The sequence below is a fragment of the Manis javanica genome, chromosome 1, assembly GCF_040802235.1.
Source record: "Manis javanica isolate MJ-LG chromosome 1, MJ_LKY, whole genome shotgun sequence".
NCBI lineage: Eukaryota > Metazoa > Chordata > Mammalia > Pholidota > Manidae > Manis > Manis javanica.
Genome location: NC_133156.1, coordinates 216,254,519 through 216,398,697, shown reverse-complemented (window position 1 = coordinate 216,398,697; position 144,179 = coordinate 216,254,519). Strand labels below are relative to the sequence as shown.

Here is a 144,179-nt window from a genome sequence, read left to right as displayed (position 1 = left end):
CCTGCTGACCTCCTCAGACACATCTCCTGCCATGTTCCCTCTTGCTGTTTGCAGTCCAGTCACCAAACACCCCATCATACTAAACTGCTCCCAGTTCCATTACTGTAACTCACTCTTCCTTTCAGATTTTCCCACCACCTGTTCTTGCTGGGAATACTCCCCACCTTCTTCCCATCAGTACTCTGGCCTGAGTGTTCTCAGGTGCCGACTGAATTGTCACTTTTCCAGCAACACCTTCCTTGACCCAGTTAGCTAGGTTAGGCCCTCTTTACATGCTTTCTCTTAGTACTCCACTACTTCCTCTCTCATCACACTCATCACACTTTATGGAAATTGCTTGTTTAATGTCAACCTTTCCCATGATGCTAAGGACTCAACCTTGGGGAATTAAAAAAAAGAAAGAGAAATACTGATGCCAGCACCCTACCAAGTGAGTCAGAATCCCTGGGAATGGAAGGAGGTGTGGTCAGTTTATTTTTGTAGCTTTTTATTTTGCTGTCAGATATACAGAAAAGTTGTAAAAAGAACATAAATAACTCTCCTATATCTTTTACCCAGATTCACCAATTGTTCACATTTTACTTTATTTTCTTTACCTTCCTCTCTCTGATTCTCTACCTCTCCATGTATAAGTTTTTCTAAATCTTTCTGGATTTAGTTGTAGATATTGTGTGCTTTTACCCCTATTTACGTCAGTGTGTGTTTCCTAAGAACAAGGACATTCTCATATTAATGCAGTATGTGGTAAAAAATCAGGAAATTTAACATCGATTCAAACCTATTATCTAATTCAGAGTTCATATTCAAGTGTGATCAGGTGTCCCAACAATGTTCTCATTGAAGGGATAATTTTCCCAAGAAGCAGACTGGGCTGGAGATGAATGTGCAGGAATTTCTTTAGGGAGTGTTCTCAGGCTCAACACTTTGGAAGAGAAGAAAGAGAAGTAAGCTCTATTAGAAGAAGAAATGGGACTGTGATGTAGTCTCAAAAAAAGTCTAGGCCAACCCTTTGGGGCCCCTGAAGCTGTAATGGCCTCTTAAAGTTGTCCTGAGATAAGATGTGAGACCTGGCCCTTTATACTTTGTACATTGTATGCTTTCTACATTGACCACTTATTGGATCTGGGCTGCCCTGGGGAAGGAAGCACGACTCTGTGCGAGGCAGACCTCTACAGCTTAGGGCAACTTCTGAGGACTGTCAGCCAGTAGCACCCTCATTCGCTGGAGGAATGAGCCCGTCGGTCATACAAGGGTCATGGCGGCGCATCACAGCTTCCACTGTGATCTCCGTTTGAACTGCTCTGATCCAGCTCTCCCTCTCAATTCTGGGAAAAGTTCTACCAAGATCCTGTTGGACCTCTTTTCCTAGGGGAAGTGGATAAGAAGGTTAGTAGGATAAATTACAGCCCTAGCTGTAAGCAGTTGGAGCCCAAACAGCTGGGGACACAACAGATACTCACCCTCTACTACCCGTCCTGGATTGCTCATTCTCTGCCACCATCTTTGCTGAGCAGATGGCTTCCCTTTGGCATAACCCAGTTCTCATTGCTGAGGCCTCTGAGCTCCTGATCTTCTTGCCCTTCTTAAGCTTTACTACTGTATTTGTCCATTTATCATCAAGATGAGCAAGGAAATACCCCGGTGGATGACCAGGTTGCCATCGCAGCCTTCTCTGTCCCACTACATAGCAGCGGCCCTCCGCCTTCTGATCATCAGTGTCCTCACGGCCAGCTTCCGGGTGACGGGTTCAGAATCCCACACGGGCATCTGTTTTCTTGGACCACTCCTGCCATTGTTGCACGTTGGGTTTCCTGAATAGCAGACTCTGAGATGGAGATCAGCACAGAGGAATTGAATTAAGGAGTATTCCTGGGACCAGTGCCTGCAACAGGGAAGGAAAGGAAGCAATATTGGGTAGAAGAAGGAAATGGATTATGATGCAATCTCAACAGATTCCCACCTTTCTACAATCTTGTAAACTTCTGCTGTTTAAACATTGTCATTAAATCTAACCACATCAGGAACACGAGACCGTATCATGTGCATTTCCAGCATTAACTTCTTTGCTCACCGAAAAACGAAACACTAGATGAACATCGCAGAGGTGAACATCCCTCCCAAGGTTTCCCGAACGCCTCCGTTCTTTTCCTCTACAGGAATACCTTTTATTTTTCTGAATCCAGTGGTTGCACTTGGACAGTTTTGCCAAAAAATACTGTTTTTATTTATGAAATCATTTATTGCTGGGATATTCTTTGGTAGGATTTTCAATGGGATTTTTCTTTAAAATGTTTCACAAAAAAGCAGTACTTTATGAATGTAACTACTGAAATAGAATCTAACAAATCCTATAAGCTGAGACATGTTACAAACATTTGTACTTGTATCCAAATGCATGGCCGATAGTGAATAATCCATTTTAATATTAGTTCATATCTTCAGCAATGTTTTCTATGTGACTTCCCCCAAAATTTGCCAATAAATAATGCCTTTTAATTTATTGGCCTTTTGTTTTATAATTATTTCAACCATTTTTTTTAGTATGGCAGGAAGAACCAGAGACCCTGAAGGGTTTGTGGCTTTTGTTCTCTCATTGTGACGTGAAAAACCTCAAAAGAAGCTTCTGAGCAATTGTCTGTAGGTTTCATGAGATTTGTCAAGAACTGATTTGTTCCACATAACTTTAAATATCTCTGAAAAACTGCTGAAGTGTGTCTTTCTGTTCAGGATGCTTAGCTTTTAAATGTCTTGCTAATGACTAGACTTCATATTATTACTAGTTAATATCTCAAGACATAATACGGTAGCAACTAGGGAGAATTTATCATTAGTGGCAGTGGATGTAAATCCATATTTCAAATGGTCTTCTTGATGATTTTAGGTTTGGAGGGGCTACTTCTTGCTGATCTAACTATATTATCATTATTTTTTTACCATAAGGTAACTGATGCAGAGTTTTATTCGAAATAGAAAGGTTTGCCCTGCCATTTTCTTTAGGTTTGTCTTTCTGTGGTATTTCTTTTACCTGCTATTTTTTTTTTTTTGCAGAAATATTTTTAAACCATCTTTTCCCAATATGAGTGCTAACTTAGTTAAAATGAGATAATACCTAAAAATCCTCTTACTGGGTACACATTAATGGAAATGCCTGAAGACTTGCTAGAAGCGATCAGTTGACGGAGCCAGCATTCTCATACGCCAGGCGCTTTTTTCTCCATAGAATATCTTAAATTTATGGAGGCTTGGGAATTGTAATTATAGCAATTAGCTTACCCTGACTGAGATAACATCAGTAACAAGTTTGAAAACTATGTGCTCCTAGTAAGCCCTGTCTCCCTTTCTGCATCGTCAATGCAGAATTTTACCTTTGCTCCAATTACTTTCACCTTTTGTCATTTGTCCCTTTACTTTTAGCCTGTCAAGATCTTTTGAGATCCCAGTTCCTACAGCCAATGTGGTGGCTATCTTTTTCAAGTCTGCATACCCTCTGCATCTTTATTCAAGACATTAATATAAATTTTAAGGAGGCTATCTCTTTAAGACAAAAGCTAAACAGAACAATAAAACAACTTCCTTTTGTTCCTTTTCCTTGTTGGGATGACAATGGCAGGATGATTTGGTCTGTGTTCCACATAGAGTTTCCTGCCAGGGGACTACTGCCCTTCAGAATCAGGCAACGTGAATCAGATGGCATTTAGAGCTCTTTGTTCTCAATCTCCTGCTGCAGATCAGAGCTAGAGATCTTCAGAATCCCTCCCCATGTTCCTGATTCCCGTACACTCCCAGTTTCTTATGAGGCCCTTCTATGAGAGACATTTGAATAAAAAGTCTTTTTCACATTGACCTTTTACTTATTTCCTTTTTTTCCCAACTAGACAGCAAGACTTCGTCTTTTTCATTGAAATCCCAGATTATCCAAACAGTCTGAAGCCAGTGAGAGAGAAGGAAGAAAGGAAGATTCTAGAATGACACCAGATTCCTGGGGTTGGTGGCTACAATGAAGGAAGCTAGTGCTTCATGTATACTTTCCATGGGGAAAATGAAAAGAAAAAGAGATCAAATCCAATCTTGAACATGGTGAGTTTGAGGTGCCCGGGATCATCCACATGAAAATGTTGGGAATCCATGGGGTGGACTAGTCTGGAACTGAGAAGCCACTGGGATTAGTACTCTACGATGCTTCTATAGTAATTCTGAGGACGCATTGAATAAGTGCTCTCACAACTTTGGTCTCAGGACATTCCTGGACCTTGGAGTAGACATGGTGGGCCAGTAAAAGCCATGAGGCAAAAGTCCCTCTTTTCCATATATATCTGAATTTATGGCCATTACAACAAATTAAGAATCATTTTGCAAGCTGCTCTTGGAAATCATCACCCCAAATCTGGACAAGTCATGTCCACTTTGCTTGGGATTTTTAAGCCAGCCCTACGCACCCTACTGAGTGGGTAGGGCTGTTTACCGGCACTGCAGCATAGCCCTTGCAGGGTGGGATGAGTGATGATGAACCGTCTTCATAGCAATCATCCTAAACCTTGTACCTGTCCTGCTCTTCTTGTGACTCTGCCTCTACGCAGCTTCAAGCTTCTCATTTTGTAATTACTGTTCCAAATCCTGTGTGTGGTCCTTAGATATGGTATTTGACCTTTGTCTCCCTGGTGTTTAAACCTCAGTTAAGTTACTGTTGCAGATCACCTTAGAAAAGAATGCTTCCATATCAGTCAGGGTACAGTCAGGAGGCAGGAACCTTCTCAAATATATAAACAGAGGGATTTTACATACCTATTGCCAAAATAATATGTTATATCAACTATGCTTTAATTTTTTTTTTTGAGAGGGCATCTCTCATATTTATTGATCAAATGGCTGTTAACAACAATAAAACTCTGTATAGGGGACTCAGTGCTGAATGCGCAATCATTAATCCATCTCAAGCCTAATTCTCGTGAGTCTCCAATCTTCTGAAGCACAACAAACAAGTTCTTACATGGTGAACAAATTCTTACATAGTGAATAAGTTCTTACATGGTGAACAAATTCTTACATAGTGAATAAGTTCTTACATGGTGAACAGTACAAGGGCAGTCATCACAGAAACTTTCAGCTTTAATCATGCATCATGAACTATAAACAATCAGGTCAAATATGAATATTCGTTTGATTTTTATAGTTGATTTATATGTGAGTCCCACATTTCTCCCCCATTATTATTATTATTATTATTATTATTGTTTTTAAATAAAATGCTGAAGTGGTAGGTAGATGCAAGATAAAGGTAGAAAACATAGTTTAGTGCTGTAAGAGAGCAAATGTGGATGATCAGGTGTGTGCCTGTAGACTAAGTGTTAATCCAAGCTAGACAAGGGCAATAAAACATCCACGGATACAGGAGATTTCTCTCAAAACGGGGGTGAGGTTCTAAGCCTCATCTCTGTTGATCCCCAATTTCTCACCTGCTGGCCCCCCTGCGACTGTGCCTGTCTTAGGTTGTTCCTCCCTTGAGGAATCTTACCCGTCTCTGGCTAACCAGTCATCTTCTGGGGCCATACAGGGAAATGTAAAGTTGGTAAGTGAGAGAGAAGCAATATTGTTTGAAAAGGTTAGCTTTTTACTTCTTTGCAGATTTATGCCCTGTGGCTTCTATGCCCAGCATTTGTCTTCAGGTATCTTTACCACTTGGAAGAATTATGATACTCGGTAAATTTGATATGAGGCACGAGTTCTATTTAAGGGTTGTAATTAGGAAGGAAGAAGAAAAGCTATAGAAGTAGCAGACAGAAGAAAACATGGGAAGATTGATTATTTCTTTGACATATCTTCTTGTAGAGTAACTTGCATGTATAGGTTTTAAACTACTAATTAAATTGCGCACACTCATTAACATAATAGGAACACAGTTACATAACCAAAGCAGACCTATAATTACCAGCGATCTCCAGTGAAACCAAGAAAACCAGTTAGGCATCCTAGGCATTTGTGAAAATTTATCTATGATATGATGGATATTGTCCAACTGGACTTGAACAGTCTGAGAGAGATCAGACAAGTTAAAACAACCCATTCCTGGGAACTCTTCACTTCCCATATGTTCTTTTAACAGTAGATAGTCTGTAGTTGTAAGATTTTGGAGCGGTACAACTTGCACTTCTCCTAATTCTTGGTTGAGTTCCAACAGTATAGATCCAGTCAAATTTGTTGTTTTACTGTATGCACAGGCCAGCTTAGATATCTCCTTCTTCATTCCCATGGCAAGTCCAGGAACCGGTGGGATGAATGCAGCTACAACTGTAGCAGCGCCTGGATCTTTGTTGAGGTTTTTTGATGATCATCTTCTGGTATGACTTTTCCAGAGAGTGCTGATGTTGGAAGTACTTCTTCATATCATATCTTAGTTCATTTTCTGGGTAGCCCAATTAGGCTTTGATCCTCTGTATAAACACAAACAAACCCTTTGCCCACACTTTGATATGCCCTTTATACCATTGTGTAGAACTCATTGGAGGTCACCACACAGGAACTGCTTTTTTTTTTTTTAAGAGAAAGGAATATTATCAGAAAAATGTACCTCCATAGCTGATCAACTGACACCCTTCAAGTGATCAAAATTAAGGATATTTAGAGCATGCATTAATCGTTGATTTACAGTTAGTTTTATCCTATCAGGGAGTAATCCCCCTTTTCTTTCTTTCTTTTTTTGTTATCATTAATCTACACTTAAATGAAGAATATTATGTTTACTAGGCTCTCCCCTATACCAGGTTGCCGTATTAACCCCTTTACAGTAACTATCCATCAGCATAGCAAAATGTTGTAGAATCACTACTTGTCTTCTCTGTGTTGTACAGCCCTCCCCTTTCTCCCACCCCCCCATTGTGCATGCTAATCTTAATACCACCTTCTTCTTCCTCCCCCTTATCGCTCCCTACCCACCCATCCTCCCCAGTCCCTTTCCCTTTGGTACCTGTTAGTCCATTCTTGGGTTCTGTGATTCCGCTGCTGTTTTGTTCCTTCAGTTTATCCTTTGTTCTTATACTCCACAGATGAGTGAAATCATTTGGTATTTCTCTTTCTCCGCTTGGCTTATTTCACTGAGCATAATACCCTCCAGCTCCATCCATGTTGCTGCAAATGGTAGGATTTGCCCTCTTCTTATGGCTGAGTAATAGTCCATTGTGTATATGTACCACATCTTTATCCATTCATCTACCGATGGACATTTAGGTTGCTTCCAATTCTTGGCTATTGTAAATAGTGCTGTGATAAACATAGGGGTGCATCTGTCTTTTTCAAACTTGATTGCTGTGTTCTTAGGGTAAATTCCTAGGAGTGGAATTCCTGGGTCAAATGGTAAGTCTGTTTTGAGCATTTTGAGGAACCTCCATACTGCTTTCCACAGTGGTTGAACTAATTTACATTCCCACCAGCAGTGTAGGAGGGTTCCCCTTTCTCCACAACCTCGCCAACATTTGTTGTTGTTTGTCTTTTGGATGGCAGCCATCCTTACTGGTGTGAGGTGATACCTCAATGTAGTTTTAATTTGCATTTCTCTGATAATTAGCTATGTGAAGCATCTTTTCATGTGTCTGTTGGCCATCCGTATTTCTTTTTTGGAGAACTGTCTGTTCAGTTCCTCTGCCCATTTTTTAATTGGATTATTTGTTTTTTGTTTGTTGAGGCGTGTGAGATCTTTATATATTTTGGACGTCAAGCCTTTATCGGATCTGTCATTTATAAATATATTCTCCCATTCTGTAGGGTACCTTTTTGTTCTATTGATGGCGTCTTTTGCTGTACAGAAGCTTTTCAGCTTAATATAGTCCCACTTGTTCATTTTTGCTGTTGTTTTCTTTGCCCGAGGAGATATGTTCAAGAAGAGGTCACTGAAGTTTATGTCTAAGAGGTTTTTGCCTATGTTTTTTTCTAAGAGTTTAATGGTTTCATGACTTACATTCAGGTCTTTGATCCATTTTGAGTTTACTTTTGTATATGGGGTCAGGCAATGGTCCAGTTTCATTCTCCTACATGTAGCTGTCCAGTTTTGCCAGCACCATCTATTGAAGAGACTGTCATTTTGCCATTGTATGTCCATGGCTCCTTTATCAAATATTAATTGACCATATATGTTTGGGTTAATGTCTGGAGTCTCTAGTCTGTTCCACTGGTCTATGGCTCTGTTCTTGTGCCAGTACCAAATTGTCTTGATTACTATGGCTTTGTAGTAGAGCTTGAAGTTGGGGAGTGAGATCCCCCCTACTTTATTCTTCTTTTTCAGGATTGCTTTGGCTATTCGGGGTCTTTGGTGTTTCCATATGAATTTTTGAATTATTTGTTCCAGTTCATTGAAGAATGTTGCTGATAATTTGATAGGGATTGCATCAAATCTGTATATTGCTTTGGGCAGGATGGCCATTTGGACGATATTAATTCTTCCTAGCCATGAGCATGGGATGAGTTCCATTTGTTAGTGTCCCCTTTAATTTCTCTTAAGAGTGACTTGTAGTTTTCAGAGTATAGGTCTTTCACTTTGGTTAGGTTTATTCCTAGGTATTTTATTCTTTTTGATGCTATTGTGAATGGAATTGTTGTCCTGATTTCTCTTTCTATTGATTCATTGTTAGTGTATAGGAAAGCTACAGATTTCTGTGTGTTAATTTTGTATCCTGCAACTTTGCTGTATTACGATATCAGTTCTAGTAGTTTTGGGGTGGAGTCTTTAGGGTTTTTTATGTATAATATCATGTCATCTGCAAATAGTGACAGTTTAACTTCTTCTTTACCAATCTGGATTCCTTGTATTTCTTTGTTTTGTCTGATTGCCGTGGCTAGGACCTCCAGTACTATGTTAAATAACAGTGGGGAGAGTGGGCATCCCTGTCTAGTTCCTGATCTCAGAGGAAAAGCTTTCAGCTTCTCACTGTTCAGTATAATGTTGGCTGTGGGTTTATCATATATGGCCTTTATTATGTTGAGGTAGTTGCCCTCTATTCCCATTTTGCTGAGAGTTTTTATCATGAATGGATGTTGAATTTTGTCAAATGCTTTTTCAGCATCTATGGAGATGATCATGTGGTTTTTGTCTCTCTTTTTGTTGATGTGGTGGGCAATGTTGATGGATTTTTGAATGTTGTACCATCCTTGGATCCATGGGATGAATCCCACTTGGTCATGGTGTACGATCCTTTTGATGTATATTTGAATTCGGTTTGCTAATACTTTGTTGAGTATTTTTGCATCTATGTTCATCAGGGATATTGGTCTGTAATTTTCTTTTTTGGTGGGGTCTTTGCCTGGTTTTGGTATTAGGGTGATGTTGGCTTCATAGAATGAGTTTGGGAGTATCCCCTCCTCTTCTATTTTTTGGAAAACTTTAAGGAGAATGGGTATTATGCCTTCCCTGTATGTCTGATAAAATTCCGAGGTAAATCCATCCGGCCCAGGGGTTTTGTTCTTTGGTAGTTTTTTGATTACCGCTTCAATTTCGTTTCTGGTAATTGGTCTGTTTAGATTTTCTGTTTCTTTCTGGGTCAGTCTTGGAAGGTTGTATTTTTCTAGGAAGTTGTCCATTTCTCCTAGGTTTCCCAGCTTGTTAGCATATAGGTTTTCATAGTACTCTCTAATAATTCTTTGTATTTCTGTGGGGTCCGTTGTGATTTTTTCCTTTCTCGTTTCTGATTCTGTTGATGTGTGTTGATTCTCTTTCTCCCTTAATAAGTCTGGCCAAAGGCTTATCTATTTTGTTTATTTTGTCAAAGAACAGCTATTGGTTTTATTGATATTTGCTATTGTTTTATTCTTCTCAATTTTATTTATTTCTTCTCTGATCTTTATTATGTCCCTCCTTCTGCTGACCTTAGGCCTCATTTGTTCTTCTTTTTCCAATTTCGATAATTGTGACATTAGACCATTCATTTGAGATTGTTCTTCCTTCTTTAAATATGCCTGGATTGCTATATACTTTCCTCTTAAGACTGCTTTTGCTGTATCCCACAGTAGTTGGGGCTTTGTGTTGTTGTTGTCATTTGTTTCCATATATTGCTGGATCTCCATTTTGATTTGGTCATTGATCCATTGATTATTTAGAAGCGTGTTGTTAAGCCTCCATGTGTTTGTGAGCCTTTTTGCTTTCTTTGTACAGTTTATTTCTAGTTTTATGCCTTTGTGGTCTGAAAAGTTGGTTGGTAGGATTTCAATCTTTTGGAATTTACTGAGGCTCTTTTTGTGGCCTAGTATATGGTCTATTCTGGAGAATGTTCCATGTGCACTTGAGAAGAATGTGTATCCTGTTGCTTTTGGATGTAGAGTTCTGTAGATGTCTATTAGGTCCATCTGTTCTAGTGTGTTGTTCAGTGCCTCTGTGTCCTTACTTATTTTCTGTCTGGTGGATCTGTCTTTTGGAGTGAGTGGTGTGTTGAAGTCTCCTAGAATGAATGCATTGCAGTCTATTTCCTCCTTTAGTTCTGTTAGTATTTGTTTCAGATATATTGGTGCTCCTGTATTGGGTGCATATATATTTATAATGGTTATGTCCTCTTGTTGGACTGAGCCCTTTATCATTATGTAATGTCCTTCTTTATCTTTTGTTACTTTCTTTATTTTGACGTCTGTTTTGTCTGATACTAGTATTGCAACACCTGCTTTTTTTCTCTCTGTTGTTTGCATGAAATATCTTTTTCCATCCCTTGACTTTAAGTCTGTGGGTGTCTTTGGGTTTGAGGTGAGTCTCTTGTAAGCAGCATATGGATGGGTCTTGCTTTTTTATCCATTCTATTACTTTGTGTCTTTTGATTGGTGCATTCAGTCCATTTACATTTAGGGTGATTATTGAAAGGTATGTACTTATTGCCATTGCAGGCTTTAAGTTTGTGGTTACCAAAGGTTCAAGGTTAGCTTCTTTACTATCTTAATGTCTAACTTAACTCGCTTGTTGAGCTATTATAAACACAGTCTGATGATTCTTTATTTCTCTTCCTTCTTATTCCTCCTCCTCCCTTCTTTATATGTTGGGTGTTTTGTTCTGTGCTCTTTTTAGGAGTGCTCCCATCTAGAGCAGGTCCTATAAGATGCCCTGTAGAGGTGGTTTGTTGGAGGCAAATTCCCTCAACTTTTGCTTATCTGGGAATTGTTTAATCCCTCCTTCATATTTGAATGATAATCGTGCTGGATACAGTAGTCTTGGTTCGAGGCCCTTCTGTTTCATTGCATTAAGTATATCATGCCATTTTCTTCTGGCCTGTAGGGTTTCTGTTGAGAAGTCTGATGATAGCCTGATGGGTTTTCCTTTGTAGGTGACCTTTTTTTTCTCTCTGGCTGCCTTTAATACTTTGTCCTTGTCTTTGATCTTTGCCATTTTAATTATTATGTGTCTTGGTGTTACCCTCCTTGGATCCCTTGTCATGGGAGTTCTCTGTACCTCTGTGGTCTGAGAGGCCATGTCCTCTGCTAGTTTGGGAAAATTTTCAGCAATTATTTCTTCAAAGACCCTTTCTATCCCTTTTTCTCTCTCTTCTTCTTCTGGTACCCCTATAATGCAGATATTGTTCCATTTCGATTGGTCACTCAGCTCTCTTAGAATTCTTTCATTCCTGGAGATCCTTTTATCTTTCTCTGCATCAGCTTCTCTGTGTTCCTGTTCTCTGTTTTCTAGTCCATTAATGGTCTCTTGCATCTCGTCCATTCTGTTTTGAAGTCCTTCCAGAGCTTGTTTTATTTCTGTATTCTCCCTCCTTAGTTCTTGCATATTTCTCTGCACGTCTGTCAGCATGGTTATGACTTTTGTTTTGAATTCTTTTTCAGGAAGACTGGTTAAATCTATCTCCCCCGGTTCCTTCTCAGGGGAAGATGTAGCAGATGCCGAAGCTGTCTGGGTTAGCCTTGTCTGGATCAAATTTTTTTGCCTTTTCATGTTGATAGGTGCTATTGACTGTCAGCTGGGAGAGCCAAACTTTCCACTTGCTACTGGCCTTTCTTTCCTGGGACAGCTGCGACCCCTTGTGGCTTGTGTTAGGCAATTGCGTGTAGGCTGGGTCTTTGTGTCTTGCCTGGCCGGTATTGAGGAAGCTCCCTTGCTGAGGGCGTTGCCAGCCACAGCTGCTTCTCTGCTATGGCCGCGCCCCGGAGGGGTAATGGACGGGGGGCTGTTTGGCTGTTTACCTCCATGAGGGGTCTCAGAGCTGTTGCCCAGGGGGTTAGTGCACCCAGTTTTCCCTGGAATTTCCAGCTTCTGGACTGTGACCTGGGTTGTTTCTGTCCAGCTGTTGCATCCCTGTCCCTTTAAGACTTTCAAAAAGCACTCCCTTTTCTTTTTCACAGGGACATCAGCTTCAGGACCCACTCAGAGGTCTTGCTGCCCTGTTTCCCTACTTTTCAGCCCTCCAAGCATGCACTGTGTCTGCGCTCTGGTGCGGATGGCTGGGGCTGGGTGTTCAGCAGTCCTGGGCTCCCTCTCCCTCCCCGCTCCAACTCCTCTCCTCCAGCCGGGAGCTGGGGTGAGGGGCGCTTGGGTCCCGCTGGGCCGGGGCTTGTATCTTACCCCTTTCACCAAGCGCTGGGCTCTCGCATGTGTGGATATAGTCTGGCTGTTGTCCTGTGTCTTCTGGTCTCTCTTTTAGGATTAGTTGTATTTGTTGTATTTTCAAAAATATATATGTTTTTGGGAGGAGATTCCCACTGTCCTACTCATGCTGCCATCTTGGCTTCGCCTCCAACTATGCTTTAATTTTAAAAATTCTCTTTTACACAATGTTTCCCAGAAAATAAAAAAAGAAGAAGAAGAATTGCCAGTAGAGCTGAAATTCAAATTCTGTGGAGTGGCACTGGCTGGCATCTCTGAAGGGGTACAAAGACTGGTCATATAAGTGGGAGAGGGTTGAAGAGAAGATTCAGCTGTCTCTTTGGCAAGGCAGTCAAGGTGGAGTGGAGAGGCTGTGCTGGGGTGAAGTCAGGAATAGGAAGCACCCAGAAGCAAGTCCCTTCTTCCTCTGGGCTTACAGCCCCCCCACCCATAGACCCTAAATTAGGGATCCAGCTGGAAAAGCAGAAACATCTTGCAGTTTCATCTCCAGCTGAACAAAGCAGGTTATAGAAGGTGTTTGGACTTGAAAGCTGATAACTTAAGACTGCACAGCCTCACTCTTATTCTGGAACCCAACCCCAACCCCGACCCTAATCACTCTACTCTACTCCTCCCCCGGCTAATCACTCCCCACCACTACCACCAGTGCAGAATGACATTTGTATCATTTCCCACTTCAGTTCTCAGAGGCTCTGCCCTTGTCCTGACCATAGTGCACAAACTGGAATTACCACTTTCCATGCTGGAGACTGTGATAGTGTGTGAGAAACAGGTTGGTCTTCAGGCAGGAGCCTGCCTTGTCCCTTCAGCTTGGTGAGGATGGACTAGCTTCTAATGGATGAGCAGAGATGAGACCACTTCTGCTGCTGTAGGATCTTTTTACTACTAACTTTTTCAGAGAAATTTGGAGGCAATTCCAAGGATCTCTTGGGCCTTCTTAAGCAGTCTGTTACTCTCAGGCTCTGGTCTGGTTATTGAACCTTACATGACAAATCACCCTGAAAGTTAGCAGCTTAAAATAACAAGAAGCATTTGTTGTTTCTCATGGTTTCAATGGGTCAGGAAGTAGGAAGCAGCTTAGCTGAGGTCTAGACTGAGGTCTCTCATAAGGCTGTCATCAGGTGGTAGCTGAGGCTGGGCTCATCTTGAAAGCTTCAGGCACCTAGGCTGGGAAGACTCGAGTAGCTGGGGGCAGGAAGAGCTGGAGTATCTCTCTCTGAGTGTCTCTGTGTGGTTCGTCCACATGGTGGTGGTAGAGTATCCAGGTTTGTTCCATGGCAGCCAATGGTTGCAGAGTAGTTGTCCCCAAAGAAGCCAGGAGAAGCTAGCTTGTCTTTCTCTAATTTCCCCTCAGAAGTCAGCCCTCAGGCCACCTCCCCAGCCCGGCTGGATCATCACGGCCCATTCAAAGCATTGACCATGGCCTCCAGAACTTCTGATGGCTCTGCATTTGGCATGACACTTGCTGACACATAATACTTATGACCTCTCCGCCCAGACTTCAGAGAGACCACCAATGCCCCAAGGCCTGCCTCAGCTGCTCCAATCCTAATAAAACTATCACACTAAGTTTTATTACAGACCTCCCATTTCCCAAGTCTGCAGCTAGTTTTGGAGGTGGAAAATATCCTGTATAATCCTCAGTCTTCATCCCCTGATTTTCCCACCATCTATGTTAGCCATAGTCATTTGTTCACCAAAGGTGGAGGAGGAGTATCTGACACGAGACAGTAACTTACAGTTCATATTCTGGCATCAGCGAGCACATCTCCCTGACACCCAACACCCACAGCCCGATGGCCAAACTCTTATCAACTCAATTCTGGAAAATGTCTCTGTTTCTACATCCACCTGTCTTTGCTTTGCTCCTTCCTCCTGCTTTATGATCCCATTTCTTAAATCTAATCCCTGATTGTGATGTTTGGACACAGCTCTTCTTGCTCTTTTTTCTCAGACCTGACACTTTATTATTGGATTGGTTTTAAAAATTGTCCTCCATCATAGAACCAGAAAATAGAATGGTGGTTACCAGGGCCTTAGGGGACGGCTTATGGAGAGTTGCTCTTTTAAAGGTACACAGTTTCAGTGTCGCCAGATCAAGAAGTTCTGGAGATCTGTTTCACAACAGTGTGAATATACTTAACACTACTGGATTGTCCACTTAAAAACTGTTAAGACAGTAAATTTTATGTTAGGTGTTTTTTGACTGCAATAAAAAAATGCAAAAACATTTTTTTAGCAAACCCCTGCCTCCAGAAAAAAGATTGCTCCATCCAGATCTTTTCTGAGAGACACAAACTGAATTTGCCACCCTTAGGCATAGATTAGGACTGACTTTAAAGGAAGTTTGCCCCGTCATCGTGTTCCAGTATAGAACCTTAATGTCGGCTGCAGCTGTAGCCAGAACGCACTCAGTACTTGCAAAACCTGTTCCCTGGATCACTCTCTTGAATGTATGTTTTCACCCCTGGCTCATTGTTTCTCAAACTTCAGTGTACAATAACAATCACAGAATTATTATAAATGCAAAAATGTCAAGGCTTACCCTAGACCTACAGAATTAGAAATCCCCTATGGCTGAAGCCCAGAAATCTGCATGTTCATTAAGCTCTGTGTCACTGTGATATAGGCTGTCACTGGACCATGATTTGAGAAATCCTTTAGATTTAGAGGCATGCTGATTTTAGGGGAAGAACCAAAGGTTTAATTTAATTTTTTCTTTTGTGGTTCAAGCTCAGAACTTTATACTTAGTGGGACTTAAAAAATATAGTTGAAAAGACATTTTGCTGGACTTATCCAAATAAAATACAATCTATAGCATGTGGTTTATTTCAGAATTAATTGTATATTAATAGTTGGTATTTGAGCAAGCATATAATAAGGAGCAATAATATGATGCTAGTTCCAAATATGTGACTTTACAAATCCAGACTCTCAGGTGCTCTGATCTCATGTTGCTGTAAGAAGTCATTTCCTTCTTGACCTGTTTATCCTTCAGTCTCAAAGTGGAAATGAAGCATTCCTGGTTTCAACCTGATTTACAACTTTTAATGTGTGTTCTTAATGAAGTATTAGAGAACATTTATAATGTATTTCATTGTGGAATCTGTCCACACCGGAATAACTGTGAATATATGTTTAAAGTTCCATACACCTTGGCATTTAACTTTTTTGCCTGAAAAAAAAAGGGAAGTTCATTTATCTAGTGAGCAAACCAATTTGGAATGGCCTCATTTAAATTTGTAATTTTATTAATAATGGAGTCATTTACACGTATGCCAACAAGGATGTGCAATGACAGTCTTTTTACTAAGAAATTAATTATATAATTTGTCTTTCATGTTCTGGAGGAGTTTTGGCCATTAGATGGGTAGTGAGATAGATGTCTGTGAAGGCCCCTTCCAACCCTGAGAGTCTGGAACTTACACAGCCAAAGCAATTTTTGATGCACTCAATATTACTTAGATGTAATGTGAAATTTGTAATGTAATTTGTTCCCTACAGAGAACATAGTTTTTAGCTCAAAATTTGCCTATACAAAGTGAATTTCATAAGTTTTATCTCCATGTATTTTTTGAATGACATCATGCTTTAGAAATATAAACATTCAAATGGAAAATCAAAAATTGGACCAGATAACACCCCAATATATTTTGGCTTTTAACTTTTCTAAGGGATTAGACTATCCTACATTTTCTTTCTCCCCTGTCAACAGTAATGCAGAGGTCATCAGATGCTTTGTATGAATACAACTAGGATTTGTAGCATTTCATGTCCTGAGAGCCTTGGAAGGGCAGGTGTGAAGTCGGTGAAGTATAGACCCGAAAGGACCTCAGAGATGGAACAGGAGGACGTTTAGTTTACTGAATTGCTCGAGTGCATAGTCGTAGAGAGATGACCTACTTCTCTCTCAAGACAGTCCACTTCCCACTTCCCCCTTGAATCCGAACTATCCTTTAGTAATCTGCCAGGTATTATTTGTACTTGTTTCTTCTTTCTGTGTTGGTTACCTCCTGTGAGAGACAGTCTAGGGCAACCCCCATGACCCCCTGCCTCTGGTATTCACGACTTTTGATCCCCTCCCTCTGTGTGTGTGGGCAGGACCTGTGACTTGCTTCTAACCAATGGAATACAGCAAAGGTCACAGGATATACATGGTTATGTGTACATGATGACCTTACAACTGTAAACCATCTTCATAGGAGACTCTCCTCTAGCATACCTGGCCAGATATGGCTTAACTGGGTCCACTGCTTCAGAGTCTTACAAGGCGGCAAGCAGGGTATCAGCTGGGGCTTTGGTCTCATCTGAGGCTTGACTGGGGAAAGAGCTGCTTGCAAGCTCATGAGGTCATTGGCAACATTATAATTCCTTGCACACTTTTGGGTTGAGGGCCTGAGTTCTTGCTGGTTGTTGGAAGGAGGCTCAGTTTAAACTTCTTTCATTAATAACATAATTATTTTTTCATCTAAATTCAGTTCAAATTTTTTCCACTAATTACATAATTATATGATTCAGGGACTATGGAGTATATTGACTCTATTGTGGATTCAAAGGAGTCTCCTGTGTTTTAAGCAAGGAAACTGTATTGACTTTAATAGTAGCAAGCACCCAACAACCTCTTGGCCTTTACTGGACCAGAGTGAATTCCAAAGCAATACATTTTTATCTTTGATGAGTAAATCAACTTCACGGCTGTGCTCTTGCTCCTACTTCTTTCCTTCTTTCTTTCCAAATATTGCACAAAAATAAGGTAATATTTTGGCACCAGTGATCTTGAAGCCCATGGTAATCTCCCTTTTCCTTCAGAAGTGTGCCATTAACTATACCTACAATGACCTCTTTTCTTTTCTGCATCTTTTTTTCCCAGTGATGGTTTTGCTTCTTTCTGCCTCCAATAGTTATTAGCTTCACAAACCACCTTATTCTGAGTCCAAAGGCTTTTGCCAGAGGAACATACAACTGGCAGAAATATCAAAAGAAAGTGTCTAGGTTTCGTTAATAGAAAAACTTTTACCACAACACTAAATAGAATTTCCTATCATTATTATGACATCAGATTTTAGTCTTGACAAAACTGATAAAGCTTAGGCATTTATTATCTGAGAGTCTCAAGCTCCCTTTTATTCCTTCACTACATGGAAACTAGTGCTGTTTTATTTTAGGTGCATGGCAAAGTGACAGAATACCAATAGAGGCCAAAGCCACGTCCAGTGAAGGCAATCTGGTTTATATCTTAAGGTCATGAATCCCAAGAGGCAGGGGATTTGAGGGTGGGGGCTGTCCTAGAGTCTGGCTGTCACAGTAAGTAACCAACCAACACAGAAAGAACTGAATAACTAGCATTCTAGTTCCTTCAAAATGAGTTGTTAATGTTTACATTTTATTTTTATAATATAGAACTCCTTCCTTACTTTCAACCATCTTCTTAATGTTCCTGCTAACATTTAGAGATCCGTTTTTTACCTGCATCCTTTCGATTAGTCATTCCAGCAGTTCTGACTTGTTTCATTGGTGTGAAACCACAATTCAGGTCAAAGGAACACAGTTCTCCACAATTTGGTAATCATGTACAGCTTCTGCACTTTGTTAACAAATATAGGCTATTATTAAAAATACCTGTAAGGCATACAGGTTCATCCACATGGTGCATTCAGCTCACTTGAGCAATAATATGCAGACTTATCTTTGCTTTTTCCTTGGCCACTTTTGAATTTCTTTTATATTGTATAAATTGAAATTCTTTGTAGGTGATGGCAATTAAAAACAGTATCTTTTCCTCCTCCTACAGAACCAAAATAGTGGAAGAAAGTCACACACTACCTTTCCTCATGAGACCTTTGTCTTTTCCCCCCATGCCTTTTGAGAAAGTCTATCATTAATTTTAGATTAAGAGCACAGAGCCTTTCCGTTCCCATAAATGTTTTAAAGTTTCATTTCTAAAGAAGGGCTATGTGGGGAGCTCTGTGATGTCCTTTATGAGAAGTAAAATATTTCCCCACAAAAAGAGAAGGAAAGTTTTCAGAGAACAATGAAAGTCTAGTAAATGTACTTGGAGTTTCTTTGAAGAGTTCCTTCTTCTCACAGGGGGAGCTCGGTTTGCTCCCAGAGATGTATGACCCTGTTGCCAACCATTTTCTTGCCAAGGTCAGCTCAAGTACCTTTCAGCCAGTTCGGTACACGGTAGCTGTTACCCCTGTAGCTGTTATACGCTGACCACCTTGTACTTCTTTTTTCCTTTCTACTATTACAACAAGGTCATTCACTCCTTTCTCTCTCTTTCTTTTTTTTATGCCAGTACCAAATTGTCTTGATTACTATGGCTTTGTAGTAGAGCTTGAAGTTGGGGAGTGAGATCCCCCCTACTTTATTCTTCTTTTTCAGGATTGCTTTGGCTATTCGGGGTCTTTGGTGTTTCCATATGAATTTTTGAATTATTTGTTCCAATTCATTGAAGAATGTTGCTGGTAATTTGAGAGGGATTGCATCAAATTTGTATATTGCTTTCGGCAGGATGGCCATTTTGACGATATTAATTCTTCCTAGCCATGAGCATGGGATGAGTTTCCATTTATTAGTGTCCCCTTTAATTTCTCTTAAGAGTGACTTGTAGTTTTCAGAGTATAAGTCTTTCACTTCCTTGGTTAGGTTTATTCCTAGGTATTTTATTCTTTTTGATGCAATGGTGAATGGAATTGTTTTCCTGATTTCTCTTTCTATTGATTCGTTGTTAGTGTATAGGAAAGCTACAGATTTCTGTGTGTTGATTTTGTATCCTGCAACTTTGCTGTATTCCGATATCAGTTCTAGTAGTTTTGGAGTGGAGTCTTTAGGGTTTTTTATGTACAGTATCATATCATCTGCAAATAGTGACAGTTTAACTTCTTCTTTACCAATCTGGATTCCTTGTATTTCTTTGTTTTGTCTGATTGCCGTGGCTAGGACCTCCAGTACTATGTTAAATAACAGTGGGGAGAGTGGGCATCCCTGTCTGGTTCCCGATCTCAGTGGAAATGCTTTCAGCTTCTTGCTGTTCAGTATAATGCTGGCTGTGGGTTTATCATATATGGCCTTTATTATGTTGAGGTACTTGCCCTCTATTCCCATTTTGCTGAGAGTTTTTATCATGAATGGATGTTGAATTTTGTCAAATGCTTTTTCAGCATCTATGGAGATGATCATGTGGTTTTTGTCTTTCTTTTTGTTGATGTGGTGGATGATGTTGATGGATTTTCGAATGTTGTACCATCCTTGCATCCCTGGGATGAACCCCACTTGGTCATGGTGTATGATCCTTTTGATATACTGTTGAATTCTGTTTGCTAATATTTTATTGAGTATTTTTGCATCTACATTCATCAGGGATACTGGTCTGTAATTTTCTTTTTTGGTGGGGTCTTTTCCTGGTTTTGGTATTAGGGTGATGTTGGCTTCATAGAATGAGTTTGGGAGTATTCCCTCTTCTTCTATTTTGTGGAACACTTTAAGGAGAATGGGTATTATGTCTTCTCTGTGTGTCTGATAAAATTCCGAGGTAAATCCGTCCGGCCCCGGGGTTTTGTTCTTGGGTAGTTTTTTGATTACTGTTTCAATTTCTTTGCTTGTAATTGGTTTGTTTAACTTTTGTGTTTCTTCCTTGGTCAGTCTTGGGAGGTTGTATTTTTCTAGGAAGTTGTCCATTTCTTCTAGGTTTTCCAGCTTGTTGGCATATAGGTTTTCATAGTAGTCTTTAATAATTCTTTGTATTTCTGTGGAGTCTGTCGTGATTTTTCCATTCTCATTTCTGATTATGTTGATTTGTGTTGACTCTCTTTTTCTCTTAATAAGTCTGGCTAGAGGCTTATCTATTTTGTTTATTTTCTCAAAGAACCAGCTCTTGGTTTCGTTGATTTTTGCTATTGTTTTATTCTTCTCAATTTTGTTTATTTCTTCTCTGATCTTTATTATGTCCCTCCTTCTGCTGACTTTAGGCCTCATTTGTTCTTCTTTTTCCAGTTTTAATAATTGAGATGTTAGACTATTCATTTGGGATTGTTCTTCCTTCTTCAAGTGTGCCTGGATTGCTATATACTTTCCTCTTAAGACTGCTTTCGCTGCATCCCACAGAAGTTGGGGCTTAGTGTTGTTGTTGTCATTTGTTTCTATATATTCCTTGATCTCTATTTTGATTTGTTCATTGATCCATTGATTATGTAGTAGCATGTTGTTAAGCCTCCATGTGTTTGTGAGCCTTTTTGTTTTCTTTGTAGAATTTATTTCTACTTTCATACCTTTGTGGTCTGAAAAATTGGTTGGTAGAATTTCAATATTGTGGAATTTACTGAGGCTCTTTTTGTGAGCTAGTATGTGGTCTATTCTGGAGAATGTTCCATGTGCACTTGAGAAGAATGTATATCCTGTTGCTTTTGGATGTAAAGTTCTATAGATGTCTATTAGGTCCATCTGTTCTAGTGTGTTGTTCAGTGCCTGTGTGTCTTTACTTATTTTCTGCCCGGTGGATCTATCCTTTGGGGTGAGTGGTGTGTTGAAGTCTCCTACAATGAATGCATTGCAGTCTATTTCCCTCTTTAGTTCTGTTAGTATTTGCTTCACATATGCTGGTGCTCCTGTATTGGGTGCATATATATTTAGAATGGTTATATCCTCTTGTTGGACTAAGCCCTTTATCATTATGTAGTGGCCTTCTTTATCTCTTGTTACTTTCTTTGTTTTGAAGTCTATTTTGTCTGATATTAGTACTGCAACCCCTGCTTTCTTCTCACTGTTGTTTGCCTGAAATATGTTTTTCCATCCCTTGACTTTTAGTCTATGCTTATCTTTGGGTTTAAGGTGAGTTTCTTGTAAGCAGCATATAGATGGGTCTTGCTTTTTTATCCATTCTATTACTCTATGTCTTTTGATTGGTGCATCAAGTCCATTTACATTTAGGGTGACTATTGAAAGATATGTACTTATTGCCATTGCAGGCTTTAGATTCGTGGTTACCAAAGGTTCAAGGTTAGCTTCTTTAGTATCTTACTGCCTAACTTAGCTCGCTTATTGAGCTGTTATATACACTGTCTGGAGATTCTTTTCTTCTCTCCCTTCTTATTCCTCCTCCTCCATTCTTCATATGTTGTGTGTTTTGTTCTGTGCTCTTTTTAGGGGTGCTCCCATCTAGAGCAGTTCCTGTAGGATGCCCTGTAGAGGTGGTTTGTGGGAAGCAAATTCCCTCAGCTTTTGCTTGTCTGGGAATTGTTTGATCCCACCATCATATTTAAATGATAGTCGTGCTGGATACAGTATCCTTGGTTCAAGGCCCTTCTGTTTCATTGCATTAAGTATATCATGCCATTCTCTTCTGGCCTGAAGGGTTTCTGTTGAGAAGTCTGATGTTAGCCTGATTGGTTTTCCTTTATAGGTGACCTTTTTCTCTCTAGCTGCCTTTAAAACTCTTTCCTTGTCCTTGATCCTTGCCATTTTAATTATTATGTGTCTTGGTGTTGTCCTCCTTGGATCCTTTCTGTTGGGGGTTCTGTATAATTCCATGGTCTGTTCGATTATTTCCTCCCCCAGTTTGGGGAAGTTTTCAGCAATTATTTCTTCAAAGACACTTTCTATCCCTTTTCCTCTTTCTTCCTCTTCTGGTATCCCTATAATACGAATGTTTTTCCTTTTGTATTGGTCACATATTTCTCTTAGTGTTGTTTCATTCCTGGAGATCCTTTTATCTCTCTCTATGTCAGCTTCTATACGTTCCTGTTCTCTGGCTTCTATTCCTTCAATGGCCTCTTGCATCTTATCCATTCTGCTTATAAATCCTTCCAGGGATTGTTTCACTTCTGTGATCTCTTTCCTGACATCTGTGATCTCCTTCCGGACTTCATCCCACTGCTCTTGCATTTTTCTCTGCATCTCATCCCATTGCTCTTGCATTTTTTTCTGCATCTCTGTCAGCATGTTCATGATTTTTATTTTGAATTCTTTTTCAGGAGGACTAGTTAGGTCTGTCTCCTTCTCAGGTGTTGTCTCTGTGATCTTTGTCTGCCTGTAGTTTTGCCTTTTCATGGTGATAGAGATAGTTTGCAGAGCTGGTACAAGTGACCGCTGGAAGAGCTTCCCTTCTTGTTGGTTTGTAGCCTTTTCCTGGGAGAATAGCGACCTCTAGTGGCTTGTGCTGGGCAGCTGTGCGCAGACAGGGCTTCTGCTTCCTGCCCAGTTGCTTTGGGGTTTATCTCTGCTGTTGCTGTGGGCTTGGCCTGGCTGGGGCTGTTCCTCCAAAATGGTGGAGCCCCGTTGGAGGGGGAGCAGCCAGGAGACTATTTATCTCCGTAAGGGGCCTCTGTGCTCCCTGCTGCCCAGGGGGTTAGAGTGCCCAGAGATCCCCAGATTCCCTGCTTCTGGTCTAAGTGACCTGTCCTGCCCCTTTAAGATTTCCAAAAAGCACTCTCCAAACCAAAACAACAACAGCAACAATGAGAGAGGGAACAGAAAGAAAGAGAAAAAAAAAGGAAAAAAAAGGAAAAAACAAGCGATTTTTTTTTTTTTTTTTGTCCTCAGGTGCCGGTCCCAGGCACCCGCTCACTGGTCCTGCTGCCCTGTCTCCCTAGCATCAGGGTCCCTGTCCTTTCAAGGCTTCCAAAAAGCACCCACCCACCGGTCCCGCAGGGAAGGAACGCTCAATATTCTTTGTCCTCAGGCACTGGTCCCACGCACCCACTCACCAGTCCCGCCACCCTGCCTCCCTAGCACCGGGGTCCCTGTCCCTTCAAGGCTTCCAAAAAGCACTCGGCAAAAAGAGAGAAAAAAAAGGGGAAAAACGCGCGATTTCTTCCGTCCTCAGGTGCTGGTCTCAGGCACCCACCCACCAGTCCCACAGGGAAAAATGCGGGATATTCTTTGTCCTCAGGTGCCGGTCCCAGGCACCCGCTCACCAGTCCCGCCGCCCTGCCTCCCTAGCACCGGGGTCCCTGTCCCTTTTAGGCTTCCAAAAAGCACTCGCAGAAAAGAGAAAAAAAAAAGGGGAAAAACGCGCGATTTCCTCTGTCCTCAAGTGCCGGTCTCAGGCACCCGCCCACCGGTCCCGCAGGGAAAAACGGGGGATATTCTTTGTCCTCAGGCGCCGGTCCCAGCCACCCGCTCACCAGTCCCGCCACCGTGCCTCCCTAGCACTGGGGTCCCCGTCCCTTCAAGGCTTCCAAAAAGCGCTCGCCAAAAAGAGAAAAAAAAAAAAGGGGGAAAAACGCGCGACCTCCTCCGTCCTCAGGCACCGGTCTCAGGCACCCGCCCCCAGGTCTCGCAGGGAGAAACGCGGGATATTCTTTGTCCTCCGGCGCCGTTCCCAGGCACCTCCTCACCGGTCCCGCCACCCTGCCTCCCCAGCAACGGGGGCCCGTCCCTCTAAGGCTTCCAAAAAGCACTCGCCAAAAAAAAAAAAAAAAAAACCGCTCCGGTTTCTCTCCACCCGCCGGGAGCTGGGGGGAGGGGCGCTCGGGTCCCGCCGGGCTGGGGCTTGTATCTTACCCCCTTCACAAGGCGCTGGGTTCTTGCAGGTGTGGATGTGGTCTGGATGTTGTCCTGTGTCCTGTGGTCTCTATTTTAGGAAGATTTTTCTTTGTTATATTTTCATAGCTCTATGTGTTTTTGGGAGGAGATTTCCACTGCTCTACTCACGCCGCCATCTTGGCTCCGCCCTCTCTCTTTCTTTTTTTTAAAGAAATCTTTTCCTCCCCTTCTTGCCTAGGATGTAGGTACTCCTGGTTTTTCCCCACCAGCTCTGAGTTCATTGTTCAACCTATTGTTTCCAATATACTAGGCTTAGCATTTAGATTAAGCCTGGACAAGAAATGGCTGAGTCAGAAACAATAATCAAACCACACTTCAAAAATAAGGAGCGAACATTTTGTTTCAAATCAAAAATAAGGAGTGGAACATTTTGTTTTCATCAAGATGTTAATTTATTTTCTTTGGTTTTGTCTTCTCATTTCAGGCAGCTAATAATTTGCAGATATACCTACTAGGAAAGTTTGCTTTGAATGTATCCATTTTTATGTGACTGCTCCAAATGAGAGAATCTTTTGTCTCTCCCTTAAATACCATCAACTTGTTCTTTCCACGACTTTGGCCTTGCTTCCACAGCTTCTCCAAACTAATTGGGTGATGAGTGTGTCTTCTTAACATTATATGTAAAAACTCTTCTAGCCTTCTAAATAGAAATCACCAGCATGAAAAGTGTTTACATTTTTCTTATCATTGCGTTTAAAAAATCAATTGCCTCAGATCCTTTTTCTTTTTATTATTTTTTATTGAGGTATAACTGGCATATAACATTATATTAGTTTCAGGTGTACAGCATAATAACAATATTTGTATATAGTGTGAAATGGCACCATAGTAAGTCTAGTAACATCCACCACCACACATAGCTACAGAAATTCTTTTTTCTTATGATGTGGACTTGTACGATTTACTTTCTGAGCACATTTCAAATATGCAATGCAGTATTAACTGTAGTGCTATGTGTACTCTCAAATCCTTTTTAGAAGGTGGATATTAATAACAAACAGACAAAATAATTTTGTAGACCAGTGCTCATACTTCAGCGAGCATCAAAATTACCCGAAGTTAAAATAGGGGTTGCTGGGCCCCTTCCTGGGGGATTCAGATCAAAGTGCTACTGATGCTGCTGTTCTGTGGGTGGCGCTCTGAGGAGCCCCTCTGATCAAGATATTCTCCAGCTCTCCCTGTATTGCTTTTCAAAATATTACCGCAATCTATGGAGCAGCTTGTTGACAGTAAGTGCAGAATGATTGACAGGTGATAGATAATAGGTAACTAATAGAATCACATGAAGGACCTTAAGTAATAATGGTTTTAAAAATTCTGTCATTAGAATTAGTGGTTTTTAAAGCATGGCATTCATAGTATAAAATTTAAAGAGCACAAAATATTTATATCACAAAATAAACTTGTCCCATCATTCCAGATCTACACTTCCACTTGAAGAATCACCCGTGTGTAAGTATCTTGTAGAGTGTGGGCAGTTAACGTTTTGAAAGCAGTTGAGAATTGCCCTCGAAATAGTTTGTGCCAGCTTGCACTTCCGTCTACCATTACATGAATGCTTATTTCTCCACACATTAGGCAATATAAAAGTTTTGATCTGTCAATCTGATACATGAAAAGTGGTACTTAATTTTTTGTTTTAAGTTGTATTATATGTAGTTATGGGAGAAGTTGAACAACTTTAGTAGCAAAACTGGACAAACTTAGTTTATTGTAAACTCATGACTGGTTTACAAACTCAGCTTCATAATTTCTTTGAAGCAGAAGTAACTACTTTTTTTGTTCACCTGATAATATCTTCTTTTTGTTGAACTTGCCTCAAAAAATACTTCACCTTCATGGGAATGAAAAGAAATGATTTTAGAAACCCCTATTGTGTGCTTCTGCCCTCATTTCCCCTAGGAAATTCGATTTGTATGTCATTCATTTGGGTAATAAAGGATTAGATATAGGTTTGTTCATGGTATTTTATAAAGAAAATTATACATCTCTAAACCCAAGCTTTGCTTGTGGGAAATGACAATCTAGAGCAAAACCGAGGTTTTAAGACATTAAAGAAAATTCTGAGGGTGGGTGATACACAAACCAAAGCTGATTTTTCCTTAGCTTGTTTGTTGGTATTCACCTGGAAAAAACATACACACACACTTCGGACTACTTTTTGCAATCAAATACGTTTCCGGCCCTCTTCTTTCCTTGGTACTCTTACAACCAGCCTATTTATAGCCCAGGAAAGGAAAAAGCTCCACTGGAGGCAGGAAAACTAAGTTCAGAAAGAATAGGAGGAAGTGTGCCTGCCATTTAGCCAAACAACCTTTAATTCATAGAGCTCAACGCTTAGCAGCTTCTCTGTCGTTGTTAGGCGTCAACAGCTTGCAGATTCGAATTTCTTCTCTTTCCACTTTTGACTAGATTTGGGTGAAGGAGGTGATGACAGCATTTTAGCAGAGAGAACAGGCATCTTTAGGTGTTTGGACACATGGAAGAGAAACTTGTTAGGGGCTGGTGAAGAGGAAAGAAACAGTTCAACACAGGGATGAGCTTGAAATGAGTCCACGTCTTCATGTTAAGGTAGGTGTCATTTTTTAAGACTGTTCACTGTTCTGTCTACATGCAGATCTTGAACTGTGGGTATTAGAGACAGTGTATGTGATTTGAGGGTCAGTCCTCATGCAAAGCTTGCAAACTTTGCTTATCTCTGTGAAAAAATATAGAAATCAGCTTCAGTCATGACATTGTCCGTTTTAAACAGTAACATTTTTTAAAGTACTTGTTTCCTTAAGATAGCTTTACCTTCACTAAATTTTCTTTAGTTTCATTGTCACCAGGGGATTAGTAGTATATATAATTGCACTGAAGATCATTTTTGAAAACTGATTTATTGATATTTATCTGTTCTATCCTTTTTAAAGTGCTGATGAATAATCTATGTACCATTTCTTTGATCAATACTGCTTTAGAACACATTTAATAAATAGGACCTCAAGCAAAAATGGTCACATTTGGAAAGTCTTATTAACTAAAATTTAAACTTTGTATAAAACTAAGTGAAGGTAAAGTTTTGTTTTGTTTTAATGCAAAGCTGCTTCTTCTGGATATTCATTTTCAGACAAAGCAGAATGTTCCAGAAGCATTAAAAAAAGTACTGCACAGTTCCAGTGATAGAAACTGTTCCTAACAATTATTTACACTTAAGCTAATTATTTCAAAACACTCATTCAGCATATATTTTCTGATAAATGTCACTGGGTTTGGCAGTGAAAAGGTTGAAAGGGAATGGAGTAAACCCAAGAACAGATGACACTGCCCACAGAAACCTGGAGAGCTTCTAGGCACATTCCAAATTCTTCTAACATTCCTTGCCATCAGACAAGTACATTTGTTTAAATGATGCACCACATTTGCTTGCACATTTCTGTCCTGGAGGAACTTGATTGATGTTGGCAAATGACGAACAAAGGAATATGTTTCTGGTGGTTTATTAAAAGAAAGAGTAGAAGGAAGAGCTGTCGTTTGGCTTATCCCAGTTTGAGATTGGTATGTTTAGAATCTGCCGTAAGAAGATAGCAAAACTGGAAACCAGAAAAGCTGAGGCAGCCAGATTGTAACGGGTGCGGGAGGCCAAAGCATGGTTCTGTCTGCATGTGGATTTCATTGGCTGTTCTCTTTCCTGGGAGAATTTCAGGGTTATGTTTTCTGATTAGAAAATTGTAATTCATTTCTTGGCAACTGTAGCAAAGTATGATATTCTTGAATAGAGAAAGATTTCTTAGTAAAACTTAAAGAAAAAGAAAATGAATCTGGATACACATGATAGATTCAAAGAAACAAATTTAAAAAACTCTTAGAAGCTTATTTTCTGACTCCAGTGCTGTGAAGCCAATTCTGAATCCATTCCATTATTTCCACAAAGTGAAATCCAAGGTAACTCAATTAATTGTCACTCCATGTGCATCTGGTGGTAGAGATGTTGCTCCGGCAATCCTGATTCCTGTTAATGTTGGACTCTTTCAAAGCAACTGTCTCATTTGACACATTCATATGTTTACATTGTAGGAATAAAAAATGTCTTAAACCCTATTGAAGGTCTAAGTAATAGATAAAATTATGAGTTTATATATTTTATTCTAAGAATTCAATTTTTTCACTTTTAGAAGTCTTTTGGTTGGTCACTGGTTTCTGGATACCCACACACGCTTATAAATGTGTTAGTGAAATACCAGTCATTTAAAACAGAATTCTCGGGAATTGTCTAGTTGTTTCACAGGTTTCTTGGTATGTTTCAAGCTCCTGAGAACATTTTATGTTACTAGAGCTAGCTAATTTGGGGAAAAAAATGATTGATTGGTTTAGCTTTTCTAATAATCAAATCAAAATGTATTGCTTGGTTTGCATCACATCTCCTGCAATCACGGTGTGTTTACAGGTTATGTTACACAGCTCCCCTATCCCTCACATTTAAATATAAGTGAAATCAGTTTAATGAAGAGCTAGTGTGAAGTGGTGAGAAATATAGACATTACCCAACCTGCTGGATGTGTTGAAGTGGGCTGTGGAGAGAAGTGTGCCGAGGCAGGCAGCCATACCTGCCTGGTCTGAGGCTGAGGGGAAAGGGAGTTGCATATTGATTTTTGTGCATCTATAAGTGCCTTAAGTCTAGATTATTGGCTTCTGTAAGTTCTCTTCCTCCTAATCTTTCATCGCCTGGCACCCAGTATTACAGATGAACTACGGCACACCACCAAAGCAGATTTATTGTTTTCTTACTTCTCATACAATCTCTATCTTTGACATTTACTTGGAGAAAGGAAATTATATAAGACATAAGGCATTCTACATATGGAACCGAGTGAATGGTGTAGGTAATGAGTAACAGACAGGGTAGGCCTGATCCGTGCAGGCTTTGTGAGGCTGTGAGGTTGAGCGGGTCTTGAAGGGCAGAGGAGGTTTGATGGGTACAGTGAGAGGCTAGAGCTCCAAGACACGAACGGAGCTGTGTGCATGGGCAGAGATGGGCGTGTCCTTGGTGTGCCCAAAGAATGGGGTTGTCAGATGAAATATAGGATTCCCAGTTAAATGTGAATTTCTGATAAACAATGAATATTTTTTAAGATAAGTAGGTCCTACTGCACGGGTGTGTGTGAGGCCTATTGCATGGGACATACGTAATCAAGCATATTATTTGTTGTTTATCTGAAATTCACATTTAAATGGGCATCCTAAACCTGGCAGGCATACCAGGGAATTGTGTGCCCACCAGCTGGGAGGAGAAGGAGAGGAATTTGAGGATATGGAGCAAGAGAGAAGTGTCTTGAGGCAGTTGGGGTCAGATGTAATGCCAGACTAAGGAGTTTAGAATCTAATTTAAGGGCGCTGGGAGACATTGAGGAGTTTTGAAAGGGAAATGATACAATTAAATCTGCCCATTCAAGGTAGGACTTGATGGGGCAAAGAGAGCAGGTCGCTGAGGCCTGGGTTCTGGTGACAACAGAGAGAAAGAAACCAGGTGGAGACATTTTAGAAGACAAATTGACATGTTTTGTAAACTAACTGGATATGGTTATAGGAGAAGAGGAAGTGTTAGAGAGGATGTTATGTTTTATGGTCTGTTCAAGAAGCAGCCAATCAAAGAGATAACAACTGGTCAGGTAGTTAGAGAGGGAGATGAGGATTCTAGTTTCAGACATATTAAATTTGAGGAAGTGATGGAAGAGTCAGGAAGAAATAGTAGGAGAACAGCTGGAAATGGGAAACAGTTTAGCAGCAAGGTGAGGAGCAGAAATAACAACAGCCAGCATTGATTGAGCATTTCCTATATGCCACACCTTTTATAAGCCATTCTTTTATTTAATGCTCACAGCCACGTATGGGCAGGTTCCATTGCTAGCTGCATTTTATAGATGAGGAAACTGAAGCTCGAAGAGGTTAACTTGTTCATGATTACCTGGCGAATGAGAGAAAGACAGATAGAAAATGGAACCCAGGTGTGTGTGAGGTCACAGCTCATGTTCCTGCTGATTCTCAAAGAAAATGTTGAGTCTCCTCTGGATCCACATTCTCCATCTGCAAAGATATCAGGGCACCAATTGTTCATACTGTAACCAAGATTCCGGGTCTTTAATTGTTCCTAACTGAGGTACCCCTCAAAATACTGCATCTTTTGGTTAATCTCTCTGAGGAAAAGGGAATAATTTTATACAGAGATTTTCTAATTTATTTGTGTATTTACTTATTACCTAAATTATTTTTCCTTTCAGTGCCTTGTTTTCAATTGCTCTTCAGTTATCTGGTGAAATAAAGATGCTGAAGAGAAAACAGGCTAAGGGTCAGTTCTTCCCTCTGTCCCTGGCTGCCCTCTAGTGGCAGTACCAGATAATAATGCTCAGCCCAGGCCAGGGACAGTGCAGCTGGCAACTAGAAGCTAGTTGCTTAGGAAACCAACAAGAGTTCACAGAATCATCAGTGGGTCCTAAAAGGTTTGGAGGCTAGTTGTGCTAGGAGATTCTAGAAATGGACTTCATGGAATTACATACACCTTTACAGTTGGCTGACCAGAAGGGCATTTTGAATAGACCTGTTTGAGATGTATCTGAAAACTTGATAATCACTAGAAATATTTTGCTTATCATGTTAGAAAGTCACAGATATCAAGTTCAGTTATTAAACTTTTAATGCACATACATGCCTTTATTGTTAAGAAAATTTCCTAGACCTTTTATCCTAAATATTTACTTCAAAATGCACAACATATTTTATGTAAAAAGTGAATAGTCTATCTTTTAGGAGTGTATCCTAAGAAAATATTCATAGATAGAGACAAAAACGTATGTGAAAGATTGTTTTATCTATTTGTAACAGACACATTTCGGACAAATACACAAATAAGGGAACTGTTAAGTAACATTACACAGTGCAGAATTTTATACAGACATTAAAAGGTATGAAAAAAATTTTAAGGCATTGGAAATTCTTCATAGTGAATATTAAGTGAAAAGAGAAGGATAAAAATGATGAATGCTTTATATAAAAATTATCCCATTTTATTAAGGATCACATACGTATATATGAAAAAGAATTAAAAACTAAGAATTCATATACAAAATATTAATAATAGGAATCTCTGGTTGGTATGATAATGGTGATTTTTATTTTCTACTTCATCTCCAAGATAAGCATGTATTACTTTTATAATCAGGAACAAAACCAGTATGTTTTTAAAAAGTGGAGAGCTGAGTCCCAGCATTCTAATTCCTTGCTGTCACGGCTGACAGTAAAGTTTGTGTTAATTCAGCCCCATTTACAGCCTCTTTGCCCAGTAAAGAGCTGTTTCCTGTTTGTGACAGCATAATTCATTGTAATGGAAAAGATTATGATGTGCTAGCCTGGTCTATGACTTCACTGTATTCATCAGCAACAGGAAAACAAAGACACACAGTTTTTTTTCCATAATTGTTTTAGTAATAATTGACAATTGGAGGAAATAGATGGCAGAAAACAATTATGGGCAGACAAGATGGTCAGCAAATCAGACTGGGAAATGCAGTGGAGCCAGTTTTCTCAGTTTTATTCATGCAACAATTTCAGAACATTACAAAGATATTATTGTTTTGTTTTCTATCTACTCCTGGGATCACTATTGTTTTCACGAGCGGTTATACAATTCTTTACTGGCAGCAATGGCCCCCAGTGTGTATTTAATTCAGTAATCTGGTAATCCTACGTCGGGGATTTGGTGCTGGATTTTTTATGCATATTAATATTCAGGGTCACGGTGAACTTTTCTTCCTGTGCTTGTGTCCAGTAACAATGCTTTTAGAATAATAACTAGCTTTTTGTTGCCCATGCATAAGATCCTAAAATTTTTATTTTCCATTAAACACAAAAAAGAATCAAAGTTCTGTTTTCTTTTTCTTTTTTTTTTTTTTTTGTGTGAAATGATTCCTAGTCTTCATTTTAGCAGCAACAGTGGGGGAAACAAAAACTCAAAACAAATGAATTCACAATTCACTCTCGGGTTTCTGCTGACAAATGAGCACAATTAGTAACCACTGAGGTGAAAATGAAGGCTGTGTTATCAATTAGGAAAGAGTTAAGGAAGGAAGGTACCACACACCCTGCCCTTGGTGGCTTGTGTCCATAGACGTTAACTATCCTGTTGGGGACTATTAAAATTCTTTGGGTGGGGGAACCATCCATGCAGGGGTTGCTTTAACCTTTACTCAAGTCATATTCTCCTCTGACCAAAGTAATTTGAAGTAAAACTCTGCAGAGCTCTGACTTCCAATCCTACAGGCCACTTACTGGTCATACTGTTTACCATGGAGACCCCTAGACCAGTGCTGTCCAGTAGCAACATAACATGAGCCACAAATGTGAGCCGCGTAGGTCATTGTATATTTTCTAGGGACCACATTAAAGAAATGAAAAGAAACAGGTAAATTTAATTTTACAAATACTATTTATTTAGCCCAATATATCCAAAACATTATCATTTTTGACATGTAATCAATATGAGAGACTATTAATGAGATATTTTATATTCTTTTTTTTGGACTAAGTCTTTGAAATCCAGTGCATATTTCATGCTTACTACATCATCTCAATTCAGACAAGCCTCATTTCATGTACTCAGTAGCGTCAGATGCCTAGTGGCTGTTGTATGGGATCTTACCAGCCTATACAGCCTATACACAAGAGCCAGCCGCAATTACATAAATAGTATTTGCAATTGGGGCTGTGAGACTTCTCTGTTATCTGTTCAGGACTTGCAGTCCTGTCATTCTGATATATTAATTTGGCCTTTCTTGCAGATTTTAGCTAAAACTGAATAACTGAAAAGCACGCAAAATACTGGCATTTTTTGAGTTTTGGCTTATTAGAACAACCCAATTTTTGCTTAGGCGGTGTAACTATGGATTCCTCAGTTAAGGATAAGGGTCATAGAGGTTTTAAAAACTCTCAGTTTTTAACATCTGGATTATATGATTCTAAAGAGCTTTCTTTTATAATGATGTTTTCAAACAAATTTAGGCATAGGAATAAATTCCATCACACAGCCTGAAACTGAACAACCTCCAGAAAGCGTTATAAACATTGCTCTCTGAAAATTGCATGAAATTTAGTACAAAGTATGAACTCATCAGCAATTCTCTCTTTCTCTGTCTCACATGCGCGCGCACACACACACACACACACACACGCACACACACTTCTGTAATGTTGTGACCACTGGCTGATGTCTTTTTCGCATTCTGCATTGTCTTTTTTGAAGAGTAGGAAGTATGCTTCAAAAATCTTGTCTAACTGCGACGCCCTGGGGACTCTCATGCCGGTCAGCCGGGATGATAAAGATAGCTGTCTGTGCTAAATATGGAGATACAAAAATAGACCTGGTGGAAGTGGATAAAACCAAAAGACACAGAGGCTCTTATGGGCCCACCAATGGCAGAGACCTGGAATAAGGGCCCCTGAAGTCCTGGCAGAGTCACAGCCTACTGGAACAATCATATTTTGAGTTTATTTCTTATTCCATAAGGGTTCGGTTAGGGGAGATAGATTTAAAGCAGTCGGAAAATTCTAAAATCAGAATAAAAGTTAAAGACACTTAAAATACACATAATGGCCATCCACTGCATGATTTACAAATAGGTAGTGCTCCCAAAACTTCTTTTTAAGAGTTCTTGGCCCTTGGAATTCACTTTCCATTTTTTCCTATAGAAACAAAGCCATAAATAGTGACTTGGTATTTGTACCTAAAATGCCATATACTTACAATTAAATTGTACAGTATGTTTCTAATGTGTTCATAACATACTGCTTTAAATTATTGCTTATTAAATCATTACTTTTATAAATATGTATTATATTACTGCAGTGCATTCACAATGAAATGTAATTGTTAACCTATTATGTCTATATTAATATAACATACATTAATAATGTGTTAGTGATTTCATCACATTAATAATATATTAATAATTAACCAAAACAGAAAAAGCATGTGCTGAATCAACTTACAATCACCTTATATTTAAAGCAACAAAAAAATAGATGATAATCTAGGAAATTCCAGGTGCTGTACCAGGTGCCGGGACAAGCATGAGATAAATCATATTTATTTTGTCCCTTCGTGCTGATAGGAAAGCAAATTCACCAAACAAGAATGAGGAAATAGATGGAATTCTTTTCTAAGGATGCCTTATCTATGTGACTTTTAGGTGGAGAAAGCCTTTTCATTTTTATGTCTAATTTTACTTTTAAACTTTGCCTTTTCCTTAAAGATGGTACTGCTGGCACCGCTATCAACATGTAGCTGGAGTTAGGATCTTTTTTGGTTCCCAAATAGGGCGAGATTGTCCTCAGTCATATTTAACTGAGAGGGAGAAGAGAGGAAGATGGAGAGAAAGATTTTTTTCTTTTCTTCTCTTTTCCTTTTTTTCTTTTCTTCCTTCCTTCCTATCATCCCTAATATATTTAATCACATGATGTTTGGTAGTATTTCTTTCATTATTCAGCTATTATTGACTCTATAGTTAATTTTTCAGAAGTGTCTTCTTGCATCAGTGTAATTATAAATTCCTTGAGGTATGTGCCTGGTTTTGTGCTTTTAAAAAAAATCCCTCTGGAGTAAGTCAGTGTTCATAGAAGCATTATTCACAATAGCCAAAGAGTAGAAACAACCCAAGTGTTCATCAGTGGATGAGTGGATAAACAAAATGTGGTATGTACACCATGGAATAGTATTCAGTCTGAAAAGCAATGAAGTTCTGACAGGTGCTACACCTTGGATGTACCCTGAAGAAATTATGCTAAGGGAAATGATACAGGTGCAAAAGGAGGGATGTTATATAATTCCACTTATGTTAAATATCTGGAATAAGTAAATCATAGACACCAAGAGGAAATTACAGGTTACTGGTAGGATTGGCAGGACAGGGAGTTATTCCTTGATGGTTATGGACTTTCTGTTTGGGGTGAAAAAAATGTTTTGAAACTAATGGTGATGATTGCATAACACTGTGATGTAATTAATGCCACTGAACTATACATGTAAAAAATGATCAAAAAAGCGATTGTTTGGTTATATATTTTACCATGATTTTTAAGAGTTAATAATGTAATATACCAAAACCAATTGTTGGTATGTGAATTATGTCTCAATAACAGTTAAAAAAAATCCCTCTGGGAGAATATATTCATAAATGACAGATCCGATAAAGGATTGACATCCAAAATATATAAAGAGCTCATGCACCTCAACAAACAAAAAGCAAATAATCCAATTAAAAAATGGGCAGAGGAGCTGAACAGACAGTTCTCCAAAGAAGAAATTCAGACGGCCAACAGACATATGAAAAGATGCTCCACATTGCTAGTCATAGAGAAATGCAAATTAAAACCACAATGAGATATCATCTCACACCAGAAAGGATCGCCACCATCCAAAAGACAAACAGCAACAAATGTTGGCGAGGTTGTGGAGAAAGGGGAACCCTCCTACACTGCTGGTGGGAATGTAAATTAGTTCAACCATTGTGGAAAGCAGTATGGAGGTTCCTCAAAAAGCTCAAAATAGACATACTGTTTGACCCAGGAATTCCACTCCTAGGAATTTACCCTAAGAATGCAGCAGCCCAGTTTGAAAAGACATATGCACCCCTATGTTTATCACAGCACTTTTTATAATAGCCAAGAAATGGAAGCAACCTAAGTGTCCATCAGTAGATGAATGGATAAAGAAGATGGGGTACATATACACAATGGAATATTACTCAGCCATAAGAAGAAAACAAATCCTACCATTTGCAACAACATGGATGGAGCTAGAGGGTATTATGCTCAGTGAAATAAGCCAAGCAGAGAAAGACAAGTACCAAATGATTTCACTCATCTGTGGAACATAAGAACAAAGGAAAAACTGAGGGAACAAAACAGCAGCAGAATCACAGAATCCAAGAATGGACTAACAGTTACCAAAGGGAAAGGGCCTGGGGAAGATGGGTGGGGATGGAGGGATAAGGGGGGGAAAAAAGAAAGGGGGCAGTATGATTAGCATCTATAATATGGGGAGGGGGCACTGGGAGGGCTGTGCAACACAGAGAAGACAGTGATTCTATAGCATCTTACTATGCTGATGGACAGTAACTGTAATGGGGTTTGTTGGGGGAGCTTGGTGATGGGGGGAGTCTAGTAAACATAATGTTCCTCAGAAAAAAAATCCCTCTGGGAAACAGATATAGCCTTACATATAATATGTGCTTCAGTAATATTTGTATCATTTGTTGTAGTGAGATTCATTAGAACACACATTTATGTGTGATGGAGATGAGATGTTTCTCTAATTATGTATACCAGATATAGCATGATTACCCTCTATTTGGCACTATGGTAGGTATTTAGACACATTTCGAGTGTTGTCCAGGTATGATGAGATCCTAAATTCTCTCTTATAATTTTTACCTCTCCTGGAGTACATGATATAAGGTATTACACATACCAACTTCCTAATGTCATGTTTAGTGAAAGAATGAATAAAAGTATTAACAAAGTATGTAGCGTTTCCACTCATATATACATACATATATGATTTTCCCCATCAACTTTCTATCACTGGGGATTCATTCTTTAGGCCTAAGGCATTGTTCTCTCAAATATCTACATTTAAGGCATAATACATTATACTATGTATATAGGGTGGAATATTGCACAACCATCTGGGAAAACTAACTTTTTAGAGGAGTATTTCATGACCATGGAATATTTAAAAATATTTAGTGACATTGTAAATATTTATTATATGTGATAAATTAGGAAGGCAGACTAAAAATTTATACACCTATACATTTTAGAAAAGACAGGAAAGATATTTTATTGTTACCTATTTCTGTATATCCAATCACTCCAAACCTAAGTACGTTTAAAAAATAGGTTGAAGTCAAATACCAGTGGGAGCTGCGGTCTTTTGAGGACTTGACAGGGACTTGAAGGTCTACTTTTGAAGTGGTTTCCTCATGTGGCTGCAAGTGTTGGCTGGGGGCCCCATTTTCTCTCCTCCTGGGTTTTTCTGTGGGCTGCTTGAATGTACTCAGGACACTGCATCTGACTTCCCTCAGGGTGAGGGAGCCGAGAGACTGACGTGAAAGCCATAAGCTTTTTATAACCTTGCCTTGGAGGTTATACACCCTCATTGCTCTTGTATTCTCTCAGTCACACAGGGCCAGCCCTCATTCAGGGTGGGCAAGGCCTGTCCAGGGCTTGTGAGGCCACTGGGGACCATGAGCAGGTTACCACACATAAAAATTCACCAAATTTTAAGAATGGTATAGTTGGAGTTCATCTTTATATTCTGTGCTCTATACATTTCAAATTGTTTGTGGTGAACATATATGTTGCTTTCTTGAAATACAGTTGATAAACAATATTTTTGGCTGCAGGTATATAATGCAGTGAATCAACAATTATATACATTACCAAATGCTCACCACAGTAAGTGTAGTTACCATCTGTCAACCCACAAAGAAATTGCATATAGCATACTTTCATCCCCATGGCTAATTCATTTTATGATAGGAAGTTTATACTCTTTTCCTCTTCATCTTTTTCACCCATCCCTGCCTCCCTTCCCTGCAGCAACCACCAGTGCTTTCTGAATTTTTGAATCTATTTCTGTTTTGGTTTTTATTCATTTGTTCTGCTTTTTAGATCCCACATGTAAGTGAAATCATATGGTACTTGTCTTTCTCGGTCTGATTTATATCACTTAGGATAGCGAACATAACATGATTTTCGAAATCACACACATACAAACCAGACAGGTTATCTTTCAAAATCTCTGTTTCAAATAGAAGCAAGTCAGTGCCGGATACCTTGATAAAAAGTCGGGTCATTTCTGGTTTTCCTTGTTTCATATAATCCTGTAATTTAGGAAAGGGGAATTTGTAGGGGAAGAGGGACAGTTTGGAATATGGGGCACAAGCCTGGCAAGAGGCGGCCAAAGTGAAGAGCCTGGGGAGACACGGCCCCAGGGACAGACAGACATCAGACAGGGCTGAGGGTATCGTAAACAGGCGTGAGTGCAGAGACTTTGAGCTTTCAGCCCAAGGTGGATTTAATGTGCACCTGTAACTCCTCTGCTTCCTTCTGGGATCCCATTAACATGAGATCAAAGGGTTTGTCTTTTTTAAGTCGCAAATACACGATGACAATATTTCAGAAGCCGAAAAACAGATGGTTGACTACTAATTTGACAGTGGAGATCAGAAAATCCATCTAATTTGCACTGAAGAACCCTTAAAAGACCCAGGAATTAGTGGGACCAGACACCACTGACACTGTGGGTGAAGATGAGGCTGAGATGAGGAAGGCTGGTTGAAAGTCTTAAAAAGCAGATTCCAAGACCTCCTTCCCTACTGTACACACCTGAGAGATCACCTCTCTTCCACCATAGAAGGATTCTGGAGGGTTTTTTTTTTCTCTCAAGAGGATACAACATGCGTTGTTTAGACTGGGGACCTCGGGGCTTTGGATGAGACCCAGCAGAATGCAAGTGTATTATACATAAAACCAGAGAATCAATGGAAAGTTGCTACCCACCCCCTTCTCTTGCTCACTCAGCTCCCCTGCAGGCAAAGCAGAAAATGTGACTGCTAATGGGTTCTAGTTTTCTGTCTTAAGACTTGGCCACAGGAAAAGGATGTTCTGGCTTCATGTCTGAAAAACATGGGAAAGGGCTCATTAGGTCAGAAAATCAATCACCTGCTTAAATCAGATGGTCACCCCTGAAAGACTTGAATGTTGCCGAAGTAAGAGAGGTGCTATGACTGGTCGGTCAGGGTCACATGTCCATCCCTGGACCAGAGAACGTTGGCCCAAAGATCAAAGAAGTTCTACAGATAAGAGGGGCAAGTGAGGTTGTCACTGAAGGGAGTGACAGAGGAGAGCAGGCATGTTAGGCAGACAGTGTCATGGATGTCAACTGAAAGTCAGCCATCTCCGCAGGAGATGATGCCATGTAAGCAAAGGTACTAGGAAGGCTTAAAATCGCCTTCTGAATGTGAGAAATGAGTAAACTTTACATTTCTACAATACATTCTGGGTTTTTCAAGTATCTTTTCCCTATATTTCAATTGTTTTCCAGAAAATTCTATGAGATGGATATTGCCATTCTCACTGAATTAATTATAAATTAACTTGTAATGATAATGTGGTGGACTCACCATCTCCTGACTAGATCATGTGCATAACTGGTGTAAGAAATTCTGTCTTTTCATTCTTAGCCTGATGTGATTCCTATTCTAGCCTCCCAGCAATCAGGACAGGATCAAGAAGTCCTAGATACCTGGGCAAGGAAGGACATTTGGAGATGCTCTTTACAGGCAATGAGATGCATGGCTGCAAATCGTCTCCTTAGGGTCTCAGCCGCAATTCCCTGCACATCATGCCACCACGTGTGAAATCAGTAGAGGCTGGGAGAGTGCTGCCAAACGCACACGGCCCGGGGGAGCCACGTGGCCTCCTTTTGGACTAAGACTAAAGATTTAACTTCAGGGAAGAATTTTCCATCTGTTTTCCAGATAAGATTGATTAGAACCATCTATCCAGTTTGCAGATTCCATGAAAGAACGGATGGATCGTCCCATCTGGCCTGGGGAGGTTCAGTTCCCATTTCTCAGAATTCTAGCTCCGCAGGCAGGGAAGGCCTCTTTACCTCCAGACCTCCTATGGAGAAGAGTTGCTGGGCCCAGGCGGGAGCCCCACCCTCTCCACAGGGCCTCGCTTTCGTAGGAGGGGCTGCCTCATTTTCAGGAGGCCAGCTAGGTATTCATTAAACAACTTTGCCTATATTTCATTTACTGCTTTGCTGCGGTATGGCCCCAAGACCTTATTGCTCTTTGTCGCCTTTCCACTTCCCTCAGCCTCTCCCCTCCCCACGGAGTCTGTTCTCTGTGTTATTTTTGGTATAAAGAATTTTCCTTCCATAAATTTCAAGGCTGCAGAACAGCAGTTACGAGAAGTTGAGCTGGGGAGAGGTCTCTGTGTGCACACACACGCGCACCCTACACCTGTGGAGCTGCACTGATCTAAAACTTTCATTCGGTTATTTAATAATTGTCTTTGCATTTCAATGGTGAGTTCAGACAATCTACATTGATTATGACTAGGTATTAATAATGTTTTTTAATTTTTTTATTTACCAATCTTTTTCTCTCTTCTCTTGCCTTCTTTTGGATTTCTATTGTTTTCTTTATTACAGTTTCTCCTCTCAAGTGTTCTGGAGGTTATGTAATCTATATTTTGGCTCTTAATGGTTACCCTGAAAACACACATTTGTGTTAACAAAGCCTAATGTTAGTATCTTCATACTGAGATCTTCTAAGTAACATAAAGGCCTCAGAACCCTTTAATTCTGATTTCATTCTCTCATTTCAGGTTATTACTGTTGAAAATTTAGCTCCACTTTTTTAAAAACAATTTTGTTTGTATAATTGACATAAAATAAACAGTGCATATTAAAAGTATGCAATTTGAGGTCTTAACATGTATACGCCCATAAGCCATCACCACAATCAAGATAATATACAACCACTTAAGAAATAAAACTGATCCAGGTCACACACAAACGTAACTGGTCCTCTGCTACCAGGTCCGCCTGCTTGTTTCCTGTAAACTTGTGTTACTGAGGGAGTTCTATTGCTTCTGGACAAATCACCATTCATCAGAGCCCCCTAGGCACTGTGCTAGTGGTTTACGTTAATTATTTATCAGTGCTTTCTTCATTATCATTACTTTTTAATTATTGAAATAATACAAATGTCTTATTAATGAATGTACTCAATACCCAAGTGAATAATACAAAAAAAGGAAAAGACTTGCCCTCCTTTCTTCTTCAGTATAGGTATGTTTATTGCTTTTTGTCACAGCAGGTATTTTCTACGTATTTGGAAATGTACGTGATTGTAATAAAAATGGGAATAAACACATAGAGGTTTGTTTGGGTTTTGGGTTTTTTGTTTTTTGGTTTTTTTTTGGCTTAAAATAATAATAATTTCTGATAGGCGTTTTTGCAGCTTGCTTTTTTCACATGTTATATCAAAGCCCTTTTCTGTTTCATCCTTTTCATGCTGCAGGATGTATACATCATTGAATTAGGGCATTGTGATTATTTTGATCAATCTCTCCTTATTTTTTAGGTTGTTTCCCTTTTATTGTTGTCATTACTAGTGTCATATTGAAATTGTCTTACACATATCTTTGAGCACTTTTTGAGTATTTTTATAGGATAAAACCCTGAAATGCAGAGCCTCATTTCCAACCCAAAGAGCACCCTTTGAGTTGGGTGTTGTCATTTCCCTTTTACAGTTGAGGGATCTTATGCTTAAAGGGTTAAGTGACTTCCTCAGCTAGTGAGTGACTGATTAGGGAATGAGAAGCCTGGCTTCCCAACATCCTCACCATTCCCCACACTGCCTTTCTTTCTAGTTTGGAAAATGGTTTAAAAACAAAACAGAGGTTATTAATGTTGGCATTGTCAGGAGGATTACTGGGGATTTCCAGCTAATAGTCATCCTATGAGATTGGAATGCAGGGGATGTATTTCGGGCAGTTTATATCTTCACCTGGCCCTTCAGCTGAGGACGCTAATGTGAGAGCTGAGCACCTATTTTTAGCAGGTTCCTTTAGCCCCCTGGGGATCTTGTGAACTAGCCTATCACTGGTAGCTAAGAATTGCCTGCCTACTTTTTTGCTCCAAAGGAAAGGACGCAGATCATCTGGGCAGTAAGTTGGGTCCAAAATCGGACTCATGTTTATTTTACCTAATAAATGTGTTCTTGAATAATATGAGTTGGATTTTGGTTGGTTGAATGCTGTTTTTAATGCATGCATTTCTTGTAATCGTGCAGTAAGTGGCTTTCTAAAACAAAGAATGCTTTGGTAATATGAACAAATTTCCATTAGTTTATGTTGACTATAACTTTTTTTCTTAAGGTAGGGAACCCTGTGTTAGGTCGTTTGTGTGTTTTAGAGTGTGTTGACTAGTGTAGCCATATCAGGTAACAGTAATATGGACTATATATGCTGTTAAAATGTAGACAAATACAGTCCAAACTTTCCCTCCAAAGTGCCAAACCGGATGATAGGGTGAAACCATGTAATTTCGAAGAGGTGGTTTTAGATACACACGCCAAGCCAGGAGGAGGCTGGCTGTAGACCGTGGGTGCTTATATCCTTATGTTTGGATTGGGGCCCCATTCCTGTCTCACTGAGACAGCATGTGGAAGAGCTGGCTCGTCAGTTACCCAGACCACAGTGCAGAAAATAGGATAGAAACAAGTGAGGGTGTGACTGACCTTTGCATTGATTTTAGTTTAGTTTGGGAAAATAACTGAGAATGCATAGTAAAATGAATAATTTTGCAATCCCATAATCCCAGTTTTGGAGATCTCTATGTTTGATAGGGTGAATAAACTATAATATACTGTAGAGAATTATGCAGCTATTAAAAAGAATAAATCAGATCTGTGTTATTGACCTTGGAGCCAATATGCATGACCGTGGCACATTGTTATGAAAAAAATCAAATAACAGATCAAAGGATTTTTTTTTAATGGAAAAATAGAACCCCATGCATATATGTATGTATGAGATATATTTCTCATGGGTGTGTGTCGTCTTGGCCAGATGGGAATGAGTAGTAAAAAGAGGTTATTAAATTTTTGTTTATGTTGATTTCTGTTTTGTTTGCTTGCTCGCAATGAGCATTCGTGCTTTTTAAAGGTAAATTTCTTATAAAGTGAAGAAAACAGGAGTCCTGCTTTTCTCATTTGCAAAAGCAAACAAGGCTATTATTACATGTGATAATATGTAGATGTTCCGACCATGGGAATATACATTTTAAAAGGATTTATAGGCATTCAAATACCTATCAAAGCCTTATCATTCAGGTTGGCATTTTCCCGCTGTTTCAGCCCACGCTCCCTTGCACTGCTGTCTCATCAGCATGTGTTTATCCTCACCGGCCAAAAAGCTTTATTTACCTTCTTACTTCCTGTGGTTACATGAAGGAAACAACACCCACCACTCAGTTCTGACCCTCCTTTCACCCCTCAGTTTGAGCATATTATAGCAGCATAAATTGATCTGTTTTTTACTAACAAGAAAGGCAATCCCAAAGATGAGCCCTGAGAACAAACACTGCTTCTTTAATTAAAGCATGAAAGAAACCTGGAATTCTCCTTACCACTTTTTGTGTTCTTCTAAAGTGCTTATTTACCCCCTAAGCTACAAATGAGAAAATCCTGTTGCAATCACATTAGATCCTTGTCCATCAGCGAATTCCCACTCTGCTTGCAGTTGCCTTTGGGTTCTCCCAGGAAATCGTAAAAAAGGATATCTTACCCAAAGGCTTTCTACACAAAAAGGGTATAAGTAATGCAAAGACTGAAGCCAAGAGGTTGAGCAAATACAGTGTAAGTAACTCACAGTGATGTTTAATGAAGTGTCTGATAAAGGCAGGGATACCTTAGGAAAGGATGTGGAAATAAGGTCAGACACTCAGGACTCATGGATTTATAACCTGGAGACCGTGGTAGTTGAATTAAAATGTGAGCAAGTAGTTTGGCACTAAGGACTGGAAAACAGGACTTGTCAGCTAGCTGAGTTTGGATAATATGGTAGTTAAAGTGAAGAGAAGTGTTTAAGTAGAACTTTGACTGTTTAGAATTACAGGTTTTCCCTCGCTGTCCAAAAGTAGTGTTCCTGTGAAAACTTTGCTAAGCCAAAATGGCATAAAGCAAAGAGGCATTACCATTAATTAATATAAATTTTATTTGAGCTTTCTCAGACCTCTGAGTTCTTTTCTAATACCTTAGGACACATCTTGCTAATGGATGCACAAAATAAATTGAGATAAAGCATAGATGGATGAATTTGCAAAGCTCTGGTGGCTTGAAGCAGAGATGCTGGCCACCGTCACTGCTTGGCATGTGTACTGCCTGTATAAGGGCTCACTGCAAACCCCTCACTGGACACTGTTTCTGATTTTCTGCCTTTTTTCCTAAAAGTGAAAATCCACTTCGGATTTCTTTGGGCTAGTAGAAACAGGTATTAATGTACATCTTTCCTAAAACTGAAGTGGCGTGATGTGAATTTTCCAAAAGTGGCAGATACCTTCATGCACGATTTTAAGCAGATGGTTTCGATATCAAAATAACACAGTTATTTTGTAAATACAACCAGGGTGTAAAATTTCCTTCTTCATTCAGAAAGAGAACAGTGAGCATCATCTTCTGCCTAGGCCAGTGGGCTGTGATATGAACCCAGTTCGGGTTAGTGGACTCAGAAGCAGGCCAGTGTGAAGGGGCAGGGAAGCACCAAAACGAGTCAGAGGGGGAAGACAGTTTGCACTCGAGTAGAGAAGAATTTGGAGTTTATGACTGTGCTTTTCCCATGATTCCTACAAAGATCAAACCGCACTTCATCTCATGTATTTAGCCATCACACCTTTCGAGAAAAAACTGAAACACTTTCTTTGCCTCATTTATTCAGTACCCTGAATCAGCTTTGTATTTTCTGCTTTGAAATTGCAATGATGCTCAAACTTGAACAGAAAGAAAATCAGGCATCTGAAAATTGCTCTCCTATTATTTTCTGCACACAAAATGAGGCTCAGACAAATGCACAGAGGCAGCTTCAGGGATTTATTTATTTATTTTTACCCTAAACAACTCTTCAAGAACTAAAAAAAAAAAATTCTGAAAACAGCAGGGCATTTTAGAAGATTTAAATTCAGTTTAACTATACCACTAGTCTGGCTTTATAGGGGTGTGAGCCTCAAAGATTAATGAAAGTTGCTGCCAAATCAGGGCTTTGAAATAAAATTTTGAGGGAGAAAAAGTACTATGCAAATAATTATGCTAAGTAAGGTGTTTTGTGCCATGATGCCGTTTTCCTTAGTGTGCCTTACTGGACCCAGCGTCAGCTAGGAATCTGGCCTGGCCTAAGAAGCTGATTAGATGGAGGGAAAAATGCTGCCATAAAGGTAAATTTAAGTGAAATAATTTAAGTAAATGCAACTATACTATGTATTGTGTTCTTCAAAAGTAAATGAAATTTTTACAAACAAAGAAGAAATAAACGACAGGAAAAAGACCAAAAGTGAAAGTCTCTTTTTAATCTGGACTGATTTGTCCAGCAGTTTGGGCATTTCCCCAGAGATACTGAAGAAAGGCAGGGGACACAGAGACTGGGGTGTGGGCCCCTTCCGCAGAGGTCTCCTTTGGGAGAGGCTGTCCTCCTTATTCATTCTCCTTTTTATCTGTATACAGCCCATCTCCAGTTTATGAATGTTTTTGCTCTGCAAACTTGTAAATCACTTGTTCACTTGTAAATCGCTTATTTGAAACTTGGAATATTTTCAATCCATAGAAGGCATCATCCACAGAAACAATGTTATAAATGCTGCTCAATCTACCAGGCCACCCACAACCATCCAACCAACATGACTAGCTGAAGTATCACACTTTGCAATGGATAATAATTGCAATATTGGCACACTATTGTAGTGCCAATAATTAAACCCATAAGTGCAGTGTAATTGGCTGGGCTGTTGGACTTGAGGGTAAGCAGGTTTAATTAGAAAAGAACAAGTGAGTCTATGAAAACTCCAGTGGCTCCTAAATCATTTTGGGGGGTAAATGTGTGGGTTTGGAGTCAGACTTGGGTTCACATCTATTTTTCTCTCCTTCTCTGCTGCTTAGTATGTGGACTGGCTAGTTAATCTCACTAAAAGGTCATGGAGGAAATAATAGCACCTCTTCAGAGCATTGCTGTGGAAATGAGCATTTTGCACAGGTGACAGATTGTTATATACTATTAATATAATATGATATTAATAAATACTATTCATTATGATATATAGTAATTATGCTTTCTACATGTTCCACTTTTCTCCCAGAGAGATTATAAACTTTGAGAGTAGAGATTTTTGTCACATACTTTGGTGAATCCCTATATGCAATGCAAATTGAACACAGACACTATTTTTCCACTTATTGATGAATGATTTTCTTTGTTCAAGGGCTGTAGAGATTAAAAACTGTGCTTTCTGATTCTTTCACAACTTTTTCTTGCTTTCTACTTGTTTCAGGCATGTAGCTAGCACAGCTCTTATGATAACTGATTGTGACTGGGAATTCATTTTGGCTCAAGAGGAAAAACAAGAGGAGGAGAGAAAATTCCCCATGATACTTAGACTAATGTTGGAAGAAAAAAAGAGAAGGAAAGAAGGGATCCAAAAAGTGTATATATCTGAGAAAGGGATGACCAGGTAGAATTTACTGAACTCAGGAAATGAGAGTCATGCTGCAAACAAGGTCCTGGAAAGGAAAGCTTGAAGGTGGGGCAGGGGTGGGGACGCCATACAGCGTTAGTTCCTCAGGTTGACCAGCAGATGGTGAGTCACCAGTGGGGAGCAGCTTGTTTGGAGTTTGACCCACGGCAGAGGAATGGATGGGCAGCTTGAGGGGCTGGGCGGCTGACTGGGAAGGTTTCTGCTTTCTGTCCGCGGGTGCATGGGGTGGATGCCATTCGGGAATTTCTGCATGAGGGAATGCCTCAGATGGGCACCAAGGCCCATTAGGTTAGGGTGTCTCTGAGAAACTGAATCCAAGGTGCTCAAGCAAAACCGTTCTTCCCTCCTTTTCCTGCATCCTTCGACCTGGTCGTTCCATCACTACCAATAACTTGCTATCATGTACTGGGGCCAGAGCCAGCAGCTTAGAGAACTGAGACTTGGTTGGGAGGAAGTTCTGGCTTTGTTGATGGTTTGTGAGGCTTTTCTGCTCTTGGTCTGTTCTTCTTGATCACATTTCTTGTCAGTGGTTGTCTCCTTCTTGTGTAAGTGATTAAAATACGTAAGTGTGATTGTAGGTCAGGTATCTCTTTTTTTATATAAAAATCTTATTTAAAAATGAACGGATGTACATTTATCATAGAAACAGTAGAAGAAAGCTGACAAACATAAAGGGAAAAAAAAAACCTATGTGACTCCAACTCCCTGATAACCACCAATAAAAAATTTGATGTATCATGTTTTAGACTTTACATATGTTCACATTTTCTTAGAAAAATGAGATCAAACTGAATAAATTGCTTTGTAACTTATGTTTTTCATTATGCTGAATATTTTCCCATGTTAATATACCTCAACATTAATTTGTAATGATTGCATAGTGCTGCATCTTCTGAGTGTGTTATAATTTATTCAATTACTCTTCACACATAGAATACACTATGCTGTGAGAAACATCCTCATACGTATGAAAATCTGTATTATTTTCTTGGAATATATTTTTAAACAGGAACTGCTGAGCTAATTACATGTTTTTAAAAGATTTTGCTATGTTATATTCCTTACATGTTGTACTAATTTATACTCTTGCCAGCAGAGTATGAAGGTGCCAATTTCCAAACCTCCTGCCAATAGTGGTAATTATTTATTTTTTATCTTTGTCAAATTTAGAAATAAATGGTATCCTATCATTGTTTAATTTGTAGTGTTATTTAGGAAGATGAATTTTTTTTCATGTGTATACTTACTTGTCATTTATGTTTCTTTTTTGTGAAGTATTTATAATATCCTTTGCCCAGTTATTCATTATATGTGCTATTTATATGTTAAGGTTACTAACACTTCACCACACAGGTTTCGTTTTTTAATCCCATTTTGTCATTTGTGGTTTAATTTTGGTAATGGTGGAATTATTTTTGACATACATAAATTTTACATTTTATTCATTTAAATATTTAGAATTTTTTCTTTATCGTGTCTGCTTTTGAGATCATAATTAAAATGTTCTTGCTAAAAGTAATCATGATTTAAATAGTTTTAAGATTACAAAATCAATCATATGATTTTCTTCGAGTTTGTGTGCAGTTTTATTTTCACATTTAACTCTAGTCCACTAGGCATTTAGTTTGTGTATGGTGTAAGGTAGTAAGTGCATCTTTATTTTTCTTAAGAATTAACTATTCAACCAGTTTCTGAATGATCTATTCTTTTCCCACTGGGTTTAAATACCATATTTAACAAATGAACATTTTAATGTAGTACTTGTACTTATACTTCTGGACTTTCTGTTCTGTTGCATTGTTCTGCCTCTTTTAGCACCAGTATCAAACTTTTAATTTTTGATGTTTTTAGCCTATTTAATATCTGGTATTCCCTTTGTTGTTCTCTAAAATTTCTTTACCGTTCTCAGGTTTTAATTCTGTGAAATAAACTTCAGGATTTCTTTCATGGCCTGTTTTGAAAGATCTCTTTAGAATTTTAACCAAAATGTAATTATATTTTTTAATTAAATAGGGGAGAATTAACATCTTTACAATGTTGGGTTTTCCAGTCTTGGAAAATTTTGCAACTCTCCATTTATTGAAATATTTTCTATTTTCTTAGTAAAGTTTTATAAATTTTTTAATATTTTATTCACATTTTTTGTTACTCCTAGAAATTTCGTTATTATTGTTGCTACTATGAATGTCATTTTTTTCTATTGTGTTTTCTAACAGTTTTTGGCTGTTATATGAAATAGTCTATTAATTTTGTGTGTTTATTTTATAATTGTTCACCTCACTGACACTTCTAATTATTTAAAACATTTCTTAAAGTTGATTCTATTGAGTAAATGTTGCTAACATGTGCAAGTTGGATAATTTTGTCTCCTGTTTTCTCATAATTCTTCTTTAGTTTCTTTTTCTTATCTGGTAACAATGGCTCAAATGCCCAGAACAGTACTAAATGATGGTAGTGACAAATGGGTGTTTTTGTTTTTTTGTTTTTGATTTTAATATTAATACCTCTAGTATTAACACCAGTAGATCCAATCCCTGTGTTTGGTTTGTGATAGATAATCTTTATTATGCTAAAAATTCTCTAAGTCTGTTCTGTTAATTTAAAAATATTTATATTGAATTTTATCAAAAGACTTCTCAAGATTACCTGTTGTACATTTCTAGGATAAATATGTTTATATGTGAGGTTAGTCTGTGGTTTCCTTTATTATGCTTTATCAGTTTGTTTGTTTTTAAGTCAGGAGTATTATGGTAGCTTTCTGTTACTTTTGTCCACTTGAACATTTTATGTGGCCAGGGAATTATCTATGGCTTGAAGTTCAGAAAGAACTTGACTGTATGTAATTTGGACTAAAAATTTTTCTTGGAAACAGTTTTTCAATAACTTTACATTTTTCCATAATTGTTTACCTGTTTTTTTCATTTTCTTCTTGGGTCAGTTTGTTTTTAACTCTTATGGCTCTCCTCATAATATTTGATATGTAGTGTCCTCATTATTGATAACTTCTAAGCATTCTGTTATTGTCTTTCTGATTTCATCTTCAATCAATGAATATTTAAAAAATAAGAGTTATAAAAATTTTCCAAGAGTTTGGCTCTTTTTTGATTTATACTTTTGTAATTATTTTCAAGTTTTATTGCAGTATGGTTACAGAATGGGCCAAAATAATTTCCTTTTGGGGAAAATCACATAAGACTTTTTGGTGGTTTAATATAAAATCAGTTTTTGCAAAGTTATGTCTCTTCTTAAAGTAATAGACAGAAGAGCCTTCTCTTTAATCGTTAGTTTATTCATTACGCGTTGTTTCAACTATGTGTCTTCTACATTTCAGGCATTGTATTAGGCACTGCATGATACAAAATGAATAAATAAGTCATAACCTTTCTCTGAGGTTGTCAAAGTTTACATGGAACATAGACACACAAAAAAAGCTAATCATAATACAGAGAAAGAAATGCGATAGCAAGGAAATGTACAAAAGAGGGATTTAAGCCCTGTCACGGGTTCCAGGAAGACAAAGGTGCCTAAGACACCACCATGGCCTCTGAGAGGCCTTCAGTCCAAAATGTTTAAACAAACAAACAAAACCCCAGATAAGCTGGAGGCAAAGTGACTAATTAGGAAACCACTTTAGTCTCCCAGTAATAAATGAAGACATGAGAAATGTTAGAAAATAGGAAGAACAAAGGGGATTTTCACATTCAAGAGGCAGACAGAAGAAAAGTCCACATAGGAAGCTAAAGGAGGTGGGAGCAAAATTTTACAGAAGCCACAAGAGAATGTTTTAAGGCATGTTTGGTTAGTTGGGTCAAATGCAGCCTAGAGGTCAGTAAGAGAAAAGAGAAAGAAGCGTCCTTATAGCCTTGGCCTTTGGTGTTGTGGAGAAAGTGGCTTCAGGGAAGTGCGGGGCAGAAGCCAGACGACGGGCAGGTCAGGACTTATATGGCATGTGAGATGAGGGACACAAGAAAGGTTTCTCTGAAAGCTTAGCTGTGAAGGAAATGAGTGGAAGGGGTCAGTAGTTAAAGGAGCAGAGGATCAAACAAGACTGTTTTTAGGATATAGAAATAACTGGGCGTGCTTAGAGAATGCGGAGCAGGACTGTCAGTGAAAGGATCTGACCAGGTGGGAGTCTCAGGATGGCACGCAAGGCCCAGGGAGGGACTGTCCCTGACAGGAGGGCTTGCCTTTTTGACATTGTGTGCAGAGTGGGCACAGATGGAGGATCTCCCCGTTTCTCTGTGAGGCTGGAAGATCTCACTGTACAACCTTCAGTTATACTCCTGGGCCCTGTTGTTGGGAGGGTCCAGGGTCTTCATCAGCATTAGTAGTTCACTTCATTGGTACGCATCAGGATCCGTCTCTTCCTTGCTGCCAATGGCGTGAGAGAATTCCATGCTTACCTTTCCCAGGGCTGCTTTTTTTTTGGTCAGTGAAGGGTTTCCAGAAGTCTCTTTTTTCTAAACAGTGTGGCACGAAATGGGTTGTAGAGTGATTAACACAGTCAGTTGCACATAAAGTGATTGATGGGTGCCATAAGGTCATAAAATTTTCTGTTACCATAAATACAAGGTGTAAATAAATCAAAATAATATTTCAAATCTTCAGTAGGCTTCCTTTCCTGTTTCCCATGAATGATTGTCACATGAACATGTGAGGGAAAATGTATATGAAGGTGGCCTGTATTAGCACATTGTATTTTGATTCCTGTAATCTATTCTATTGCTAACTTTGAATCCTTAAAAATGGATATGTTTTGGAGGTTGCAAAAATATTTTTCCATTTGGGCACTCACATGTTGATAACGAATGGCAAAACAGGTTTGTTTGTTTTTTGTCTTTTTCTATTGTTCTAGAAAAACATACTATTCTCTGTATGGAGAGAAAATTTTGGTTTGATTAACACTGTAAATAATTATGAAACAAAACCCAGATATGAAAGATTTCCAACACAGGCTTCTCTACTGAGTAAGATCTCACTTATTAACAATCAGGGTTGGCAGTTTAACAGGCTCATTGTGGTTCAGAAATCCCCTGGGGCATTTTTAACCTTTCAAAATCTTTTTTGGATGTTCACTTTGCCAAATGAGTTGACCCTCTGCCCTGTCTCTGCTCTATGGTGCTTGGGCACTGATTTGAGGAAGCGTCACTCTTACTATACCCGAAGTCAGATACCCAAAGTCAGAGAGCCCAAGGGCTTTCCTTGAGCTGAAGAGGAAGGGATGGGAAATCAGCTCAGGTGAGAAGAAGGAATTCAACAGTCTCCAGGATGGCTTGCCACCTCTGTGAGCAGACGGGGAAACAGCGAGTTCACCTTCCTAGCGCACCAAAGGTGGGCAGCAGCCTGTCTGTGAAGGGCTTTGTCAATTTCGTGATCATTTCTGTTTCCATTCTCACTCCGTAGCTGATAATCTCAACTGCTCTGCTGCACCTGAACGTGCCGACACGCTCTCACAGGTAACCACAGTATGCGGAGGTTTGGCCCTGCACTGCCTGAAACCATTTCCAGTGGTCTTCAGATAAATCTGCATTTGATGGTCTTCATTACTTCCTCTCCCACATTTGCCCCTCAGCCTCACTTGGCACAGCAGCCCTGGCCCTAGAACTGAAACCTAATTCTTACACTGTGAGCCTGCCTTCCTCGGGCAAGTCCATTTGCTGCTCTTGAGGCTCTTGCAACAGACTGGAGTCAGGGATGCTGCGGAAACGAAACCAAGATGGATGGGATGGCAGATCGTTGTGCTGTAGGGGCACCTGGAGCAGCCTCCACCTGCTGCGACAGTCTGTGGTTCCCTCTTCTGGCTGGTCGAGAGCCCCCATGAAAACTTGGGGGAGATGAGAGTGCGCAGGGACTGCCAGCCTCCCCCTACCCCACCCCCTACACAAACACATCAAGTTTCCACTCGCAGTGACCTGCTCTCCAGTGTGACTTATCAGCTGTTCAGGGTTTGTCACTAAAAGAAAACACATTGTGGAATGTACTGCTCTGCATGCTAATGAAATGGCTGAACCAGCTCAGGGGTTAGGAGAAGGTTGTGAATTAGGAGAATAATGATCTTCAGTTTCTGACCTCCTGGCACGGCAGCAGTATTTATCAGGAGGCGCATGTGACTGGTTAAGACACAGCCCCAGCTTGAAGGAAACAGCTGCTTGTGGCAGGCTCCGGCACTTGGCAGCTGGACAGGCAGGCTGCTGATGTGAGGAATACGGCAGTAAAACCACCCCAGTAAGTAACTGGATAACTTTCGTGTGTGTGTGTGTGTGTGTGTGTGTGTGTGTGTGTGTGTGTGTGCATGCTTTGCAAGACATTGACCATTTTTAATTTTGATTTTGGTTTTTCTCTGGCACTAAAGGAGGTGTCTTATTTGTACCTACTCTTAATAGCCATTTGCACTTGTACTGATTTCCTTCTTAGAACCTGTTATTTTCAGCAACATTGTTTTCTAACTTTAAGAATGAATAAGGCATATTGCTTGATTCCTATCTAGGAAACAATGAGTTTATTTCCTGGTGTCCAGGATTTTTGTGGTTTGTGGTGTTTGGGTTCAAAGCCAAGATTCAGGTTATGAAGCAGAGGACTTTATTAAAGTGAGGTGATGACTAGCTTTGATTTTAATCATCTTAGTATTGAAACTTGAAAAGTAGTGTTTTGAGACATAACTTGTGAATTTATTGTATGTCTGACCTGACCACTCCTAGTCAGTTTTTAAGACTATCTCATTTAACTATGTCTAAAAATATGCAGTACAGAAAATTAACAAAATAATGTTTAGATTCAAAATCATATTTAGGTTCCAGGCATCCTTTCTAACTCATTGAAAGATATGTTTCAGAGCTATTTTCTTCAACAAGCTAATTCACCTTCATTACTTTAAAGCTAAAATTTTTAGTTGCCCCTGGTCTTCCTTATTTTAGATAGGGGAAAGTTAGTGCTTTTATGATGCTCAGAGTATTTCTTCCTTGTCTATGACCTGGATTATCAAAATGTTTCTTGAAGCTAAGTGTCAGTGGCAGGGGCCTGGGATCCAAATGATTTAGTGGACCTGCTCTTTCTTGGGTTCACTGGGCAAAAATGGAGTTGGCTGTTGGGAGAGCAGTGAAGCAGGTGCTGTACTAGCACAGAGCTGTTGTTCGGAGACTTCGTTCTTCCATAGTAGTCCTCAGACCAAATACTTAGGAAGGGAAAAGGGGAAAGGGAGAAGGCAGAGCCCTGAATAAATGAGATAAACCCCTGCAAGTGAAAGGCCTCTGAATCAGAGCGTTGCAGGCAGATCACCAAATGAATTCCTTTTTTCTGAATTGCCTGGACATCAAGGAGGTGGGCAAAGAGTGGTTGTTTCCATTTAAAGTCTTACCACACAGTTATTTCTCTTGTGACAGGCCCAGAGCACCCTCAAGTGGGTTTGTTTCCCCAGATGACTGATGGATCATACATTCTCAGGTTTTACAATTCCTTGCAATTTCTGCCCGCTGCCCGAAGGGAGCACTGCTTCCCCCTGTCCCCCCACCTCCTCTGCTCCCTGCTGCACGTGAAAATGGAACAAAAGTGACCAAGGCCTGCTGGTTCTGCCACTGTTTCCCACAATACATTTGGCCTTGAGACCACATCAGCCAAAGATCTGGGATGGAAGGGTTACAGATGCCCCATCTGAAAAAGATGGCCCATCTGGCATGGGGAAGTTTTCCCCTTCTTTTTCTTAAAATGCAGAGGAATCTACAAAACCTAGAGTGTCCAATGAGAAGAATGTATTTCCAACTTCTCTGTTCCTCTTTATGCTATTTATATAAAGTCCTTGAGTCAGCATGTGGCCATGTGGCCCAGTGACTTCCCTGTCTGACTGCAGGGCACCGATGGCCCCCAGGCTTTACGGAGTTTGATTCTGGTGCCTTTTCTCTGTTTCTGCAGGCTGAGAGTGGAACAGAACTCCCAGGGGAAACTATCTCCTGAATAATAGAATGGGGGATTTAAATGGCAATCAGAATACCCTTTTAATTACTCAAGTGTGGACATTATGAGAGCCCACAGATTGGTTTTGAAAAACCCAATGACACCTTGACTTTCAAAATAATAATAATAGATAATAAAAATATTTTATATGCTGATAGTATGTCCATAAAGTCAAAAGCTTTCAGATCTGGATAGGAATTACAGAACACAATTTAACACCGTCATGTCCAAGTTGAGGAAATTGTAGCAAATTTATCTGGGTCATAGTGCCCATTAGTTGCAGAGCCAGAAAAGAGAGCGCAAGGCTTCTTTTACGATTACCGTCATAATAGTAACACCAATAATTATAACTTACATTTATTGTGCACTTACTATGCCAAATGATATGCTAAGCATTTGTTTTTATTTTCATCTAATCCTCACAATAAGCCTGTGGGCTATCAGTTGCTATTACAGTTTTATAGATGAGAAACTGAAGCTCAGAGACCCCCTTAGTCACTCGGCTAGACATCACAAAGGCAGAAGTCAAACCTTGTTCTGACTCCAGAACCTGCACACATTAAAAAATCAAAGTGGAACACATGCTAATCCCATGCATTTGAACATAAAAGTCATGTAATGCACAGGGGGGCCATCAGGTGAGAATTTGGGGATCAACAGAGGTGAGGCTCAGAACCTCACCCCCCCTGCTTTGAGAGAAATCTTCTGCATCCGTGGATGTCTTGCTGCCCTTGTCTAGCCTGGATTAATACTTAGTCCATAGGCACACACCTGATCATCTGATCATCTACATTTGCCTTCTTACAGCACTAAACTATGTTTTCTACCTTTATCTTGCATCTACCTACCACTTCAGCATTTTATTAAAAATAAAAATAATAATAATAATAGGAGAAATGTGGGATCAACATATAAATCAAGTACAAAAATCAAATGAATATTCATATTTGACCTGATGGTTTATAGGTCATATTGCATGATCAAAACCGAAAGTTTCTGTGATGAATGCCCTTGTACTGTTCACCATGTAAGAATTTATTCACTCTGTAAGAATTCGTTCACCATGTAAGAACTTGTTCGTTATGCTTCAGAAGATTGGAGACTGACGAGAATTAGGCTTGAGATGGATTAATGATTGTACATTGAGCATTGACCCCCCTATACTGAATTTTATTGTTGTTAACAACCATTTGATCAATAAATATGAGAGATGCCCTCTCAAAAAAAAAAAAAAAAAAAAAAAAAAAAAATCATGTAATGCAAATGAGACTATTTCAACACAATACAATTAGACACACAATGTGTGTTATGGCCCTTTCGTACTCTCCACGGCAGGAAGGGTGAGGTTTCCCCTTGTGACGGTGCAAGCCCAAGCTGTACAATAGGATCCCAGAGAGGCAACATGTTTTTCTCTTTGAGAACAGGTCAGTGATGGCCCTCATGCTGGGAAGAACAGCAGCTGAGAGCTTTCGAACACCCTGCTCTCACTGCCCCTTCTGGCCTTTCCTCCGTTTTTCCTGTCACTCCTTTCCTTTGGAGGACAGCCTCTCCACCCATGCCCCACCCCACGAGCTAGCTTAGGGGTGATGACTATTAAGACCTGCTCATGTGGTTCAGCCTGGAAGGGTTGTTGTCCAAGTAGGTTGCTGTTTATAAATAGAAGCAATGCAATCCTTCCCTCTGTTTGTTCCTTTGTATTGAGCTACGAGAGAGGGTTGCAGGCCAGGGAACTAGGTAGAGAGGCAAAAGGGGAGAGATGTGCTTTTCTCTGCAGACTGGAATGCTGCCTGCACCCCCTTTGCCCAGGTGTACTTTTCTCCCCCTACCTGCCACATGTCTAAAGAATGGCCCTCTTCCTTGTGGGCCATGGACCTGCTGCTTTGCTGGGTCACTAGCCAGAGGCAGAGACCTCAGAGGAACCTACTTCTTGAACCCTTCTGGAAATTTAATTTAGCTCTCCATATTCTTCCATGTGGTTAAATGTCAAAATTTGGGTGATGAGAAAGTACAGAAGCAGCAGAAAGGTGCTTTGGTTAATCAGGAGGAAAATTAAGTAAGTAGACCATTCATGTATGTCTTTGAGAAAATTATCAGTGTTTTTTCAAGACTGTTATGACAAGATTATACATTTTGAAGGTCAAGCTATTTATAGAAAGAAAAGGGAATTTATGATCTACTTCTCACCTGCCTGATGCTTCTAAAACTAACTCCAACTCAAGAGTAGTAGCAGTACAGTCTGCTAAACCAGAACCACTAGAAATTATGTCTAATTCTTGCTGAGAATTGCTTATTTCGATAGAACCGACATAGCCCAGTGGGGGTTACATGGAGACACATGAGATGGACTTGAAATCACTGCAGAGTCCACAAGTCATATTCTAGAGCTAGTCTGAAGCAAAATCAAGTGTTTGACTATTTTCTTTGGACCTTTTAGAATAAGGAAACAAATTGTGATGCAGTCTTTATTTTATGTCTTGTTTTTTTTGTCAGATCGTTCCCAAAAAGTAAAGTCCCTTGGGTCTCACTTTCCCTCTCTATTCATTGCTCATTTGCATTCCCTGGAGTTGCTTAGCTGTTCATGTGTCATGTTCCCATTGTTTTATGGATTTGAAAGCCTGGTGTTTTTGCTGTTTCAAATGATCACAGTAGTACCTCTGGAGTCTGTGGCGTGTAGACTTGTGCTTTGATCTTCTTTGAGCCTATCTACAGTATCAAGAAGACAAACTTCTGTACTTATGTAGGAATTTTCTGGAATAAGGCACTTTCTGGCACTTTGCCTCAATCCTGTGAATGAGGGGAACACCATCCACTGTTAACAGTGAGGAAACCACGAATGAGAGAAAGTGTGACATGTCCGTGGCCATGAAACTAGTAACTGGCAGAGCTCAACTAAGTCCCTAATCTTCTGACTCTGAAAGACGTCTATGGTATTGTCCTTTATACCCAAAGTGCTGTAATTTGTACTATCTTCTGAGGCACAAAATGTAAAAGGATGATTGATTCATGATCTGCCATCTCATGCATGTCAGTGATGGCATTTCTAAAGCCTATGGACGATTGGCTTTGGAAATAGGGTCAGCTTAGTTACAGACAGAGTAGTATTTGCTCAGGGTAGTATATTTAAAGGAACTTAGTGGTCATTTTCCTCCTCTGAAGACCCAATGTGGTTAAGTTGGAGTCATATCAACTATGGTATGATATAATATTTAGCTTCTAGATCCAGTTATTTTTTGAGATACTCAAAAGTACAGTCTGATGTCCAATGTGCATTCCTCTTACCCAACAAAATTATCAGCATTCATGGGAGTTCTGTCAGGTTACAATATACCCTTATTCCCATCAGAAATAGTGTGCTCTGACCACCAAAAACAGTGTCCACTGTGACCATTTCCCTCTGCAAATTTATGGGCCCATAGCTGACAGAGTCTTAGCTTGCTAAAATGATTGAGGATTGTCACTGCTAGTCAATTTTCTGTTGTGGCAATCCAGTTCATTGTATAATAGCATTTTCAGTACGTTGGCAAGGTCACAAAAATGGCAGCGTGTGATGCCTGGTGATGCCTGCATGTTGTAATGGCTGGGGTTTGGTGTGCAGAGGATCTAAGTGAACAGCTTGATGACAGTAACAGCAACTGTAGTGTTTCTTTCTAAAGCAACTATTCTGAGTGTAAATGTGAAAGGTAGCTTTTGAATTAAAAAGATCCTCAAAAACATTCAAGTCATGTACTGACTCAAAGAACATCATTCTTTCATGAGTACTATAATAACCAGATCTTCTGCAACTTGCAAGAAGACAAAAGGGGAAAGAAAAAAAATTTTTTAAAAGAAAAAAGTGAGATGGTGGGTTAAGGTTCACCTTCTTGGATTCATCCATAGAATTTGAAGTAATGTAAATCTTGTTGCCTCTGTTCTAAGTGGAGAATTCAATTCAATATATGAATGATTTATGTAGCTGCAGATATCCCAATACCTCTTAAGTTCCTATGTGATCAAATGGGTAATTTTATTTTCTGATGGCTTCTCTGTTACAACTGCTGCCATCTTTACATTGAGTTGTGTGGGTTTAGGTAGACCTGCCCCCACCCCACAAAGTGTCCCAAGACCTTTGCATGATCATGTCACTGATTTGCTTTAGTATTACAAGTGTACATCTTTGAATGTGTTCTAGGTATACTTTTTCTCAGATAATTAGTAATGAATGAAAGTAATTCAGGAAAAAGTTAAGTTCCCAGCTAATTCCAGAACTTCATTTTGTGTACTTTGCTGCTGCTTAATTGTTTCAAAAATCTCAGACAAGTAGCTGTATTTGAATGTAAGTGATTTTAATTGCTTCTCTTTTTCTGCTCTGAGGTATTTGTGCTGTGGTAGAGGCATTAGCAATTGATGAACTAGTCAAAAGGAAGGCCATGGACTGGAGAACACAGGCAAAGAGGCCACCATCTGCCATGGAATCAGATTCCATCTAAAAAAAAGAAAAGAAAAGAAAAGAAAAGAAAAGGCTGTTTGGTCACTCCTCTGTTTTGTTTTGAGAAAGCAGTACTTTTATTTTCACCCAGCAATTCAAAATAGGCTGAAAAAAATGGGCTGAAAGTTTCCTTGAATTCTATACATCAGTTCCTTTGGGACAGTATCACCTAAGGATTCCTTTAGGAACTTGCACACTGTAAAGCTGACCTGGTATCAAGGAGCTAGGGAGAACAAATGCCCTTTTCCAGCTACACCCTAGTTTGCTCTATGACTATCAAGGATGAGTGTTCTCAAATCTCAAGTTAGTAAAGATTCCTGGAACCCACAAACTACTCAAGAATCTAAAACACTTTCAAAATAGATGAACTGAGTATAATTTCCCTGCTTGGTGCTGGAAAACACATACCATGAATTCAATTTAACTGAACTTAGGGTTTCTGCTTCATTTTCAGTTCTGCTTTTTAAAAGTAGAAAGTATTTCACTTACGCATGGAATGCCTGCCATTCAAAATCATATGAGAGGACAGGATGCTGTAGAGATCATTACTTTTTATGTCAAGGATAGCGTTCAATCTGAGTGGTGGTGCTTGAGTTTTCTCTCTAGTCCTTTTCTGTCCCCAGTCTCTCTGATTCTAAGGTGGATCTCTATTTTCCTTCTGTAGTAGGCATTTAAATTGAGCCTGCTTCTGGAAAGGAAAGATGTGGAGGTAGACATGGTTGACATTATTGTTACAGAAGAGAAAACCAAGTTAAGAGAGGTTGAGTACCTTGTGCAAGAGCACAAGTCAGTGAATAGTGAAGCCAGAGATTCTAGTCACTGTCTGCCTGGAAATAAAGTACCTGCCTTTTCTATTCAGCCACACTGCCTCTCGCTATGTTTATGTTAAAAACTGATGCTCACTATGGAAAGGGCAGTCATTCTATGGTCTGGATTCTCCTGTCCTTGACATGAAACCAACATATGTCATACCCGATACATAGCCATTTCCATTATTAGGATACAGTAGGACAAAGAAATATCTTAGGGCTCTGTGGATTCATGCTGCATGATGTACAAATGTGCATAAACCTCCTGCAGTGTCTTTATCCCCTACCCAGCGCACACTCATCCTGTCTCTATTGTTGAGATGTTCTATTAACTGTAATTTATGCATCTGGGGTAGAGTGCTCCTGCAGAACTAAGGCCTCTGGCAATAGTCAAAAATCATTATGCTACCTCAGATAATGACAGGTATAAAAAAGGTCATGACTATAGGATCTGGCTGATTAACCATGAGTGACAGTTTGCCTTAAATTACATTAGATTTTTTACAAGAAGTGACATACTATTGGCACTAAGTGGGGCAATCATACTCACTCAGTTAATTGCTTCTAGGGGCCATATTAGTATTTAAAAAAGTTATTAAAACAATTGTCTTACAATTAGTCTATAAAAGAGGATTTTACAGAATTCTGTGGAAGTCTGGAGAAAGGAAATGGCTACACAGGGTGAGTCAGGGAAGGTTGCTTAGTGTTGGTGTTATTTGAACTGGGTATAAAAGGATAAGTAGTCATTGTTCAAGAAGAAAAAACTATTTTGGAAGACGCCTTTCGAAGAATGATAAGTAACTTGGCAGAGCTGAACCATAGGATACATGTTATAAGAGGGACTGAAGAAAAGGTTCAAAAGATAAGATGGTTCCAGATGGTTAAGGGTATTGTTTGACCTTCTGAAGCACTTAAATGTTTTGAGAACCATTTATAGTTTTTAGAAAGTTTTTTATTATAGAAAATTTTCAACTTATACAAAAATTGACAAAAAAATACAATGAACCCTGATGTGTTCATTACCTGACTTAACAAATTTTAGTAGCCAATCATTTTTCATTTATATCTCCAGCCATGTTCTCTCTTTCCCATATCAATTCTCAAGCAAATCCCAGACATTTCATCCTTCCACCTGAAAATATTTTAGTATGTATATATCCAAAATATAGGTTCTCATTTGAAAAACCCATGATGACATTAATACATCTAAAATAATTAACAATAATTCTCAACTATTGAAGCTTGTCAAGGAAAGGAGTGATATGAATATATTTGCTTTCTGGAAAGAAAGCTCTGGAGGCAATAAGGAAGACAGATTGGAGATAAAAAAAAATTACCAAGGACGTAATAGAAGACTCCAGAGATGGGTTTGAACTAAGCCAGTGGTGATGGAGATAATGGAAGAATTTTCAGAATATTTAAATAGGTTGATTAGTTCTTGAGATCACCTAGATTTGGGGTGAAGGGGAAGAGGGAATTGAAGAAAGTTTGGAGGTTTTAGCTTATGTAATCAGCATAGGAATATGTCATTAACTGATGCAGTAGAGGGATTCCTTGAAAAGTAATTTAGCCTGGTTCTTTATAAGCCAGAGACTATTGGAAACAACATCAAAAGTAACTTCTTATTACCCTTAAGCAAAACTTTGAGACTTGGAACATTTGGAATAATTTTGATGGTTCTACCTGAAGAAAGTCATTAACAAAAGTTAACAAAAATATCCAGACCATAGCATACAAAATGGTCCAGGGGACAGAGGAGCCACTTGGAGACACTGATAACTGAGGTCTTCTCCGTTCACATAGGATCAATAGTTATAAAGTCATAAAGACTAATGAACATGAATTATTCAACAAATCTCCAAACACTAAATGTTTGAAAGATAAGAATTTAAAATATGGGAAGGTTTTTTTTTCCACATTTTGTGATGAAGTGTTCAAACAAAAAAGTTGAAAGAATTGTGTGATGACTATCCATGTACCACCAATTCAGTTTTACCATTAACAAGTTGCCATGTTTGTTTCTTCACACACCTGTCTGTTTTCTGTTCCTCCATTCACCCATTGGTCCATCTTTTCTTTTTTTTTTGAAGTAGGTTGCAGACAGCAGTGTACTTCATTCCTAAATACTTCATCATGCATATCATTAACTGGAATTCAATATTTGTTCATGCAGAAGCTATATTTTACCCAAGAGAAATTAAATGTATACATTTATTTTGCCAAAAGAAAAGGATGTGATTCAAGAAGGATTAACACACTTCATGGTTGAGGCTTACTGGGTTATTTATGAAAATTACAGTCTGTTTGAAAATCTCTTGATCTTCAAAAGTTGTTGCCATATGGAGCAGCCACACCCTGCCATGAAACAGTCTCTTTCAAGTATTCACTTGGCAAAACCATGTGCTTCTCAGTAAATGTTAATTGAATTTGAATGTGAAGAAAGTGATACCCAGAAGCATAAGCTATCTGTCAGTAAGTGATAAGTGGGTATGAGAACAAATTCACCTCTAATAGCTTCACACTGAGCATCACTCCCCACCTGTAACAACGTTTCAGGGTAACAGTGCAACATAGTGGATGATTTAGAAATAAAAACTGTAATACAGGCCATGCATTCTATAGAATCATTCTGAGATTACTCAGCAGGATCCAGAATTGGGCAAAGGAGGTAAACTGTTCTCACAAAAGAGAATTCTTATTCATATATTGGAAAAAAAATGCCTGTGTTCATAAATATTTATCCTTTGACATCCTTCAAAAAGGATTGAGCAGCTTGTGATAACCAATAGAAATAAAATAAAACTGAAAATGATTAATAAAGGAATAAAACAAGGGCCAAAATATGCCAGTTAGTAGAGTGAGGAGTGAGTTTGGTTAGAAAGCTTTAATATTTTCTAAATCAAGTCAAATTCTGACATATTAAAGCCTGCCAGTGGGCTCAAGAATTGAAAACTAAGCTGAGGTGATGTTTAGAAGATGCATTTCTTCAGATATTTGCTGTTGATGAAGATAGGATTCATTTGAAAAGTGAAAAATTCAGACAAATAACCAGGCATTTGCTTACACAAAAAGTAGATATTCTGATACTAGAAAGAAATTTAGGGTAGCCACACTCCTGCCACCAACCTGATGATTATATGTCTGATTTATATTATGCTCCTTCGTCTTCCCCTTACTAAAGATACATATATACTCTGTGTTTGCAACCATGTTCTCCTTCTTACTTCATTCGTGTTACAACAGGTACCCATTCCCTCATTTTGTTACCCCCTCCTCCTTCTGAGTCTTTCACTTCCTCCTCCCCGTCAGTGTAGAGGTACGTTTCAGCAACTCTCATCTTAAGAAAATGTCCCTTGATCTTCTCATCCTGTGCCAATGTCTCTTCAATTCTAGACAACTTGTTAAACTTGTATTTTATATCTGCTTTGTATCTTTACTCCCCATTCATGCCTCAGCTCACAACAACCTGACTTCTGCCTACAACTCCACTAAAGCTGCTCTTGTCAAGGTTCCTAGGGACCTCTTTGTAACAAAGCTTTAAAAAGCAGATAGTTTCCCATCTGTCTCTTATTTGATGTCTCAGCAGCACTGAATACAGATGATGATTTCAACTTCCATCAGCACGTTCTTCTTTTGGCTTCGTGGTGGCACAACATGCTTCAAGTTTTCCTTCTGCCTCTGACAACCCCTTCTCAAGGTGCTTTGCTGCTTCACCTCCTCTCCCTGACTTCCCGATGTTGGAATGCCCACGGCTTAAGGGTGGTTCTCTTGTTCTTCCTCTTTACACTTTCTTCCTCCATTATCCGAACCATTCCTATGGCTGTAAGTGCTGTTCACGTAGAGATAACTCCCAATTTGAAATTCCATCTCAGATCTTTCCTGGGATCTCCGTATTTGTATAAGTGACTGCAGCTTGAGAACTGCACATGGGGATTTCACAGGTATTTCAACCTTAGCACTACTCAAGACAAGTCTAGATTTCTTCCAATATATCCACTCCCTCCATTCTGCCAACCTTTTCCAACTCAGTAACTGGAATTATGATCCAGCCAATTTTTCAAGCCTTTCATTCCCTCACATTTTTTCCTAAATTAATCTCCAAGTTTCAACTCGGCTTAAATATTGCCTCTTCAAAGAGTTGTTACCTTGCCATTCACCTAAAATAATTTCTTTTATCATTCTATGTCTTAGCATCCTGTCTGGGTTTTCATTCATAGCTCTTATAGCAATTTATAATTATATATCAATTTGTCTGTGTGTGTGTTTGATGTCGGTTCCCCTCACTAAACAGTACACTCCACTGGACAGGCACCTGGTCTGTCTTGTTCACCACAGGATAGGATATCCAGTGTCTGGCATGATATCTGGAAGGTACAGGTACACGCGTATTCAATATTTGTTGAATCAGTAAAGGACTATTTGGATACTAAGCCTAAAATAGGCACTTTTTTTTCCTGACAAGATCATAATTAGTCTTTCTTTAAGAAAATAATAAGCATTTATTAAAATGAAAAGTATATATGTGCATACAATGTATACAAAATGATTTTTGCTTTATCACTTTAGGAAAATTACAGTCAAATTTAATAGTTGCTTCCTGATTTCCTGCAGGAATCAGGTCTTTTTACTGTTAGAATCATACTCTTAATTAGGTTCAAAGATAACATTTAAATACCCAGATAAAAAGAAAGAAACAAGATATTTCATAAATGCTTGATGACTGGTGGATAGATTAAGTAACCAATTGAAAATTTACTTATTTCTGTGTATTCCAACTTATTTATTTATAACATAGAAATAATATAATTAACTATCTTTTCCAGAATTAGTTTATAAGGTAAAGTTAGATTAATATCCTTTAATCTCCTTTGAAGAAAGACATTAAATATATATAAGGCCCCATTTGAGCTGGTCTACTATCGATTTCCATAGTCTGAGATTATATGTACTAGCAACTTCCTTAGTCTGAGAACTGCAGTACACTAATATCCTAATATCTGGACTCTCATGGTTTGTAAGCCAAAAAAATGTCATCAGTTTTCGTTGTTATAAGCCCTATTTGAAAGGACAGTATTTGACAGTGTTTTTGTGAAATTGTTAGAATTGGATCATAGTCTCTGCAGTGTTGGAGCCCCCCTCTCTGCTGCCCTGTCCCATGGGAAGTGCCATATGGAGCTGGTGGACTGCACAGCACAGTGGTCCCTGCCTGATGGCATCTGGCCAAGGTACTAAAGGTGAACAAAGATGAACAAAGTGGCGACAGAAGCCACTTCACAGGGAAGAGTGGGGATAGAATCTCTAGACCTTAGCAGGGTCATAAGTGCCTCTGCAGAAAGAAAGCCTATGTTTTAAACGGAGTGTTCAGACTAAGGTTGCTTATGGACTCTTGGGAAAGGGTGAAATTTCAGTATCTCAAATTTTTGTGACTCTAAAAAGCTGATGGTGAGAATCAGGAAGGGATGTTGTGTTTCCACTCCTTTTGCATTGGGCAAGTCCATCTATTTTTATGGTATTAAAAAAATGGCATTACATGATAGAACCTCAGGGAATACTGATTTTCTTTTGTCTTCTTCTGAAATCCTCTGGGGCAATCAGTCTTTGTGTGTTTCATAGAAGCTCTTAAACTTTTGTTGAAGTTCTTAAACTTTTGTTTATCACAGATCCCTGAAGAGGGCCAGTAATCATCTCCCCAGAAAGTAGCTCATGGGGGCAAACACACAAAATTACACATATGATACCAGGAGTTCCACAGATCTCTGATTCTTGGTTAAGGCCTTGATGTGTCCTCCCAAAAATTTGTATGTTGAGCACTAACTCGCATTGTAATTGTGTTTGGAGAAGGGGCCAAGGAAGGTGGTAATTAAGGTTAAGTGAGGTCCTAAGGGTGGGGCCCTAATCCAATAGGGCCGTACCCCTGTAAGAAGAGGAAGAGATACCAGCACTCTCTGTCTCTACCATGTGAGGACACAGCAAGCCAGAAAGAGAATCTCACCAGGAACTGAATCAGCCAGCACCTTGATCTTGAACTTTCCAGCGTCTAGAACTGAAGAAATTTCTGCTGCTTCAGCCATCTAGTCTATGCTAGCTTGTAGTAGCAGCCCAACCAGACTAATACAAGTCTGTACCCCAGAAACCAGCCTGCCCCCTGAAGTAATTGTGCTCCTTGCAACTGATCCATGAAGGAGTGAGTCTGGAGGAGGGGGACTCCCTAGTGAGCAAATGTTAGGTACGTGGGAGAACTGGCCTGGGGCATACGTGAGCCTGGGAGCACAGGGACGGGCTCCAGCCGGCAGCACCATGCACAGCTTTCTTTCTGTCCCAGGCTTCAGGAGTCCACACTGACAGAGCAAAGTATGCAGGCCGTGCAGAGGAGTGACGTGCTCTTGGGCTGGGCATGGGTTTCTCCTACAGGTTCGCCTTCATTTCACTGGGCAGGTTGTCCATCTGAACCCAGGGACTGCCTCATATTTCTTTCAAGCATTTAATAAGAGGCAGGCATCCTCCTGAGCACAACAATCCCATTTCATAAAGCAGAGAAGTCACTCCCTACAATTAAGGCTGGAGCCACCCAAGCCAGAAACAAACCGCTGGGAATGTGGAAGCACTTCCTCCTTACAAATCCATTAACCCCATCCTCATTCCTCTTGAGAAAAAGTTGCTGCTCCCTGATGTGATAGAATTTGAGGACAAGGACCATGGGGGCTATAATTCACAGACTATTTGGTGCCAAACGGGCACACACACAGGGTCTCAAAGCCTAGTGACACTGTAGGAATGAGTTTAGCCTTGGGGAGGAGAGCATGTACAGCTCTTTTCTGGAAGGCTTGAAGAGAGAAGCCCAAGTTTGAATGGCCAAAGATAAGCAATGTGTGGGGCTCCATGTGACAGGAGTAAATGACCAGACAGGGTTCAAGATACAAGTCAGAGCCCAGGAGCCAGCCCTTGGTGCCAAGATCCATGTTGAGTTCCAAGGCTCCACCTTCTCGAGCCCACCTTCATCAACACATCTTTTCCCATCTCAAAATTACCCAGAATTGCTTCAGAAGCCCAGTATCCACCAACCAGAGATACTAGCTTCCTATTAAAATGTACACTATTATTTTAGACCCTGAAATACAAAAAGTTACTTTGACAAAGGGAGATGATTAGGTTGGATTAGTTTTTGCAAAGCCAAAGAGCCAAATTCCCTTGAAATCAGACCAGCGAGCAGAAATTCTGTGACTGACAGCAAATGGTTTGCTCCATTTCTCCAGATCTAAATGGCAAAAGGGCTGCTTCGTGTCAGAAAACTCACAGTTTTTAAGCAGATGCATTAGTTCAAAATCAGCCTTCTGACACATATATTTTTTATGTCCCAGGGACCTGAGTATGAGTCTGGATTCTACAGAAGTTCACCGTGAAGGAATATTTCCTTTTATTCCATGAACTCACTGTTTTAACTTGAACGGATTATGTTATCTTTTTGGCCCTGCGGCTCTCCTTTATAAAGTAAGGTTGTTAACCTGAAAAGTGGAAATGTTCTCCTCTTCTCCTCTATTAGTACAACACAGTTTCTCTGAGTAAACAAACAAACAAACAAAAAGCACTATCAGAAGACTTTGAATGAACAAGACGATAAACTCAGGTGTTTAGAGACCAGCCCTTGCAGGTGCCCTGACCAGTAAATACCACCCCCCTGCTTCTGGTTTCTCTTTTTAGAGTAATAACAACAACAAAGACGAATACCAGCTCCACTTGTATAGCCACTGGTTATCCAAGTGACTCATTACCTAAGTGTTGGAAATGATCCACAGGAAATGATTGTGAGAAGTACACAGCGATTTACTCACATCTGACATGGAGGAGTAATCTGTTATTGGCTGTAGTCAACAGAGCCAAAGCAACCTAGGGAGGAAGTGGGAGAGAGTGAAACTAGATACTACAGTGTGTGGGATCTGAAAATGTGTTTGCCTCTACGCATGAGTAGGTACATAGTTTTTTTAAATAGGTAGCTCAGTGCACACCCTATTTTCCCTTAATCATTCCAGAATCTGCAAAGTAAATTACTGAGATGGCATTGGTACCAAGTGTCATCCTCTTTGGGAAATCACTGGTGAACATCTGTTTTGTTGATTACAGGAAATTTCCTCAAAAGGAAAACAGAAATCTGAGGAAATTGCAAAAGTTGGAGGTAATCTAGACATTTTAAGCATATTATAAATGGAGATAAATAATAATGTACTAGCCTAACCAAACTTGACAAATGCTGTAGAACCCAAACTTACTTTTTTTGCCTGGGCAAGAGGTGAAGTTTGTCTTGCAGTCTGAACCTACTTTACAGGTAAAAATATGCCAGAAGACATAGTAGCTGTCTTGTGATTCCTCCTTGTCCAATCCACAAATAGTAACATTCTGCACATCTGAAGAGTCCTCCTTAGCTTTTGCTTAGTATCTGTGATGTCAGCAGGCAGCCTGATGAGTCTGAGGAAGGGGCTTGCAAATGCAAATAGCCAAATGCCCAAGAAGGTACCATACTGAGCCAAGAAGATCAAGGATAAGAAAAATTCTCTGACTTGGACCGGTAACATGTCAGCTTCCTCTTCAATCTACTACAGAAGCAAAGACACATAATAATATGATAACTGGCAATGATACTTGGCCTCAGTTTGAGGCAAAAAGAGAGGGTAGTTGGGACTTTGGGAACCTGGGAGGTACTTGCCACTCAGCTTCTGCCAGATGTTGTTTATTGGTGATGCAGTCCAAAACTGACAGATTTGATTTTTCCACAAGAATCTAGAAAACTGGGTTTTTAAAAAGGGCAAGTCTAGATCTGTACATTTTTGCAACTAATTCAAAATTTGTGAAATTTTGTGAGAGCCAGTGCTGTGTGGGCCTAACAAAAAAATACATGCATGGGCTAGTTTTCTATCTAAGAGGTCACCATTATATAAGCATGGATGCTGAGTGAGAAAGAACTTAACTTGAACCATCTTCAGTTTGAGAAAATACTAAGACTTGTGATTTATTCATTGTATGTCTTTAAATAGGCTTTCTCAGGTACAGAAAAAAATGTAATAACAGAAGAACATTTGAGAACAATATTTTTAATGTTTAAACAGCCAATGTACTTTTATATTGAATTGCTGTAGCTTCAGAGCTAGAGTTCTTGGGTTGTTCTAGAAAGCATGGTTTTGTATTGAGACCCACAGGGCTCTCTATATGAGATGTGCTGATGTCAAGCACATGGCATCTTTCAGTCATCTTGCTCTGAATATGGTTCTCAATAAATAAAACATTAGAATAATTCAGATTGCTCCATATTACAACAAAGATATGGAGATTTAGATACATTCAGATGACATAAGGAATTTTCTAACTTTTATAAAATAGATATGTGGCACTTTGTAGATAGCACATTATCAAAGTAGATTCCCTATCCATAAGCAAAATTAAATTTTGGGGGGAAAAACTAAAGGAATTTTCTAGCTTTTATAAAATAGATATGTGGCACTTTGTAGATAGCACATTATCAAAGTAGATTCCCTATCCATAAGCAAAATTAAATTTTGGGGGAAAACTATACTTCCTGAAAAACAAAAACACTGTTACAAAACCTGGGCTCCCTTCTCATTGCTTCAGATGCATGAAGGTAACATATTTTGGGTCTTGAGCATTCCTTAATTTTTCAGTGTAGATACTGCTGCAAATCCTATCAAATGTTTTTATGGTGGCTTTTTTCCTTTATCTTCCAAGCCAAGTATCACTATATTGCTATGCAGTAATAAGTTAGTGAGGGATTTAAACATCTTCATTTGTATTGTTCTCTTTTAAAAATGCAGTAAGTAGTTTGTGTTGTGTTTAGTAAGTATTCTTTTTACCTAAATGTTGATGAATACTTTCAGGTTTTGTGTGATTAATAATTTCAGAGTGCTAAATAAATAAGTAAATACATGCTCTGTTTCCTAGACTAGAAATTAGAAGCAAGTGTTGAAAAGAAGCTGCTGAAGATGAAATATTGTGGTGAGACAAAGATTGGCAAGGGTTTAAACTGTGTGAACATGCGGACTTGTGAAATCCCCACAAATTACCACAGAAGCCAATGAGGTTCTCATTCTAATTTTAGTCCTTGGTTTCACTTACTATTTCAGCCCTTCAACATCCTTATTGTGACTGGTACATCCATCTGCAAAACTTTTGGTGGAAACACTCTCAAGAATTGCTTTTAGGGACATTAACAATTTGATATGCATTTCTTTCTTTGCACAGAAGCATGAATGCCATTTCAAGACTTGCATCCCATTCATGACCCTTTGATACAGGGGAGAACCTACTAGAATCTATCCAGTATCTACTAGAATTTCCTGGTCTTTAACCTCTTTGGAGGCATGCGTATGTGACTTTGTATCCCCTGAAGTATTTATCATAGGTGCTTGATACATTTTTCTCTAAAAAGTAGGCTGTAGCTAACTGTAATGAAAATATAATTGAGTAAGTTGGGTTGTATGACTAAAGGAAGCTAATTTTATCCTCACCAAATAATAAATATTACAGAGTAAGAAGCTAATAGTAGAGTCTTCATTTAAGAAAATGTGGGACTCAGGCATACTTAGTAGAAATGGGATTTAAACCAGTTCTCATTTCATGATTCAAAGTTCCAGCCTATGCTGCCTTTCCCCTCTTTATTTCTCTCCTTTCTTTTTTTTCTTTCTTTATTTTATAAAATGGGTATATGTAGGTAAAATATATGTGACTTATAAGTTTGAGAGAGATGTCTGAAATTGGAATCATTTTATCCCTTGGGTAGAAGGCACTTTTTGGTTGCTTATCAGGGAAATAATAGTAGCTAATATTTATGGAGAATATGCTATGTACCAGTTAAAAAACATGTTACCTGTATTAACTTATTTAATTCTCATTAAAGCCGTACAACGCAGATACTATTATCCTGCTATGTAGATAAAATACAGAAACACAGTAAGATTAAATAACTCACCCAAGGATGCAGAGCCAGGAAGTGCAAGGGTAAATTTGATCCCAGAGGTCTGGCTCTAGAAGCCAGGCTCTTAACCATTAAACTGTTCTCAGAAAAGAACCCAGTTAATGGGTAAAATATGTAATGCCTATACAGACCCACAAGAAAGAGCTACTTTGGATTATGTCATTTGGACCTTCGCAGAGGCTTTTAGTTCTGATGTTTAAAATACGGTAGACTCTTTTCTCCCTCTGTCAGTGTTTATTGAATGAAGAATGAATACATATACACTTTATTTCCGTGTTGAGACCTCACTATTCTGCTACCATTCCTGTTCTCCATACCTCTTTACCTTTTTTCAATGGCATTTACTTCTGCCCTGTTCTCCTTTTCTCTGCTCAGCTCCACATGCTTGAGGCCCAGCTCAATTATCTGAGTCAGAGGTTTTTACTTCTCTCGTGACTCTTTCATAATGCCCTGTATCACCATTTCTGTTCATGTGTGTCCCTCTCTTAAGATCCTAAGGTCTCTGAGATCATAATCTGTGCCTGATAGATACTTGTACCTCTGCCATGGAGTTAATCACAGTGTCTGGCACAGAAATAAGTGTTTATTAAATAGATGATAAAGTGACTGGAAGATTTTTCTTTATTCTCTCTATATTTTTTCTCTGTAACATAAATCTATAATTCTAAAAATCTGGAAGCATGTTGTGAAATTCCATTTTGGGCATGCTAATGCAAAAGGAGTAAATTCGTTCAATCATCAAAGGAAAAATACAAGGCAAGAATAAGATTAGAGGATAAAATTGGAGAAGAAACAAATTGGAAGTTGGAAGACCATGTTGGAAGCATATAATGTCAGAGAAAGATAACCGTATAAAGATATCAGATACCCTTCTAGGTTGGGGGCTAGAAAGACAAAAGACACAATCTGGTTCTTCAGAACCTCCTGGGGAGACAGAACCATTTGGAAACATAAATCATGCAAAGCCTAAAGGAAATCAGTGTGTTGAGTGCTGCAGTCTGCCTGGAAGAGTTGGGAGGGAGGAGGAGAATGCAAACAGACATTTAAGAGGTGAGTATGCGATCGCCAAGCAGACATACTGAGGGGAAGGGAGACATTCTAAAAAAAGAAACAATGAAATTCAGGCTGCTGCTATAACAAAAAATACCATAGATTGGGGGGCTTAAACAACAAACCACCCTCGTGGCCTAATTATCTCCCAAAGCCCCATCTCCTAAAACCATCAAATTGGGGGTGAGGGTTTCAACATATGAATTTGGGGGGCAAGGCACAAGCATTCAGTCCAAGTCATATGGGCACTATTTTACAGCAATATAATGTAGTGGAGTAAAGTGGAGGTGAATAAGAAGGGTGAGTGTACGGATGGCGGGGAGTGAGGGCCATTCGTGAAAGGCTTTGGATTCCATGCAAAGGACTTTAGACAATAGGGAAGCATGGAAGAGTTTAAAATTCCCTTCTTTAAAAGAAGGGAGTGGCAAGATCAATCTGATGATTTGGGAAGATTGACTTGCACCAGTAGAGAGGAGAGAGAAATGAGAAACAAGAATCATCCTGGCAGCCTGACTAAGCACACATTGCAGTGGACCAGAGGGGAGGGAATGCTAGCTTGAATCGGGGGGTGGGGGCGGGGGGCAGGGGAGAGGAGGAGTGAAAGCCTGTGAGAGGCACGGGGGAGGGGGATGATCACAGGTGCTGTGGAGGGATCATGGAAGGAGGTGTTAGGAAATGTAGGATGAGTCCCCGGTTTCTGGCATGGAATATTTGGAGGCAGACTGAGCCAGAAATCACGGAAAGAAATGCAGCAAATATAGCAGTTTAGAGAAGTGAAGCAGATGTATTTTTTAATTAATTAAAAATTTTAAATGGAGATACAATTCATGTACCATTAGATTCTATCCTCCTGAAGTGTACAGTTCAGTGGTTTTCAGTATACTCACAAGGTTGCATGATAACTCGCACTATCAAATTCTAGAGCATTTTCATCACACCAAGAGACATCCTGAACTCGCTGCAGTCTCTCCCTATTCCTTCCTTCCTCAGCCCCTGCCAGCCACTAATGTACTTTCTGTCTCTATAGAATTTGCCTATTCTGGACATTTTATATAAGGAATTATATAAAATATGCCTTTTTTGTCTGGCTTTTTTCACTTAATGTAACATTTTCAAGATGTATTCATGTTGTAGTATGCATCAGTACTTTATTTTTATGGCTGAATAATATTCCATTGTATAGATATACTTCATTTTGTTTCTCCGTTCATCAGTTCATGGACATTTGGCTGGTTCCCACTTTTATGGGATATATGGTTTTTATGAATAATACAGCTATGAACATTTGGATACACATTTTTTGTGTGGACATAAGTTTTCAATTTTCTCCTGGGTGTATACCTAAGAGTGAATTTGTGGGATCATAAGGTAACTCAATGTTTAAGTTTTTGAAGAAATGCCAAACTGTTTGCCACAGTGGCTGTATCATTTTACATTTCCACTATGTTGGTAAGAGATGATAATTTACCCAAAACTTATCTAAAACTTGCTCAAAGTGGCATAGTTTTAAGTAGCAGAGCTAGGCTGCCATCCCACATCTGCCTACCTCCAGACCCCACTCACTGTCCTCCATAGCACTCCATGCAGCTGGCCTCAGTGTGGTGCAAGGTCACTAACAGAGAGGTGGTGGTGAAGCCATGCTGTGGGTGAGTTTACTCTGGGGAGTTTGAAGTGAGCGGAAAAGGCCAGGCATGGAGACCTGCAAACACCTAGCAGTTGGAGAAGTCTGTCCCTGAACTGAGAAGGTGTGATGCAAGGCACAGGAGGAAAACCGTCTGAGGGAGAATGTTAGGGAGGGTGTGGTCCAGGGCTAACACAGGGCTGCTGAGCCTGAGTGAAATGTGGTGACTCCTGCCCCAAGCAGTTTTGGTGAAGTGCAGGTGGAAGAAGCGGAAGGACAATTAGAGCTGATTTTGGTGGTTGGAAGACAGAACGGAATTGATCCAGCAAATTCTATATGGCTTTGAAGGATAAGAGAGAAAGGAGAGATGGTTAATAGGGGAGCTGGTGTGTGTTTGTTTGTTTCTGGGTTTGGTCAGAAAAGACACCTCATGGTTACTTAAATTGCTAACAATATAGCTCCAGTTTATTAATTCCTCCTTTGGCAGCTGTACCAATGAAACCTCTATTCCTGGGATCTTTACCTCCTTTCTTTAACAGTGACTTTATTAAGAGCCATCTTCCTCTCCCTGTTTTTTTTTCCCCTGTGTCTCTAGATCTGCTGCTGAGTAAAAAATACCCATCCAGTTCATGTTTCTAGGAGTTACACAATTTCTGAAGGGTAATCTGCCACATAGTATACCAGTGCTACAACCTGTGTACTCCAGGAGAATGCTGAAAGTCCTCTGGAGCATTTTGACTAACTCGCACCAACCTCCTTGGTTTCCATATGCAATAGACTGTTCTAATAGGGAAATACATTCTAAATTCCTAATGAGCACTTTACAATTATAGTTGGGAACATTTCATAATTTGAGGACTTCCTTTTCTTTTTTAATTGTGTTTATGCCCTTAAAACCTTTTTCAAATGAATATTCTTGGCATGTGCTGATAAGGAAGGCAAAGTAATGTTGTTTCTCTTGTTTTAGAGATGATGAAAGTGAGCCTTTGAGCAGTTAAATGGGACCTAAGATCCTACTGAAGTTTTCTAGTCACTAGTATTTTCTCTTTTGTTGGTATGTACTGTAATTTCTTTCGAAGAGTAAGGTGAAATTATTGACCATCTTAGATGGGAGGAACAGAGATATCACCATCTCTTGAGATTTGTTTTCTTTTTAGAGAAAGAGAAGGGAGAGACATTTGCTGTAGGAGGAACATCTGAAATGAAAGGGAATGACAAAGTCATTAAGTGGCGCTGTCTATGTATAAGAGTCAGGCTATATCCATTTAATGAAGAGTACAGATATAATTTTTAAAACATATGCTTTTTTGTCTCCTATACTTGACTTTTAATTGGTCCAATAAAAGGTCTAGCATCAAGTCCCTGATTCAGTAGTAACATCATACTGAGACTTTACCCTCCCCTAAGTGTGCTGTAAGCATACTGTTTTCTAAACAGCAAAATGTTTTTCCTTAAATGATCACAGTACAGTTTTACTTTAAAAAGAGAAATTAATATTACATTTTCAGGTGGATATCTATCCATGTATACAAAAGTTAGCATCCCAATGTGTATAAGAAATTTAGCTGAACACTGTGAATAGTGAAATAGGATAATAAAATGAGTAACAAGAACAAAAAAGCAGCCGTGCACAGCCCCTGTGCTTTCCCTAGTGGGGTCCTTTACTTACACCTTTTTTTAAAAATCCAAAGACAGTTCAGAACTCAATGCATTCTTGCCTGACTCCAGTCCTTTCACTGTCATCAGCTCTTATTCTAAATATTGTCTTACATATGTTCTTATTCTTTTTGTCATGTGATGATAAGTCTCTTGATGATAGCAAGTGGGTGATATCCATCCCACACCAAATTCTGGAATCATGCTTAAATATTTCCAGACACTTCATTTTCTGACACCACTGAATTTAGTTAATATTTTCTGTTTTAATTTCCGTACCCATAAAACTTAATATTCTCAGGTGTCTCCTCTTTCCGGAAGCATTCCCAGATCTCTTTGGTTTAATTCAGTCCCATCTGTATTCCCATTATGCCCTGGGTGTGTGTGTCTGATACAGGACTTAATAGGCTCACTTTTTAAATAATAATCAGTTTATAATCTGAACCCTGCAAGAGGAGTGAGCCCTCAAAAATGGGCTTTTTATGCCTGTGGTACAGTGCTTCATGCTTAATTGATATTCAGTAATCATTGGCCTTTTTGCTCAACCGAATACCTTTCTCTGAGAGCAAGGAGATAGTTTGGAAGGCCGTCTTTCGTTGTGTTAGTGCCTCTTGCTGCATTTCTGTTCAGCAACTTGTAACTCAGATTTTAAAATGGCTCCCTGGTGTTTTGAGAGACAGGGAGTTTGCACAGAGCAGTGGTAGGTTTGAGAGATTGCTCCAGGCTGTGCCTTCTGTTCGTATTCTCTTGCTTCTTAAAGGCTTTCTGTGCAGTATTTTCATTCCCTTGGAGCTCCTTTGTATAGATTCTATCCCTTGGGATTGTCATCTGTCCCCAGTGGGTGGATCCCTAAGAGGTTTACTTGCTTATGCCAGTTCTGAGAAAGTCTTCTTGCTCATGGTGAGAACATAAGGCATGAGCACGTCAGCTGGTCCCAAATGCTGACCAGAAACCAGTAACCAGCTCAGAGCTCACCTCACAAGATCTCCTTGCATTTTTAGGTAACAATTCAGTAACAAGGCTTCACTGCATTTTATTTATTGCTGGGTTTCTAGGAAGAGACCAGCCTCCCGGAGTTCATGGGGTAACGTGCCAGCCCAGGGACTGGCACAGAGAGAACCCAGAAGGATGAGCGCCTCCTTCTCCCTCTCCTCTGCATCCTTCTCCTCCTCCTCCTCCAGCATCAGCATCACCATCATTATCATCTTCCTCAAACTCCCTGTGAACTAAATGAACAATCAAAGGGTAAAGAACTATGTCTTTATTTCAGGGGACTTGGAACGAGATCCCTCCAGAGCATGAGTGCCACAGATTAGGATTCTTATGAATATTGCTGTTAAATTAACATTGGCATCTGCAGGAGAAGAAAAGATGGGTCTTTACAAAAACTGTTTTCCCAAAGTTTGAAACATTAACTTCTGAGCTAAATATTTCCCAGTTCTGGGTCTTATTCTAGGATATTATTTAAAATTTGAACACTGGAGTTGCTGTGGCAGGTCATGACCCTTCCATGGGGTTCAATGTGTCCATTTGAAACCCATCTGATTGCAAGTATCTATTATGTGTATATTTCAGTTCTCTTCCATGCTCAGCTCCACCCAAATGTTAGGAAAATACTTTCTTGGTGGGACTTTGTAATTTCATGGTATTTATTACTAGAGCTTTTTCAAGACTCTCATTTCTTATTCAACTCATGTCAGATAGCTATAAATAGGTTAGTTTAGTTGCCAATATTAAATACCAGTAACCAAGAAAACATAAAATGCAGCTTAACCTTGCTACTTATTTGCTAACCAAAAACTTGCAAGGTCTTGTGGGGTGAGTTCTGAGCTGGTTGTTGACTTCTGTTCACTGTTTGGTACCAGTGGGTCCCTGAATCACCAAGCTTGCTGTGATAATGGTGGTTATTCATTTTCAGACAATAGTGCCAGTGATAGAACGTTTAGAAGCTAAGCGTAGGGAATAGTAAACATTTGTTCTAGATGCCTAGAAGTTGATCTAACAGGCAAACCTTAACAACACCTAAAATTTGTGTGGGTAGTAGAAAAAATACAAATTTTCAGAGTTAGATGGACCTGGCTTTGCAGCTTAAGAGGAACATGGTACAGACAAGAAATTTAACCTCTTTAGGCCTCAATTTCCTCATCTATGAAATGAAGAAAGTAATACTTAGCTTTCAGGATGGTATAAGAATTAAACATAACATAAATATTTTCCCCAATATCGTGTCTATCGCATTACATGCTACCATTTGTACAGGCTATCATTACCTCATTTTCTAAAATCCAGGACAATATTGATTACTAATGCCCTATTAATTTAGGAAGAGCTCTTTGCAGGAAAAAACAAACAACAAAAGTTAAAATCCAGGAAAACCTCATGATCACATTGAATAAATCCATCTGAGGCAAGAATGAAAAAAATTACTTTTTGAGTTGAGAAATACAATGTTATACATGGCTACTCCCTACAGTCATTGTTTAATAACCTTTGGCGATACTGCTCACAATCCATAAATGTGGGATACTTCATTCTCTGAATCATCAGTATTTAAAATGTTTCAACTTTGCTGTAAGGACTGGGCTCATTTCCTAAGTTCATACTCTCCCAGTCGGTTTGTGATAGAATCAACTTTTGATGGTAAATGGCGATGAGGCTGTGAGGGAGCACACAGGGAAAGCCAAATTGGAGCAATATTCAAAGAACTGACAGATGATGTTGAAAGAAATGAGAAGGAAAATGAAAATTACAACAAGATCAATGCAGAAATAACCAAAGAATGCCAAACATGAAGAATGAACTGAGAAAAAAAAAAACTTTTTTTCTTGTGATTTATGACCTTTTCAAAGGTAACAACAGATAAGGAGGGCCTTGGAGAGTGTGTGTGGTGAGGCAAAGAGACAGAAATTCTAGCTGGGAGAGTGGAGAGCATGGGGTTGGTGGCTGAGGTTGTAGTTGCCAGGATGAAAATATCCTGGATTTTGTCAAAAGGTGGGAGGCAAATGATTTATTTATCATTTCATTTCCAATACTGTCTGTCTCCCTCTTCAGGATTTCAAGCAAAGCTAGGTGAAATGGGATCAGGGATCATGCCTTCCTGAGGAAACCACCTAGCAAATGCCAGTCACGCTTTAGCTCTGAGGTTCATCCTTATGGAAACCATCTGTCACTAGGCCATAATAGCAGAAACTCAGAATTGCCTGCTCCGTACAGAAAAAATTTGTCGTATAAGTTGTTCCCAGAGAAGTTATCTTAAATAATTTCAGAGACATGACACAAGTAAGTGATGTCACCCTGGGAACAAGGAACATTAAACTTCCTCTCAAACAGACTCCAGAAGAAGAGAAACATCAGCCTTCCACTCTGAATGGCGATATTCCCAACAATTCTGGTTTCTTTCTTCTGTTCTTCCCAACATCTTTTGCATATTTTCCCCTCTTGATAAACCTTAGACCTGTCTCCATCAGACCTTCCAGTAGATGACCTTATTGCCTTCTTTTAAAAGTAAATAGAAGTCATCAGACAGAAACTTCCTTGACTCTCTGCTATGAAAAGGACAAATCTCCCTATCTGTACATTTTTTGTCCTCTTTCATGCTGCTACATTGAAAAAGGTGAGCCTCTGCTTTATCCAAGACTAATCCCTCCAGCTGTGTATGGGTCCATCACTCTTGTCTTCCCAGGGACCTTATTGTATGGATTTCATTATCTTTCTCCTATCCTTAAATTTCCCTTTCATTTGATTCTTAACCCTTAAACATGCTTAGGTGTCAACTCATAAGTCTGTAACAATACCCAGAAGTTAACTTAACATTTCCCCTTGAATGTCTCAGACATCTATAATACAGCACATCTAAAAGTGAACTCATCATTTGCCCATATTCCTACTCCTTCCTCCTCCCCTCAATTTTTCAGTCCCAGGGAAAAGACCCATAATCCAGCCAAATGTCTAGATAGAAATCTGGAAATTATCCCTGATTCCTCCTTCCTGCTCATTATGCATAGCCAATGAACAAGCAAATCTCACTGGATCTATCTTCAAAATATATTCTGTAACCACACCTCTCCAGCTCCACTGCCACATACTGGCTTAGATAACCATCATTTTGTGCCTGGATGGTTGTAATTGACTACTAACTGGTTTCTCCATCATCAGAGTGGGTCTTTACTAATCTCTTCTCCATACTGCATCTACAGGGAGCCTTAAAATCCAAATATGATCATGGCACCCTCCTACTCATCTTTAAAACAGTCTTTTCCCCATTGCCTTTCAGATAAAGTCCACATTCCTTAATATGGTTTACCATACTGTTCTTGAGCTACTCTTACTGACTTTTTAGACTCATGTCCTGCCACATTCACTATTTCAGTCATTCTAAATATCTTTCAGTTTTTCATAACTGCCATCTTTCCACCAATTCTTAGACTAGCTAAGACTCCTCTAGCTCTTAGACTAAATCAGTGCCTGCTGCTTAGTAGGATACTTTATTGTAATTACTTGTTTAATTCTTTGCTAGACTGTAAAGATAAGAATTGTGTCTATCTCGCTTACCAATTTATGTGGCTCTCTGCTCAGCCCCAACCTCCTCTATCAGCCATTCTAGTACTGGTATCTGATGTCTTAGTATCTGATGTCTAATAGAGCCTCAGGGTGTATTTGTCAAATAAATTTATAGCAAAACTCTGCAAGGTAATTATTTCTCTTACTGAACTCAGTCATCTTGATTCTCCTATGAGTCTCAGAGAATATAATCATAGCACTTTTTAAATTTCATGTCCACGGTGAAAAAGAGGGATTGAGCTCCAATGTTGCCAGAGCAACAAATGTTGACACCTTAACTGCTAATCCTTAGGGATTGAAGGTTTGTAATGATTATCACTCATCCTCACAAAGGGAGTGGGCATTGTCTCTGTATGAAGGTCACAAGAATGTGTAAACATATATTTGGTCATTTATATATAAAGACAATATCTGCCTTTATAGGAGGGAAGGGTTTTCAAAGGTTTTTTTGTTTGTTTTTTTCTTGCAGTACAGATAACGCTATTTAGACAAGATTGCCTGTGGAAGCGTTCCTATGGCCAACATGATTTCAAAACTATCTGTTGAATACTTTCTAGATATATTTCACCTTACAAACCCTGCTGTCCTAGAGCCAGGAGCAGTCCTCCCTGTCACTTTGGAATGCTTCCTAGACACTGTCTGGGAATTTCATCTACAGCATCTCTTGACAGTCATTACCTTACTTTGGCTTGAGAATTTTTAGGAATGGAAGTCCATTGCTATGAGGCCATCCGCCTCATACCTGAAGCTCTAGAGTCACAGCGTGTTTTCTATTTCCTTTTTCCTTGTCTAAACTAAAATCTCTCTTCCTGTCATTATATACACTGGTCCTCTACTTCACCTTAACTCCTCAACTCAGAAGCCTTTAAATGCTGGAAGGGAAGAGGTAGTGGGGACAAAGGGAGATGTCCTCCCCAAGCAGCCCATGTTTTGCAGGACACACGGTAGGTACATCTTACGCTTCCTCACTGCTTAAACAATCGAGTAAAGTAAGCAGCCTTAATGGCACTTTACTCAGAGATAAGTAAGACTTTCCCCATTTGTTTATCTAATGTTGAAATCAATTTAAAAAACTTAACATTCTGAGTCAAGAACCTGTTAATGGATGGTTGGATGGAATTGGCTCTTATTTACTATTTCTAAAATTAGGAGCATAGTTCTTATTGTTCAGGCAAAACTCAAAAGTATTTTTTTGGATACAGTCTTCACCAGTCATGTTAATGAAAGTCTTCTTGCTGCATGAACTTACCCACACACCAAACACACTTTGGAAATCACACCTAAAAGAACTCTATTGCCCTTCAGAAGTGAGAACTTCTTTCTTAAAAATAGTTCAAGCCCTAGGAAAATTTTGGCTTATTATGTCCTTTTCAGACTTGTGAGAAAATATCTATGCTGGGGAGCAAAAATAATAATAATAATTTTCACAGCAGCCAGAGAGTATCTATCAACACTAAAGCAAGTAGGAGACTAAACAACATGGACTAACATGACACTGACATTCATGTTGAGACCATCAGGAGCGGCTGAGAGTCAGAGTTCGATGATCTCCGACAACAAACTGTTTTAGAGATTTACTAACTTTTCAGAGTTGGTGTTTGGAAATTCGTAATGAGTAATCCACTGAGATAAGTATATTTGGACTAAAAGGGTAGGTTACGCTATGTGTATACATTTTATTTGGACACATTCGTGGGTTTCTAATAGGCTGAATTTTAAACAAAATGACTCAATTTAAAACACATCATGTCACCAAATAACTATTTTGAGTTTTTTCTCTTTTTAATTGACTTTGTGGGTGAAGTTTAGACAAAAATCTCAAAAGCCAATTGTATTTTTGGAAATGCTTTAACACAATATGGAATCTTTGGTGTTTCTCTTCCTCAGCTCTGAGGATTTCTTTCTGTCCTTGTATCAGGTTCTCCAAAGTACTTATTATTCAAGTTGAATAAACCCGTTCTGCAGCCTGTATCTCCAGTGCCTTGGTAGTGATGATAACTGCCCTTAAAATTCTTTCAGACCTAGATATCTATCTGTGTGAAACCAGCAGGTAAGTATTTCTTTAAACTATTTTAGATTATGTAAGGAAGTCACCAAAATAAATATGTCTAGAGAAAGAAAAATGCCATGATATTAGTAAGAGTTATGGGTAACTTTTGCCTTTCCTTTTTCCTTATTATCCTATTTTAAACGATGAATATATATATTGCTTTTACAATAAAGAAGCTTTACTGTTGAAAAAGGAGTGGTAGACACAGTAATACCCACAATATCCATATGAAATGAGATCTCAGGTACATGGACAGGCAATGGAACACTAAGCAGGGACACAGACACATCTAATGGTAGAAACAGATGGAAGCCAGATAGCCCAGCCCACCTGGCTCTCACGTCCTGGCTTCGTTCCAGATCACAAATATAACTCCAAACGTGGGGATAGGTCTTCAGTACAAGCTTATTTCTGAACCCTTGTGGATGATTGATACTTTTCCCCAAACAGATCAGCTGCATAATTTTGGTTTTGACCTGAAAAACTAGTTTAGTTAATCTAGGCTGTTTGGTTCTAAGCCATATATTTCCTATTCAGTAACAAGAAATAACAAGATTTTAAAAAAATGTCTGTATATACATAGTAGTAATCAAATTCGTCAGTTGTCCAATCTTGACTTTTAATGGGATTGGCAGACCTTTCATTAGGGAAATAAAGGAAGTCTTGCCCTAAAATGTCCTGGAAGAGACACCAGGTTCTTCTTTTGAATATAGGCAGAGCCTATTAAGTGCAGGAAGCTGTCAGCAACCTCTGTCCCAGCGATGTTTACTAAAAACTGATTTAAACTGGTAAAACAAATTAAAAAATAACCTCTTAAAAATTTACAGTACACATTCATACAACTATGCACAACTTTATATTTTTTTGACATATATATGCATTTTATGACAAACTTTATATTTTTTAAGCATCTTCTATGTAAGAGGCAAAATCTTAGGAGTTGGGAAGTAAACTAGAGAACAACACAAAATTCCTGCATTCGTGGAGCTGATATTAATTACATAAGAGAGATTAAAAAAACAAGTAAACAGTGAAAATACATAGTATGTTAGATGGGGATAAGTGTTACAAAGAAAAAGAAATCCAGGAAGCAAGGTAGGGCAAGCCAAATGGGAGGTGGGTATGGAAAGAGTGCTGTTTTAAGGAGGGTGGTGAGGGAAGGCCCTCCTGATAAGGTAACTTGGTTAAGAGATGTGAAAGAGTTGGTTCCAGACAACTTTATACTTCCCTTTCACAAACCATTTGAGCAATAGAAATGGGAGAGCACACTGGTCCAGTGTTTCCATTATTTTTATTGCACATGTGAAATAACCCTTCTTTTTATGCTCTAAGAGCGGCACGTATCAGCATGGTGATAATTTATTACACAGAAACAATACACAGTAAACATTTTTCTTCCTGAACTATATGCCTGGTGAACAGACTCTCTTAAATGATACCCTTCAGTGGTCCCACAACTGTGCATAGGGATAATTAGTTTTTTTTCTATTCGTTCATGTGTTTGCTTTCTGAGGTTGACACTGAGCCCATTGAAGGCAGGGACAAGACAGCGATTTGCTCAAGTTGGTAGCCTCAGTGTCTAGCCCAGTGCCTAGCATTTGTCAGATGCTCATTGATTAGCAGTTGAATAAATAAATTTTGGGAGTGCAATAGACATTGACTTCAAACAGTTTAAGAGATGAATTCCGAATGGCCACATTTACCTACTTAACTGCCCAGAGTGGATGACTGTCTTATATCATGAAGGCCTCCTGACCTCTCTCTAAGCCCTGTGTGGATCTTGTTCTTCAAAACAAAGTGCTGGTTTGTCTCCAACAGAGATGCTTTCAGTAGAAGCAGCCCTGAGAGGTTGTTTCCAGTCTCGTTTTCCCCATGGCAGAATGGGACAATTGTTACCCCCACATTTTCCTTCTTCCTCCGTGACAGATAATCTGGTTTATGCCTTCATTCTGAGATGGTGTGGAGGAGTGATATTCTGCACACTAGACTGGGGGCAAAATTATGACAGTTTATGACTTGGAAGAGCAATAAAAGGGGAAAAGGGAGACCAAAAGCTTATTTTATAAAAGAGTTCTGAGCAGCTGTGTGGTTTTGGACTAGGCACTGAATCTCTGTGAATCCCATGATCTCATCTATAAACTGGGAACAATAATTACTACCTCATAGTTTTGTTATGATGGTCAAGTTGGATAATAATATATGTAATGCATTTGGTATGGTACCTGGCACATAATATGGGTAGTCAATAGATTTTTATTAATATTTTTACTACTAATAGTAATATTGTTACTATGAGACAAGTTAAGCAAATAAGATTTTTTTTACCAGTTATTGAACATTTATATGCTCACTGGGGATAATGTTCATAAATGTATTTGTACTTTGAAATTTTTCTCCCCCATATACTTGTTTTAATATTAAGTAATTTTCATAATATTCTTGTGTGTCATATCATTTAAGAAAATGAAGAAAGTGTAATATACTGTATCAAAATAATTTCAGCTGCAACATGGGATGGCATTCAACAGGGAACACCTCAACAAGTATTTTGCCATCATGGTGGTTGTATTATTTCTGTCACTTTGATACGTTTCTGGTAGAAAGACGCAGTCAATGGAAGTCACAATCTTTTTAGTAGGAAAGTAGTGAGTTAACAGGAACTCCAGTCTAATAACTTTCTCTTCTTGTTTCTTTAGTGCCTTGAGACATAACTGAGGACAGAGACCACTGCTAGGTGCAAACATCACCAACTTGCATGATTATGAAGATGGTCTGTCTGATGTCAAGAATGTCTCTAGTTTTTTGACAACGGCTAAATAACCATGGGGTCAAGTGGACTTGGGAAAGCTGCAACATTAGACGAACTGCTAAGCACTTGCATTGAGATGTTTGGTATGAGTCTTTTCTACCTTTTGTATATCTTGATACTATTACTTCCCCCTATTCAGATGCAAATGTTACTGTGGAACAGAATTCCATCTCCATAACTTGGTATCTAAGTCTCTTTTGCTTGACCCCCGTTTTTCTCCCCAGTATCACTGCTCTCTGCATTTCATTCCCTTTATTGCCCACAGGTAATACCCAGTCATACTTAATGTTTCTGGAATATTCCCTGCATCTTTCCACCTCCATGCATTTATCATACTCCTTCACTGAGATTCCCCTTCAGGGCTCATCTCAGATGTCATCTCAGATGATCCTAACGCCATTCCTAATCTCCCCTGTCAGGAATGCTGATTGCTTCCTCTACCCTTCTACAGCCCTTTGTAACTTTCTTCTGGCACAGGGTATATGCTGTAGTGATCATGTCCTGGTCTTCTGGCTTAGACAAATGTAGGTGGCACAGTCTGCTGCCTTCTATATTTGCATATATGTCTTATACCTCCTGCTAGGTTACAGACTTTACAGCTGTATGCCTTTTTGGTGGGGGGGGCAGGGAGAGCAAGGCAGAGGCTTTTATTTAGTGGTAAAGTGAGAGGACAGAGCTCCTGGCTCATGCCAGGAGGGAACAAGAGAGCCCCTACAGCTGTGTGCTTTTTATGTTATTTTTGTATCCATGTTAGCATTTTGGATTATTCCTTACACAAATAGAATCACAAAGGATTTATTTGTTGAATGAATTGCCATAGGAAGAGTTAAATCAGAATAGGGTTGCCAGATAAAACACAAGAACATCAGTTAAATTTGAATTTGAGCTAAACCACATTTTTAGTCTAATTATGTCCTAGTTGTACCATATACTAAAAAGACAAACATATACTAAAAAATTACTTGTAGTTTACCTTAATTGAAAGTTAACTAAGTGTTCTGTGTTTTTACTTGATAATCTGGTAACTCGAAACCAGAGGAAGAGTGAGACCAACCCATTTAACTTGCAAGAAAATACCAATGGAACGAAACAGTCTACAAGAAATTTTTGACACTAATGTTTTTCTACTAATGTTAGAAAAAGAGAAGAGGAGTAATATTGTCTTCTCAACCCTCATTTTATTTCACTTTTTTAACAGATGACAACGGAGAGCTGAATAATAGTTATCTGCCAAGAATAGTTCTACTGATGCACCGATGGTATTTATCTTCCACTGAATTGGCAGAAAAACTTCTCTGCATATATCTTTTCAACTACTGTGTAATTTTTACAATCATAAATCAAGTTCTGTATTTAGATAGAGTGTCTAACCAAAGCCAGTAAATTAAGATGAATAAGCAGTCTTCAGTCAGTTAGGCAGCCGTTTTGTGAATATATATAGATGTCTAGACAAAACATCTGGGTGATGGACCAGATAGCTGACTATCCATCTGGATGTTTTGGCTCTTCTTGAAAATAATCAGTAGATATAAAATGAAACAGGAGCTGTAGGAACAACATTTCTACTGTTAGTGTAATGAAAGAGTATTTAACACTGATTCAAACCTAATTTATTCCTTGTAGGATGGCAAAATGGTGGACTCGAGGATACAGATTAAACATACGGAAATGCCAGCCAAAATAATACTATCTTTCTCAGACACAAACAGCACCTAAGTTTCTACATCTTCCATTGCTGGCAAGACCCAAAGTACATTCTAGCAGGTTTATTGTAATTTGTTGATTGACATTAAATTTAGATTCCCTTCAGACACAAGAGAAAAAAGATGAGTTGGAGACCCCATTCTGTGATCAGGGCTTCCAGCAGTGCACCCTTTGGTGTACACAATGCAGTCCAGAAAGGTAGTTGGAAGGCAAATGGCTGAAAATGGCCAGTCCCATGGTCTAAGGAGGTTTCATTCCCTGAGATCTGTTTACTAAGTAATGGCTCGTGTTGGTTCCTACAGTCTCTGCCTGCTTCAAGCTGCGGGGCAGGGCCACTGCAGACAAGTAAGAGGCCTTATGGGGCAGGGGCAGCCAGAGGGGCGGAGGGTCTGCTGAATGTTGTTTGGGCCAAATGGGGCTTCCATCTGCTTGCTTTAGGCGTTTCCGCTTTCCACTGCCTCTATTCTTCTTCCCCACAACCTCAGGGAAGAAGGGGATATTAGAGAGGGTAAAGGGACATTCACACTGAACAGAGGTCCCAGGAAGTGAGTGAGATCTGAGTCGCCACTGGTCCAAGGTATACACAGGTCCCATTATTGCAGGTAGCGCTTAAGGAGGGACAGAGGGAATTGACTCAGTCCAGCCCCATCCCTCATCAGGATTGAAACACTGTCCAAAGAACGTGCCCACACACAGCCTTCTTGTCATTAGTATGTCTGCTGATACATAAAACAAATAAAAAGGCATATCTAGGCACTGCAAAGTTCAATATGTCAAAGCACAGATTGTATAAAAGTTGATACTGCCTGTGAATCAACATTTCCTTACATTTTCCTCCCTTTGGGTTCTTTGCTTATTGCATATCCACAGTGCCCAGCATATAGCAGGAGCTCAATTAATATTTGTTAAAAAGGGAGTAAATAAATAGACTTGAGAATAACACCACAACTCATGGATTCATATACCTGACAATATCATTTTCAAATATTAAAGAAATTAAAGTACTTATATAAGGCATCCATCCTAAATACAAAATCCTTTTTACTAAAATGGTGCTTCAGTTACAGTTTATCTATAGTCGTAGTATATCATTACAGTTGACAGGCATCCCTTGGTAAGTGCTCAGGAAGGTAAAACTACTTTTATAAAGGCTTCTCTTCCAGACAAAAAAATATATCCCAGAGCGATATGTTGTTTTAGTTATTCAGTGCTGACATCTTCAAAACCCACTTGTCTCCCCATTTGAACATCCCCATAACTCATATGTCCCCAGGATGGCCCTCTTATTAGGTATTTATCTAAATTGATCAGACAGCTGTAGATATGTGCAAAGGAAACCAGATGCAAGGATTTTTTTCTTTAACTAGTATACGTATCGAAATGCCAGTGGAGAAAGCTGTGATGAATTTCGATTAAAGATCTGCTACTTCATGAGGTAAATGTACTTACAACTTTAATTGTCTTATAGTTTCTGTTTTTGGAATTGTTGATAATTTCCCTTTACCCAAGCAGTAGACCTAGCTTTGTGACAGAATGGACTCAGATCCGTCTTTCATTGATTTTGTTAAAATTAGTCCTCCTCTGTTCTGGGGGTAGAATTTATCTCTCTCTCTTTTTTTTGGACTAGAGATCAAGCAGTGGTAGATGTGATTAGGGAATGAGACCAGCTCTTAGAGAGAGGAAATTCATATTTTCCTATTTCTTCACCATACACATTCCCACCTGTTTGCCGTGAATTAGGAGAAGGGATTCCTCTCAGATGTGGTTCCAGAAACTCAGAAAGAGAGGCTCAGTGGGGGAGGGAAAAACTAGGGTCCTTGGTTGCAGGAGGGGAGAGAGACCCAGTATGATGGATGGGGGGTAGGGGATCACTAATTTGGCATATGGTCCTGGATTCACTGTTAAATGCAATGTATAAAATGATACAATGCTTTCCATGGAGTCCTAGTTTGAAATCTTCCAGTTGTGAAAAATATATGCTACCTTTCAGATACTGGATTCTGAAGTTTCCTGCAGAGTTCAATTTGGACCTTGGTTTGATCCGTATGACTGAGGAATTCCGGGAAGTGGCCAGTCAACTAGGATATGAAAAACACATCAGCCTCATTGACATATCCAGCATGTAAGAGTGGTGCAAGCCCTTTTCAAACATGATGAGTCCTCTGTTAGGGGGAGAGAATACTGATGACCCCACTTGGCCTCCATCCACGCCATTTCAGGTTCTGAGTGTGCCTCTCTGGGGGTAGCCTTGTCACAGTGGGCCAGGACCATTGGACATAGCTCTTCTCTCCACGTTTCAATTTCTTTATTTGTAAAATAGGGATAGTACCTTTCTCATGGGGCCATTATAAGCATCCAACAGTATATGAGATAGTATGTGGAAACATTTGGCACAAATAGATACTCAGTTCCTGGATCTAGTTTATGTCTCCTATGCCCTGACCACTTGTAGTTGTGCCATAAACTGATTAGCTCAGGTATTAGGAATTTGGTGCTAATTAGGCTTTGCATGGTGAAAACTATTTTAGGACCCTGATCATAGTTATCCACCTTGCAAATATATGCTCATGTGTCCTAGGCATTCGTATTCTAGTCTGTTTTCCTAAAATACTTCTTCAAGAGTGATCAACAGTGAGTGATCCAGGAATCATTAGGGATATTGTTAAAATACAGATTATTCATGTTCAATCAGAATTTCTGGAAGTGAGGTCCAGGCTTCTGTCTTTGTAACAAGCTTTTCAGATAACCCATATGTTGATGCAGTGTGAGAACCAGCTTCTAGGGGTTTCCATGTGCCTTAAATCACTATCTATATATTGATAAACTGCCAAATTTATATGCTGGGCCCTAACCTTCCCTTATCATATGAACCTTACTGGTCACACGAAAGACCAAGTGAGAGATTCTAGATGGATCAGTGCAAACCCACCCTCTCTGGAAAAACAACTTGACATCTATGTTCTGTTGGCAATGGGAAGCGGTTTTCTCTTTGAATACCAAGGACAGGGCATGTATTTTGCTCAAGAGCCTGGAAGTGGGCCAAGAGTTACTGAATCAGTAGGTTAATAACGTCCATTGAGTGAAATGGGCTTTCAGCACATTGACCAGATTTGTCCTCTTTACAGTCCTTCCTATGACTGGATGAGAAGAGTCACACAAAGGAAAAAAGTATCCAAGAAGGGAAAGGCCTGTCTGCTGTTTGACCATCTGGAGCCCATTGAATTGGCCGAGCACCTCACTTTTCTGGAGCATAAATCTTTTAGAAGGATCTCAGTAAGAAACTGACATTCATTCTTCCAAGGATAACAACCCCTGTGCCAACTTTCCCAAGAGCCGCGTTTTCACGCTCAGATTGGCAGCCTTGTCACTGCGCTCCACTGGAAAAGTGCCCTTAATTCACAGGAACAATCCCTTTTAACCAAAGATAAATATTATCCTGTCTTTATTTTATGGCTCAGGAGCTGTATTTCTGTCACTATTTTCAATGTCTCCTTTCATAGGCTGAAAGCATAGTTTTCTTGTGCGGAGAACTTCTCAGTGGAGATTTAACCATTCAAGGTTTATTGAGCTCCATTGACTACTCCCAAGTGAACATATTTGGGTAGACCCTTTATTTGGGGGAAGAAATATTTATTTGGGTTAGGTCGGATGAAATATTTATTAATTTGCATAAATGCCGAATTAGGGGTATAGGTTGAAAATCAGAATTGTAGGCTTTGAGGAGAATCTCAATATCAAGCTGTTACTTTCCCAGGGTGGAGATGGTGAATTAAACTTTGCTTCCCTACTCTGTCTTGATAGCATTCCTTCTCTGCATCCCTTTTCTTCCTCCTGACTGTGGTCTCTTGCTAGCCACCCACTCACTGTCCATTTGTCATGGTAATACTTCCACAAGTCCCACAGTCAGCCTGGTTCTTTGTCTCACCAAGTTCTGGAGCAGTCACTCCTCTTCCCCCTTTTTCATGATGCCTGGGAATGAATTACATTGTTGCTTACAAAGAAGAACATGAGGTTAGAAATATGGGTTTCTGAAAGACTGATGCTTTTCACTAAGTTAGCCTATTTGCCGAGAACCTTAATGGTGCCCTGCAGGCAGGCCATGGAAGGGAACCCCCACCCCACCTCCCACACTGTTTATACCATAGAAGGTTCATATGTATTTAGTAACATCTATGCTGACTTCCTGAAAATGTGTCTGTTTTGCTAAGGAGCTGCCTTACTTCAATTAGTATTTATTTCTTGAAAAAGCTTTACAAAGTTATTCTGACTTAAAATAATTATATGTATATTCATTTCATCTTCTTTAATGTATACCATCATATCGCAAATTTGCCTTGTCCATTGTAAACCCCAGTAGAGGGTGAAAATGGAGATTCTTAGGTTCTTCCTCTGGAGATACTGATCCCTTAGGTCTGACTGTTCCCAGAAACCAGTATTTTAGCAAATTCCCCAAGTAGATCTATGATCCAGTGAATTTGGGACTCACTGAAATATAGCTCTGAGTCTTGTCCCTTCCTCCCTGCCCAACACTGTAATGTGTGGTCAGTGTGTGTCTGCATATGGGAAATGAAATGCAGTGAAATAACATGTTAAAGGCATGTGTGTATTTAAATGTGTAAGATGCCATTATGTATGTGAAATCAAATCTATGTTATCATGAAGCAGCATCTTATTTCTTCCATACAACATTCTAAATTCTGATTTTGCCACAACTCTATTATAATTCAGAGTCTCTGAATCTTCTTTTACTAGTTCACTGATTACCAGAGCTATGTCATCCACGGCTGCTTGGAGAATAACCCAACCTTAGAGAGATCTATTGCTTTATTTAATGGAATCTCTAAGTGGGTCCAGTTGATGGTTCTTAGCAAACCAACCCCCCAGCAAAGGGCAGAAGTCATTACAAAATTTATCAATGTTGCCAAGGTATGTATGTGTGGTAATTAGACTGGGCTTCTTAAAGGATGCTAGATTTTTATTCACTCTATTGAGAGAAGTCATTAAGGAAGTTTGGGGTTCACAATATAAAGGACTATTATTCATAAATGTCTAATGAACAAAGCATACTTCTCTCATGTAAGAAGATTGCTTTTAACTGGTAATACCCAGAATCATTTATTGCAGCTATTTTTCTGTGAAATAACTGATATTTTTTCTAGTGGATTTCATTTGTACTGTATTTTAAATTGATGTTACTTTTTCTTGATCCTTGTTAATAAGATCGTGCTTGCATTCACTTGTAATTCAGAAAGTTCAGAGTAATTCAAAAATTGTTACAAAATACTGATGCTAATATTTTTCATTGCAGAAGCTCCTACAGCTCAAAAATTTTAATACCCTGATGGCAGTGGTGGGAGGTCTTAGTCATAGTTCCATTTCACGCCTCAAAGAGACCCATTCTCATCTTTCTTCAGAAGTTACAAAGGTACAGTGGATTGAATCCTAATCCCCAATTTAAAAATTCATTTGTAAGTTGTTTGTGGGTAGGATACTTCTAACGTGTCGCTCAGAGGGTGGAAATTTTCTTCTTACATAGTGGTGGGTTAGACATGGGCGCTAAAATAGGAATAAAATATGCTAGTCGTCAGAGAAATGCTGAGAAAAATCACAATGAGTTATCACCTCACACCAGTTAGAATGGCCACTATCCAAAAGACAAGAACTAACAAGTGGAAGAAAGGGAACCCTCCTAACACTGTTGGTGGGAATGTAAATTGGTTCAGCCGCTGTGGAAAGCAGTATGGAAGTTCCTCAAAAAATTAAAATTAGAAATACCATACAACCCAATAGTCCACTTCTAGGAATTTACCCGAAGAAAACAAAAGCCCTGGTTTGAAAAGATATATGGACCCCTATGTTCACTGATGCATTATTTACAATAGCCAAGATATGAAAGCAACCAAAACATCCATCAATAGATGAATGGATAAAGAAGAAATGGTACATATATGCAATGGAATATTATTCAGCCATAAAAAAGAAAGAAATCCTGCTATTTGTGACAAGATGGATGGACCTAGAGGGTATTATGCTATGTGAAATAAGCTAGGCAGAGAAAGAAAGTCAATAAGTGATCTATCTCACTTATTTGTGGAATCTAAAACTAAAAATTCTCAATCATAATATAAGTTGGTCATGGGGATGAGAGTACAACATGGAGAATATAGCCAATGATTCTGTAACATCTTTCTATATTAAAAGATAGTAACTGCACTAGGTGGGGTTAGGATTGAATGATGTGGGTAATTGGTGAACCGCTGTGTTGTATATTTGAAACTAATATAAGATTGTATATCCAAGGGAAAGGTACTGGGGATGATGGGTGAGAAGGGAGGGATAAGGGCGGGGAAAAAGAGAAGGGGCATTACGATTAGCATATATAGTGTTGGGGGGGGGGGTGCAGGGAGGGCTGTACAACACAGAGAAGACAGGTGGCGATTATACAGCATCTTGCTCAACTGATGGACAGTGACTGTAGTGGGATGTGGGGGTGACTTGGTAAGTGGGGGAGCCTCGTAAACATAATGTTCTTCATGTAATTGTACATTAATGATAGTAAAAATAAAAAAAAGATTGTATATCCAGAATACCTCAGTAAAAAAAAAAAAAAGGAAGAGAATAGCCACAACACCTGGAAAAAGGTTGGAGGTGGTAGCAAGCTGTTTGAAAACTGTCCCAATAAGAATCCTTGAATACCATCAGCATATTGTAGTTGCAGATATTCCACAAACATGTATTTGGGGCTTACTCTGTGATAAACACAGGGAGTATAAGTTGATTAAGACAGAAATTGTTCCTATTATCCCTTCCTCAAATGAAGTCATTGAATGCGTGCTCTATTCATAGCACTGTGTTTGACACAGCAGAAGATACAAAAAAGGGAGGGGATGTAGGCCCTGTATAGAAAGCCCTCAGATTTATAGCTGAGTTGTCAGGAACAAAAATATATTTTTTAAAAGAACACTGACCATTTCCCAAACTGAGCTTTTTTTCTGCTGAATTTTTTTTTCTAGACCACCACAATATTTTTCCTTATTTATCAAAAAAAGAACATTTTATCCTTGTGAAAATATTTACTTGTGTGTACTTTGCTGTTATCAGTAAGGACGAACTTTCAGCTTTAAGTTTTTTTTTTAATCTTGAAATTGCTTTAACAACAAGGAAATGGATCATCTCACAGAGCTAGGAGTCCAGATGCAGGGCCAACTCCAGGGCTGGTCTGATCAGAGCTCTGGCTCAGTTGCCCTGCCTTCCTTTGAGTATCACTTTTTGGGTTTTGGTTTGTGTTGTTCATTAGACCAGTTTCTCTCCTGACTGGGCTGTTTGGACAATAGGAAAATTATACTCCCTTATTCATGAAAATTGGAGATAAGGAAACCTTCCCTCTTCAGCCCTACCTCCATGGAATTAAAGACCTTTTTGGCAGACTGGACCATCTCTAGTCACATGCCCACCACTGGACCAATAACAGTTGCCAGATGAACACAGTGTAACTGGTTGGCTTAACTCTGCGTTCCTGAACCAATCACAAGCCAGAGGGATGGAATTATGATGATGGTAAATCTAAACCCATCCTTAGACCTGGACATGGAAACAGCTCCATCCGAGTCACAGGGGGTGCTTTAAGAAAGAAAAAACTGACCCAAGTGGGGGTCTGTTAGGATGGTCTCATTGACGTTAGACAGCCAACAGCAACTTGTCCCTATAAACAGGAGGATGTAAGCCACAGAAGCACCACTGTGCGGCCTCAAACACTGCACCATCCCAAGTATAATGGGGCTCATTATGTAAATGTTTCATTTTCCTTTAGCCTTATACTGAATTTCAAGTAAAGAGCAAAACCCATTTTAAATGTTGTAAAGAAAAAGAATTCAGTGGAGGCTCATAGAGGTTTGGAACCACCAATGTGTCTCCAAAAATTATTTATTTGAACTCCTCTTTCTTACAGAAAAGGAAACTGAGGCCCCCCAAAGTGAAGTGACTTGTTTAAGGTCACCCTTCTTCTTCTAGTTAGTGGTGGAGTCCAAAGACACAGCAATCTCACACCTCAGTAGACTGTTCCAGATTAATCTTCAAATATTATTGCAAATGCAACTTTCTTGGAACAACTAGGCAATGTTAATATACTACATACTTTAATATAATACAATACATGCCTGTATTTGTGGACTGTAACATTTCTATGAATTACAAAATAGTTATATATACATAATTCTATTTAACATCCCAACATCCCTAGTAGGTGGGCAGAGGTGTGGACAGTTTCCATTTTGTAGCGAATAGAACAGGCTGTCCAGCTCAGCCAGGCCCAGTATTTTCCTAATTTTCTTTTTCCTGGTTAATATTTCCCTGCATCAATGTTGGTGCACTTGATACTTCTCTCAGGAGCAAAGGAATTTCCTAGCCACACACTGCAGGGTCCTGGGAGTGGGCGTGATGGCAGAAGGGAAAGCTGTTTGAAAACTGTACTTTTCCATCTGTTCCCAGAACTGGAATGAAATGACGGAGCTGGTCTCTTCCAACGGCAATTACTGCAATTACCGCAAGGCCTTTGCTGACTGTGATGGCTTCAAAATCCCCATCCTTGGCGTACACTTGAAAGACTTGATAGCAGTCCATGTCATTTTCCCAGACTGGACAGAGGAGAACAAAGTGAACGTTGTGAAAATGCACCAGCTCTCCGTTACCCTGAGTGAACTGGTCTCCCTGCAGAATGCCTCTCACCACTTAGAACCCAACCTGGATTTGATCAACCTGCTCACGGTGAGTCTGTGGGACTGGGGTTTGTGCTCATAACACTTCTGCACCTCGCTTCCAGGGGATGCAGGAAGACCAGTGCCAGTAATTCACTAGGCGAGGGAGGAAGAGTTCAGGATCAGTTGATGGGAAGAAATCTTAAAGGGTGAAGGGGAACCCTCTACCCATAACAAGCATGACTTGAGACTGTAATCTCAGGGCAAAGAAATGTCCCTCTGCTCTGAGGAGCCCAGTCTCTGCCCCTATGAATCCTGCCTCTGTGGAGTTCTTAGAAAGGCCCTCCAGGCCTGTCCTTGGGACCCTCACTCTCCATCACACACGCCTGATTAATCACCTCCCTCTCAGTGTCCTCAACACACCTGCTTCTCTTTATCCTCCCTGCGCTGCTGTCCTCCAAGCCTGGAGTAATGCAAGGACCCTCTCTGTGATCCCCCTGCCCCCCACCATCAACCACCAGGATGCGGTTCCTAGCCTGGCATTTGGGGCCCTTCAGGTCTCCTTTTCTGACTGTCAGTCTAGCCTTGTTTGTCGCCACTGATGCTGCATCACACCTACCTCTGAGGAATATTGGCCTTCTTACACTTTCCACCATGCACTGCTGCTTTCTGCTTCCTGGCCTTTGCACTTTCTTGGAAAAAATCCCTTCCCTACCCACCCTGTGACAACCTCAAAATCAAAAACTTCTATCTTTCTGGAATGTTCTCTGTTTCCCTCCGAAGCAGTAATGCATCTGTCACATGTGTTGCTCTCATGCCTTATACTTTCTTAACTATAGGAGGTATCATTTTTAATTTGATGTTTTTGATTGCTTGCTTGCTGTATTCATTGCATGTCCCCAGCCCCTGTCACGGTACCTGGCATATTTAGGAGCTCAACAGATAAACTGAACGCTGTATTTAGAAATGGTATGGATCAAACAGAAGAAATTCACCTACCATTCATGTTTTGGCACCCGTGGCACATGCCTGTAGCTGGTCTCCAGGTCCTCGCACTGTGAGACACAGTGGGTATATAGACCAGAACATTTCCATTGGCTGCTGCTGTGTTGGTGGGAAACAAGCATAACCAAATTCTCTCACTCTTGCTTAAACAAGGGGAGAAGCAACTTCCCTGTTTGGGTTTATATCACTGTGGCATCTGAAACTTGGCTGCAACACCGAATTGACTATTTTCCTTTAATGGCCATGGAAAATGAAAACAGTAACCCCTCTGAAGCTCTGAGAGCCTAAATCCGCTGGGACTGCTGCGCTGGAGTAAGAACGCAGTTCCTAGAGCTTCTCACCAATGGTTCCTAGAGTACATAATTGTTTACCAAAAAACAGAACCCCTAAGTGTGTGCAGTAATGCCTGCTGCACCCTTGGTATAAAACAGAAGTGGCCAACACAGAAACACCAATCTCCTGGGATTGAGTATGAGACAAACAGTAAATACACAGACATTCTCTGTTGGGGGAGAGAAAAACTCCCACAATCCAGGCACCTGCATTTATTAATCATTTGCCATGTAAATCTGTTGCCATGAATAAATGACCAGAGTGTAGCCCCAATCAGACTGCAAACCCACAGACACAGGTGATGTCTGCGGACCAGCGTACGTTTCACACGCCTGTGTCCTGGCTGTCTCCATGACATGGGGCATACTGTCACAGAGCAGGGGTCTACACTTGGGCAATTTCTCATCTAGATAAATGATCCAGACAGTGATGCAGTGGGGAAATTAATTTTGAGTTCCAAATGCAGCAAGCAACATCATGACATATATTTAGAGAAATGTTGAGCATTTTGAGTGAAAACTTTTTGGTGCAATTGGGAAATCTGAACTCTAGAAATAAAAGCTATGAAATAATTGCTTTTTGCTGGGAAAAAAAGAAAAAATAAAAGAATGCCAGTTCCCCTTTTCTCTGTCTCTCTTTCTTTCCCTTCCTTCAAAGGTATTGCAGAAAAACTTAGAAGCCCCCAGACTCTATATTCGGTAATGGCAATGTCATATTGTATCTGAGACGGGAGATCTAGCTTTGAGCCCTGATTCCAGTTACTTGGCTTTGTCTCTTTACCTCACTAGCACTGACTGTGGATTTTTCTTAAAGGGTTTTGTGTTTGTTTGTGAGGCCTCTTCCTCTTCCAACTCTGTACTTCTATGATTCTAGATGTAAGGAATGGTTGAGCCTTGAGAATAAGGAACCAAGTGTCAACTTGATTCTGTGGTTTCTGCCCAGCAGCTCCTTGGGATGACACAGTCCTGCATCCGAGACCCAGTCATCCAACTAGCTTCTACTGAAAAGCCAGGATCCTTCCTCTTTCCCCACAAGCAAAGAGAAAGCTCAGTGTGTAGGAGAGTCCCATGAAGTTTTCACTAAAGGCCTGTGGGCATTTCATGAAGCACATATATGTGGGATTAAAACCTTATGATTGACGGTGGCTGCCCAAATGCATGCAAGGGCATCCATAGCACATCATCCCGAGGGAAGATTCATTTGCCCCAAGATTCGAGGTCAGGTTTCTCCTGAAATGATTGTTTACCTCTAAACACAGTCCCAGGTGAGGATGCTGCTATGTAATTGAAGATAGAAGATGAGAATTCTTAAGTCAATCAACGATTACTGACTGCTCTGTGCCATAGCTGGTATAGCAGTGCTTGAACTCCCTCTAATAATTGATTACAGTTTTCCCAGCACTTTTCTCATGTATCTCCTCAGTAGGGGTTCACAAACACCCTGTGTTGGAACCAGGGCAGGGCAGGAAGTGCAACATCAGCCCGACCCTTCCATTTCACAAATAGAGATTCATAAAGGACAAAGGCCTTGAAAATGGCTAACATCTGAATCCTAGCTCAGGACTCACCCTCTCTTTCTCTCTCTTCCTCTGATAGACAATCACTCTGTAATGTGTGAGTTACATTACATTCAGTCTTTTGCATCTGTAAAAATGAAATAGCCTCGCTGTCCCTCTTCATGGATGTGTAGAGTTTAACTGCAGAACACCATCACTGAGGGTGGGGACTGGGTATGCCATTTTTATCCTCGTAGCTGTGGACCCCTGAACAGCACTGGGCACCTGAAGGGAGGGGGGACACCAGCAAACTGTTGGGATTTAGATCGTCTCCCTTTTCAAGGATGGTCCAGAGAAGACATTTTTCCACTGTGACCCAAATTCACATAACCAGGAGCTGACGCTTTCTGTTTCATGGTACACAAAATAGTCTGATTCTTTTCATAGTATTTTTAGATCTATCAGTTACTTTTACCATTCTGAGTATATGCAAATAACTGGAAAGCCCCTGTATTTTTTCAGTCTCATAAAAAAAAAAAAGGAGAAGAACAATTACAAAAATGGTGAATAGAGGCAGTTTGATGACCAAGTATGTTTTATTTTATACTTTTCCAGTCCAGGCAATGTAGGTCCTAATGGACAGATTAAATTAAATCCACAGCCATCTTTGCTGACAGGCTTGGGTGTAAATGTGACAACGTCAAACAGCAGCTCAGAATGTTTTTCAGAAATAAGCAAATCCAAAATATATTAGACACAAGCAAACATTCTTGAAATCCCACAAACTGCCTATATTATAAAAAAGGATGTAGGAAGTAAAACAGGTCACTCCATGAAGGGCTCTAAACCCCAGGGGCGATCCAAGGAAGCAAGAAGGACCGTGGCCGAGAAAGCAGAGGGGCGGCAGGAGTACCCCAGGCAGCAGCTTCCACATCACCATGAGCACAGGGGCACTTGGCTGCTGCACTGACTGGAAGCCACCCCTGTAGTTCCCATCTGTGCAGCACTCTAAATGAACCCTGTTGGACATACATTAGTGTGTTTTATCATCACAATTGTCCTGGAAGGGAGCTGTTATTTATGACTCCTATTTTCCAGATCAGGAGACTGACACTTGAGAAAGTTGTTTTGCCAGGTTCACACCACCGCTAGTAAACGGTGAGCAAACATTTGGAGAAGACCAGACCATTCCAATCGTAGGGGCAGATAGCTGTCCATGTGACCTATAAAAATGCCCAAGAATGTTCTATGTCTCTTCAGAGAACATCTCCCCTACTTACTGTTGGCTTGCTTGGATTTCTGGCCAGATGTCTGGCCCTGCTGTCATCTCCACTCCATAGAGGCCAGTGCCAGTCATTAGAGGCCACTTCAGGACAGGAACATGCTCATCAAAGTCCTGATTAACCCCGATAACAAGGAATTGAGAAGGGAGAAGTCACTTGGTTCTCTAGTTACGTAGCATTCACAGTGCAAGGCAGCAAGCTGGGACTTCAGTTACGGTGGAAAAGACAGGTGCTCACCTGCTCTCGTGAGGCTTAGAGACCAGCAGAGTCTTCTGCTATGGAAATCACAAGATGGTGGTCAAGTGCCCCAGGGCAGATGTGTTTTATTTGGCCCAAATGACATCACTTTAAAGAGTTTTGTGATTAGTTACCAGTGCTTACAAATTGAGGTATTTCCTATAAAGTTCCAGATTTCTGACTTCTCTTGACAAATTAGAAGATACGGCAATTGTTATCAAGCTGGAAGAGGAAAGATCCCCAAGTTAATTACATCGGAAAGATCCTTTTTTCCAAATAAGACATTGTTATGCCCCTGTTTCTCTCAAATACCACTTTCATGCACTCCATTTTGCTCTTATGTCACAGGCTGCCTCTTAAAGGCATCTGTTTGTGCAATGGGATGGTTCCTTCCCCTGAAAAAGGGCAGAACCCCTGGGGGTGGGACAGACTACTGTGAAGGGGAAGGTAGATACAGTGTCCATTCTTTGTGAGGAGCATTTTCATGATCTGAAATGATGCTGGGGCAATTTTATAGTAAAGTCAATTTTATTATGTTTAGAGAAAAACCTTTAGGTGGTGAAGTCTAGGTAAAGCAATATATACGACCTGACGTATGAAATGTTTAAGTGTTGTGTTTAGTAGCTAGAAATGTGGCTAGAATGGTCACTGGCGCATACTAGATGAGCAGTAAATATTTGTTGAATGAATGAATAATTCATAAACGACATGTTATAATGCCAGCTTCTTTTTTGAATGAGGCAGAGCACAAAGATAAATCCTTCAAAGATCCTTTGCCTCTGATTTTCTCTTGCTTCCTCCTTCTTTCTCTTCCTCCTCACTCCACACCCCTACACATTAAGCCTTTATCTTTAGACAAAATATGTGAAAGGACATTTTTTCATGCCTAAATGGCCAGAGAAGGATAGGGCACCTGCTTATCTTCACTGCTGATAAAGTGATGTGATTCATCAAGTGTCTTCATATTCACGGGCGTGGGTGGGAATTATCTAGGCTCATTTTAAGTGTCATGACTTCTGTTTTAGGTGAGTGAGGCCATGCATCTTAAGGCTTTACAGATTTTATCCATGTGCCCCAACCTTGGTTTAAGTTGTTAACCCTGCCTACCCTGATCTTTCTCTCCTTGTTATTTGTCTAAGTCTTCCTGGTTAGGTCCCAGTTCACAGGCTCCTTTGTGATCCATTGTGACCACTTCTGTCTTCAGTGGCCCCCACACATAATAATCATATTGTGTAACAGGTATAATAATGTCAGCAACACCAAATTACATTTCTTGAGGCTTTACTGTGTACTAGGAACTGTGTGAAATACTTGACATGCATCATTCCATTTGATACTGATAAAAATTCAATTTTATAGGGACTTTATCATTGTACCCATTTTACTGAGGCAGAAATTGAGTTTCGGAGAGAAAATAACTGGTTCGAGGTCACAGAGCTAATCAGTGGCAGGCTCAGTATTTGAACTCAGGCCCCTCTGACTCCAAATCTCAACTTCATGCTGTATGTGCTCCCTTCCTGAAAACGATTCCTAGAAGCACTGAGAGTAGAGCGACTTACTTCACATTTAGCACGTGTTGCCTTCTGTTGATATGAGCACATCTTTTTGTGTTCAGGTCCTATTTATTCAGATAAGTCATCAGGCCCTTGTGAGCCGAAAATGATTTTATACCATTTTATATCATCAGGATTTAGCATAATGCCCTAAAATAATAAAAACCTAACTAATTGCTCCAATTTTCTCTGTAGTTCTTTATTCAAGCCTCTAAGACACTATTTATTGCATTTATAATTCTTGTTTTATGCATCTGTCTTGATATAAAATCAAGAATCCTTTACCTCCAGCTAAGGGCTTACTGCTTAATAGCTGCTTGATAATATTTTGAGGAACTGAGTCAGTGATTCTTGTTCATACTAATAACCACCCTAGGTTTAACTTTAAAAGACATTTTTTCTTCGTCCACCTCTGCATGCTATCTTCTTAGTGTTCTGCATTCACTCAGATTATTAGACATTAAGTTGAGACATTCAGTTTGAAAAATAGTTCAGCAATGTAAAAACACAAATGTGATCCAACATGATTAACTTCTCCCTTCTAATTTATTGTAGCTTTCTCTGGACCTCTATCACACAGAAGATGATATTTACAAACTGTCACTGGTGCTGGAGCCTAGAAATTCTAAGTCGGTAGGTACTGTGTTCTCTCTAAGGATCATTGCCAAACCCCACTGTTGTCACTTACAGCAATTCACTATTCAAATCCATGTTATTCTCATCTTGCCAGTGGAACAACTTAGCCCTGACAGCTTGAGAAGTATTTCTTTACATCAGCAGCTAGTAAAGAACATTATTCCCAATTATTCTGTTTTGTGATCTTCTATGTGTTTATGTTCCCTCTGAGGACTCACCTACATTTAGGGCCAAAAAAAAGAAAAGTAGAAGCATCTGACTGTTAAAGAGTATGTAAATCCTTCCAGGCTTTAAAAAAAATACCATTAATGTAAAATTAGAATTAATAAATTTGAAGTACCATGATCATAATTCACAAATTTCTCTACTAAAAATTGACTCAGCTCAGAATTTCAGTATCACATTGAATAGTGTCTCATTCAATTGATGGCTGACTCTTAGTAAAGAAACACATAATGAGTTGAGTAAATTGCTTTATTGAATGTATACTTCTCATTAGTTTTAGCAACTATCTCTTACAGATGTTTTGCACATGGCACGGTAATAAAAAATGCCTGGGTGAATTTGAAATTTATAGCAAGGATGAGGTTTGTATGTCCAGAAAAAAAGTCCACGTTTGCTTCGTATTTCATATCCCGAAATCAGTTTCCTATAAAAGTCTCATGCATTATCTCCTTAATCAGGTGAACTCTGTAGCATGTTGCCTGCAACTCTAGACCCTATGTGTGTCCATCTATTAACCCTTCCTGTGATTCTGAAGCAGCAGACTGAAAGAGTCACAATGACAGGGAAGCCTGTTGTATGGCACTGAGAGGGCACGAGGCTGGCTGTGGCATGCTAAGCTGTATGGGCTGTGTGCACACAGCATTTCCACCTCCCAGCACCTTCCTTCCCCTCAACCTGGCACCTGAGTTGCTACTGGTTGGGTGTTGGACTCCTAGCAGGGCATCATATACAAGTTGTCTCCTTAACTCTGTGAAGGAAACCAAGTCTGGTGTGCACAGGCGTCTTGTGCGGACCACCCAGCCAGTAATTGGGAGAACAGGAATTCAGTCTCAGGCCTGTTTTCAATACCTGTGCTTTTTATACTGCCTGCTGCTGCCTGAGGTTCCGCACCACCCCTCTTTCAGGAATGGAGTAGGAATGAGCACTTTAGACCACTCGTCTGATGTGTGTCTTTAGATTTATTCTAATTCATTTTCAGTGTAAGTTTCTGCCAGTTTTAGGAGAGATTTCTATCAAACATAGAAAGTCTTTTTCTGTTGTAAAAGAAGATGCTTTCAGAGTATCAAGTGCTGAAATCCTATGAATTTGTGAAAATGCATTTCCCAATCCCTTTCTTTAAGTGGAATGTCATTCTATTTGTGCTTAGCTTTTGACATGTGCTGATAACTAGAGAACAAGTTCCAGACTGGGTTATGTTCCTGAGAGCCTGTAGCTCAGTTGGTGCTGGCCGACCGCACCTAAACAGTTAGTCCCACTATGAACCTCTTTCTGTCCACGGTGGCACCTCAGTGTCTCACTTGCTCTTAGTGTTTTACTTGGTGTCTCAGTTTTTCACTCTCTCTCTCTAAGTCAAAAGAAATACCTAACAGTTCCACTTACAGAATAGTTAGGTACAAACAACCTAATAAAAATTTATATTCTAACACCTTTGGATCCAGTTGTAAAAATAATACACATACATGAAATAAAAAGAATATTTAATTTTATTCCTAAATAGCTGCAATTACTTACTAATGCCTGCACGTGTCTGTGGATCACTATACAATTTCTTAAATCTTGAAATCAGATTGGATACTGTCACCCATATTTCTTGTCCCACATTGATTTGTTGCTTCAGAAAGCTATGATATCACTGAAAGAAACAGAGCATGATCTACTGGGTGAACTGTGAACTACTTGAAGCTGATAGTTCTCAGGGCATCTGACAAATATTGAGGCTTGCTGCAATTCCTTTGGGAACTTGAAATAGCTTTTGATACCTTTGGAGTTTAGCAGGGCTCCAGGCAGGGCACCTTGTTGTATAGGTTGGAAACTGTACATTTATCCTTCATCTGATCAGCAAAATAAAAAGTCTGATGGGAAGAGTTGTCATCATGCAGGTGTGCATGTGAGTGACTATGTGTTGAGGTGAACAAGTCCAGGCAGCAGGCAATTTGGGATGCTTGTTGATAGCCCACAGGATACCAGCAACTCACAGCGTGATTAAGGGTGTACATCAGTATAGTTACTCCTCGATTTCTGTTGCAAAAATGTCTATCCACAATTCAGTATCAAATAAAAAACCTACTAATACAATTTTGCCTATGTGCACCACTAAAAATTGTTAGATTATATGAGGGTCCCAGGTTGAGGATGTAAAGCACAGAGCACTCTTGGCTGGTCTCCTAATAGGATTGTTATGTGCTGTGTTGGATAAACATGTTATGCGCTATTACCACCATCTTCTCCACATTATTGAGAGAAAGTATCTTTTGAGAATGTGGAAAAAACCTGTAGAGAAAGCAAGTTCTCCAAAGAGGTCTAGAAAGACCTAACAATTAGCCAATCAGAAGTAATTAAGCATACTAAGATACCGGCATAAGGACATGTGCGTGCACTGGTGCCCACTTACTGCACCCATCTACTAAATTATCACTAACACCAAACATTAAAGAGTTAAAATAACTGGTGTTCTATGCATTTTGTATCACACAGAAATCTGTATAGATAGTTAAATATGGGAGTTTAAGGATGTTTTCATTATATTCGGGGAGCTTGAGTAGGATTTTTGGATGGGCTGGGAGAGCATTTATTTTCTCTTTCCATTTGAAATGTACTCTAGGCTGCTGCTAAACAAAATGCACTATCCTAGCATGTATTTAGTTACATATTAGAGTCCACTGACAAAAGATGTGTGTGTGTGTGTCTTTTTGAAGCAGAGTAAAAGTTTTATTTAAAGTCACTTAGAGACAAAGTGTGGGCAACCTCAGAGAGAGGAGTACCAAAAGATGTGTGTTTTTATAACATTCAAGAGTTACATAAATATTTGCAGATGACATGATATTGTACATAAAAAACCCTAAAGAATCTACTCCAAAATTACTAGATCTAATATCTGAATTCAGCAAAGTTGCAGGACACGAAATTAATACATAGAAATCTGTGGCATTCCTATACACTAACAATGAACTAGCAGAGAAAGAAATCAGGAAAACAATTCCATTCACAATTGCATCAAAAAGAATAAAATACCTAGGAATAAACCTAACCAAGGAAGTGAAAGACCTATACTCTGAAAACTACAAGACACTCATGAAAGATATTAAAGAAGATACCAATAAATGGAAACACAGCCGGTGCTCATGGATAGGAAGAATTAATATTGTCAAAATGGCCATCCTGCCTAAAGCAATCTATAGATTCAATGCAATTCCTATCAAAATAACAACAGCATTCTTCAACAAACTAGAGAAAATCATCCTAAAATTCATATGGAACCGCAAAAGACCTTGAATAGCCAAAGCAATCCTGAGAAGGAAGAATAAAGCAGGGGGAATTATGCTCCCCAACTTCAAGCTCTACTACAAAGCCACAGTAATCAAGACACTTTGGTACTGGCACAAGAATAGACCCATAGACCAATGGAACAGACTAGAGAGCCTTGATATAAACCCAACCATATATGGTCAATTAATATATGATAAAGGAGGCATGGACATGCAATGGGGAAATGACAGTCTCTTCAACAGCTGGTGTTGACCAAACTGGACAGCTACATGCAAGAGAATGAAACTGGATTATTGTTTAACCCCATACACAAAAGTAAACTCGGAATGGCTTAAAGACTTGACTGTAAGTCATGAAACCATAAAATTCTTAGAAGACAACATAGGCAAATATCTCCTGACTATAAGCATGAGCAAATTATTCCTGAACCCATCTCCTCGAGAAAGGGAAACAAAAGCAAAAATGAACTAATGGGACTGCATCAAACTAAAAAATTTTTGTATGGCGAAGGACATCATCAACAAAACAAAAAGGCATCCTACAGTACGGGGGAATATATTTGTAAATGACATATCTGACAAGGGGTTAACATTCAAAATATATAAAGAACTCACACGCCTCAACAATAACCCAATTAACAAATGGGCAGAGGATATGAAGAGACAGTTCTCCAAAGAAGAAATTCAGATGGCCAACAGATACATGAGAAGATGCTCCACATCACTAATCATCAGGGAAATGCAAATTAAAACCACAATGAGATATCACCTCATACCAGTAAGGATGGCCAGCATCGAAAAGACTAAGAACAACAAATGCTGGCGAGGATGCAGAGAAAGGGGAACCATCCTACACTGCTGCTGGGAATGTAAGCTAGTTCAACCATTGTAGAAAGCAATATGGAGGTTCCTCAAAAAACTAAAAATAGAAATACCTTTTGACCCCGGAATCTCACTCCTTGGAATATACCCAAAGAGTACAATTTCTCAGATTCAAAAAGACATATGCACCCCTATGTTTATCACAGCACTTTTTACAATAGCCAAGATATGAAAGCAACATAAGTGTCCATCTGTAAATGAATGGATAAAGAAGACGTGGTACATACATACAATGGAGTACTATTTGGCCATAAGAAAGAAACAAATCCTACCATTTGCAACAACATGGATGGAGCTGGAGGACATTATGTTCAGTGAAATAAGCCAGGCAGAGAAAGACAAATGCCAAATGATTTCCCTCATTTGTGGAGTATAACAATGAAGCAAAACTGAAGGAACAAAATGGCAGCAGACTCACAGAATCCAAGAATGAACTAGTGGTTACCAAAGGGGAGGGATGTGGGAGGGCAGGTGGGGAGGGAGGGAGAAGGGGACTGAGAGGTATTATGTTTAGTACACATGGTGTGGGGGATCACGGGGAGAACAGTGTATCACAGAGAAGGGACATAGTGGATCTCTGGCGACTTGCTGCACTGATGGACAGTGACTGCATTGGGGTATGGGTGGGGACTTGATAATATGGGTAAATGTAGTAAGCACATTGTTTTTTCATGTGAAACCTTTATAAGAATGTATATCAATCATACCTTAATAAAAAAAAAGAGTTACCTAAATATATGTTTTACTGGTATTATTACTATATAAAATTTGTATGTCTTTCTCAGTGTCCCTGGTCCTAATTGCTCAAGGCTCCAGATAAAGTTGAAAAATGTGTGTGTTTTCTGCCAGCAGCCTACCTCGCCGACGACGCCCACTAAGCCGGTGGTGCCCCTGGAGTGGGCATCAGGAGTGATGCCGAAGCCAGATCCCACTGTCATCAACAAGCACATAAGGAAATTAGTTGAGGTAAGTGGTTGAGGGAGAGTAAAGACTAAGCAGTAGAAGGTTGCTTTCTCTTTCCAGAATATTCTACTGTTGTCTGGGAATCAGATGGAGTCCATGAAAAGAGCCCCTGGTGGGAAGGAGCGATTTAGCAGACATTGCTCTACCTGGCTTTGCCTCTGGGAGACAATCTCCTGGTCAAGTCCTCTTTCCCCTTCTTGTCTGTTTGTTCTCACCCACATTCTCTTAGCTACTCTCAACTCTTCTTTCTCCCAGGCATCTGACACCTCTATCATTGCCTCTGCAACGTGAGGAACTGTTTAGGGAATAGAATCTACTCATGAAAAACTCACCTGAGTCACAATAAAATGCCCAATTAATGGGTTAAATCGCCTAAAGGAAAAAGATCCTATACATTGAAAAGTTTCTCTTGGTGTGTGTGTGTTTGGAGGTCTGTGACATAGCTGCACAATGCTGTTTAGGTCAGAAACATCACTTAATGAAGGACTAGTCTCGGTCAGAGTTTTCCCTTAGAAGAAAGAGTAGAAGCACCACTGTGGGAAAAATGGAAACGTATCAGGCACTGGAAACTGTGGCCCCTGATTAAACGTCTATTTTCATGGACCAGTACATCCTCTGGTGTACAGGAGTGTGTCTTTGGGAGAAAAATAAGCTTTTTGCTGGGGAAGAGTGTCCAAAGAAAAACCATTTTCTGTATCTTGGGTCATCCAGCAAACTATGAGATATGAAAGAAAAGTTATGTGGAGCATGTAAGGCAGCAAGGAAAGGTCAGAAAGGGTGCGGGGAGGGGGTGGGGAGCCCACAAGGTTCCGGGGAGGCTATGGGACAATGTTGTAGTAATAGACCCAACATACAGCCGGGGCAGGGAGAAAAGGATCCAGGCAGGGCCTAGTTGCAGCTCAGAAAGGTCTGGAACCAGGAAAGGGAGGACAGAACTATGTTCTCTCTCCACTGTCCTCTCTGCTTTTCACTGAGCACTCCCTCTGTTCTCTGCAGGCTGACTCTCTTCCACATGGGAAGGCTCTTCCTCCCTCCCTCCCTTCCTCTCTCCATCACACACCTTCTCTCTTCTCTCTAATACCAATCTTATGGGGAAGGTTGGCCAAGTTAGGATGAGTTACTTACTGTTGATTCAATCAAATGAAAGACTGGGTTTTCTTATAAATTTCCATAGAAGTTTATTGCACAAAAAAATATATACTTTTAATATAAATACAGATATTAGACTATAAATAATAGGTACTATGTAATAGTTCATTTTTAAGCAATTTGATTGTGAATGAGTATTAATATTGGGACTTGCAAAAAAAGTAATGCTTTATGATTATGTATGATTCAGTTACCAGCGGATAAACTTACAATCAGTGCTAAAAAAATCATATTTGTTATTCAGTAATTTGTTCATTTATACATTGCTTCCTTCCCAAAATACTTCTGCAGCAGCTTTGCAACGCAGGGCAATACAGATAAAATAGACAGAAACCATTGGGAAAAGGAAGATAGGTTCATTACAATTAGACTGCAAGTTGAATATATGGTTGCATACATGTGTTTGCAGGTAGAACTTACAAACATTTTTGGAAATCCAGTTTAGCAGAAGGCAATGGAAAAATCTTTTCTATATATCTCTGATTATAAAGAAAGTCAGAAACATTGTAAATACTGATGCTGTAAATATTCAAACATTACATAAAATACACAAAGCACAAGTTTTACTTTCAGGTCTTGGGATTTCTACTCTCTAGGGATAACTCCTGGTAATTTGTAGATTACCTTGTACAACTTTATTACACACACACACACACACACACACACACACACACACACACACTTGCATGTATATCTTTGAGCAACCTTGTTCAATTATTTCTCAGAACAGATTCCTAGAAGTGGAATCTGAGTATGCACTGATTGTCCTCCAGAAAGACTGTGGCCATTTACTTCACCAACTTGATATGAAAGGACCTATTTTCTCACACTCTAGGTGATTTCCAATTAATTTAATGCTTTCTGATCTAAGAGGTAAAAAAAAGTCTCATTTGCATTTCTACAGTTATTAGCAGAATTGAGCATCTTTCCATGAATGTACTGGCCATTGATTTTTACTATGGTGATTGTCCATTTTCCTTTTGTGCCTTTGCTCTCATATATGTTATAAAAATTTTCTCATTTATCTTTAAATTTGTGAATTCAGCTTTTTTATTCAGATATTTTACATTATGTTGTAATAAAATATTTTGCTTATGGCTTCTGACTTTGATGTCCTGCCAGGAAAGACATTTCCTTCTCAAAGATTATAAAACATGTGAAGTATTTTCATCCATTTACCTTTGGTACTTTTATAGCCTTATTTTTTTTTGCATTAAAAACATTTACTGCATCTAGAATTTAGTTTTGGGGCAATTAATTTTATAAGATTATTAACTATTTAACTCAGTAGTAATTGTTGAGTAATCTATAATTTTCCTGTGGATTTGAAAACATACTTTTTGATATTCTAAATTCGTGTATATACATAGATGTTTCTGGACTCTACTCTCTGTAGTAAATTACAATATCATGTTGTTTAATGAATGTAGAATATTGCAGAATATTTGATTTCTGATAGGACACATTTTCCTTCATTACTTTTCATCTTAAACAATTTAGACTATTCTCAACATGTTTACTTCTATTTGAGCTTTAGAGTCCATATGTTCACTTGGAACAAATTCCCACTGGGATTCTGATTGGAATTGTATTATAAGTATACTTTAATTTTTTTAATAATTTAACATTTTAAAGCTTTATTCCTTATTGTCGTGATATTGGCATATGTGAATTCACCAAGTCTAACTCCTAGTAACCCTGAGGTCTCAGTTGAGACCTTGCTTTCTCTAGGAAACCTTTAAAAATTTTCCCCATCAATAAAGTACCCTGTTTTTATCCTCAGCATTGCACTAATCTTGTTATACCATAAAGGCTTCTTGATTTCATTATCTCACACAAGATTGTGAGTTCTTTGACAGAAAGAGTAATATGCCTGTTATTATTGCTTTCCTGATAATGAGTTCAGAGCCTGACTCTTGAATAGTCATCTGATAAATATTTGTCTTTCCTTTGCAGTCTGTGTTCAGAAACTACGACCATGACCAGGATGGGCACATCTCCCAAGAGGACTTTGAAAGTATAGCTGCCAACTTTCCCTTCCTGGATTCCTTCTGTGTGCTGGACCAAGATCAGTAAGCTTTGATTTGTTATATTTTAATGCAACTGTCCTGAAGCAGAAAATTATTATCAGAGGGAGAACAGGATACCTTTAATGTACATCTTGACAGCTTCAATCCTAGTGAGCTGATGAGATGAGTCTAATGTTTCACTCATTTCTTTTTCTTGGGGTGATAAGTACAAACTCCCATTTGCAAATTAACCCAGCTCTCCATTTTTCACATTACTGCTACTGCTTAGCTATTTCATCAACCCCAAAACCTCCATCAGAAAAGACTAGAAGAGAATATATGTTAGATGTAGCCTGGTAGATTCCTCAGCATCAGTGACCCTGAGGGCAATCTTAAAACTCGTCAAGTAAGTGAAATTACTTTAAAATACTGTGGTCTTCAAGAGAGCAGGTGATGGCTGCCGAGAGCCAAGAAGTATCATGCTTGGTTTTTCTCTTTGCTTCATAAATGAAGGAAAAAAAGATATTTTACTTTAGCTTTAAATGATTCCTGAAAAATTTAATGACTTTAGGGGCTAAAACCCAGCTCATTAAAAATAATAAATTTTTTTTATGACTGCAGAGAAACCCTGGCATTAATAATTTGATTGCTTAATTCTGAACTGTGTGAGATCAGTTCCAAGTTTAAAAATCATCCTTAATGAAATGCTGGATTTGATATTGGTGAAATGTCCAAATTCTATGACATTAAAATTCTCTAATATTTTTGTTGGTGTGAGAATTTAAAAAAAATTGAATCTCTAAGTAATTTGAGGCACCAAGGAAGCCTTGCTATTGCTAAGCAAGGGCTAGAAAGGAGATGTTTTTCTGGAAGCTACTATTTGGTAATGAAAGACACTCTCCATGCTGTGGTACAGAAGACCACACACACACACACACACACACACACACACACACACACACACTCTCTCTCTCTCTCTCTCTCTCTCTGCTTACTAAGAAAGCCTTTGGCACCAGAAGTGCGTGCGTGCACACACACACACACACACACACACACTGCTTACTAAGAAAGCCTTTGGCACTGGAAGTTCACACACACACACACACACACACACACCCTCTGCTTACTAAGAAAGCCTTTGGCACTGGAAGTGCACACACACACACACACACACACACACACACACCCTCTGCTTACTAAGAAAGCCTTTGGCACTGGAAGCGCGCACACACACACACACACACACACACACACACACACACCCCACCCCCCCACCCACCCACCCCTGCTTACTAAGAAAGCCTTTGGCAAGGCGCTCTCCTCCTTTCAGATATAACAGAGAAGTAAACATTCCCTACCTGCTCTTGGCCACACAGGTTTGGGAGGTGGTTGGCACAAGAGTGGCAGCCACTTAGCAATGTGGTCTTCAAAGATCCCTCCCTCCTCTGATTCTCTTCACAGGGATGGCTTAATTAGTAAAGATGAGATGATGGCCTACTTCCTGAGAGCAAAGTCCCAGCTACACTGTAAAATGGGACCGGGATTTGTCCACAATTTTCAGGAAATGACTTATCTCAAGCCAACCTTCTGTGAACACTGTGCAGGATTTGTGAGTCTGTTTTCTGTTGTTTTCTTTTGCATGAAATTATTTGTGCAGCATTCTGAGAAGGCAGGGAAATGATACATGAACAAAATCTGTAGTCTGCTTCATATCAGAAGTAAAACATGATGGCTCCCTGAAATTAAGAATTATATTCAAAACAACAAGATGTGTAGCTTTTGCTGTAATCTTTCTAGGAATGCAGGTTGGCAAAGACAGAGGAGGCTGGTGAGGCCTCTTGACTCAAGAGAGCGGTTTGCCTGTAGTCCCTGCCAGGAAAAGGTTCCACTCAATGAGCCCTGGCCTTCATCACCTTTACTCCTAAGTGGGTGCAATTATGGGGAGTGTTTATCTCAACCAGTTCCTCCCAGGTCTTGTTTCATGTAGTATCAGTCATTAGCAATCCATCATGGCATGACTCAAAAAGGAAAAAAAAATATTTTTGGAGAGAAGATGGTTATAATAATAAAAAAGATTTACTTGGCTGCTGATAGTAACAAAGTACTTCTGTAGACATTATATATTTAATCCTCATAACTAGTCCATGAGGTGGGCATTTTACTCTTCCCATTTGCCTATGAAGATAGGTTCAGAGAGGACTCCCCACATCTCCCAGGATCACACAGCCACTAAAGACCAGAGCTGGGGCTCAAACTGAATCCTGTGCTCTGTGTGCACCACTGCAACAAAGGCAGATTGTCCACTTCGTTTCCCCACACTTGATAGTGCTTCAGCAGTTAAGGTCAGCTCTGACCCTGGTACTAAGCAAATTCTCCTGGGCCCTGAATGTCTTCTAGTTGACACCCAAGTTATATAAGATGGGAAATGTGGTGCTCTGGGTGAGGGTGGCCCAGCTGCCAGGTGAGGAATAGCTCCTTTGTCCAGATGCCAGAGCTCAGTTGTGTTAGCTCATTCAGTAGTCATGGCCCACTGTTGCTGCATATTGAATTCACAGCTGACATTGTATGCTACCACTGAATTACATTTTCCCATTCCTGGCTTGAGGAACTGGCTTTGGGGGACCCAAGGGCAGGAGTTTGTGCTCAAGCACACACTCCTCTGGGAATGGGTAAATGGGAGGTGGTGGTGACGTCCAGGATGGCCCCAGTGGCTGCAGCAGCTGGCGTGGTCACAGGGCAGAGCCAGCCTCTCCAGCCCCGTCTGCCCGCCCCCGGGAAGGAGGGCTGCTGCTCTATCATCTTCGCCCCTGGACCGCCTCACTTGATCACTTACCGTAAAGTAAATGCTTCTCCTTTTACATGTTTCTCTCTTCTGTTGGGAATTTTTGGATGTATCTAGACCTGAAATGCTGAAGTGGCACGGGGCGCACTGCTGGGCCACTGCAAGGCTCAGCCCAAAGTCAGCTTGGGACATCGGTCCTCTGGTGTGGGGCGAGAGTCGGTAGGCCCATATCAAACAGCAAAACCTTCTCTCTGCTCTCCGGTCCTTCTGGCCTTCTCTCCTTTCGATGGAGGCCCTAGTTCTGTAGAAGCAGCAAGGTGGTCTTCCTTGAGGACTTCCGCTTTCCCCTCCCTGACTCATCAGAGATTTGCTGGCGTCTTGATGCAGCTGTGATGAGGTAGAAAGCACTGGAGTTGGAGTCTGGGACTCTGTTTTGATCTCAGCTCTGCCCCTTATTAACTCTATGTCCTTGACCAAGTTATTGACCATCTTTGAGTCTCTCTTTTCCTATCTGTAGATGGGGTTAATATGCCTGCCATGTTTTGTAATGACTAAATGATATCAGGCATGTTGCATGTCACATAGCTCAGAGTAAATATCCTTGGTACTTTGTAATTTACTTAAAAATGAACTTACCTAAGGTTTTAATAGCCCTTCTTATTTTTCAAAATATATTTAATTTCATCGGTACAATTTGATTTGATCTTTACTCACACATACATTTTTTTAAAAGTCCACTAGTTTTCAGAGAGACTTAGAAATACATCTCTCTAGATCTGTCATTGAAAGGAATTGTGGGGGAATGCAAGGAACCATTTTTCAGTGACTGCACCACCTGCTTTTGAAATAAATTCCATTTTAAAGGTAAGGAAGACAAACAGACACTACTTAAAATACATTTATTTTAGCATTAGAATTCCAGAACTGAAAGAGTTAAGCTAATTCCCTGTTTTGGGATGTGGACAGGTTAGGTGACTTCTTTAAGGGCACATGGATGAGTAGCAGGACTGTGACTCATAGCCAGGTCTCCTGACTCCCAGCCAGTGCTCCTTGCCCTACAACAATTACTCTGAATCTTACAGCAGCCTGAGGTCTCACCTCAACAGGTTGTAGGAAGGACTCCTGCACACCCATCTCCATGGGCTCGACCTCTCCTGTCCTTGGCTGATGGGACTCAACTTTTTCAGCAGTTCCTGCGGCTGTGCTAGTAATGTGGCATATCTAGATATTAGTATGAATCTTCTTAAATCATATCCTTCTTTCTTAGGTCAGTGGCTTTTGCTCACATACAAAACACAGAGGGACAATTGCTTCCTGTGTTTCCTTCAAGTGACACATTCTTTTTTTCCCTACTTACCAGCTCTGAGACCTTGCCAAGTGGTTCCACCTCTCTGTAGCTTAATCTCATCTGTAAAAATGAGAAAATTATTACCTATCCCATAAGGATGATGTGAGCATTAAATGAGTTAATACACATAAAGAAGTTAAATTACACCTTTCATGTAACAAGCATTCAATAATGTTGGCTATCATTAATATTATTATTACTATTGCCAAGGGCTCCTTGATGAAACCATTTCTTAATCACTACAAAGTCTCCCAGACGTGGCACCTTGCAAATGATTCAATTCCTAGGTCATCACACTCGCCTTTTATAAAAAAGAAGCAAACTAGGTATCTTGAAGATCTGTGTAGCTCTGACATGGTGCGATTGTCCTGACCATCCATGTCCCTTTTCTGGACTGACTTTTCTGAGCCCTCTTCAATCCCCTGAGGCACCGGTGGCCTTGCTTCCAGCTGGATGTCTTAATAATTCTTCCAAGCCCCAAGGCAAACTACTGGCCTGTCCCAGGAAACCTTTGCATTTTAATTATGTATTGGGAAGGACCAAATAACTTTCAGTGCTCAAAGGAATCACCAACCACCAGGGGAATGTCCTTGTCAGGAAGAGGATAAGGAGCACCCTCCCCAATGCCCTTGAGTCTCTTCTTAATGGCAGCTACTTTCCCTTCTCATAGGGTCATGATGACCACCATCAGGGCATTATTCCTTCACAATGCATGTGAAGGACACTTCCATCAGCCCTAGCAGGCCACTGGCCCTGTTTCTTTCAAATCAGTTTATTAAGTAGATATCAGTCATCTGACCTTACTACTAAAAGGTTAGAAATGCAGCTTCTCCAGCTTGACCTAAACCCATTTAATTCATCAGTACTGTGTGTTTCTGGTGTCCCTGGTACCCACGTACAAGTGCTGGGGAAGGCATGAAGAAGAACACGGGAGGGCCCTTCATGGAGTTGACAGTGTGTCAGGAGGGCCAAGACACCACCTCCAGGATGATGCCCCCAGGTGCTTGGGCAAACATGCCCCCAGTGCACTGCAGGCTCTCACCTCTCTGCTGAGATGTTTGTCACTTCCTACACCCAACTTCCAACGTGCTTGGCAGAATCTGAGCCTTTTTTGCATCTCCCACAGCCCTGGCACAGGCCAAACCCCAAGAAAATGTGGAGAATGAATACATCAATACATAGATCTTTTCCTCTCCTATATTTTTCAGCGGTACTACTCAGAAAATAAATTCACGAATTCCTAATGCTTTAGTTGGATGTGCACTGCTTAGGTTGCTTAATTTCCTGTAGAGGGCGCCAAGAGCCATTAATATAATTAAAAAGGAGGCAGTGGGAGCCAGAAGCTTCCAAAGAGAGTGAGACTCCCCATAAATTTTGCTGAGAACACTTTATGCCAAAGTCCAACAAATGCACCAACGTCAGTTTCCCATCCCAGCTGCATGTGGCTCCCAGAAAGAAAAGGGAAGCAAAACTGTTATCACCCCCACTGGGGTGGGCTGGGAGAGGGTTCTTCTATCTGACAGGAAGGGTGTCAGGATTAGCTACATCCTGTTTGCGCTCCACCAGTCATCACACATCCCAGGATTTCCTTTTCTATAGTCTTGTTTTCTTTCCAGATTTTTCTTCAGATTCCCTGACATTCCTTTGTCTTTTGTTACAGCTCTGGGGCATAATCAAGCAAGGATATAAATGCAAAGGTAAATAAATGTTATTTTGTTAAAATTTTAACATGTGATGTTTGGGGCAGAAATCAAGTTTGTCTGATGAAACCACAAAAACCATGGCATCGTGGAGTACCTGGGTCTTCTAGGCCACTGGCGCCTGAAGAGTTAACGTGACTAGGAGAGGACTCCCTGGAGTTTCGGACAGCCCAGATGGGAATTTTATAACTTTTACAAGAGCAAGCAAACTACCCTTATCAACCCGCACATGCGTAGTCCCCTTCTCTAAGATGTCTTGCTAATTGTCAGCATACAGTTAAGGTGGGAATTTTGAAGTGGGACAGTCCCAACTAAAATACCATGTGTAAGAGCTTTGTCCTTCAAGGGGAAAAAAATGCACACTCATTTCTATAATACATATGCATTTCTTTCCACTCTCACACAAGTCATTTCCTTCTCTACTAAATCACAGATGATGATGAGAAAAGAGGAGAAACCTTAAAACTTAATTTTTGTCCCTTTCGATGAATTTTTCATATATCTCCCCCATTTAGCTGAAATTTATCAACAATTGAATAAATATATATTTGATAAATGCAATACATGGGTATATTAATAGGCATTTAGGAATCTGTTGCTATATGTATACATATGATTGTCATATATCACTGGTGTTTAAGAAATTGCTGGATATTTTATGCAGACTATTTATACTAGTTCTTTTAAGAATCTGATAATGCTCCCCAAACATATGGGAAAGCTACAAAAGGGAACATCTTAATCACAGAATGCTCACAGAGTCATATTATTCCTTGTGATACCATCTTTCCTCTAGCCAACCTTCAGTATTTGGCCCTCATTTTGCATCAACAGAGAGCTACCTTGAATCTCAATGAAAGCTGCATTTTCACGCTCAAAAAACCCTTCCACTTAGTTTTTCTGAATCTGTTGTCTTAGTCTATCTATCCTGGATTTTTACTTGCAAGCACTAAAGATACTACAATATGTTACTACTCAGCTGTAAGTCATTAGTTTTATACTGGTTCCTGTCCCTTATTCCCTAAAAGACACACAAACATGTACACACACAACTTTAGGAAGATGAAAATCAGTCAAACCCTTGGATCATCTTTGTACAATAGGGTATTTTCTCTTAAGGTTCACAGAGTGAAAAAACTAATTAAAATAAACTGAACATGTCATTTAATTTAATCTTTCCATGATGTCACTACAAGACCATTTGAAACAAGACCATCTGGGGACAGTGGGTATTGGAAAGAATTAGAGAAGTCATCTTTGATGGTGACAGAGAAATACACTTTTTTAAATGAGTATATCTGTTGAGTGATTCTAAGGGAAATGTAGGACCCTCATCATACAAAACAATTGTGTTACTATCTTCCAAAGTGGCCAAAATTTTCTACCCCTAGTAGCAATTAAGAGTCTACTTGCTTAACTAAGGCATCCTAATGGGGAATTTCACAGACTCTGGCACATTGCATTTCAAAGGCAAAGTCCCATCTTATCTTCTGTTTTTAGGCAGGGAAAGAAAGCACAAGATAGAACCACTTGTCCTGGAAAAGGTTTGGGGAAATGAAGATGAATAAAAAATGCAAACAAATACTGAACGGAGGGACACCTTGCTGTAAACGAGAAGAGGCAGCAGGTGGTCCTGGGAGAAGCTAGAAACTGAGGCCTCTCCCCCTCCTTTTGCGCAGGGAGCTTCTTTGCGGGGACTCCACCTTGGCCTGGGTCCCACATGATCGGAATTTAGTTTTGGGCAAAGGCAACTCCCCGTGTAGGCCGGCCCCCGTTACTTCATGCCCAGCACCTCATTGAACTGTGTAGAGGAAGAAGCTGAGCAAGTGTAAGAGAAGTTTAGGAACTCCAGGAAGGCAAGAGAGTTCCAGAGAACTGCCCTTTTCCAGCCCCAGAAACACCCTGTAGGCTTGGACCCGACTCAGGTTCACACACAGAGAAAGGAGTGGGCAGAGGAGGGCTGACGGCTCAAGCCCAGTAGGCACCCGACACACCTGCTTCACACTAGTCATCGTGATTCTTTGGGATTTTTCAGACTGTGGAGCCAATTGTCACAAACAGTGCAAAGACCTCTTGGTTCTGGCCTGCAGGAGATTTGCCCGGGCACCCTCCTTGGGCAGTAGTCATGGGTCGCTGCCTGGAAGTCCCTCGTTGCCCCCAGGTAATGTCCTCTGTTCATTTTCCTATCTCAGTTTCTCTCTGCTCACCTTCCCCATACCTGGACCTGGGTTGGGTTCTGGACCTAAACCTGGTCAGAGTCATTACACACCAAGGCCTTCTTCAGCATGAGCAGTGGTGGAGAAAGCCCTTGAATCCTGCTCATTTTTTGCACTTCCAGGTCTAACATGCGAGTCACCTACAGCCAATATAGTTCTGCCTCTGATCTATTTCTCTGGGACTCCTGTTGTTTGCACCGATTTAGAGGTTTTTTTATGAAGAAGTCAGATGTCAAATAATCACAATAAGCTCTCTGCCTCCAGTGCAGGATGAGGTGTTTGAGTTCCCTGGTGTCAGTGCTGGACACCGAGACCTGGACAGCAGAGCCATCACACTGGTCACAGGTTCTTCTCGCAAGATCTCTGTGAGGCTACAGCGGGCCACCGCCAGCCAGGCCACCCAGACTGAGCCTGTGTGGTCAGAGGCGGGCTGGGGCGACTCAGGGTCCCACACCTTCCCCAGAATGAAATCCAAGTTCCATGAGAAAGCAGCAAAGGACAAAGGCTTTGCCAAGTGGGAAAACGAGAAGCCCAGGGTGCAGGCTGGCGTGGATGTTGTTGACCGGGGCACCGAGTTCGAATGTGACCAGGATGAAGCAGACATGGCTGAGACCAGACAGGATGGTGAGGTCAGTGTTGGGTCAAAACACAAATAAAATTAGAAGAAGGAGGCTGAAATGGGCCGTGATGATGGGAGATAGCCTGGTAGTTTTGAAAGCAGAATGGTTGGGAATCAAGACATACACCACTTTTTATCTTGCTGTTGCCTAGGTATGTGACCCTGAGCAAATGATTTCTTCTTCTTAGGCCTCAGTTTATCTTGGGTAAAATTGAACCAAATGAGGCCTAAAACTTAGTGAAGGCTACCGTGTCTGTGTACTGAAACAGTGTCCTAGGGACCCAGGACTACTGTGTACATCTAACAGACCAGAATGCCAAGCCAGCCAGCTTAGTGCACCAACCTAGAATCAGGGTGCGAAGTGAGGAGGCAGTGGAAGCAAAAGACTTGCAGACAGAGGAGAGCTGGAAACTCTTGCCCTCACTGGAAGAACGTGGAGAAGGAGGTGGTAGTGGGAATCAGAGACACGGGGCCCTCGCTCTGTAAGCCAGGCTCGGCCTCCACATAAAAACTATGCTCGAGCATCCGAAGCAAATCGGGGAACATATGGAATGTGTTAGAGTAAGCTGAAAATGTAAATTGATTCAAGATAGACTTAGATAAATTTACTAGTCAACAGTGCATTGAGTATTAGGAAAAAGGATTTGGAGGAATTGGTATCATATTACTAACCTTCAAAACAATGTCATGAAGAGCAGCCATTGCCTCCCTGCTGAATCATTCTCATAAACAGATCATTAGGTCAGGCAGAGGTCCTACTGGGTGGAGCCAGCACTCGGTACTCCTGCGGGTGGTCCTCCGCATTCCGCTCACCAGGAGACCTGAACATACAGTCTCTTTAATTTCCCACGATGAGAAAAACTCCTATGACTTTTAGCCAAAATTCCTCTAAGTTCTCTTCTCATTGAAGACAATAAGGAGGCCAGACTTCACCTTCAGTCATATGAAGTTTATTCTAAGTTCTTGCTGAGCCATGTTTCCTTATAATGCCAGCTTTTAAAAAACAGCTTTATTGAGATACAATTTATCTTTATAAAATTTAAAGCATATAATTCAATGGCGTTTAGTATATTCAGATGCACAACCCTCACCACAATCCTAGAACATTTACATCATTCCCCAAAGAAACTCTCTACCCATTAGCAGTCTTATCTCCCCAGCCTCACTCCAGCCCCAGGCACCCCACTAGTTTAGTTTCTGTCCGTACAGATTTGCAATACCAACTTTATTTTTAACATTTCCCCTATCGAGGATCTTGGCAAGTAGTTCAGTTCTATCCTTCCCGGTCTTCTGCTGGCCTCACATAGTTCAAGTGGGAATATAAAGGTAAATAAGGAAAGCTTATGACTCGGGACAGAGGAAGATATCCAAGCACAAGGGATTCTAACTCAGGGTCTAAAACAGGGCTTTGAGGAGTTCATACTTTTTCCCTTATAAATGTTCTTCATTGCCCTTATGTTAATTTACATTGAGGATTTCTGGGAGGGAAACCTCAACAAGGAGCGCTTCAGATACCAACATTTGGTGGTGCACCCTGTGGGAGCATTACAGTGAGTCCTTGTTGGACTCCATGTGGGAGGCTTTAAGATTTCATGTGCTGGATGGATTACATGCTGTTAATTCCCTCTAAAACTTGCAAGGAGAAGGTACTGATCATGTGACCTGTTCCTTCAAATTTATCTAATGAACTGCTTTCTAGGGATATTCTTATTCTGTTCAATGAAACCCGGCCATACAACAGTCTCTGATTCAAATTGCAGGATGGCTGACTTCAGGCTGAGGACACTGGAAACAATAATGTTGACATTTGTAAGGAACAAATGAGAAACTCTGAAGAACACTCCAACCCTCAGGAAGTTATCTGAAAAGATACCTGGACACTTACTGCTTTGACACCATGGATCTCCCTGACTCTACTGTGGGACAGAGGATTTACCCTATGAACTATTTATTTCCTCCTTCCCTGCCCCTAGTTAGGTGCCATAGAGACTGCGTCACCTAGTTGGTAGTTAGTTTTCTCATGTAACTTTCTCTAGAGTCATTTACATACGGGTGAAATGAAAGTTTTTGTGCATGTACTTGATACTCATCTCTAAACTCAGACTTTGCTTCTGTTGTGAGAATATTATTTCAGTATTTTTATAAATGTTGGGGGTTGTTTAATGAGGAGTCTATTTAAAGGTCTTGTGTGTTTCTTGGATGGAACTGGGACTTAAGATTTTCTCAAGGGACAAGGAAGCTCTTCAGATCCAGGAATGCAGTGATTCTTCTAATGATGAGCTAATGCAAGGAGAAGCTGTTTACATTGTTCTTACCATACAGTTGCCATGATGATGTGTAATAAGTCACATGTTTATATTCACTTAAGTTTACCAATTCTGCAACACTAGGAAGCTATGACACAGCTGTGAAATCCCTCTGGATATTGCCATGGGAGAAAATTCACTATTATTGTCCCATCTGGCTAGGTTTAGTCATCTTTCTTAAGACTCCTATGAAGACCACTATTAAGAAATGTTAATAGCAATTTAAAAATCAATTCAAGTTTTTGGGGATAAAACTTAGGAGAAGAACAAACCAGCAAAAATTCTGCTTGGTGAACTGCAAAACCACCAGGATTTTTTAATAACTCAAAATTGTTTTAAGAATTGTGTTTCTTAAAGAAGAAAGTGTTTGGTGGTGAAAGAGAGCTCTTGTCTTCTTCCTACCAACTTGCCGTCCATAATGAAAGACTAGTTGTAGAAAGCAAATCATCACAAACCACCTTTGATTAACATTTTATTTGAACATTTAAAGTATCAATATTTTAAGTCTCTTCCTTTGACCCAAAATAACTAGACATGGGTTTGTTTCTCACATGATTAGAGGAAAGAGAATTTGGTTCACAAACAGAGCTGGGATTGAGCCTGTGGGTGAGGGGAATGATCTGATACCACGTGACCACTCAGAAACTGTCCCCCCAGAGGCTCACTGGTGGGCATTTGGGGGCTTCTGTGTACATACTCCATGTGAGAATGAATTTGTTCCCATTGAGGACAGCCACTTCTGTAAAGAAATGCTTTTCTTCTCTTTTTTCCATCAGGTAATTGAGGCCAGTTCTGCTCAGCAGACACTTGCTGAGCGCTTGCCCTGGGCACAAAGATGAGCAACACTTGGTCTCTGCCCTAGGGAGCTGAGAGCCTGTGGGCCTTAAGGCAAGATAATTCCTTAAAATATGATTCCAGATTTCCTAGAACTGAGTTGTGTCAAATAAATTCTGAGATCAATTTGTAGAGATACTGCAAATTAAATGAAGTCAATAGTTGAAAGAGCTGTGATTAAGCTAGATAGCAAGAGAACTTATTATTTGCAAGCACCTCAGAAAGCAACCATCCCCAAGTGTGTTTTATGTATGTACACTCTTTATTACTATTCCTAAATGCAATGAAAAATACATGTTAACAAAATTAAAAACAAAATGACAGTTTAAGTACAACAAATCTTTTTGTGTTTTTTTTATCTTTTTTTTTTTTCAGTTTTAAGAAAATTCAGGAAGAAATCTGTTCTTTGTCTTCTTAATTGCTTCACCTGCCACTTAGTTTGGTTTATTTTTCAATTTTCACATATAAGAAGGGTTTTATATTCCCACCCTTCCTATAATAAAGATATTAAAAGGACCTTGAGTAAAAAACAGACAAATAAATACAAACAAATATATATGTATATAGACACACACACACACACACATAATACTGCTATTATTACTTTGCTGAAAGGGAATTTGAGTCCATAGTGAAGCTGCTTTATAATTTTGATTATATCATTTAGTTATAACCAATGGTGATTCTGATGTTTCCAATTTATCAATTTCTCATAATCAGGGAAATACGTAAATTAGGCAAACCTATGGTGAGGCAAAAAGAACTATGATGGTTGGTCCTTCCAGACCTTCCTTTTGTAGATTTAATGATCATTTGTCACCTGTTAGGTGAAAAGTAAACACAAAAACAAACTCTTAATGGTACCAGGAGAGGGTAAGTTAGATGCTGCAATTAAGTCTGCACTGAAGGACGCACAAAGTGGACCAATGCTTTTTTTGCCTAACCAGAGGACGGCCCTACCTAGGATTGGAACCCTGTATGTCGACTGGCTGCTTCCTGAGCAATCAAATGCCCCCAGATTTCCATGGTAACAGTGTCTCTCCAGAGGTCAAAGAGGTTTGTTCTTTCACAATGAAGGCAGGACACCTACAAGAAGGCACACCTGTTATTGGTAATGGGAAGCTTAAGCATTCCTAAAATAAACAAACTGATTTTTGTCTGAGGAGGTAAATTCAGTCAAATGAGGTTACCACAGCATATCTTTGGCATGTAATCGTCAACCAGATGTAAATCCATCTCTACCAGTTGTGATTATGAGATCCTGGGCAGGTCACCTGCATCTATTTGAGCCTCAGTTTTCTTATTTGAAAAGGAGAGATTTCACTACCTTCCTCAACTACCTCATAGTTATTGTAAAGATCAAGTTGAATAATACACGTGAAAGTATTTTGTAAAGACTTCATAAATAATTAAGATTATTTTGCAATCAAGCAGTGTTCTTCTCTAAAATGGTCAAGATTGCAGATGACATGTTTTTCATGGCTGTGTACTTTGGAGGCCCTAAGCCCCACCTTTAACAAAATTGTGTGTCAAAAAAGAGTTAATTAAGCAAAGAGGTAGAAATCAAAAATATTCAAAAGGGTTTTTTTTATTCCTGGCACTCTATGTGTGTAGGGTTAGTTCTCGTCTGTCTTCTGACATTGGCTCTTCTCACTCCATTTGAAAATTGGTAGGCAAGGTTACAAAACCAAATGGATAAAATATAAATGAGTTTAGAGAAAAATAGGTCAAAGCATAAATATGATTAAGAGGCTGGCTCTAAAAAGAATTTACTATGGGGAGACAGAGGATAACAAAAATTAACTTTTAAAATAAAAAGTAGGCTGTTTGGTTTGACAACCAGAATGTATTTTACAACTACTGAAGGTGGCAATGATAGGAAACTACAGCTGACCCTTGATCAGCACAGGTTTGAACCATGTAGATCTGCTTATATGCAGATATTTTTCAATAAATATGTTGGAAAATTTTTTTGAGATTTGTAGCAGTTTGGAAAAATATTTTTTCTAGCTTTATTGTAAGAATACAGTATATAATGCATATATAAAATATGTGTTAATTGATTGTTTATGTTATTGGTAAGGCTTTTGGCTATTTGTAGTTCTGGGGGAGTCAGAAGGTATACACAACATTTTCCCGCTGTTGGGGGACGGGGGCATTGGTGCTTAGCCTCCACATTGTTCGAGGGTCAAATGTACTTGGAATACTTGGAATTTAAGATTCATCAGGAAATAGCATCCTCCGTGCTCTATGCAAAACTTGCTTGCTAAGTCTAGGAAGTACTCAGACCTCAAACAAAAATGTTTTCGTTTTAAAATGTTAGTGACATGTTGAAATTCACATCTATTCAGAGTCAAAGTGACTCGTAGTTATACATAATACCATAAGGAAAGCATCACTTGAGTGCACTCTAGAAGGCAGCTGGCCTGAACACTTCAAAAATAAAATGTCATAAAAACAGAAAAAGGAGGGAGAAGCAGTTGTGGATCAAGTGAAACACATTAACCAAATGAAACACAACCACATGCAATGTTGTGCCTTGATTGCATTCTGGATGCAAAACTTTAAAAAAAGGATTCTCTGGGGAGGGCAATTGGAGAAATTTAAATGTGTACTACAGGAGTCCCTTCTTTCCGCAGTTTCACTTTTCCCAGTCTCAGTTACCCGCCGTCACCCACCTCCAGAAGCAGGTGATCCTCTTTCTGATGATCGTCAGAAGGTCAGTAGTAATCTAACTCTACGTCAAAGTTCCTGCACTGTTCACCTCACTTCCTCTCAGCATGTAGGCATTTTAACATCTCATGTCGTCACAAGAAGGGTGAGTACAGAACAGTAAGATATTTTCAGGGAGAGACCACATTCACATCACTTTTATTACAGTATATTGTTATAATTGTTCTATTATTAGTTACTGTTAATCTCTTACTGTGCCTGATTTATAAATTAAACTGTATCCTAGGTATGAATGTATAGGAAAAAACAGTATCTATAAGGTGTGTGGTACTATCCTCAGTTTCAGGCAGCCACTGGGGATCTTGGAATGTATCCTTGGTGGATAAGGGGAGACTACATATTAAATAATATATTGTGAATGAATTTTAATTCACTTCAGTGTGATAATCATATTATGGTCATATAGACTGTCTTTACTTTTAGGAGATGCCTGCGGAAGTAGTTAGGGTTATAAAGTATCAATATATGCAATTTACTTCCAAATGGGTAGTAAAAAAAAGATTTTGTGTAAGGAGATCAAGCAAATGTAGCAAGATGTTAACAGTTGCCGAATCTAGATAAAGGGAATATGGATATTCACTGTACTGTTTCGTAAGCTTTTCATAAGGTCTGAAGTTGTAAAACAAAAGTTTGGAGAAAATAATGACTTCTCTTAGTGGAAATAATTTTAAAAAACAACGAGAATAAAAAACAAAAAACAAGTTCCGTTTGCAGAGAAACTAGGAGAAATCTGAGGTCTTAGGCACAGCAGGGAGAGATCTGAGATCTTAGGCACAGCAGGGAGAGATGGCCCAAAGCATCAGAGATTGATCAGCAGCTTGCAGGAGGACATGGAAGCAGCTGCTGCAGTAGAGAGGGATTCAGTGGCTCCAATACAGACAGGTAGCATCAAATGCCCCTCTCAGCACACGCGGGAGCATTCTGAAGTGTGAATCTTTAAGCCTCTGTTGACAACAGAAGGAACAGATAGACCAGCCAGTCGTGGGAGCTTCCTGGACCTGGTTTGATTCTGAGAAGTAGAAAAAGTGGAGCACACAGAAGGAATATTTGCAAGAGACCATCTGTTTCTGTTAGCAGAGTGCTAGGGAGCTTTGTGATAGAAAAAACAAAAACCCCACAGTTGCCAAACCTTGCCAATCAGCCTTTGCTAATTGAACTTCCACGTAAAGCCAAGAATTGTAAGACAAATTTCACCTGGCCTGGTCAAGGTCTTGTCTCCTTCCCTACGTGAACTTCAAATTTTGGATAAAAGCCCATAAGTAAAATAGTGAAGACAAAACAAAAACCAAGGGCATATTAAAGAAAAAAAAAGGACAGTTAAACAATTGTCACAAGACCTCTCCCCTGTACCCAGCAACAGTGTTACAGATCACACGACAATTGTTTCTCCAAGAATCAAAGTCACTAAATGGATTCCTGATCCACAGAAACTGTGATAGTAATAAATGCTTGTTATATTAAGTTCCTGAGTTGTAATAGATAACTAATACAACTGGGCAATTAAGCCGTAACTCATAACTTTGGGCTAAGGTCTCTACAGAAATAATTTGCAGCTTATCAAGTTTTCTTCAAGTTAGCATCTGGGCCCTAATCCATAATAAATAGTATATCAAACCAAGTTATATTCCCCTAGAAAGGAATTTCTCAACTTCTGTACTACTGACATCTGGGTCTGGAAAATTTTTTGTTGGGAAGGGGTGGGCTGTCCGAAGCATCGTACGGTAGGCCACCAGATGCTAATAGCACTCTATCTCCCCCTTAAGTCATGACAATCAAAAATGTCTCCAGACATTTCCAGATATCTTCTATGGGCAAAACTGCTTTGGTCTGGGACCGTTGCCGGTGCATCGGACTCACCCAGAGGTCTTGCTGAAACAGATTGCTGGGCCACATCCACAAAGGCTCTAATTCTGTAGGTCTGGGGTGGGGCCTGAGAACCTGCATTTCTAACTAGTTTCCAGGTGGGGCTGGTGCTGATACTAGCTGGGTGCCGCTCTGGAATATCAGAAGACCCCAAGGAAGGTTTGTTAGGCACTGCTCTAGAATGGCCCTGCAGGACATGCAGCCGTCTTTGCCCTATTTTAGGTTTTGGATGACATATCTCTCTAACTTTAAAGAAATATAAGATGAAGGGAATTCTACATAATTATAAAAGTAAGCATTGGAACAGAACTAAATCTCTCCAAATGATAGAATAGATACAAAAACCAAAACAGACCCTATATGACTTTCAAAAGTTATACAAATAGAAAACAGAACCCAAAATAATCAGACATTTGTTTTCACCTTACTCAGGTCATATAACAAGTATACAAAAAATAAGGTGCAAGACTTGTGCTGCCCAGCGTGGCAGCCATTAGCCCCATGTGGCTGTTGAGCACTTGAAATGTGACAAGTGCGTTATCTTTAAACCTCTGTTGGCAACAGAAGGAACAGATTGTGTGCTGTGTGCTGAAGTGTACTGTAGATACAAAATAGGCCAGATTTGGCAGTACTTAATAAAGCAGGCAAAATATGTCATAAGAGATTTTGTATATTGATTATATGTTGCAGTGATGTAATGGGTTAAATAAAATACATTGTTGAAAGTAATTTTAGCTTTTTTTCACTTAAGATAGCTACCATGAAATTTTAAATTGCACATGCAATTTGTATTTTATTTCATTTGGATAGTATTGCTTTAGAGAAAATAAATAACAAGATTAATTATAACAGCTGATACATATATGGTGCTTATTTCATTCCAGACACTGTTCTAAATGCTTTACACATATTAATGCATTTAATCCTCACCACAACCCTAAGAAGTAGATGTTATTATCATAGCTATCTTACAGATGAGGAAACTGAGGCACAGAAAAATGAAGTAATTTGCCTAAGATCTCAGTAGTGAATCTGGGATTTGGGTGCTATCAGTCTAGCTTCAGAGTCTGTAGTCTAAACCACAATATTAAAAATTGATACATATACATACTGAACTCTGTCCTCTGAAAACATCTCCTGTTCCATCTTCTTCAATGAAACATCGACAATCATTGACCATATGTCAGGTCACAATGAAAACATCAGTAAATTTTTAAAATTTGGAAATTATACAGATAAAATTGTACCATGATACTATAAAATTAGAATTTAATGGTAAAACCTGAAAAATGAAGCCTTTAAAATGTAGAATTAAAACAAAGCCTCAATCATCAAAATCTTTCAAATAACTCTTGAATCAGAGAAGAAATTGAAGAATATATAAAAATGATCACTACCTACAGAATTCAGTATTAATCACTGTCCAGGGGAAAAGTTAAGATCATAAATACCTGAATACATTAATAGGCCAGAAAGAATAAAAATAAATGACTAGTTTGTTTAAATCTAGAAGAGGCCCCCAAAAAAATGAAAGAAAAAAGAAAACCAAGTTAAAATGAATAATTTTTCAGGAAAATATAATCTCAAAAACTGCTTTAAGAATTAATGGGGTTTGTGAAGAGTTACTGTCCAAAGTTATCATCAGACTCAGATGGTATTACTAGAAACTTATTTTTTTTATTGAGGTAGCATTGATATAGAATCTTATATTAGTTTCAAGTACACAAGACAGTGGTTCAACAGTTACCCACATTATTAAATCTTCACCCTCACTAGTATAGCTACTATCTGTCAACATAGGAAAATGTTGCAGAATCATTGGCTATATTCTCTGTGCTGTACTACCATCCCCATGACCAACCGACATTAGGATTGAGAATTTTTGTGCCCCTTTATCTCCCGCAACCTCCCCACCCACCCACCCCAACCTCTCCCCCATGGTAACCACCAGAAACTTAAAGTATAGATGATTTCAGTGTAACTTACATTGTTTTGGAATACAAGAAAAAAACCCTAAAATCTTTTTTAAAAGCAAATATAATATTGATACCAAAAGCAATAAGAATTTCCCCAAATAAGAAAACTGGAATAATCTCATTTATGAATATCAAGGCAAACTTGAAACATTACAAATATGATACAAAATATGAAAGTTCATACTAGGAATTTAAGACTTGTTCAATGTTCATTCAGGACTATGTGATTGTTAAATCTAAAGAGTAAAATTATATGATCATCTTAATGCTAAATAAACATTTGATAAAATTCAAAACACATTTTGATTTTAAAATCCTTAAAAATAAAAATAGATGAGAAATGTGATTGAATCTGATCTCTCTCAACGCTCAAGCCAGCATGATACTTAGTGAGGAAACACTGTTAACATTTATTCTAAACTTAAGATAAGAAAGCTTACCATCACTATTATCGAATATTGCCTTTAAGAAGTATTATGTCATACAAAGAGAGAAAAAAAGAAAATAGGGGTATATTTAAAAGCAGGTAAAATAATTATTACAATATGACTTTATACTTAGAAACCCAAGAGAACTGACTAAAAACATACTACAAACAAAAAGAAAAATCACGCAGTTGGGTATTAAATTAATAGAAGTAGTTTTCATCAATACAGACAGGAATCAGAAGATAAGAGTCTTCATATATAAATGACAAAAATAGTTAAGATATCAAGGAATACATTTTTTAAGAAGCAAGCTAAACTTTAGTATGTTTTTGAGAGGCACAAGAGAAGATTGAAATGAATGCAAAGGCACTAAATTATTGGACAGGAAGAAAACATCATGAAGATTTTAGTTTTCTTCAAGTGAACCTTTGAATTTCTTACTGTGATCCCCAAAAACCATTAAGAGGAATTTTATTTTTTTAATCAGCAAATTGATTTTAAAGTTCATAGAGGGACAAACATGAATTGTTAGGAAAGAACTGCAAAAGAATAATGAGTGAGTAGTTGAGCTCTGTCGGACATTCAAAACTAAGGTATAACAATCTGTTGCAAGGGTATGACTCAATAGAAGTACAATAGCAGGTTCAGAGATAGGAGAAGCAGTGAGGTAATTAAGTATATGATAAAGTGAGTGTCATATCACTTCAGAGAAATAATCCAATAAAATAATTTGAAACAACTGGGTGGTGGTCTTAAATTTGGATTTATAGAGCAAGACGTATACCATGATAATTTCCAAATGAAAGATTTAAACGGGGGAGAAATTGTATTATAAACTATGGGATGATTATTTTAAGTTATTATCTTTGATAAGGAAAGTTTTTCTAGCTATGACACAGTCTCCAGAAGCCATAAAAGAGAAGATTGATAAAATGAGCTTTATAAAACATAAATAAAAAGTCTGAGTGGCTCATCCCTCCAAAAGCTAAGTCAAAAGATAAGCAAAAAATATTTTAGATTAATTATAAGTCATACCACTAACCCAGAGCTAATTTACCTAGATAAAGAGTTACAATTTGCTAAAAAAAATTTCAATATCCTGGTTTCAAATAAAATGGGCAAAGGAATTGAACAGATAATTCCTTTGAAAAGAAATCCAAAGGACTCATGAAACCCTGTTACCTTCTTCACTAATAAGAAATATAATTTAAAACTACCCTGTTATAACAGTTTCACTTGTACTCAAAAATTTTAAATACTTTTTTGTTGCACGTGTGAGAAAATAAACATGCTCTTACATCACTGTTGGGAATGTAAATTTGTAGAACCTTGATGAAGACCATTTTGACAACACCTGTGACAATCAGAAATGTAATTTCTTTTTGACCTAGTAACTCCGCATCTGGGGATTTATCCTAAAGATGATGATGATGATAAAAATACCAGCAATAGCAGCAACTATTACAGCATTTACTGTATGCTGGGCACTGTTCTAAGCAGCTTACATAGGGCAATTCCCTGTAACTCCGCACTAACTTGAGTTCTTAGTGATGAGAAACCTGAGACACAGAGAAGTTAAGCAATAGGCCCACGGGCACACAGCCAGTAAGTGTTGGGGTCAGGCTTCGAATCCCAGCAGTATGTCTCCAGGATCTTACGTGTGACCTTTCAAGACATACTTAGACATAAGAGAATTACAAAGTGAATATGGTTTTTCACTACAGTATGTTGAAGATAGAAAACAACTGGAAATAATCCAGTATCCATTAATAAAGCCCTGGTTAAATAAGTGGTTACATCCATACAATGTAATACCATGCAGATGTCAAAAAGAAAAAAGAGAGAAGAAACGCTTTATGAATTGATATGGAAAAGTCTTCAAAATATGGTAGTCCCCCCTTATCCTTGGTTTTGCTTTCTGCAGTTTGTTACCCTAAGTCAGTGCGGTCCTGAAGCAGATGGTCCTCCCGAGGAATTAACATCAGGTCAGTGGTCGCCTAATGCTACATCCCAATGCCTCCGCCACTCACCTCACTTCCTCTCATCACACAGGTAATTAATACTCTCACGTCATCACAAGAAGAGGGAGTACAGCACAATAAGATATTCTGAGAGATAGCAAAAGTTCACATAACTTTTATTAAAGTATGTTCTAATTGTTCTATTTTATTATCATTAATCTCTTACTGCGTCTAGTTTATGAATAAAACTTTATCATAGGTGTATATATATAGGAAAAGACAATCTATAGGGTTCAGTACTATCCTCAGTTTCAGGCATCCACTAGGGGTCTTGGAAATATTCCTTCAGATAAGTCGGGACTATTGTAAATTTTAATTAAAAATTAAGGTAAAAAGGGTATTACATATCATCATTTGTGTACAAGTGGGGGAAAAGAATGAATGTATTTATTCTCTTTATGTTTTAAAATATCTCTGAAAAAGGATGCCCCACTCCCAGCAAATTAGATGTCACTGGAAGGGGAACTGTGTGGCTGAGGGACAAGTGAGGAGATATCAGTGAGTAACTTTTCTCTACATTTTGAATTTTGAGCCATGTATTGCCTGTTGAAAATTAGATACTAGTCCTATTGCTAATAAAAGAATGGTGTGGCCCCTCCTTAGGGTCTGTGTCACAGGGGAATAAATTGAGGCAAGGTGAACGAGATTGACAAATGCACCCTTGTAGCAAATTCCTCTCTAAGGAATGACTACAAAAGAATGCTTAGTCACGCTTTTAATAATCACTTAATGAAACAGAAAAAAATCACAGAATTAGTTATTAGCAGAACTGAGATCAGAAGCTCCTAATGCAGTTCTCTTTTCAGTACCTCAAACCATCATGTTATTTTTCCTATAGCTAAAACGACTCCAAAGGTGGTGTTCTATGAACTGTCACAATAGAAGAGATGGCATTCTCAAAACATGGCTTGCTGGTATACAATATAGAGAGAGCTCTCTCTGGTCTAAGATGATGCATTAGTAGTGAATATTCCTCAGACATACCTGATGACATTTACCAATTTGTGGTCTTTAAGCCTTTCTGCTCACCTGCACAGTTTTAAATTTATATACAAAATGTCTTATCATAAATTTAAACAAGTGTGTTTGCTGTAAAGTGAAATGAACTGACTGTGATCAGAATAAATATTGCATTGCATGACATGATTTGACAAAATAGGTTCTAATTACCTTACTGCATAAAGACTCCTGAATCTGAAAGAAGTCGTTTAACATTTTTATCCATGAATTTTGGCAATATTCCTTATTAGATTTGGTTTTTGTAAAATAGTCTGTTTATATTTAAAAGAACCATATAACTAATCATTATTCTTTTGATTGCTCTGAACTCAAAATATCCCTAGACAGACCACTTGATCCTTAAGGGAAGGAAGTATAAAGGGATTTAAGGGGCTAGAATGCCTTGAATAGGTTGTTATAACAGGCATCTAGGAACCAATTTTTGAATAGTCTCTATGTTTGGCCCCCAGAGGGGTTTACACCCTGGGGCAATTCACAAGAGGAAGATGTGGAAGGCATTTTGGGCTTTTTCCTTTCCCTGCCTCCCTCCCTCTCTTTCCTTTCCTTCTTTCCTCCCTTCCTCCCTCCCTCCCTCCCTCCCTCCCTTCCTTCCTTCCTTCCTTCCTTCCTTCCTTCCTTCCTTCCTTCCTTCCTTCCTTCCTTCCTTCCCTTTCTTTCGTAAAGTGGGAAAAGTTAATTTCTCAGCTGGTTTTGGGAATGACAACTTGTGGAAGATGAAGACTGAAAATTTATTCCCTTGCTTACAGCAATCCATCTACAAAGCATATCCCTTGCAATTACTTTGTGTATTCTTATTCCATTCTGGAAAACACTATGTTAAATCACAGACAACCTTCTACCTTATTTTATTGTTTTTGATGAGAAAAAAAAGGGCCCATCTAGAGGGAGTGTTTGAAGGAAATACAGAAAGAATTGCGTCATGAGTCAATGAGCCACGAGTCCCTAACCTCAACTCCCTTTGTTGTCCTTGGCAACGGTATTACAAAGCTGCTCTGTGCTACACACGGACTAGACACATTGGAAAAGATTCTCATACTAGACAAAAATTAGAATAAAAAAACAAAAGGATGCATAGCAGATGATCCTTCGTAGGCTGTGTGTGTGGGGGCAATCAGGATATTTTAGGCAGTTTTGAAGTTGTAGTAAGAACTGAATGCTATGTACTTCTCTGCAACATTTGTTCCAAACTTGAACCAGGAAGAGAGGAAAGGTTCTATTTAAGGTGTTCCTGAATATTAATTACCTCTGTATGGATACTAGCTAAACATTGAGTGTATATCATATACCACACACTGGGGTAGGCCTTTTACATAGATTATCACTTCTTTTTTTGAAGTATTGTTGATATACAATCTTATATTGGTTTCATGTATAAAGCAGTGGTTCACCAATTACCCACATTATTAAAATCCTCACCCCCACTAGTGTGGTTACTATATGTCAACATAGGAAGATGTTACAGAATCATTGGCTATATTCTCCATGTTGCACTTCCATCCCTGTGACCAATTCATATTATGATTGAAAATGTTTGTGTCCCTTTATCCCCCTCACCCTTCCTACCTACCTATACCAACCCTTCCTCCATGGTACCCACCAGTCACTTCTCAGTGTCTATGCATCTATTGCTATTTTATTCATTTTTTTTTGTTTCGTTTTTAGATTCCACAAATAAGTGAAATCACATGGTATTTGTCTTTCTCCACCTGGCTTATTTCATTAGCATAATACCCTCTAAGTCCATCCATGTTGTCACAAATGGCAGGATTTCTTTTTTATGGCTGAACAATATTCCACACAGATTATCACTCTTACCCTGCACAGCTATTCTGTCAGAATGGGAATGACTACCCTTATTTTACAGATTGGAAGATTATGGTTTAGCTAGGCTAAAAAACTTGTTCAAGGTCACATAGCTAATATACCAGAGTTGTGAATCCCGATCACCTGCCTTCTGGTGCTCTAAATGAACCATAGACCAGTTTTTATTGCATCCATCAACTGCTTTTGAATTTTAACATGACGTGGGTAAAATTGTAATATTTCCAGAATATCTCACCTGGCTTTAGTGCATCTGCATATCAACAGGCATTCCTCAGGGGGTAGAGAAAGGTAGTTTATGTCCATATCAGTGGGTTATTACCTGGGCAAATGAGGGCTTATGTGAACCTGAGAGCTTAGGGGGTTAGCTTGCTTGCTTCTGCTGGAGCAGGAAAGAGATGGCCCCAGACTGCAGCTGATAAGCAATAAATGGGTTTTAAACTTTATTTCTCCCTTTGACTGATTTTAGTTTTAGAGGTATTTTACCCTGGGATTTCCTCTCCCGAGTTACACATGGGTACACATATCCTTGCTCTAGTGTGTTAGAGTTAATGTTTCTAGGGGAAATGTGCTTTTTTATTACTTTTGTTTCTCCATAGAAAGCACTTAAATCGCTGGGAAAGAAGTTAACTGAAGAGACAGCTCTGTGATATTTAAAACTGTTTTATTTTATCATCATCAAAAAAAGATTACAATAGCCCTCCCTCAAACCTTTAGGTTAGGATTTATTTTCTGCTTGTTTCATTAGAGTTTTTTTCATTAATTTCTGATAATTGAGTATTAGTATGAAACAAGTTTGTCTGTAGTTTTGTATTAGTGTAGGTGACTTCTTGAGATTGTCTTCACCACCCAATTGGTCTCTAGTGAGAAAGGATTCTGAGGCAGGTAATCTTAGGCAACATTAAAGATATTGTTGGCTATGGCTTTGACATAGCTGGAAAGTGTGTATAACTGGGAGTAAAACTATCTGCTCTGAGGAACTAATAGTACTTTTTATACCTTTTCCCAAGAAAATCTGATTTATCTCAACCACCTCGTAATGCCTTATAAAAATTCCCATGAAGATACAGTGAATGCTAGGTAGGTTTGCTTTGACTTCCTCAAGAGTTCTGCAGTTGCTATTTTTGGGTTCTTAAAGATATTCAATTACTACACTTTCTTGAAAATTTCAGAACCTTTCCCTTCTCAGTGAAGCTTCTGGAACTAGTCTAAACTTTCTATCATTCTTTTCCAAAAAAGTAGCTTCAATATTTATTTTGAGAGTGCTTTTGACAGGGTTATGAGATGGGATGGGTATTTTTAAGCCCTGGGTTGATAAATCTCTGTAGCATCTGAAGTTGTCGATTACTGAGCTTTGGAGCCAGATGGCCCAGGTTTGATGTCAGCTCTCCTGCTTACTGGCTACACGGTTTGTGGGCAGTCTACTCGGTCAGCCTGGGCTTCAGTCTCCCTGCACATGAAAAGGGGGTGACAGTAGTACCACATTGCTCTTGATGAAAGGTCAAGAAACTACTGCTTTATGGAACCTGGACTCCATGCTACTGTTCTGGTTTTCCTGACTTCTGTGACCCTGCTCCTTCACCCCTTAAATGATTATTCCCCCAAATTCCATCGTTGGCCCAATGCTCTTTCCCCCACTTAGGTGATTTAATACAGAATCATTATTCTAACTTTTCCAGTGCAAAGTCACTGGATGCTGATCATTCCCAAGTCTCCATCTCCAGGTATTTTCCTGAGTTTCAGATTGAAATCATTCCCTCCATCTCCCAACACACCTCAAAATTTTTACTACAATTCTTAGAATTTTTACAATCAATGGTATTGTTGTCCAGTCACACACATACACACACACGCAAACAGGAGTCATACTAAATTTCTAGTTCTTACTCTAAGAAGTAAAGTCCTGTAATTTTATCTTCTAAATATTTCCCCGATTTTTCCCTTCTCTGTTAGTTTTAGCTCTGTGCTTATGATTCCAATCTTTGCCCCCCCCTTAAATCTGTTATCTATTCTTTAACCAATGATTTATATAGATTCCAAATCTGATCATGCTATATACATTGGCATAGTTAGGTGTATAAACTAGGTTCAAGTTACTTAGGAAGGTATGTACGGCCCTCTGTTACCAGTCTCCTGCAACCTTTCCAACTTCTCCTGCCAATTTCTACCTCATATGAGCAATATTGAGAATGTGCTATCCTAGTGCCCTGGTGTAACTTTCATTTTTATTATGCAACAATGATCCTTTTCTGACTTTGCCACTGGACATTTTCCAAGACAGGGACTTTTAACTTTCTTTGTCCTTCAAATGCCCAACATGGTGCCTGGAACATAACAGGCACTCAAGTGTTTATTGAACCAAACAGCAGGCCTTTTTTTCTTCAAGTATAACAATGTAACTTAACAAAACTAGTCATTTTAATAGACTGTTCTCAAAACTTTCCCCCAAATCTTAGAGAACATGTTGAAAAAAAAATTTTTTTTTCACCTTAGGCTTCTTAATTTACATTTAGTGGGCAGTGCATTGATTTACTGTGGAAGTTTTCGTGCTAATAATTATGTTTATGCAATGTCTCTACGAATATAAGCTTCCATGTGATTGATTAGAAGTACCCAAGGTGAGTTCAAACACTGACAGGCACACCTGCTTCAGTGATTTGAACCCTTGGAATACATTAACATACACAAATGTGGAAATGTAATGCTGACCAACAATATAAAAAGAGCATTTCTATTGATTATCATCTTAGGAATGAGAGGAACAAGAAACGTAGGAAAAAAAGTTTTTTTGTAATAAGAGATGTTCCCATGATGAATTTTAAGGTAAATCCAATGGTTCTCTGTTTAAAAAAAAAAAAGAATCAGCCAAAATACATAGGGGATGATTAAATATGCACACGTTTAAAATCTATTTTCAGAAGGATAGAATATAGGTGAGTAGAGTATCCAGAAAGGTAGAATGAGTACGACTTAAAAAATCTAAGTGTTAAGAATATACATGAGTTGGGCAGTGGAGAAAGTTAAGTATATATAGCAAAGCAATGACTTTAAACGCTTCTCCCTTAGCAAGAATCTATTCAGTTCTCTACTATGTATGGCACAGTTGGATGCTAGCGCCATCTGCATCTAGAGAAAGAAATGAAAATGATAGTGGCTCATTTCGATAATTCCCGTAGAGAATGTTGACATCCTGTTCTACAGGTATGCAGGCAACAGAAGTAACAAAGGTACCATTATTTTCTCAGAGACAATTATTTTAAGAGGTCATGTCAACATTTCCCTCCTAAAGTTGTTTTTCTCCAAGAAATTCCCACATTCCCTGCTGTAGTAAGTCATATTCACTATGTTACAATTGTTAAGAATGTTTGTAAAATCAATAGACATGTTCATATAAAAGCTAAGAACTTTATTTTTATAATGACAAAACTAACTGGTAGTTTGAAATGACCTATTTCTAGAGAACTTAACCTATGTCAAAGATGAGAAAGTAAAAGACAATTCTTTGATGGGTTTATAATGGGGAAAAAATTATAGTTTGAAGCAGAAAATGAAGATGCAACTCTTAGAGCCATCATGGAGAAATGTATCATTTGCTTTCTTACATGCTTATATTTAAAAAGCAATGTTAACCATAAAAACAATCAAAATTACAACTGCCAAAAAAATGAAACATTCCTTAGACATATTGTGCAGGAGGCAATAAAACAGATTAAAGCAAATATAAATACATTTGTAAATCCGGGGAGAGGAAATCCCAGGGCAAAATACCTCTAAAACCAAAATTAGCAAAGGGAGAAATAAAGTTTAAAACCCGTTTATTGCCTACAAACTGCTGGCCTTCCCACATGAAGGTAAACTGTTCCTGACTTTTCTGTGCTATGTCAGTAGAGAAGAAAGCATTAGCAAGGTCTACTACATAGTGATACGTTCCCAGCTCATAGCTGAGGGTGTCCATAGGGCTTCTATAGAGGGGACAGCAGCATGCAAAGGGGATGTGACTTTATTCAATTCCCTGTAGTCCACGGTCATGTACCAGGAGCCATCTGGCTTTTTCACTGGCCACAGTGGGGAATTAAAAGGACTATGAGTGGGCTTTACGACGCCCACCTTCTCCAACTCCTGTAGAGTTTCTCCAATTTCCTTGTGCCTCCCAGGCAATTTATATTGGGGGTAAACGCCATATTCCCAGTGGGATTTGGGCTTTTTTCACTCTAATTGCCGTATCCCCATAGCCTTCTATCACAGCAGGGGTCCCAGGAAACTAAATCAGAGAACACTCAGCTCCTGTGTCCACCAGTGCCAGGGCACATACATTCACAGGGAACCAATGAATTGCTAATTATACATGTGGTCTCTGGTCCCCACCATGTCCAAGGTGGGGACCTTGACACCCCCTCCAGTCGAACCATGCCCAATCGTTCTCCTGTGGGGGTGAGAGCCCAAGTGAATCCTGAGTACTGTCCCCAAGGAAGTTTTGCAGGGACACCGGCTAGGCATGAGGCTTTGACTCCGGTTTCTGTGTCCTGGACCTCAGCGGCTGGAACTGCTGCTCTGGCTTTAATTGGTGCCACAGTTCTAACAATATCCTGTAGGGCTGCCCATCAAGTTTTTCTTTCACTACCCCAGCCTTTATCAATAATCAACCCACATTTGGGTCCTCGAGACCTTCACAGGGCCTTTTGCACCTCCCCTTTCAGTCATAGCCCATAGTTCCTTCCGTGCCCTTATTGTTTCAGCCTCCTCCAAATCTGCTAAAGTACGAGTAGCCTCACTTATGGGTCATCCTATGTGGGGGGCAAGAGTGGTCACTAGGGGCCCAAAGAGAGATGTGGTAGCTGTATGCAGCACTCGATTTCTCATTTCTACGGTGAACAACAACTCATCGGGGCCCTTGGGGGTCCATATTATACATGGTATTTTTCATGTCCAATTCCCGCAATACCTGTTGGAGATCTACAACTGGTGGGTAAATGGTAAATCACCCTGATTAGGCCAAACTGCCCTGATGGCAGCTGTCAGCCAGTCCGGAAGTGTCTGATTCCCTAAGGCATGATGGGCATTTTGCAACCGCTGCTGGAGGGAAGGGTGAGTCGTCAGGGAAGCCATTTTACTCATCTCAATACCGGACATAATGTTTTCCACTCCCATATCCCAGAGACTTAGAAGCCATGTAGGCAGATTCCGATGGCTTCTGCCTATAAGCCATGCTCACCCTGGGTGAAGGGATAGAGTATGGAGCGCTCCACAACCTGGGGACGGGGCGGCTCCTCCCCGAGATGCCTGCGATTATTTAATTACTTTCTTAATTACAGCCGGACAGGCCTTTAATACAGGGAAGGCTGGTACCTCAGGTTGGTGGCCTAGGCAGCAGATGGGCACACAGTCCCGCCGCCTCCTCTTCTCCCTCCACCATCTCTGGGGCTGAAGGCACCACTCTTTCCCCCTCTCCCCCAAGGCTTCCTTCCTGCAACACAGCTTCTCCTGCCACCTCCCCACTTGCTGCTGCTAAGGAATCTTCCAGGAGCATTACCTGTCTATTCAATAACTCTCTCTTGTTATTGCCCAGCTCCTCCAGGCGATGATGAAGTGTGTCTTCTGCCTAAGTCCCTCTCTCCTGGATACCATTTTCCACTATCTCAAGGAAAAGAGACCCTATAATGCCAGCTGCTACATGGCTACTCAGGGCCTCTAACTAGTCTTCTGTCTCATGGAGAGCTAATTCTGCAGCTTTCAGTGTCTCCACTCTTCCCCAGTTCTGGGGAAGGCTCCACCCCTCTAGGAGGTGCTTTACCCTGGACCAATTTCCCACTAAAGTCTCCCAATTTGGAAGCCCCACAGATGGGGGGCACAGTAACAAGTGAAGCTGCACCCTCTGCCACTGCATCCACTGGGGCCTCCCCACCATCCACAGGGGGGTTCCAGGCATCTCCCCACCATTTCTAGGGGCATCCCTCCAAAGGACGTACCCATTTAGACAGATTTCGGGTCCAGAGGTCCTGCCAACTACCACCAGATACAAATCCGGGGAAGAGGAAATCCCTGGGCAAAATACCCCTAAAACTGAAATTAGTCAAAGGGAGAAATAAAGTTTAAAACCTGTTTGTTAACAACTGTGGTCCAGGAGCTGTCTCTTTCCTGCTGAGGCAGAAGTAAGCAAAGTCTCCCCCCCCACCACCACCCCAACTTCTCAGGTTCAGATAAGCCCCAGGTCACCCAGGTAATTACCCATTGATATGGAGATGAACTATTTCTCTCCACCCCTTAGGAGCGTCTGTTGATATGGAGATGCACTAAAGCTAGGCCAGAGATTCTGCAATTTTATCCACAACATTCTAAGGTAATATTTTAAGATATGAAATCTGAACAATTTTATTTCTAATTTGAGATCCCTAATATATTCTAAACATACTTAACAGCATAAAGAGACCAATACTTAAAACTTTCAAGACAGAACTTAAAATCTTTAATGATAAAAGTATGTCAAATTATCAAGTCTGAACATTTCAAAATGGTTAAGTACTAGCTGAAAAATCTGAAAACAGGTAGTTAACAAAAATGATCAAAGTAGGCCTTTAAAATGGTTTTTAGCTATCAAAAGAATGTGCTTATCTCAATAGCAAACATTGGTTTTAATGATAAGACATGAATTCTTTACTCTAAAAAACCCAATTTAGTAGGAAAAATAATACAATTATTTTTTCTTTTTACAAAACAAACATTTATTTTCATTTTCCTTCCACTTAAGGAAAAATGTTCCTTGTCTGTAGGAAGAATGCAGAAAACAAAAAAAAAAACCCTGAAAGATTAGGGTCATTGATGGAGCCTTGTATAACACATTGTGTGGCAACAGCTACACCCAGTGGCGAGAGATGGGTAGTGAAATTGAAAAACAATTTTACATAGTAAAAGTTAAGTCTGGAAATAGTTTTTCAAGTTACTTAAGGTTTTGGGGTAAGGGCTATCTTTCGCTAAAAATAGTGTTGTAAGGAAACACTCAAGAATCTTTGGGGGAACAAAGGCCCTAGCTCATTCGCTTGAATCAAGTGTCCAGAAAAACTCAGTTTTTAAAAGTTGCTAAAATAAAACTCAAACCAAAGAGAGAACATACAGATACTTTATTGCTCACCTTTCACACAAAGCACACCTCCAGCCATTTTCTTTCACAGCTTGACAATGTTTACATATACAAAAACCCAGCAAGAAGCGTCATGTAGATTTCAGTAAAGGAGAATGTAAAACATCAACTTAGCCAGGCTTTTGTTTTCTGCAGCAATAATAAAGGGCCTCCTGCACTAAGCAAAAAATCTGTCCTCTTACTTGGTAGTAGTGCATTTCTTCCATAACAAAAAAAGTCTCCTGCCTAAAGCAAACCAACTTGTATTTGCTGAGCCAGTGGGATTAACTCATGCATAAAACAAATTTCAGTTTGCTGTTTCTTCTAGCAGATTTCAAGTAAAAATAAGGCTGAAGGAGGAACTTGTTTTGCATGGATGCAGGTCAGTTTGAATCGTTATACTTAACTAAACGCCTACATGTATTATAAGAAGTTCACAACTTAGTTTGCTTTTATAATCTTTATGGATTTTGGCTGTATTCAAGGTTTTCAGACTTGAGTATATGGTACAGTATTCCATCAAAAGACCAAGGCTACTGAATGTGCTATCTGCAGAAGAGCTCATTTAATAGGAACTGACCTAAATGTTCTATCATGAAGCAAATGTGGCATAACCTCTCTGAATAAAAAGCCAATCAGGGCAGAACTGTGCTTGGAAAATAGGTATTAGAATACTTTAAGGAAAACATATATAAATGGATTGTTAACATGAGGAAGGTTTCCTAGTTGTAAATCTAAAAAAACCTAGGAGAATCCTCATTTTCAAAACTGCTTATTGAAAACATGAAAACTATGTATTCATGTAATTTCTTCAAAAAAATATGCATGTTCTGACTGTGGAATTAGTCTACTGGTCAGTTAGAGGCAATTTTAATTACCTTTAAAAATTCTTCATACAATAGAGAGATGTTGCATGTTTCTCAAATAAACATCATGTAAGTCCATTACAAAAAAAAATTGAATGAAAACCTATAAATGCTTATGCAAAGCAGAAATCTGCCTGCCACCTGTGGTCTTACATTAATTCAAAAACAATGCTGGATTCAGGATTCTGAAACTAAGTTTCTATTACTTGAGCTCTAGCAAAAATTTAAGGTTCTGTAGCCTCAACTAGTGTAATGTCTTCCCTGTCCAAATCCAGAATGATTATACTGATAACCTCCATGCTGGAAGTGCTGTTCAAACTGCCCCCCTTGGTGATAATTCTGACTTCCTCTTCCTCCCCAACCTCCTCCTCCCTGGCCTCCACGTCCACCTCGGCCTCCACGACCACCTCTCCCTCCACGACCACTGCCTCGATCACCATGGTGCCCACCATCTTGGTATCTGTCCTGCTGGTATCCACCACCCTGGTATCCACTTCCTGTATATGTGGATGTTTGGAAACCTCCATAACCACCACCTTGATATCCACCACTATGGCCACCATGATAGCCACCTGGTTGGAAACCCGAATCTCGATAACCACCATCTTGGTAGCCTCCGCCTCCTCCGCCGCCACCTCCTCCTCCTCCTCCGCCTCCGCCTCCGCCTCCTCCACTCCCTCCATCTGTCCAGCCTCCTTGATGCTTATTTCCTCTTCCTCCCCCTCGGCCACCATGATCATAGCCACCACGTCCACCTCTCCCTCCTCCTTGTTCGTGACCGCCTCTTCCTCCATATGAGGAATGTTCATAACCACCTCTCCCTCCTCCTCGGCCTCCAGCTTGCTGCTGGGGGCCATCTTGCCTTTTCTGCCACGGTGGCATCTCTGGGGGTGGTGGTTCAATTTCATTGGGTCTACCTCCTCTGTCAGGCACCCTGCCCATCAACACCTATGGAATGAGAAAGAGATTTTAAATGACTTTATTTTACAAACAGAAATAAATGAATGAGAGAAAATTAAAGGTACTCTAATCACCTTATTGATGGCACAGGCAGTCTTTTCTCTTATAGAGCCACTGCTTGTCCTTAAAATCTTGGACAAGTCTTGTCTTGCAGCCAGAAGGTGTGCAACGGAAATGGTACTTTTAGGAGATAAGACTGAGCGTTTCGGCTGGTAAACCTTTGCTAATTTTTCTGTCTGACTCTGTTGAAAGAAAGTGTTCAAAGACAAATGTCAATTTTCAAAATGACATAGAAACACTGATATTAAATAAGCTAAAGATTTCCAAAAGGTTTGATAATAATTACTGGACTCCAGATGGGAAGGAAAGTTATACTCACCATTGCTCTCACTTAGTCAAAGAACTATCTTATAGTACAGTTCTCAGACATGCTGATATAGCAAGGAATAATGTTGGGGGTGGTTAGGAGGGGGATATAGGGGTACAAAGGGGCTTCCCTTTAGGCTGTGGGGCTAAAATGGTAAAAAAGGTTCCCTGTGCCATTGGTCTCAGACCAAACATTATATTTAAACATAGGAAGGGAAACTTATTTCAATAATTTGCCTTTTAATTTTCCCATCTTTGTTTACTATGAGATTAAAAAATTAGCTGTGATTTGTACTATGTTGTTAACATAAGTTTCTTGCAAAAGGGATTGCCTCTATTTAATGCCCTCCTCTCTTATAAATAATAACAAAAGGTCTCCTTTAACCATTTAGTATTAGTATAAGTAAATGATCAAGACTGTTAGCTCTAGAGAGACAGAAAAACCACTGGGAAATCAGGAAGCCTGTATATATGTCATTTAAATATATTTGAAGCCCAAGACCACAAAAGATATAAAGAGAAAGTTCACAGAAGAGAAAGTCTGAACAAATATAAAACATGATTTCCAGACAGGAATCAATAAATACCAATTAAAGTAGCCTAAATTTTGGCAAACAACAATGTCCCATCTACTAAATTTTGGAAGCAACAGCTACAACTATAATAAACCAACAGCAAAACAGCACAAGAACAAAAAATATTTGCTAAGTTTGTCAGTTATATGCAAGTACTCAAATACTGATGGGATATGTTTACAGTATATGAAACAATAGGATGAAAAAGGTATGGACAAAGTAAGATAATACTAAAAACTGAAACTATTGTGTTTAAGACAATGGAATGATCATTGTCTTTTTATTTTAAGATTTCCTTAGTCACTAAAAAAGGGTAGAGAGAGTGCCATGCATAGCTTGTCTGGGTAATGTTTCCTGATATTTCTCTTGTCATATAAACTCTACCTATAATAAGGGCTCTATGAGAAACTAGTTTGGCAGATGTTTCAAATGAAACTGAATTAAAATGCAATTTCAAAGCGACAAAAGTACATAAATTTCATTATGCAAAAAAACACATTTGTGCACATCAAAATAATTTCTATAAAATGATTTAAAATGAAATTTCAAAGTGAGGTATCAGTACATAAATTTCATCAAATGAAACAAAAAATCGATTCATGCAAGTAACTTTAGTTCTTTCTTATTCTCCCCATTAATATATTTCACAGAATCATAGTGTATTATACTTCAAAAGGATCTTAAACATCACCTAGATTGAACATGACATTTTAAAGTTGCCAAAAATGACAGAGGAGGGTAAAGAGAAGTTCAGACACATTGTTAACAGGATGCCAGCTGCAAAGTCTG

The 144,179-nt window shown here is 39.5% G+C and overlaps 2 protein-coding genes and 1 long non-coding RNA gene across 4 annotated transcripts in view; 2 read left to right on the top strand and 1 right to left on the bottom strand.

The window, feature by feature from the left end:
* The window catches only part of LOC108409269 (uncharacterized), a 10,822-nt gene extending 7,001 nt beyond the window's left edge, over positions 1-3,821 (top strand). The window contains exon 3 of the long non-coding RNA XR_001856179.3: positions 1-3,821. This exon is cut by the window's left edge and continues 3,217 nt beyond it. This is a non-coding gene — a long non-coding RNA (uncharacterized lncRNA).
* Positions 3,822-51,889: 48,068 nt separating this feature from the next.
* On the top strand, positions 51,890-121,986 carry RASGRP3 (RAS guanyl releasing protein 3). 2 transcript variants are annotated; one of them, XM_017645558.3, is made up of 17 exons: positions 51,890-52,689; positions 84,297-84,492; positions 85,608-85,710; positions 87,486-87,548; positions 88,104-88,235; positions 89,239-89,386; positions 90,866-91,039; positions 91,422-91,538; positions 94,601-94,876; positions 101,268-101,345; positions 106,574-106,687; positions 109,790-109,905; positions 111,304-111,451; positions 115,633-115,669; positions 117,708-117,833; positions 118,153-118,517; positions 120,268-121,986. In XM_017645558.3, exons 2-17 carry the CDS (start codon positions 84,423-84,425, stop codon positions 120,274-120,276), a joined length of 2,076 nt encoding a protein of 691 aa, XP_017501047.3. In that variant the 5' UTR covers positions 51,890-52,689; positions 84,297-84,422; the 3' UTR covers positions 120,277-121,986. The 2 variants fall into 2 exon arrangements, with proteins under 2 accessions (XP_017501047.3, XP_073070531.1); XM_073214430.1 differs by lacking the exons at positions 51,890-52,689; positions 84,297-84,492; positions 85,608-85,710 and having other exon boundaries at positions 87,427-87,548; positions 106,571-106,687; positions 120,268-120,681.
* An 18,623-nt stretch (positions 121,987-140,609) lies between these two features.
* Positions 140,610-144,179, bottom strand: part of FAM98A (family with sequence similarity 98 member A) — a 15,673-nt gene continuing 12,103 nt past the window's right edge. The window contains exons 7-8 of the mRNA XM_017645561.3: positions 142,524-142,691; positions 140,610-142,437 (exon numbers count right to left, since the gene is read on the bottom strand). Coding sequence (XP_017501050.3) covers positions 141,730-142,437; positions 142,524-142,691 — 876 coding nt within the window. The 3' untranslated portion in view covers positions 140,610-141,729. The remainder of the gene's footprint in view (positions 142,438-142,523; positions 142,692-144,179) is intronic.

What these genes read in the sequence shown, in the direction of transcription:
- RASGRP3 (XM_017645558.3), top strand. Translation starts at nt 84,423, where the DNA reads ATGGGGTCAAGTGGACTTGGGAAAGCTGCAACATTAGACGAACTGCTA. An exon ending in CACTTGCATTGAGATGTTTG is followed by an intron (nt 84,493 to 85,607) that starts GTATGAGTCTTT and finishes CTTTTTTAACAG; the next exon opens with ATGACAACGGAGAGCTGAAT. An exon ending in AAGATCTGCTACTTCATGAG is followed by an intron (nt 87,549 to 88,103) that starts GTAAATGTACTT and finishes GCTACCTTTCAG; the next exon opens with ATACTGGATTCTGAAGTTTC.